Genomic DNA, 144,179 nt, shown 5'->3' with positions numbered 1-144,179 from the left:
AACAGTGGCATATCGCCTCACCCTCATCCAAAAACCAGTCTTCCCTCCAACAGCCATTAAGAAAACAACCATTAAGAAAACGACTAAATGCTAATGTCATCTCCCCCACCCCCACACATAAGACATTGCAAACTATGCCAGATGACATTCAGCACATGGACACCAGACCGCGCCTTCCTACATTTTCCCCTGCCATTCTTATCTTCATCCTCTCCAGGCCAGATATAACATTCCTGAAGCCAAAAGTCATTGTTCTCTAAATAAAGAAATTGCTTCCATACCTCCATGACCAACAAATGACCCCAAAAGAAGATTCCATATTACTGAAGTTGCTGAAGTGCAATTTTTACCGTGACTAGTTCCCCAAAATTCCTAGTGTCTCTGAGCTTTCATAGTACCTCTCACCACCACACCCAGGGCCAAACAACCTCAGCCTCCCCATTGCTTTCCCATCCTAACTGCATTGATTGGCAAGATCGACCTCAAGATCACAGATGGGGAAGTGGCATCTGAAATGGAAAACCACCTAGATATAGAAGTCCAGAAAGCCCCTCAGATCAATATCGACCTATGCCTCATTTGCCTAATTCGTTTTTCCCCTGGATGTGTCTCCATTATGGATTTTCTCCTTAAAGAGGGAATCCTTGTATGCCACCACTGTCATAAGATCAGGCATTCCAAATCCTATCTTGAGTCCTACCGCTGCCAGAAACGATTCCATTCAAATTGTTACGTCACTGCAGTTTGTGGAAAACCACCCACTTGTTCACACTGCAGAGCATTCCATTTTCCTTAACAAAGCCTTACCTTTGCTTCCCCCCTTACGTGCAGCATCTGTGAAAACTCCTACCCAAACTATTCTGTGAAACGCAAAGTCAAGTCACAAACTACAAAACCAGATAAAGCCACTCACCCCAAAAATTCCCTCCACCTACTTCCCACTTCTAAAGATATCATAAAATTCATGAAAGGCACCCTCCAAAACATCCATCCAGCTTAACATCCATACACATTCAAACACGTATCCCTTCATGCTTGTTTCATCGTTCATCTCAACACACAAGCCACATACTGCAAGTATGAGGACCACTTCGTCTTCACCGGCCTCAACATCCTCGTATAAGCCTTTAAACCCTCTGGAGTCTTCACCCACAAATTCTTATGCCTTATAATGCAGATACTGCAATATAAATTCCAGTACCACAATGTCTACTCCTTACCAACCTATAGACGTCTTTAAATGCATACCCCGTCGCAGCACAATTTCCATGATTTCATTCTTAATGAAACATTTCTCCAAAGCTGTGACGTCAATAGAACTTCTCCCTATATCCTAACTGGCCAAACTTGGGGACTACATCCATTCACCATCCACCTCGTTATATTACCTTGATATTACCCATCATCTCCTATGCAAATGTTGCATAGATATCTGCCCGACCTAAGTTTTATAAGTTCCTCCAAACCATGCATTTCATCTCACCTTCCCCATTTGTCTATTCCCCCCCCCCTCCACAAGGATTCTCCATCACTTCTTCAAATTCCCATCTCGCCCACACCAAGCCTCTTTCTATCTCCCGCATTATCCACAAACCAGGTACGTGTGATCCCATTGTTTCACCTATCATCACCAACCCTTATATAGTGCCACACCTTTATTAACAAATCCCACCATTCCTACACATACACACACTGCATAACCTATCCAAACAGAAATTTAATCGACTCCCTCTTGCATTCAATTAATTTCAGTCCATTATTTATCTGTCCTACCATCCATATCTTTCTCCACCTATTTCCACTTCACATCAGGCTCTCCCTTCTATCATCTCCTCTCCTGATATCTCGACCTGTCAACCGTTCAAAACTCGTCCTTCCTTTCCCTCTTTGCCAGTATCGTCTCTCATTCCAAAAGCGTTAAATGTTTTGACCCTGAACTAACCTAAGGTTCAATCACCCCACACCGTATTTACTCAGCGCAGCTCCTTCAGCTTTTTAGTGAAAGCGCAGTGGTTCTTTCCAATGAAGTTCGCCATTCTGTTAGTTTTTGAATGCCTATTTTATATTTTTTTCTTTACCTGCCACATGTTTTATTTCCTTTTTAAGTTTGAAATGAAGAAAACAGCATTGTATATTTGTAATCGCATCTACACTATATCTCAAACCCTATCGAATTTTGTTTGCATAAATATCACTTGTAATGTCTTCACCTACTTCCTGTAAATAGTCTAGGTTTGAAGAGCGGGATGTTGTACTGCTGACAACCCAATCAAGGGCAAGACAGTCCATCATACAGACCATAGGTCCCACAGGTACTGATAAGACTACTGCCTGTATTCAGAAACCACAGGTATCCGTCCGTTGTGGTTGCACCTATGGTATCGCCCTATGTGTTGTAAAGGTACATAAGCCACCCTACCTCGACAAGCTCCACAATTCAAGGGGGAATATCTATGTTACACGTCTAACTTATTTTGTTTCATCTGGTTCATGAGTAAATGTTTATGGTACACAAAGAAACGTATGGTCTCAGTTGGAGTGACTGTAAATTATCTGGTATCTCTTTTGTGTTCTTTCATGTGATAACAAGATGTTCCTCTCTTAGGGACTGCTAGCTGATTGTTGATGGGTATGTAAGTAAATAAAGAGTCATAAACCAAGATATTATAGACGTACGAGTTACATTGAACAATAATTCTGTTGAAGGCTGTGGCACTCTACATATACAGGTTTCTGGAACATAGAACACTTAGTGTCATTCGGTAGTATTCAGCACCACCAGTTCGGCTATGTAAGAACATGAAATGTAATAGATCATGAGGATTTCCTGAGAAATGCAGAAAGCAGAAACCAATTATTTTTTATCTGCTCACGAGTAATCCATTTACTGTAGCTGTAATCAATGTCGAACGTCCAGAAGTCAAACCAGTTTTGTAACTGAAGTGCCTATTGCAAGTATTGCATGCAGACACGTACTTACAGAGTGTCTTGATGGTGAAAGATTTCTGCCTCCCAGTTTGCAGCTCGTGAGGAGAGGAGAGGCACTAATCCTCACTTTCTGACTCCTAAACGTATCACCACAGAATGAGATTTTCACTCTGCAGCGGAGTGTGCGCTGATACGAAACTTCCTGGCAGAATAAAACTGTGTGCCCGACCGAGACTCGAACTAGGGACCTTTGCCTTTCGCGGGCAAGTGCTCTACCATCTGAGCTACCGAAGCACGACTCACGCCCGGTCCTCACAGCTTCACTTCTGCCAGTATCTCGTCTCCTACCTTCCAAGTTTTACAGAAGCTCTCCTGCAAACCTTGCAGAACTAGCACTCCTGAAAGAAAGGATATTGCGGAGACACGGCTTAGCCACAGCCTGGGGGATGTTTCCAGAATGAGATTTTCACTCTGCAGCGGAGTGTGCGCTGATACGAAACTTCCCGGCAGATTAAAACTGTGTGCCCGACCGAGACTCGAACTCGGGACCTTTGCCTTTCGCGGGCAAGTGCTCTACCATCTGAGCTACCAAAGCACGACTCACGCCCGGTCCTCACAGCTTCACCTCTGCCAGTATCTCGTCTCCTGCCTTCCAAAATTTACAGAAGCTCTCCTGCGAACCTTGCCGAACTAGCACTCCTGAAAGAAAGGATGTTGCGGAGACACGGCTTAGCCACAGCCTGGGGGATGTTTCCAGAATGAGATTTTCACTCTGCAGCGGAGTGTGCGCTGATACGAAACTTCCTGGCAGATTAAAACTGTGTGCCCGACCGAGATTCCCATTCTGGAAACATCCCCCAGGCTGTGGCTAAGCCGTGTCTCCGCAACATCCTTTCTTTCAGGAGTGCTAGTTCTGCAAGGTTCGCAGGAGAGCTTCTGTAAAGTTTGGAAGGTAGTAGACGAGATACTGGCAGAAGTGAAGCTGTGAGGACCGGGCGTGAGTTGTGCTTCGGTAGCTCAGATGGTAGAGCACTTGCCCGCGAAAGGCAATGGTCCGAGTTCGAGTCTCGGTCGGGCACATAGTTTTAATCTGCCATGAAGTTTCGTATCACCCAGCATCCAGCGTTAGTACACCTCTCTGCAGTGTCTCACGGAGTAGGAGGACATGACAGTTTTGATTGTGGTAAGTTCAGGGACGTGAAGCTCGGGAATTTTGATGTTGTCAGAGAGAAGTAGGTGGTCTCTCCTCGTCATCAACAATTTAAACATCACTCTACCGGGTAAGCTCCATATGTATAAGTTCACAGTCATTAACAGTGGACAGAAACGTTACAACATTCCTTCTATGCAAAAGAAGGAGAAGAGGAGATGAAGGACGGGGAGACGAGGGGATTCGAGTCAGGGGGAGGGGAAGGGAATGAGGAGAAGAGCAGGGAGAGGAGAGGAGAGAGAGAGAGAGAAGAGCTTGCAGAAAGTAGGTGGAAGAGGGCTGGGGAGGGAGCAGTGGGAATAGACATGGGGACGGGTGCAAGGGGAGTGTTGTGCAGGAGCCTGGGTGTATGGGAGAGGAGGCATAAATGAGCCAGCTGGATGGAGAAGGTAATGATAGGGGGAATGGAGAAAACATGGGGAGGGGGAGGGATGGGGAGCAAGGGGGATGGAGCATGGGGAGGTGCCAGGGGAGCAAGATCTGATGTGTAGTGGGGATGGTTAGGGTAAGAGCTGTTGTGGAGCTGGAGGGATAGCTGGAGAGGAAGGTGGTGGGAAAGGTGTGAGGTAGAATGGAGCGGTAGGGGAGAGAGAATGGGGATAGGAGAGGAGATAGGGTATGAGGGAATAAAAGACGACAGAAGAAAGCTTTTCCAAAGTAGGGTACATCCAGCCAACAATGCAATACACCTTTATCATCCTCTACAAATGTCAATTATTTCGAAGCTATTTTGATACTCGTTTTGTTTTTTATGAACATTATGTATTATGGAACTTTCGTAGACTCTGTTTGGAATGTGAAAATTAAATGCATGGTATCGTATTGCTCCAATTCCATTTGCTTGAAGATCACCCCAAACTTGTGTTCTTCCAGCATAGGTGAGGCATCATGAAGAGTGAACAAGAAGACAACCGGAATGTGGCGATGGACTTCCTGGCCACCCTGATGCACGCGTGGGCCCTCGTTTCGCGATCGACCTCTGGGCCATGGCTGCTTGTTCATCACTTCTATAAGGCCGTAGTATTCCTCTGCATGGGGTCGCTGCTCGTCTCTGAGCTCATTGCCCTAGGAATCGGCGGCGACGACATGCTCACCCTGTCTCTGAACACCTGCGTCATGCTTTCTAACGTAGTCGCTATATACAAGGTAATATCACAGTAAAATGGTGAAATTAATCTTTTATTACAGATTCAATGCGTGCAGCAAATAAAAAACTGAGTCGTTTTCCGACCAGCCTACTTTGCTTTACATTTTTAATTTGTCCTACGATTATGCTTTGTAGAACCACAAAAAATGGTATACTTAGGATACATCTTTCTATGTCAAAACGAGTACGGTGACCAATGTATCAGTAAGAGCTGATGTGTGCCTTACTCACTTTCCTACTTACAAAAGTAGTCAATCGCTTTGTAACGAGGACACATATGAAAATGAGTTTCTTTTAATCTGAAACGAGTAATATTCAAGTAGACGTTGCTTCAGCACACTGCTGAATAATAACAAACCAGCTGTATTAACTACATATACAGGTCAGAATTTACGTTTAAGTGAAACTTACAACAGAACAAAGTACATCCTAAACAGAAACGAAGACCAGATAATTATAATTAAACTGGACTGAAATTCAAACAGCGATATACGCTGTTAAGCCAAAACGTTAGGGCTAGCGCCCGCTGCGAAACTGAATGTGGCCAAGTAATGTTGCGGGGATATGTTGCGATAAGGACAGTATATAACGGAGCAGAGGCGGGTGAGGAAACATCATGGCGACACTACGAGTTGCAGATTGGGGAAATTATGGCGTCCGCGATTAAGACAAAGGGCAGACTGTTATGGCGCAGCACATTGGAAATGAGCATTTTAGAAACGGCAGAGGTGGTCAGCTCTTCGCATGCTGTGTAAGATGGCTGAAGGACGGTAAAAATCTCGAGACTGAGACAAGTTGTTCGAGGTCCACGCCGCAGCAAAGAAGAAGAGATAGAAGAAATGCTCTCTATTCAAAGGAGGCGATCAGTGGCATATCTGAAGGAGTATACTGGTGGTGCCGGCACATACGTTTCGCAGCACTCGGTTCAACGCACACTGCTGAACAAGGGTCTCCACAGTGAACAAAATCTACATGTTTCAATGTCAAGCCAACGGGATTTCATTAGATACGGCAAAATCGAGATTGAAGGAAATGTCAATGGAATCGTGTTTCCCGGGTGGGTGAATCACTTTCCTCCTTACACTTGGTGGACTTTCGTGTCCGGTTTGCCATAATACAGACCAATGGCTGCTCGAAACACATTATGGACGCAACTCGGTGATGGCGGTAGAAGGCTGTGTAGGACATTTACCGGGGCTTCCGTGAGAGCTTGTGGCGGTACGCCACATAACATGATAAAAATTATATTGAATAACCTCGCAAATATATCAAAACTGACGTCGTTACTCAGAAAAATAACAAATCAATCATTATGATCTGAAAACGTAATTGCAATTTTTTTTTTTTTTGTAAAAATATCGCTTGCCCTTCTTTTTTGTTTCTTCATAGTGTAAGAAGCAATTTTGTGAGTCACGAAAAAGTAAGTCTCATGTAATATGTAGCCTACATATAATCAAATATTACTTAAAAGTGTTGCTAATGTTTATTTGCACCAGCGTCTATTACATAAAATGGTAAATTTAAGTTCTTTATGCAAATTTTATAGGGGAACTTTGGTGCATTGTTCATTGGTCATTGTTCTAAATGATAACGGCCCAAAGTCGTTATATACATCGTAGTATTCGCTAATTTTGACAAGTAAAATTATATGTGAATTTCTCTTGATAATCGGTTCTTCCTTCGAAACGATAACAGCATTCGACATTTCTAAATATAGAAAATTTCCTCAGTCCCCACTTTCAGCCTTGCATTTCCGCAACAGAAAATATAATTAACAATAATCAAATTTAACATCAATAACAGTAGTATGAATGGAATTCTTTTGATTGTGACGTCTTTTAATATAAAAACACCGTATTGGGCAAACTAACTGCGAGAAGTACCACAACTGAGTCACTTACGAAAATAATTTTCCACTTGTGAACTAGGCCCAATGACATTAACTCCAACTTTTCATAATATATAAATACCAATATATAAGGTACCACCATAATCTGTGGCAATAGTCTGGCCCGCATGAGACTTGTGGACTACGTAAAATATTACTGTACTCCAACTGCGCTCCCTTGTGAACTGTACTTTACACCGGCGGAAACGTATTAAGGCAAGGACTTGTAGAATCCCTGGCAGGGAGAATCACTGATACGTGGAATTCCGAAGATGGACCAAATTGCTATTAAGAAAGGTCCATATATTCTTGCTTCACTTCTTCCTTGACGACAGTGGAATCTTCCAGTAGGATAACTCTTTGTGTTTCAGTGCTGAAATCGTGGTGCAATGATTTAACGAACATGATAGTGAACGCACTATGTGTGGGCGATACGGCCCACCCGCCGGAGGTTCGAGTCCTCCCTTGGGCATAGGTGTGTGTGATGTTCTTAGCATAGATTAATTTAAGTTAATTTAAGTAACGTATAAGTCTATGGACCGATGACCTAAGCAGTTTGATCCCTTAGGAATTCACACATATTTGAACATTTTTTTGTTGGCGACAAAATTCATCTGTCGCTTGATGTCAACCGTATAATGCTAATCTGTCATGCTGTCGGATCCCTTCTCTGAGCTTGCAAATCACCGGACCACAATCTACCTGTATGTGAACTGTTCTTCACACCGGCGGAAACGTATTAAGGCAAGGACTTGTAGAATCCCTGGCAGGGAGAAACACTGATGTGTGGAATTCCGAAGATGGAACAAATTGCTATTAAAAAGGTCAAAATATTCTTGCTAATTTGTGTATTTGCGTAACAACAAGAATGATGATGTGAGAGTTTCGTTATTTACGTTGACAATTTGCATGGTCGTCTAATAAAGTATCCTATATACAAGTTTTGGGCTTGCGTCTGGTATTTCCGCATATTTTCAAAAAAATGGCTCTGAGCACTACGAGACTTAATGAGGTCATTAGTCCCCTAGAAGTTAAAACTACTTAAATCTAACTAACCTAACTACTTCATACACATCCATGCTCGAGGCAGGATTCGAACCTGCGACCGTAGCGGTCGCGCGGTTCCAGAGTGAAGCGCCTAGAACCGCTCGGCCACAGCGGCCGGTTGCATATTCTCAACAAAATAATGAAGTCAGTCCAGAATAACCGCAAGCAGGCCTTTCTAGGAAGCTGAAATGCATAGTATGAAAAACAGAAAAAAACTATTATATTGGAATTGAAATACAAAATAGAGAAAAGATTTATTATATTTCGTAATCATATTTAAATACTGACATAATGAACAGATTCTTATTTAACAAAAATGTCACTAATTCCCTCGGATAGTAACACAATTAAGAGCAAAATTTTATAGAAATTGTACCGAACGACGCTGAGCCATCCTGAAACATTCGGTGTAGAATGACAGACACTACAGCTAAAATACTATAAAAAATTGTCAAGTAGAACACAATGTAACATTCGCCACCACGTGAACTACTTAAATTGCAACCTAAAATTCATCGAGGAATGACTGTTGAAGTGCGTAGAGCTGTAGCCAGCCCGCGCCCCATCTTATTACTTAAATGTGTTTAAGAAGGGTAGTAGGAGTAATCCATCGAACTACAGACCTATATCATTGACGTCGGTTTGCAGTAGGGTTTTGGAGCATATACTGTATTCAAACATTATGAATCACCTCGAAGGTAACGATCTATTGATACGTAATCAGCATGGTTTCAGGAAACATCGTTCTTGTGCAACGCAGCTAGCTCTTTATCCGCACAAAGTAATGGCCGCTATCGACAGGGGATCTCAAGTTGATTCCGTATTTCTAGATTTCCGGAAATCTTTTGACACCGTTCCTCACAAGCGACTTCGAAACAAGCTGCGGGCCTATGGGGTGTCGTCTCAGTTGTGCGACTGGATTCGTAATTTCCTGTCAGTAAGGTCGCAGTTCGTAGTAACAAACGGCAAATCATCGAGTAAAACCGAAGTGATACAGGTGTTCCCCAGGGACGCGTCCTGGGACCTCTGCTGTTCCTGATCTATATAAATGACCTGGGTGACAATTTGAGCAGTTCTCTTAGGTTGTTCGCAGATGATGCTGTAATTTACCGTCTAGTAAGGTCATTCGAAGACCAGTATCAGTTGCAAAGCGATTTAGAAAAGATCGCTGTATTGTGTGGCAGGTGGGAGTTGACGCTAAATAACGAAAAGTGTGAGGTGATCCACACGAGTTACAAAAGAAATCCGTTGGAATTCGATTACTAGATAAATAGTACAATTCTCAAGGCTGTCAATTCAACTAAGTACCTGGGTGTTAAAATTACGAACAACTTCAGTTGGAAAGACCACATAGATAATATTGTGGGGAAGGTGAGCCAAAGGTTGCGTTTCATTGGCAGGACACTTAGAAGATGCAACAAGTCCACTAAAGAGACAGCTTACACTACACTCGTTCGTCCTCTGTTAGAATATTGCTGCGCGGTGTGGGATCCTTACCAGGTGGGATTGACGGAGGACATCGAAAGGTTGCAAAAAAGGGCAGCTCGTTTTGTATTATCACGTAATAGGGGGGAGAGTGTGGCAGATATGATACGCGAGTTGGGATGGAAGTCATTAAAGCAAAGACGTTTTTCGTTGCGGCGAGATCTATTTACGAAATTTCAGTCACCAACTTTCTCTTCCGAATGCGAAAATATTTTGTTGAGCCCAACCCACATAGGTAGAAATGATCATCAAAATAAAATAAATCAGAGCTCGAACAGAAAGGTTTAGGTGTTCGTTTTTCCCGCGCGCTGTTCGGAAGTGGAATGGTAGAGAGACAGTATGATTGTGGTTCGATGAACCCTTTGCCAAGCACTTAAATGTGAATTGCAGAGTAGTCTTGTAGATGTAGATGTAGAAAAGTAATATGATAGGCAGTGAAACTTCCTGGCAGATTAAAACTGTGTGCCCGACCGAGACTCGAACTCGGGACCTTTGCCTTTCGCGGGCAAGTGCTCTACCAACTGAGCTACCGAAGCACGACTCACGCCCGGTACTCACAGCTTTACTTCTGCCAGTACCTCGTCTCCTACCTTCCAAACTTTACAGAAGCTCTCCTGCGAACCATAGGCAGTTTTTGTTTTGTAGAAAGTAACGTATACGTAATATAGGGCTAAGTCTCAAAGGCATGTCCAGGTGAGGGCCAGGGATCGTTCAGCCATAGTCCTTTAGGCGAGTTGTCCGTTTCTCTGTTAAAGAAGATTAGCGCTTCTTCGAACTGACGGCCCAGGGCCAGTGTGGTCTGTCAGCCAAGCCCCGCACATGGGTGAGACCATTATGTTTTCAATAGAGTGTCTCAAATCTGCTATTGACCACCCGCTTATTAGGCAGGGCCAACTAGTCGGCAGGCGGCGAATGCGTACGACTCAGTGCACCTTGGGAAGGTAAGATCGCTCCGTAGCGATCTTGCCGACGTCTCGCGTGGGGGCACTGTTAATAACAAAGTCCACGTTGATTAGTTAAGGGAAAGGAAGGGAGTGGTGATTGATCGGCATTTGCAAACTAGGGGAACGGTGCCTTACCATTCGTTGGCAATCGAAGATTACCGAAAATGATCGGACTGCTTGGCATAATGATCACAGGTTGATATACCACCAATTTTGATTAATTTAGGAGGGTACGGGCAGAGAGAACAAGTTTTTAGAGCGAATAGAGTGAGATTTTTTTGGACACAGTGGCTGAAGGGACGCAAATTTGGCAGAGAATCATTCCCAGCCATTGCATTTCACCTCTGCACTCCTTAACTTGTTTATAGTTTACATAGCAATATGGTGAGCGAGCGACAATCTTCAGGGATTACGCGCGCTCTGATATCACTTGATATTAATCGGTCACGCGTTTTGGCCATGGCTTTGTTGTTTGGCTTCCTCGCATTCTTATCCACTACTATCACCAGATTGTGTCCGCCTGCTTAGCTGGGTGGTAACGTGCTCTCCTCCAATGCAAGCGGGCCTGGGATCGATTCCCGGCCCCGTTGGAGATTTTCCCCGTTCGGCGACTGGTGTTGTCCTCATTATCATTTCATCCTCATCGTTATCCTAATCATCATCATTTCATCCCCATCGACGCGCAGGTCGCCTACGTGGCGTCAACTCGAAAGACCTGCACCAGGCGAACGGTCTACCCGACGGGAGGCCCTAGCCACACGACATTTCATTTCATTTTACCGGAACGCAAGTCGCCCAATGTGGCGTCGACTGAAGTAAATCTTGCACTTGGCGGCCGAACTTCCCCGCCTGGGGCCTTCCGGCCAACGACGTCGTACGCTCATTCATTTTTTCTTTTTTTTTTTACGAAATTGTGGCAATTACCACGATCAGTGCGACCCTGCAAATAAACCCGATTACACTCTGTGTGCAGCTGAGTTACCTGAGAAATTTCCCTTCCTTTATGACCTACACTGCTCACCCTAACAGATTATCGTACTTATTTCCATCAACTCGGGTCTTACACTCGTTTCCCTTAAGAAAGAGAAAATGTTTACTTGTTTATGTCTGGTGATAATTTCCATTCAACTCAGTTCTCAGTAAGTCATAAGGTTTGTAAACTCCTATTTCATTACAGTAGACATTTATCCCCAATGCTGCTATGATACTTATCATTTTCTTGTAAGACTCACCGCTACGGTTCATATGTTAGCATCATACTTTCCATCCGCTTCCTTGCGTTTACGACATTACTTTACATTTGCATCCTAGTGGGACGATTTGCATATCGAGTGGGGGTACTCGGTGGATATCAAAGGATCGTTTAGTACAACATAGCCCTAGCCACAGAGGCGGCTTTGACATTCACATAAAGAGTGTTTCCTGCAAGTCAAAACGAAGTTGCGGCTCAGCATGTTATAGTCTTAGGTGGAGATTTCAGTTGAAACGTCCCCTTTCAACAATTTATACAAGACTGTGCTTATCCTGACACACACTACTTTTAGCGCAACGCAATCTGACTTTCAAAAATCCCTACAAAAGAATGGCCCTGACTAACATTAACCTATACCTTTCACAAATCACTTACCTCACAAAAATCTTCGTTACTCGAACTACTGCAATACAGCAAGCGCCACTACTGCCAGCTAAATAAAAGATTCAAACTACGGAAGGCACTAACTACGGATAGGCATAGTTAGCAAATGAAATATTTTAATAGAGAACCTTAATAGTGTTGAAAAATCATAATATACATAGCAGTTCATGACATCCAGTCTTACAAATTTCAAAACTCCGCCATCTCTCTCCCCACATCCACCACTGCTGGCGGCTCACCTCCAACTGCGCAACGCTACGCGCTGTTAACATCCAGCTGCCGCTGCCCAACACTACAATGGCAGACAACAATGCAAACTAGCCACAGACTGCACACAGCACAGCCAGTGATTTTCATACAGAGCGCTACGTGGCGTTACCAATATAAGAATCTAAACAGCCTACTTACACGTCCCTCATGCTCCCCACAAAAAATTTTACAAATTGTTTTGGGCAGTGGCCAAAAATGATTTGAAGAAATTTTTCATAATTACAATAACAAAGATATCAAATACACACACTTATTACTACAATGTTGGTCAAAAGCTACAATTTTCTCACAGTCCATAAAGACAGTCCTGATCATTCATCACAGTAAAATTGCTGTTTTTTTTTTTTTCAAAGCCTGAGCAGTAAAAGAAAAGTACATGGAAGTAGTGGATTTCCATGCTGTCTTGAAGTAGTGTTGTCCTTCCAACGGAAAGAGAGTGCTGACTCTTGAAGAATATTGGTAGGTAGGTCATCACAGAGCAGACCCACTGTAGTCCTGGTAGAGATTACGGTATTGGTGGGCCACCAGAGGTGCAGACCCACTGCAGTCCTTGTAGAAATAATGGTATTGGTAGGCCATCAAAGATGCAGACCCACTGCAGTCCTTGTAGAAATTGGTGGGCCATCAAAGATGCAGACCCACTATAGTCCTGGTAGAGATTACGGTAATGGTGGGCCACCAAAGGTGCAGACCCACTGCAGTCCTTGTAGAGACGGCCAGCAGCCATCTGTTGCGACTGTGCAGGTGCACAATCACCATCGAAGAGTCTTGCGGACAATATAGCAAGTCCATAACCACCACTTGTGCACTCACAAAGTTTTTGGAATTGTCCTTAGAACCAGCAATGCTGTTATCCAGTCCCTTGCTGAATTATTAACACACGTGCAAACACTAACAGTCCCTACTTCTCACATATTGTCCATATACTATGACCAACAGAAACGTGTGTAGTGAAATGTAACTTACAAGTTAATAATATGATGAACTGGTGTCAATTACAATTTTATAACATAAGAATATAATTACAAAGGTACAAAATACATCATTAAAGATCATAACAATACAGATAACATTTGTAGTACAGGCTTTACAACAGAATAGAAATAAACATATACATCAGTGTTACAGGAATTATGACATAAGTAAATACATAAAAGATCAGAATAATTATTGAAACATCAACTACACACATGAGCATTAAAACAAAACAGAATAAATAATGTCTAAACGTCTTTACAAAGTAAATAACATATTATTAATGCAAATTATATTTGAGGATAACAGTATTCCTCATCATAGTTCATGTAGCTGTGTATTAGAAAAATTCTACAACATAAGTCTTATCAGATAAACATATAAAGACAGGAAGAACATAAATACACACGACTACACAAACACATAGAGGAATAACAGAAAGGGAAAGGACAGGGTTTGTTTTCAGTGTAACATTTGGTACTGCAGTCCAACCCAAAACTTCATTCCATAGATATTTCGTCTTATTTCAACATTTGTTTCCACCAAAAATATCCTATCCAAGCATGCTTTCTGTATTTATATGTTCACATATTTCTTACCCCATTATTTATTTTCTATTATCTTACCTCATCCTTTATTTCCAAGAAAATCCTACCTATACCTGCTTTCTGTACTTTTTTCGTATAGCTTCTCAACGCATTTCTTCCAATTCATCGCAACTCATTCTCTTATATAGTCCACCCCCTCTTAAGCTAACTTAAATCTACTGAGCTCAGATGCTAAACTAAGGGACGAGGCAATGCAGCAGCACAAAACAATTAACACAAACAGCAATGACAAAAAAAATGGAAAATTGCAAAGCAAGCTACAGTAAATCTAAATTACCAAGCAATGCAACATTACAACTAATATGAGCCAATGTGCAGCAACAAGAAAAGTAAATCAGTAGTAAAACTTGCTTAACAGAGTAATGCAAAGTGAAATTTAGTAGCACTATACCTGGCAAACAGCAGCAGCAAATGCAATAACTTATATCTGAACATGACATAGCTCAAGCAGAAAAAACATTACACTAAAGTCAACAATGCAGACAAGGGAAATGTATATTCACATCTTAATGTCTATGTAATTAAAGTGGTGCACCACAAGAAGTTATTCTACCAAGTAGTTGAAAAGGAAATTATGTATGCAGTTACTGTTATTAATCCATTCTTATTATTCTTTCCTTTCCAAGTGCTCCTTTTTCGAAGAACGTGGATAGTAAAATTATTATTTAATAGATCTGTTGACAGAAAGTTTTCACATTAGCAAATGCATTTAATTTTATTTTATAAAATCAATGCTGCAACACAGCTGGAAAACAGATATCAAATGAAAGAAGCAACTATGTACAAAGCATAAAAATATCATTCAATAGTCATGTGGCATTTCATAAGTTAGTGGAAATTCTCTCAATTCTTGTAGAAAGATGCTTGTCGTCATCAGGTGTGCAGATGTAAGTATCTTTCCAAGTAATGAGCGTTTGGTATTTGCGATGCTTTCTACAAAGGAATGTCAATAGCGAGGATAATGGCCTCTTTTTTTTTCTCCACCTAATGGATTTCTTTTGTCAGACGACTACCTCTCAGCTGGGCGCCCAAAACGCATTACGTCAAGGTCACTTACCTTTCTTACTGAAATATTTATGACAGCAGTTTCCGCTATAGTAACAGTCTCATATAAAAATATTTCACCGGTCAAGAATTTGCATTACAAGTGTGTAGAAACAAAATCCTATTGATATAACGGAGTCCAAAAAATTTTCGTCGGCATTGTAATACATTCACGCATTTACATACATTTCATAACTCTTAAAGTACGATTCCTGGTTTCCAACAACCTGTTTCACAAACCAGAGTCCCTAACCACTATTCATTATTCCTTACCTTATTCGTTGACACTTCTTCAATATTTCATCATAACAGATACGTAGCATACTCAAATAACTCATATAGCATCAGCTTAACGCAACAGCATAATACACAAAGTCATCGTAATAATAACATCATAACACCTCAGTCAACTCTCAAAATCGTCGTAGCTTCCTCCAATAACTTAAAAACCTAAAAAAAATTCTCTGCTCATGTCAAAAGTGTCATCTGCCTCAAACGTACTTTAAAAATCGTGATCCCATACCAAATATATCATTCAAAGCTCTCATAATATCACAATGGGTCCGAAAAAATATGAACAGTTCAGAAAGTACAGACAAAATACAATTTCGTAAGTGTGAATTTACCCAACTGTGTAATTGCGTAAACTTGTGTCACTGATGTAGTAAAATAAATATTTGTCTCTCTCAGTTAAATGATCAGATAGCTGTGTAATTCTGTGTTAGAGAAATATGGTACCGATGTGTAAAGTTGTATAAGCAAATACCATATTAGCTAGGGCTCCTTGTGCTTGCCAAACACATGGTACACAAAGTAAGCGTGTACCCATCTGAGGATTAATGTAATTATACCCTCAGGTGTTACAGATTACAGCAATGGAATGAAATGTATCACGGAAAACCTTTGTATCATTGTACTTCAAATATCTTTAAAAATAAATGATTTAAGTACAAAATTAATCACTCAAATACGTGTCCTGTAGTGCTAAATGTGTGTCTTGCTGTAAGATAATCTCTGTGGAAGTGTCGTAGTTACCGTCCTCCGAAAGCTAAGTTCTGCAGAATCCAATGTACTTACCTCATGATACACCAATTTTCAAGTAAACCAAAATGTTGCATTAAAATCTCATTAGCAGTATTGGTAAATGTTCTAAGTATGTGAGCCTTATAGTCGTTACATAATCGTGCAACTAACAAGCAAGAATGTACAAACAACAACACTGTGTCGTCTGTTCACTATAACAATGCATTCGTAATTTCTGTTTAAAAATGTTCCGTAGGTTCTAGACTGGATAGTTAACTTCAAAACATTGTTGCATGTTAACAGTTTCTCAGTGTGGCAAATTGTACTAATGCGTGAAGTGAAAGTTTTATGGCAAAGACTAAGTTAAAAAACAGATTATGTTTCAATAAACGGTTTTACGTGAGAAATGTGGTGGAAACCTTTACTCTTCCTAGTACGCGGAGTTTCAACTTCAACGCAATTATCATGCGGTAAATGTCGGAAAAGAATACTGGAATTTTTCTCAAGGTTAGTGTCTATGTTATTTTTCTCTGAACCAGCCGGCGCATGCGGCTGCCTGCGGTGCGAGTCATTGTCTGTCCTTTTGTTGGCGCGCGTCGTTATTGGGATTAGGAGACCTAACTTCTACAAATTCACCTTGCTGAGAAGGCCCTGCCCTGTTTAAATCCCGCCAGTTCTGATGCAATTCAGGTCTGTCGTTACGAATATATCGTCTGTCGTCATGTCGGTAGGTTCCGTAGTTCCTTCCTTGTCCGTCACGTGGTGTAGAATTTCTCCCTGAATCGTAACTGTGTGCCGAACTGTTGCGTCTGAAGTTATTCTGTCTCCCTTCATAATAATTGTTTTGGTTCCCATATTGTCTGTTTCTATGGTAATCTCTGTCATATTCGTTACTACAGAAATGCGATCTTTCTCTGTAACTACTATTCTGCCAACGGTTGGCGTACGGGTGGTGTCCGTTTTGGTCACGATTTACGTTGTAAGAATAGCCTTGTCGTGTCCACTTATTACTTCTTTCATTGCGGAATTGCGACGGATGTGACCTGTAATTGTTGTGTTCCTGTTTTCGCGTTCCGCGATTGTCAGTGTCAATTTCTAATTCTTGTAAGAGTCCCTGAAAAGCTTCAATGTCGTCTTTGCAACGTCCTCCCAAAATAATGTGTCGTAAATGTTCAGGTAATTTGATTAAGCAAATGCGGATGAGTTCTGAGGGTCTCTATGGGTTTGAAAGGTACTGATTCTTGTGCAACATGTCTTCAAAATATTTCACAAGACTGGAAAATTCAGATTGTTCGAAATGTTTCATCATTATGATGTTATGTTTTACTCGGTCTTGTGTAGCTTGAGACCAATATGCTGAGAGGAAGGCATGATAAAATTCTCCTTCACTGTGAGAATCGTGAATGACCGATCGCATTCTTACAGCTGGTTCATTCTCTAACTAGCCACACACAAATTCTAATCTGTGTTCTAACGACCAGTTGGGAGGAAAACAATGAGAGAATTGATGGAGCCATGCTTGTGGATGAATGTCGTTGTCAAATTCTTAAATGTTTTAAATTTGCGTGTAGTAATGAACAGCTTATAGTCAAAATCATCGAGTCTGCGAGTCGCATGTCGGTGATTGTTGCGTCGTTTCGGCGGTTCCATTTCAAAATTCGGTGCACCTTGCCAATTTCTTTCATAATTTCCGAAATGCCCTCTGTTATTATTTTGTGGCTTTTCCGTATTTCTAAGTTCCTCTTCCCGTGTTGGAGCGCGAGTGTTCTCTGAAATACGTAATTCTTGTATTACCTGAGTCAGCTGATCTTGTACTTCCCGGATTTCTCTTTGGTGTTATGTATTAATTTGATTCTGATTTTGTTTGAATTTCTTAATTTGTTCGCACTCTTCTGTGTCATTAAAGACTACCGGTTTTGTGTCGTTCAGATTATCATCTACCTTCGTAGATAAATTATTTAGCTGATCCGAAAGTTCGACTACTTTCTCTGATAGTGAACTAATTTCCTCCATGTGTCTTTCTGAACCAATTTTCAGAATATCTACTGTGTCCTTTAAGTTTTCCTGAGTTTTTGCAAGTTGAGTACCAAATCGGTAGATGCAACTGAGTCAATTTTAGCTTGCAAGGTCTCATGATTTTCATAAACAATAGTTTCCAGGTCTTTTATGGCTGCTTCGTGATTCTGTAATGCATTTTCATGCCTCGAAAAAATAGATTGAAAATGCTCATAAATTTGAGTTTTTACGTCATTACAGACTTTTTGACATTTCGATTCAATGTTATGTAACTCAGTAGTTAAATCGTCACGTGTTTGTTCAAGAGTTTGTTCCAATGAGTCTAAGTTTTGAAGCTGTTGCTGTGTTTGTCTCTGATTTTGTTCCACCGTGTCGAACTGTTGCGGTGTTTGTCTCTGGTGTTGTTCCATTGTGTCTAACTTTTGAACCTTTTGTCCCATTTGTTGCATTAATTGTAATAACAATGCACTGGTGTCTGAAACATGTTCCTCAGTGCTTTTCGGCAGTGAATTTGCACCGGCAACATTCACATTTTGACAAGCGGTAAATGTGTCTTGACTCATTTGAGAAAACGGTGAGAACCCAAAACCTGAGTCTACAGTATTTGCAATATTGTGTTCTGTCATTCCCGATTCCTGAGGCGAGCTGTTGCCGACCGATCGATCGATAATGCTTCCCTGTTCACTAATTGTTTTACTGTGTACACCATTATTTGCAACCCGTTCCATTTCCCTATGCGCAATTACCAAATTACTACTTTGAACATTAGTTAATTCATTACTCTGCGGCGCTAACACACTGCTTTCGTCTTCACTGTCATTTCTCAGTTTATTTTGGAGCCTAGTATTACATTTTTCACACGCCATAATTGTCACAATATTTCACACGATAACACAGAAAAGCAGAATTTGAAGAGCAAAATAAAATAACATAGCAATGCAAATAATGTCTACTTAATTACAAGCGCAGCTGCGAAATACTTGGTCCAAATCTACATGCATGCCACAAATGTTTTACTGTACAACAATGAAAAACTACAACTGCAATGGAAATTCTCTCTATAATTACGCACTGGCAATAAACAAAATCTACACTAATTACACAAGCTACAAGAAAAAAAAAATCAGAAGATTCCAATGAGGTATCCTGGTAGGGTCGCCATATGAAATGTCCCCTTTCAACAATTTATACAAGACTGTGCTTATCTTGACACACACTACTTTTAGCGCAACGCAATCTGACTTTCAAAAATCCCTACAAAAGAATGGCCCTGACTAACATTAACCTATACCTTTCACAAATCACTTACCTCACAAAAATCTTCGTTACTCGAACTACTGCAATACAGCGAGCGCCACTACTGCCAGCTAAATAAAAGATTCAAACTACGGAAGGCACTAACTACGGATAGGCATAGTTAGCAAATGAAAGATTTTAATAGAGAACAAACAATGTATTTACCTTAATAGTGTTGAAAAATCATAATATACATAGCAGTCCATGACATTCAGTCTTACAAATTTCAAAACTCCGCCATCTCTCTTCCCACATCCACCACTGCTGGCGGCTCACCTCTAACTGCGCAACGCTACGCGCTGTTAACATCCAGCTGCCGCTGCCCAACACTACAATGGTAGACAACAATGCAAACTAGCCACAGACTGCACACAGCACAGCCAGTGATTTTCATACAGAGCGCTACGTGGAGTTACCAATATAAGAACCTAAACAGCCTACTTACACAGTTTACCAGATATAGACTGCGACACTGAGATGTTTAGGACGGGAGATAGGGACAGAACAAAAATTGGTTCAAATGGCTCTGAGCACTATGGGACTTAACATCTATGGTCATCAGTCCCCTAGAACTTAGAACTACTTAAACCTAACTAACCTAAGGACATCACACAACACCCAGCCATCACGAGGCAGAGAAAATTCCTCACCCTGCTGGGAATCGAACCTGGGAGCCCGGGTGTGGGAAGCGAGAACGCTACCGCACGACCACGAGCTACGGGCAGGGACAGAGCATCGAGTGACATTATACTGAGTGCACTATCCGAAAATTACCTCGAGCAATTAAACAGAGAACCGACTCGTGGAGATAACATCTTGGACCTACTGATAACAAACAGACCCGAACGTTTCGACTCTGTAAGCGCAGAACAGGGAATCAGTGATCATAAGGCAGTTGCAGCATCCCTGAATATGGAAGTAAAAAGGAATATAAAAAAAGGGAGGAACGTTTATCTGTTTAGCAAGAGTAATAGAAGGCAGATTTCAGACTACCTAACAGATCAAAACGAAAATTTCTGTTCCGACACTGACAATGTTGAGTGCTTATGGAAAAAGTTCAAGGCAACCGTAAAATGCGTTTTAGACAGGTACTTACCGAGTAAAACTGTAAGGGACGGGAGAAACCCACCTTGGTTCAACAACAGATTTAGGAAACTACTGCGAAACCAAAGAGAGCTTCAGTGCAAGTTTAAACGCAGCCAAAACCTCTCAGACAAACAGAAGCTAAACGATGTCAAAGTTAGCGTAAGGAGGGCTATGCGTGAAGCGTTCAGTGAATTCGAAAGTAAAATTCTATGTACCGACTTGACAGAAAATCCTAGAAAGTTCTGGTCTTACGTTAAATCAGTAAGAGGCTCGAAACAGCATATCCAGACACTCCCGGATGATGATGGCATTGAAACAGAGGATGACACGCGTAAAGCTGAAATACTAAACACCTTTTTCCAAAGCTGTTTCACAAAGGAAGACCGCACTGCAGTTCCTTCTCTAAATCCTCGCACAAACGGAAAAATGGCTGGCATCGAAATAACTGTCCAAGGAATAGAAAAGCAACTGAAATCACTTAACAGAAGAAAGTCCACTGGACCTGACGGGATACCAATTCGATTCTACACAGAGTACGCGAAAGAACTTGCCCCCCTTCTAACAGCCGTGTACCGCAAGTCTCTAGAGGAACGGAAGGTTCCAAATTATTGGAAAAGAGCACAGGTAATCCCAGTCTTGAAGAAGGGTCATTGAGCAGATGCGCAAAACTATAGACTATATCTCTGACGTCGATTTGTTGTAGAATTTAAGAACATGTTTTTTGCTCGCGTATCATGTCGTTTCTGGAAACCCAGAATCTACTCTGTAGGAATCAACATGGATTCCGGAAACAGCGATCGTGTGAGACCCAACTCCCTTTATTTGTTGATGAGACCCAGAAAATATTAGATACAGGCTCCCAGATGGATGCCATTTTCCTTGACTTCCGGAAGGCGTTCGAGACAGTTCCGCCCTGTTGCCTGATAAACAAAGTAAGAGCCCACGGAATATCAGACCAGCTGTGTGGCTGGATTGAAGAGTTTTTAGCAAACAGAACACAGCATGTTGTTCTCAATGGAGAGACGTCTTAGACGTTAAAGTAACCTCTGACGTGCCACAGGGGAGTATTATGGGAACATTGCTTTTCGCAATATATATAAATGACCTAGTAGATAGTGTCGGAAGTTCCATGCGGCTTTTCGCGGATGATGCTGTAGTATACAGAGAAGTTGCAGCATTAGAAAATTGCACCGAAATTCAGGAAGATCAGCAGCGGATAGGCACTTGGTGCAGGGAGTGGTAACTGACCCTCAACATAGACAAATGTAATGTATTGCGAATACATAGAAAGAAGGATCCTTTATTGTGTGATTATATGATAGCGGAACAAACACGTGTAGCTGTTACTTCTGTAAAATATCTGGGAGTGTGCGTGCGGAACGATTTGAAGTGGAATGATCATATAAAATTAATTGTTGGTAAGGTGGGTACCAGGTTGAGATTCATTGGGAGAGTCCTTAGGAAATATAGTCCATCAACAAAGGAGGTGGCTTACAAAACACTCGTTCGACCTAAACTTGAGTATTGCTCATCAGTGTGGGATCCGTACCAGGTCGGGTTGACGGAGGAGGTAGAGAAGATCCAAAGAAGAGCGGCGCGTTTCGTCACAGGGTTATTTGGTAAGCATGATAGCGTTACGGAGATGTTTAGCAAACTCAAGTGGCAGACTCTGCAAGAGAGGCGCTCTGCACCGTGGTGTAGCTCGCTGTCCAGGTTTCGAGGAGGTGCGTTTCTGGATGAGGTTGTTGTTGTGGTCTTCAGTCCTGAGACTGGTTTGATGCAGCTCTCCATGATACTCTATCCTGTGCAAGCTTCTTCATCTCCCAGTACCTACTGCAACCTACATCCTTCTGAATCTGCTTAGTGTATTTATCTCTTGGTCTCCCTCTACGATTTTTACCCTCCACGCTGCCCTCCAATGCTAAATTTGTGATCCCTTGATGCCTCAAAACATGTCCTACCAACCGATCCCTTCTTCTAGTCAAGTTGTGCCACAAACTTCTCTCCAATCCTATTCAATACCTCCTCATTAGTTACGTGATCTACCCACCTTATCTTCAGCATTCTTCTGTAGCACCACCTTTCGAAAGCTTCTATTCTCTTCTTGTCCAAACTGGTTATCGTCCATGTTTCACTTCCATACATGGCTACACTCCATACAAATAGTTTCAGAAACGCCTTCCTGACACTTAAATCTATATTCGATGTTAACAAATTTCTCCTCTTCAGAAACGATTTCCTTGCCATTGCCAGTCTACATTTTATATTCTCTGTACTTCGACCATCATCAGTTATTTTACTCCCTAAATAGCAAAACTCCTTTACTACTTAAAGTGTCTCATTTCCTAATCTAATCCCCTCAGCATCACCCGATTTAATTTGACTACATTCCATTATCCTCGTTTTGCTTTTGTTGATGTTCATCTTTTATCCTCCTTTCAAGAACTGTCCATTCCGTTCAACTGCTCTTCCAATTCTTTTGCTGTCTCTGACAGAATTACAATGTCATCGGCGAACCTCGAGGTTTTTACTTCTACTCCATGAATTTTAATACCTACTCCGAATTTTTCTTTTGTTTCCTCTACTGCTTGCTCAATATACAGATTGAATAACATCGGGGAGAGACTACAGCCCTGTCTCACTCATTTCCCAACCACTGCTTCCCTTTCATGCCCCTCGACTCTGGATGAGGTATCGAATATATTGCTTCTCCCTACTTATACCTCCCGTGGAGATCACGAATGTAAAATTAGAGAGATTCGAGCGCGCACGGAGGCTTTCCGGCAGTCGTTCTTCCCGCGAACCATACGCGACTGGAACAGGAAAGGGATGTGATCCCAGTGGCACATAAAGTACCCTCCGCCACACACCGTTGGGTGGCTTGCGGAGTATAAATATAGATGTAGATGTAGATGTATCGATCTTCATCTCGGCGAGTACTGTGTGAGGTTTAGTTTTATAACACCTGCAAGTTAAAAACAAATTCATTTTGACTAGAAGAACCGTGATCTAGGTAGCCAATTGACTCTGATACCTCAGTGATCCATTGTCGCATCTATTCCGCCCCTGGTAACCCCGTCAAGATACACATTCTTAGGATGTCTTTCAACCTTCTTTTTTACCTTACTAATATGCATCCGCGCTTAGTTTCGGAATAGTACAAAAAGTTTGTATTGACTTTCTTTGTATAAAATAAGACTCTATAATCTCATTTACACTGTTGGCCATTAAAATTGCTACACCATGAAGATGACTTCCTACAGACGCGAAATTTAACCTACAGGAAGAAGATGCTGTGATATGCAAATGATTAGCTTTTCAGAGCATTCACACAAGGTGGGCGCCGGTGGTGACACCTACAACGTGCTGACATGAGGAAAGTTTCCAACCGATTTCTCATATACAAACAGCAGTTGACCGACATTGCCTGGTGAAACGTTGTTGTGATGCCTCGTGTAAGGAGGAGAAATGCGTACCATAACGTTTCCGACTTTCATAAATGTCGTATTGTAGCCTATTGCGATTGCGGTTTATCTCATCGCGACATTGCTGCACGCGTTGGTCGAGATCCAATGTCTGTTAGCAGAATATGGAATCGGTGGGTTCAGGAGGGTAATACGGAACGCCGTGCTGGATCCCAACGGCGTCGTATCACCAGCACTCGAGCTGACAGACATTTTATCCGCATGGCTGTAACGGATCGTGCAGCCACGTCCCGATCCTTGAGTCAACAGGTGGGGACGTTTGCAAGACAAAAACATCTGCACGAACAGTTCGACGACGTTTGCAGCAGCATAGATTATCAGCTAGGAGACCGTGGCTGCGGTTACCCTTAACGCTGCATCACAGACAGGAGCGCCTGCGATGGTGTACTCAACGACGAACCTGGGTGCACGATGGCAAAACGTAATTTTTTCGGATGAACCCAGGTTCTTTTTACGGCATCATGATGGTCGCATCCGTGTTTGGCGACATCGCGGTGAACGCACATTGGAAGCGTGTATTCGTCATCGCCATTCTGGCGTATCAGCCGGCTGTGATGGTATGGGGTGCCATTGTTTACACGTCTCGGTCACCTCTTGTTCGCATTGACTGCACTTTGAACAGTGAACGTTACATTCCAGATGTGTTACGACCCGTGGCTCTACCCTTCATTTGATACCTGCGAAACCCTACATTTCAGCAGGATAATGTACGACCGCATGTTGCAGGTCCTGTACGGGCCTTTCTGGATACAGAAACTGTTCGACTGCTGCCTTGGCGAGCACATTCTCCAGATCTCTCACCAATTGAAAACGTCTGGTCAATAATGGACGAGCAACTGGCTCGTCACAATACGCCAGTCACTACTCTTGATAAACTGCGGGGTCGCGTTGAATCTGCATGGGCAGCTGTACCCGTACACCCCATCCAAGCTCTATTTGACTCAGTTCCCAGGCGTATCAAGGCCGTTATTACGGTCAAAGGTGGTTGTTCTGGGTACAGATTTCTCACGATCTATGCACCCAAATTGCGTGAAAATGTAATCACATGTCAGTTCTAGTATAATATATTTGTCCAATGAATACCCGTTATATTCTGCATTTCTTCTTGGTGTAGCAATGTTATTTTCCAGAAGTGTAGTAACATAGTAATAGTAAAACAGTTTACGTAACAACATTAAAAATTTCAGATTGAATTTGCCTCTTGTGATTTACGCCAATGACAGTCTTCTTCTCTGATATTAGTAAGGCTCGCCGCCCATCATCTTTCCTCGCTGCGTAGGTCTCGAAGCAGTCCACTGTCGCACCCTACAAGAGTACTACAGCATATGTGATAGCACTGAAGTGAAAATATTTTTTAAAAATGTGGCTGAACCATTACAACAAGTATAAAGTTCGGAAAACAAACTGTAAACTCTAACATGCATACTATCACATCAGCCAAACATTTGGCGACATTGTGTCAGCTATCGATGTGTCGGTTCCAAAGTATAATGTGTACACTGTTCATTATGTCTTTCAGATCAATGTCGTGTATCACTGAATCGAAGTGGTAGTGTATTTGTACTCTGGGCATCAATAATTGTTCGTGGAAAAAGTGTAACGAGCCTTAAAGAAAATTAGAGCTTTACGTACCATCAACAAGACGGTTCACCACTGAATCTTAAATTGTTTGCCAATGATGCTGTCGATTACCATCTTATAAAGTCATCAGATGATCAATACAAATCGCAAACTATATGGTGCGATACACGGTAAATCACACAAATCTAAAGGCTGTAAATTCAACTACATACTTCTGGATTACAATTACGAATAACTTAAGTGGGAACGATCACTTAGCTAATGTTATGGGTAAAGTAAACGAAGAACTACCAGCACTGAGAAAATCATGCAGATCTATTAAAGGGACGGCCTACATTTCGACTGTACGTCCTCTCCGGGAGTACTGCTAAGCGGTGTGTTTCAAATGGCTCTGAGCACTGTGGTACTCAACTTCTGAGGTCATCAGTCAACCTAGAACTTAGAACTACTTAAACCTGACTAACCTAAGATCATCACACACATCCATGCCCGAGGCACGATTAGAACCTGGGACCATAGCGGTCGCGCGGTTTCGGACTGTAGCGCCTAGAACCGCTCGGCCACTGCGGCCGGCGAGAAGTGTGGTGTGGGAACAGCATCGGATAGAATCGACAGAGGACATCGAAGAGTTCAAAGAAGGGCACCTCGTTTTCTACTATCGGAAATAGGGGAGTGAACACGACCGATATGAAACGTGAACTGGGGTGGCAATCTTTAAAACAAAGACGTTCGTCGTTGCGGCAGGCTCTTTTATGGAACTTCGTTCACCAGCTTTCTCCTCACATTGTGAAAATATTTTGTTGGCGTCCACCTACGTAGGGAGAAATGACGATTATAATCAAATAAGAGAACTCGGAGCTCACGTTAAGAGTTCGTTTTCCCCACCTATGTTCGACAGTGGGACGATAGAGAACCGATTTGAAGGTGGTCCGTCGATAGCTCTGCCAGGCACTTGATTTTGAATTACAGAGTAATAATGTAGATGTAGAACAGTCGCATCTATTACATGTTTGATAAGGTTGATATCAAATGAACGTACAGGCCAGGAAAACAGTGGTGTCAAAATTTGTATGACGAAGACTTTGACGTACTTCAACAAATGTGATTACTCTTTGTACGACATCAGTACCGCTAGAGGAACGGCGGTACCATCGACTAAAGAACGTGCGTGAAAATGCATTATTGTCTGGATGAATTGTGATTCCGATTCGCTTATTTGTAGATTGATATCTCTTTTCTGGAGCAGAAATATTTCTGATGATCGTCTCTTTCTCTTGCTTCACAGACAACTTTTAATTAAGTGTGACTTATTCATGAATTTGTTAGATAGTATGATTTTTCAGTCATTTAGAGTCTCGTAATTTTAAAGAACTGCACTGAAGCCACACTGACTGTTAAACGATCATTAGTTTTGAAATGTGAAAAAGTTTCTCAGACCCCGTTACGATTCCCAAATTTGTTAATTACCTAAATTATTTAATTTTCCACAAGTTTCGATGTGTAAACCTCAGTCTGAGTGCACAAAGGCATTACAACAATATTTAACATAGGTACAGACAGATGTTACATTTATTCTGCACAGTCTTTTCATATATAGTGGTCAACAATGTTCATATGAAATGGCTGTCTTGTTTTGGCGTGTTCAGTTGCCATCATTGCTATGAAGATAAGTGAACACCCCAAAAATACAGAGCCATTTCGTGTGAACAACGATGACCACAACACATGAACCACAGTATAGAATAATTCAGTATCTACATGTACTTCTGTTAAAAGTTTTTATCTTGCTGTTGTAACCTTAAGATGAGGTTTGTATGTCGAAACATGTTGCATCATTAGATAGTTTATGTTGTTAACAAAGTTAGCGACTTTGGAGGACACCGAAAAACCTATTTACACTCCTGCGGATCCTGATTGGCTACAAGCGTACACTTAAGAAAAAATAAGAAATTTCTTGACCGTCTAAAATTCTGACGAAATTTATTTTTTTGTACAAATGTAAATGTCGTGTGACTAGGGCCTCCCGTCGGGTAGACCGTTCGCCGGGTGCAAGTCTTTCGAGTTGACGCCACTTCGGCGACTTGGGCGTCCATGGAGATGAAATGATGATGATTAGGGCAACACAACACCCAGCCCCTGAGCCGGGAATCGAACCCAGGCCCTTATGGTTGACATTATGTCACGCTGACCACTCAGCTTTATTGCATACATCATGTGGTATAGAGTTCTTCCACCATTGTACTCGCTTAGAAAACTAAAAATCGTTGATTTCACAGTTTAAACTTTTGCAGTGCCACCAAGATTTTCCAGTGCCATCAAGATCCATTGTTGCATCATTAAAAAAAATTTCATGTGTTTTAGCAAGCAGCATATCAGTGGATGCAATATGATCTGAACGTCGATATTAAACTAATTGATATCCATTAAGCGAACGATTTGGAACTAGATTCCCACCATCATCTTACTATATTGTGATGTGTTACCGACTTCTCCCATTATGAGAAGTAAAAAAACTGTTATGTAACACCGCATCGTGAAACAGCTGCTATTGGTTTTTAATTTTGTTTCCAAGCTTCCTTTAGGCACTAATATGCTCTCTTCAGTTGGCCTCGTTTCATTCGTGTAAAAGTATGGTACAGGTTTTAATAATTTAAGACTGAATTTGAAATATCGTTCATCGTTTATGACTTGTATGTAACAATATAACAGTATGCACATTGTATGGCAGACGGCATGTCATGTGTAAAGTAAGGAGAAATAATCACTTTATTTAATCTAGCTCTGTGATTTATGCCAATGTTATATTCTACAGTGACAGTAGGTATTATACTAAGTTAATCTCCATTACTACAAGTGCTTCCTCGTTGTGTCGGTTGATACGTTTCCACCATACGTTCGCAGGTAACTTGTTTCTTCTGTCTGTGAAATATACGGAATGGAAAAAATAGTCAAAGAGAGGTGTTGTGCGACTGCTGCTCTTCACCTTCACATCATATTGCTTATGCCTTGTGTGAAATCAATTTGAATGTTAGCTTATGTGTGCGTAGTAGCGAAAAGCAAAAGTGATTTCCGATTTTGTTTGTTTGTGCATGTGTGTGTGTGTGTGTGTGTGTGTGTGTGTGTGTGTGTGTGTGTGTGTGTGTGTGCGTGCGTGTGTGTGTGTGAGAGAGAGAGAGAGGGAGGGACGGAGGGGTGGGGAGAGAAACAGTGAGAGAGAGAGAGAGAGAGAGAGAGAGAGAGACGGGGGTGGGAGGGCTTGTTTGTGTTGTTTGCGGAAGTGTCTTCCCGTAAATAGTTACGTATGGGAAATAAAAATACAAACTGGTTTATATTCGCATACAAGTTTCCTCTGTTGTTTGTTGTAGGTACACACTATTACTTTCTGTAAAGCCGTTCATACCAGCCTCATTATTATTTGAACAGTCTTTTTCCTCCGTGAGAGGATCGCCAAAAGTAGAGTGGAATGTATTACGTTTTAGTGCTCTGTACTGCACAATCCCACTTTAAAATTTATAATCGTTTGACCTACTACGCAAAACAGACTCTCTGAAATGGCAGGTTAGCTAAGAGTTGTCACTTTCGTGGAATTAACCTCGAAAGATTTTGAATGTTGTGTATTGTTTGCGAATGCGTTAAATACTATATCTGTATTGTCGCATCAGAGGCTGAGTAACATCGTGGTGAAGTGATTATGCTACTAAACTATTGAATAGACGGTCGGGAGTTCAAAACTCACCTAAACTTCAAAACCTTTATTCCTGTATTCGGTTAGAGTACATTCTACGAGTATCCACAAATGTCGAAAATCTTTGTACTGGAATGTTCTGTATCTTTATATATACAGTATTTGCTCTAGCCGGATGCAGTTCGCTCCGCGCTCTTGTATGTGCAAATGCTGAATAAACCTTCATTAAGAGAAGGCAGTGTTCGTCATTCATCTAATTACACCTTCTTCTACGTGACATTATTCTGGTGGAGGCGCCGAGTATTGGAACTTGTGATAGCGCACATTATCGACGACACAGTGGCTGCCATCAGACCACTACAGAGCCGCCGTTTACGTGGCGAGAAACCCGAGTTCCAGCCATGTTCAACAGATCGCAACCTATCGGAGACAGAAGAAGAAGAGGACGTTACGATGACAGCTGCTGTGAGCCACCATATGAGACACCCTTCGAGGTACTCTGGTGACGATGGCCAAGATCCAAACAAGTGATTGAAGATATATGAGCCTACAGCCAAATATAACAAATGGGCTGACACCGTGTGTTTGTCTAACGTATTTTTCTACTTGGAGTGCTGTGCCAAGCAATGGCATGAGCACAACGATGAGAAGTTCACAAGCTGGGAAGTATTCCAGGCGCAACAGCGCAAGTATTTCGGCGACACACATCGACAGAAGTGCAAGGCTGAAGATAAACTAAAGTGCAGGGCACAATGTCCAGGAGAAACTACAGAATCCTACATTCAAGACGTCTTGGAGCTGTGTAAAATAGTGGATCCTAGAATGAAGGAGGAGGATAAGGTTGCTCAGCCGTGCACGGCTTGTGTTCATGCCGTTTATTGTTTTGTCATCTTCTATTACCATACTGCCGCCTCTTTTTCTTATTCCATTTACTGGCGTCATTACCTTCCTGCCTTACTTGCCCGTGAGCGGCAGCAGCAGCGCGTATCGATAAGTGCAGTGTGGTACCATTTGTGGAGCAACCGATAGTATTTCCGGGTCGTCGCGTGTCTGGCAGTCAGTTGGAGGCGCACCAGCAGTGCAGTCGGGACACAGCAGCATGAAGTCGGGGACGGAGTGCCGGTGAGGCGCGGACAGCCAGTGTTCGCCAGTGTTCGCCGACCGCTGACGACACACATGAACTGTCCGACTGAGGGAGATTGGAGCGGGATGACCGTTGGTTGGTCGTTCGGTTGTTCGTCTCATCGGCCGACGTACTGTATATTTGGCCCTTTCACTGTTTCCGGGCCTGGGCAGTCGGTCGGCTGGCGTGGAGCAGCAAGGAAGTCTCCATCGCTCTTACTCTGGCGGTGTGCACGCGCGGTTGCAGTGTGGGGTGCTGCTTGCGAGTGCTACGTAATTCGTCGCCCACCGATCTTGGGCATGAAAGTTGAGTCCTCACTTAACCTACTATCAAGCCTCATCGGTTCACATTTCTTTGTTTGATCCTCGTTGTCGCTTTTTGGGACATTGCCGCGACCAGCGACGTGTGTGTATTCAAGTCGGCTAAGATTTCAGCCGTCACCCTGAGGAGTTTAACATAATTTATTTCCCGTTATTGAAGTTGACCTGCGGTATACTCTGCCTTGTGGCCGTTGACGCTCCGGTTACCTGCGTGGTCGTTGACATAATTTTCGGCAGTTTATTTTCTTCGTAATGTTGTTGCTGTCTAGCGCGGAGTGTAGTTCGACAGCTGGGGTGTTCTTGGTCGTTGTGGGCGCCAATATTCTGTGTGTCGTTGTATTGAAATCCTGTGGTCGTTTTGCTGGTTGCGTGGAGCGGAACTGATCTTGTTGATTGGTTGGTCGGCTGTCTGTCGGTTGGGTTGTCTTCAGATTAAGAAGTCGTTGGACAGGCTGCCTGTCTCACCTACACGGGCGTTAGTGTTACAACCCCAGGCCGACGCTTGGGAACTTCTGAGCACCGTTCCTTGTGTGTAACATAGTAATTTCGCACTTCGAGATTTAGCTATTTGGTTGATGTGTGGCCTTCAGCCGAGTATCAAGAACTCTTAAATTAATGTTCTTGTCTTGCCCTTAAGGCATAAGACTGTTATGTTTTTGTATGGGCCTTCAGCCGAATTTTGCGTGAAATATTTTAAGATATGGCCTTCTGCCTTTTGATTGAATCACTTATTATTGCTTAATATGCGGCCTCCAGCCAAGTTCCATTAAAACTAAATGGCTAAGGCCTTCAGCCTGATTAGATTGAATATTTTGAAAATATTTTTGGGTGAACCCTCCAGAAGAACCTTGAATTTCAATTTCTTGCTTAGGCCTTGCGTTTTGAATTTTGAGTGTGGTTTTCAGCCGATCTAAAGTTAATCAAAGGAGGTCGATTAAAGTTTGGGGTGTTTTGCATCCTTATTGTAATATTGTGTGTTGATAAATACATCTACACATCTACATCTACATCTATACTCCGCGAGCCACCTTACGGTGTGTGGCGGAGGGTACTTATTGTACCACTATCTGATCCCCCCTTCCCTGTTCCATTCACGAATTGTGCGTGGGAAGAACGACTGCTTGTAAGTCTCCGTATTTGCTCTAATTTCTCGGATCTTTTCGTTGTGATCATTACGCGAGATATATGTGGGCGGTAGTAATATGTTGCCCATCTCTTCCCGGAATGTGCTCTCTCGTAATTTCGATAATAAACCTCTCCGTATTGCGTAACGCCTTTCTTGAAGTGTCCGCCACTGGAGCTTGTTCAGCATCTCCGTAACGCTCTCGCGCTGACTAAATGTCCCCATGACGAATCGCGCTGCTTTTCGCTGGATCATGTCTATCTCTTCTATTAATCCAACCTGGTAAGGGTCCCATACTGATGAGCAATACTCAAGAATCGGACGAACAAGCGTTTTGTAAGCTACTTCTTTCGTCGATGAGTCACATTTTCTTAGAATTCTTCCTATGAATCTCAACCTGGCGCCTGCTTTTCCCACTATTTGTTTTATGTGATCATTCCACTTCAGATCGCTCCGGATAGTAACTCCTAAGTATTTTACGGTCGTTACCGCTTCCAATGATTTACCACCTATGGCATAATCGTACTGGAATGGATTTCTGCCCCTATGTATGCGCATTATATTACATTTATCTACGTTTAGGGAAAGCTGCCAGCTGTCGCACCATTCATTAATCCTCTGCAGGTCTTCCTGGAGTACGTACCAGTCTTCTGATGTTGCTACTTTCTTGTAGACAACCGTGTCATCTGCAAATAGCCTCACGGAGCTACCGATGTTGTCAACTAAGTCATTTATGTATATTGTAAACAATAAAGGTCCTATCACGCTTCCTTGCGGTACTCCCGAAATTACCTCTACATCTGCAGATTTTGAACCGTTAAGAATGACATGTTGTGTTCTTTCTTCTAGGAAATCCTGAATCCAATCACAAACCTGGTCCGATATTCCGTAAGCTCGTATTTTTTTCACTAAACGTAAGTGCGGAACCGTATCAAATGCCTTCCTGAAGTCCAGGAATACGGCATCAATCTGCTCGCCAGTGTCTACGGCACTGTGAATTTCTTGGACAAATAGGGCGAGCTGAGTTTCACATGATCTCTGTTTGCGGAATCCATGTTGGTTATGATGAAGGAGATTTGTATTATCTAAGAACGTCATAATACGAGAACATAAAACATGTTCCATTATTCTACAACAGATTGACGTAAGCGAAATAGGCCTATAATTATTCGCATCTGATTTATGACCCTTCTTGAAAATGGGAACGACCTGCGCTTTCTTCCAGTCGCTAGGTACTTTACGTTCTTCCAGAGATCTACGAAAAATTGCTGATAGAAAGGGGGCAAGTTCTTTAGCATAATCACTGTAGAAACTTACGGGTATCTCGTCTGGTCCGGATGCTTTTCCGCTACTAAGTGATAGCAGTTGTTTTTCAATTCCGATATCGTTTATTTCAATATTTTCCATTTTGGCGTCCGTGCGACGGCTGAAGTCAGGGACCGTGTTACGATTTTCCGCAGTGAAACAGTTTCGGAACACTGAATTCAGTATTTCTGCCTTTCTTCGGTCGTCCTCTGTTTCGGTGCCATCGTGGTCAACGAGTGACTGAATAGGGGATTTAGATCCGCTTACCGATTTTACATATGACCAAAACTTTTTAGGGTTCTTGTTTAGATTGTTTGCCAATGTTTTATGTTCGAATTCGTTGAATGCTTCTCTCATTGCTCTCTTTACGCTCTTTTTCGCTTCGTTCAGCTTTTCCTTATCAGCTATGATTCGACTACTCTTAAACCTATGATGAAGCTTTCTTTGTTTCCGTAGTACCTTTCGTACATGATTGTTATACCACGGTGGATCTTTCCCCTCGCTTTGGACCTTAGTCGGTACGAACTTATCTAAGGCGTACTGGACGATGTTTCTGAATTTTTTCCATTTTTGTTCCACATCCTCTTCCTCAGAAATGAACGTTTGATGGTGGTCACTCAGATATTCTGCGATTTGTGCCCTATCACTCTTGTTAAGCAAATATATTTTCCTTCCTTTCTTGGCATTTCTTATTACACTTGTAGTCATTGATGCAACCACTGACTTATGATCACTGATACCCTCTTCTACATTCACGGAGTCGAAAAGTTCCGGTCTATTTGTTGCTATGAGGTCTAAAACGTTAGCTTCACGAGTTGGTTCTCTAACTATCTGCTCGAAGTAATTCTCGGACAAGGCAGTCAGGATAATGTCACAAGAGTCTCTGTCCCTGGCTCCAGTTCTGATTGTGTGACTATCCCATTCTATACCTGGTAGATTGAAGTCTCCCCCTATTACAATAGTATGATCACGAAACTTCTTCACGACGTTCTGCAGGTTCTCTCTGAGGCGCTTAACTACTACGGTTGCTGATGCAGGTGGTCTATAGAAGCATCCGACTATCATATCTGACCCACCTTTGATACTCAACTTAACCCAGATTATTTCACATTCGCATTCGCTAATAACTTCACTGGATATTATTGAATTCTTTACTGCTATAAATACTCCTCCACCATTGGCGTTTATCCTATCCTTGCGGTATATATTCCATTCTGTGTCTAGGATTTCGTTACTGTTCACTTCTGGTTTTAACCAACTTTCCGTTCCTAATACTATATGCGCACTATTTCCTTCAATAAGTGATACTAATTCAGGAACCTTGCCCTGGATACTCCTGCAGTTTACCAATATTACGTTAACTTTTCCTGTTTTTGGTCTCTGAGGACGGACGTTCTTTATCAACGATGCTGATGTTCTCTCTGGTAAGCCGTCAGGTATTTTATCGTTTCGCCCAAGGGGGGGTCCCTCTAACCTAAAAAACCCCCGTGTGCACGCCACACGTACTCTGCTACCCTAGTAGCTGCTTCCGGTGTGTAGTGCACGCCTGACCTGTCTAGGGGGGCCCTACAGTTCTCCACCCAATAACGGAGGTCGATGAATTTGCAACCATTATAGTCGCAGAGTCGTCTGAGCCTCTGGTTTAGACCCTCCATACGGCTCCAAACCAGAGGACCGCGATCGACTCTGGGCACTATGCTGCAGATATTAAGCTCAGCTTGCACTCCGCGTGCGATGCTGGTTGTCTTCACCAAATCAGCCAGCCGCCGGAAGGAACCAAGGATGGCCTCAGAACCCAAGCGGCAGGCGTCATTCGTTCCGACATGTGCTACTATCTGCAGCCGGTCACACCCAGTGCGTTCAATAGCTGCCGGAAGGGCCTCCTCCACATTACGGACGAGACCCCCCGGCAAGCACACCGAGTGCACACTGGCATTCTTCCCCGACCTACCCGCTATTTTCCTGAGGGGCTCCATAACCCGCCTAACGTTGGAGCTCCCTATAACTAATAGGCCCGCCCTCTGTGACTGTCGGGACCTTGCCGGAGAATCGGCCACTGGCCCAACAGGCGAGGCATCCTGTGGTGGCTCGGAAACGATGTCATCACCACTAGGAAGCACCCCGTACCTGTTGGAAAGGGGTAAGGCAGCTGCCACGCGGCCAGATCCCACCTTCGCCTTTCGGCCAGGCACGCGCGAGCCCACCACTGTCCGCCATTCACCCTGGAGTGATGGCTGACCGGTAAGATGCTCACTGCCGGAAGACGCAGCGACATCAGGGGTTCCATGTGATTCCAAGGCCACCGAAGTAGGCATAGGTCTCACCACAGTTGCCCCAACGCCACTACGAGCCGACGCCTGCGCCTCGAGCTCGATGAGCCTAACAGACAAAGCCTCCACCTGCCCCCGAAGAGTGGCCAATTCTCCTTGCGTCCGCTCACAACAACCACAGTCCCTACACATGGCTATGTTTACCCTACTCTATACGGTGACAAATTCCCAAGATAATCTTCTGATGAGCTACTCTGATAATCAAGAAACACTCACTGAAATACGAGACACGAAAACTACGCTAGGTTTTCCCAGAAAAACTATTTAAAAGCTAAGCGCAGCAAATAAGTACAAAATAAATTTCTCTCCTAACGATCAAGAACTGTTAGTTTCTATGCAGAGCAGATAGACACAAATAGAATCCCTTCCTTAGTGGAAGGTCGTAAACAAAATGCAAAATAAACGCTTTATACAAACAGTACTCGCTGCTGCTGGTGCACTCGCTCTGGCTGTCACAAGACAAGTTTGTATGTTGAGTGCAACTGACAGAAAGTTATTTTGGCTCCTTTCCACAACCTAATCCTCTCTGTCCTGGCAGCCCAGGCAGTTTAGTTAGGACTTGTATCAAGCCCTACTCCTGAAGGTTTCGTTCGACAGCAGACGACTTCATAAAATGGTTCCAGTATATCGAGACAATGCATCAAAAAAGAATTACACGCAAGAAGTTTGAACGGATTCCAAACGTAGTATCGATGTCTGTGATGGAGGAAGCAACTGATTTCACAAGTGTTCTTCGTCAGATAGTGAGAGAGGAAGTTCAGAAGGCACTTGGATTGCACCGCGAGCAATAAACCGAGACGTTTGAAGAGGTCATAAGGGGAGAAGTAGAAAAGACATTCAACCCAATCTCTCGTCCTTCATTTCCTTTAAAAAAGGTGACGAAGTCGAGACCCAGGCGAAGTTAAGTCGCTGCTAGCTGCATGAGGAACCTTTTTGGGCACCAAGGAAAAATCACGTATGGAGGACCGAGGATTACCAACCAATATGTTTCCACTGCGGACGACCGGGACACATGGTGCGCTATTGGGAAAGGCGGCGAATATTTGATGACGACCGCGCCAGAAGACAGCAGACTGAACTTAGCCGACGCCAACTCCGGGACGACGAAGATGAACAAGAAGATGTGGGTGCAGGACGACGTAGGTCACCATTGCCGCAAGCTAGCCGCTGGAAAGGACGCTCCCCAACACGCCCATAAAAGTCTCCATCGCTGTTTAGAAGTTCCAGCCTATCACCTAGCCGCCAAAACCTGGAAAAATAAAGGGTGCAACCTTCCTTGGTGGCGAGGCCGCCAAAGAGAAAAATCCTCTGCCGTCGATCACTACAAAAATAATTGGAAACTACGTCGATATTCTCATGGGTGGTCGACTATGGAGTATCATATTCAGTCATTTCGGAGAAATACCGTCGCCAGTTGCAGAAAACCGTATTCGTCGACAGCAAAACACCTCCGCTGAAGGTGGCTAATGGGAAATAGGTAAAACGTACAGGAAGATGTACCATTCGTGTGGGTATAAATGGCCATACACAGTTCTTAGAATTCATCATCTTACAAGAGTGCAGTCACGACGCCATTCTCCGGTTGGACTTTTTGAAAGCTTCTCAGTCAATTATAGATTTCGGTCACTCGAAGATTATGCTAGACGAGATGAGATACTGTGGACAGGATGATTCGCATCCGAGTGTGTGGAGACTATGTGTGCTGGATGAAGTGATCATTACTGCAGTCAGCCCAGGAGAGGTAGCTGTCACGTGTCATGTCATGCATCAATCCATGGATCTTGTAGTGGAATGAAAGAGGAGCATACCACTGGAGAATAACTTGGTCATACCAGCCTCTGTCGTCTCGTTTAAGAACGGATTCGGCGACTTGTGGATAGTTAACTGTCGCCGAGAAAGACAGATCCTTCCAAGACGCATGTGAGTAGCAAACGCTGAGCCGTTAATTGCCGAACAGCTGAGCATCATAGAAATCTCCCACGCCGAGTCTGTAGGCGAAATTAGCGCTACCACAACGAGATAAGAGCTTCTAGGTCGACTATCACCAGATCTCACTAAGGAACAACAGAAGAAACTATTTTCCATTCTTCAAGAGTTCTTTGAATGCTCCAATCCACAAATGAAGAGCAAATTAGACAAACCGACGGTGAAGCACCGGATTAGCAATGGAGACCATCAACCAATATGCCAGAGAGCATACTGTGTGTCAGCAACGGAACGTCGAATAATGCGTGACGAGGTAGAGAAGATGATGGAGAATGACATCATTCAGCCTTCGCAGAGCCCATGGTCATCACCAGTGGTCCTCATCAGGAAGAAGGATGGCAGTTGGTGCTTCTGTGTTGATTACCGGAAGCTTAATAAGATAACTAAAAAGGACATTTACCATCTTCTACTAATTCACGATACACTAGATTGTCTGAAGTGGGCTAAGTGTTTCTCAACCATGGACATGTACTATGGATACTGGCAAATCGAAGTAGATGAGGCAGATCGTGAGAAGACTGCATTCACCACCTATGAGGGCCTGTATGAGTTTCACGTAATGCTATTTGGTTTGTGTAATGCACCACCAACTTTCGAACGGATGATGGATAGCCTTCTAAGGTACCTGAAGTGGACCATGTGTCTTTGTTATTTAGATTACATTATACTGTTCTCAGAGACATTTGATGAACATATAAAAAGACTGACGGCCGTTCTTAAGTGTCTCCAGTAAGGCGGACTGAAACTTAATCCAAGAAAGTATCTCTTTGGAGCAAATGAAATCAAAATACTAGGACACCTTGTGTCAAACGAACGTGTGCGGCCAGACCCAGAAAAGGTGAGATCTATAACGGAATTTCCTGTTCCAAAATGTATTAGACATGTGAGAAACTTCCTCGGATTATGTTATTTTTAGCGTCGTTTTATCAAAGTCTTGTGTTTCAAATACAGGCCACTGCAAGAGTGCAAGAGTTAATAAAAGCTGACGCTAAATTTATCTCAGGTGGTGCTCAACAAGATTCTTTCGAAGTACTGCAAAAAGCCCTGTGCTTGGTCTGTGTGATCAGAGAGCACCTACAGAACTACACACAGATGCCAGCGGTTGTGGGATCTGTGCTGTTCTGGTCCAAATTTTGGATGTAAAAGATCAGATTATAGCCTATGCTTCTAGGGCACTTACAAAAGCCGAGAGAAAGTACTCAACTACAGAAAGAGAATGTCTTGCTGTGGTCTGGGCCATGTGCAAATTTCGATAGTGTCTCTTTGGAAAGCCATTCACAGTTGTTACAGACCATCATTCACTTTGTTGTTGGACAGGTCTTAAGGGGCCCCGGAACGCCCTATACTTGCAATGTTAAAATAACGCTTATAAATTACATCTTTCCTCACAAAGTATTTGAGGTAGGAAGTTGAACTTTTTACAGTTTATTTATTGGAATATGGGCTACAACTTAACACAGTTTTAGTTCAGTTATTAAAGATGATCTTTTCTCAATTGTAATGAAAATTCACAACATTTTTTTGCAATTTTTTATTTATATATTCAAAAATATAGAGTTTTTTGGAAAAAGGCTGTGTTAAATTATGCAGAAGGTACTGTGTAACATTTACTGAAAGTTTGAAACAAATATGTTTGGAAGATCCTTAGAAAACATGTAATTAGTATGAGAAAATAAAAGTTTTGGGAATCGAGCGACAAAGATTGGATTAACTTTTTAGTGCATTCCAGGTTCATAGGATGGATTATCTTCATCCTCTGCAAACTCCTCCTCCAGCTTCCTCTTGTTCCTCCTCCTGTTTACTCTTGCTTGTATTTCTAGACTCTTTACAGCCCTGTCTGCAGCCCGAAGGCGTTCCTTGTCTAAAGCAAGCATCGCTCGTACCATGTTAGAACCTATCTTCATTCCCATATTTCTAAATACCTTGCACCTTACAATGTTGCCATCATTGAAAGTCGCAACAGCATCATACACACCAAAGTGAAGTGTTTCTATTCCAACAAATACAGTCTTGGGGATTCTCGACCATATAACACTATTTAAACTTTCATTGGGGTTTTGAGTTTTTCCGTGAATACACTTTTTCAACAGTTCAGGTGCTGCTAAGTCTCTGAAAATAGGTTTTATCACCTCCATTATTGCATGAGGCAGACTATGCTTATGAGTGTACACTTCACCAGTTAGCAATCCTTTGTTATATTTACACCAACTGTCTTCTTCTTTGGGACACAAGTTATGTTGGGGATTTTCATCGTCTTTATTGTTTACAGTAATAACACATACCTTTGGCTTTCCAACATTTCTCCTTTTCTTAAAAGCCTTCAGAGGATTTCTAATAACTTTACTTTTACTCGTTATTATACTTCAACAAAACAGAGACTCAAGAAACAGAATTAATTACAAATATTTTCGAGATAACGACAGAGTAAATAAACATGAAACAATCGACAATCACACCAGCGATATATATTGAACCATCACAGGTTAGCCACAACACATACTTTATCTCACATCACTAAAATGTACCTGATGAACACGGACGTTAATAATAACACCATTTGACAGCAGTTTAACAGCGCCACAGTGGGTCACGATCATGTAGAACACATTTCAAAAAAAAAAATTTAAAATAATTGTAGTCTTCAGAATTGAATAAATTATATATCTATTAAAAGGTAATAGTCTGCAGATTCAGAAAACGCAAAAAAGTAAAAATTGAACTTTTCATGATTTTGAGCCTTTCCGGAGCCCCTTAAGGATCCAACAGGACGACTCGCCAGGTGGGCACTATGTCAAGAGTGTGACATTACCGTAGTGGACAAAAGTGGAAGAAAACATCAAGATGCCCATTGTGTGTGCAATACCACCAAGACTTTGATGAACATAGTGACTGTCCCGCTGCACTACAGGATCTCTCTGCTGAGCAGAAGAAGGACACCAAGATTCTCAAATTATGCTTACCTTTAATCGGTCAGAGGATGTGAAAGGACAATTTAAGTTAGTTAATGGATTACTTTGCAAGAAAAACTTTGATCCGTTTGGAAAGAGGTGGCTATCAGTGATTCCTAAACACATGCGCTTAGATGTTTCACAGAAATTCCATGACACATCTGAGGCCGGATATTTAGTATTTATTAAGACGTAAGACAGAATCCACAAGAGATTTTTCTGGCCGAGTTGATTTAGGAGAGTCCGTCACTATGTGACACTGTCGAGAGTGCCAGAGGAGAAAGGCAGTTCCTCAGAAACCACCTGGCCGAGTTATACCAATTCCACCAGCCGAAACGCCTTTCCAGCGTGTTGGGATTGACCTCCTCAGACAATTTTCAACGTCTGTTAGTGGCAATAGATGGATTACTGTTTGCACTGGTTAACTGACACGCTATGCCATTACCAAAGCCGTGAAAACAGTGAAAGCATCCGAGGTAGCCAAATTCATCGTGGAAGACATTGTATTAAAACACGGTGCTCCAAGGTCATTAATTCCGGATCGAGCGAAAGTTTTTCAATCGATTCTTGGGACAGAGATAAATCGTCGGTGCCACAATACTCATCACATGACGACTGCCTACCATCCGCATATTAACGGGATTACTGAACGCCTTAATAAGACCTTGGCCGACGTGCTATCAATGTTCGTCAATGCTCAGCAGAGCAACTGGGATGAGGTCCTACTTTTCGCGACGTTTGATTACAACACCGCCAAACAAGACACCGCAGGATTTACGCCATTTTTCCTGGTGCACGGGCGTGAGGCGACTGCGACGATGGGCACTGTGTTTCCGTTACATCCTGATGACGTGGACGACGACTACATCGTCCAGGTGTTAACAAGAGCTGAGGAAGCTCGGCAGTTAGCTCGACTCCGAACGCTGCAGGCTCAAGAAAACGATTGCAATAGGTATGACGCGAACCACCGCCCTGTGGTCTACCAGCCTAGTGACCTCGTTGTGATTTTCAAACCTGTTCAGAAGGTTGGTCTCTCTGAGAAACTCCTCAGGCGCTACTTTGGATCTTATAAGGTTGTTACTTATGATGTTACTTATGAAGTTCAAGATTACTACCCTGACACAAGACGACGAATGATCAGGGATACGGTCCACGTTCTACGAATGAATTCCTATAAGGATCCTGCAACCCTGGGTAAATTAGAAGCTCTAGTGACAGGCAACAAGCGGAAAGGTGACGAAGAGCGTAGCGGCAAAAGAAGTTTCTATGCAGATAACCACCAGGGTGAGAGTCACTCATCGGAAGTCGGAGTATGCAAGGCCGATGACTCGTTTCCGGACAAGGGCGATATAACACCGAGATGCTGTTCTCTTAAGCAGGGATGATACAAGACGACGAAAGATCAGGGATACGGTCCACTTTCTACGAATGAATTCCTATAAGGATCCTGCAACCCTGGGTAAATTCGAAGCTCTAGTGACAGGCGACAAGCGGAAAGGTGACGAAGAGCGTAGCGGCAAAAGAAGTTTCTATGCAGATAACCTCCAGGGTGAGAGTCACTCATCTTAAGTCGTAGTATGCAAGGCCGATGACTCGTTCCCGGACAAGGGCGATATAACACCGAGATGCTGTTCTCTTAAACAGGGATGATACAAGACGACGAAAGATCAGGGATACGGTCCACGTTCTACGAATGAATTCCTATAAGGATCCTGCAACCCAGGGTAAATTCGAAGCTCTAGTGACAGGCAACAAGCGGGAAGGTGACGAAGAGCGTAGCGGCAAAAGAAGTTTCTATGCAGATAACCACCAGGGTGAGAGTCACTCATCGGAAGTCGGAGTATGCAAGGCCGATGACTCGTTCCCGGACAAGGACGATATAACAGCGAGATGCTGTTCTCTTAAGTAGGGATGATTAATGACAACGAAAGATCAGGGATACGGTCCACGTTCTACGAATGAATTCCTATAAGGATCCTGCAACCCTGGGTAAATTCGAAGCTCTAGTGACAGGCAACAAGCGGAAAGGTGATGAAGAGCGTAGCGGCAAAAGAAGTTTCTATGCAGATAACCGCCAGGGTGAGAGTCACTCATCTGAAGTCGGAGTATGCAAGGCCGATGACTCGTTCCCGCACAAGGTCGATATAAGTACGAGATGCTGTTGTCTTAAGCAGGGATGATACAAGATGACGAAAGGGCAGGGATAAGGTCCACGTTCTACGAATGAATTCCTATAAGTATCCTGCAACCCTGGGTAACTTCGAAGCTCTAGTGACAGGCAACAAGCGGAAAGGTGACGAAGAGCGTAGCGGCAAAAGAAGTTTATATGCAGATAACAACCAGGGTGAGAGTCACTCATCGGAAGTCGGAGTATGCAAGGCCGATGACTCGTTCCCGGACAAGGACGATATAACACCGAGATGCTGTTCTCTTAAGCAGGGATGATACAAGACAACGAAAGATCAGGGATACGGTCCACGTTCTACGATTGAATTCCTATAAGGATCCTGCAACCCTGGGTAAATTCGAAGCTCAAGTGACAGGGAACAAGCGGAAAGGTGACGAAGAGCGTAGCGGCAAAAGAAGTTTCTATGCAGATAACCGCCAGGGTGAGAGTCACTCATCGGAAGTCGGAGTATGGAAGGCCGATGACTCGTTCCCGGACAAGGGCGATATAACATCGAGATGCTGTTCTCTTAAGCAGGGATGATACAAGACGATGAAAGATCAGGGATACGGTCCACGTTCTACGAATGAATTCCTATAAGGATCCTGCAACCCTGGGTAAATTCGAAGCTCTAGTGACAGGCAACAAGCGTTAAGGTGACGAAGAGCGTAGCGGCAAAAGAAGTTTCTATGCAGATAACCGCCAGGGTGAGAGTCACTCATCGGAAGTCGGAGTATGCAAGGCCGATGACTCGTTCCCGGACAAGGGCGATATAACACCGAGATGCTGTTCTCTTAAGCAGGGATGATACAAGACGACGAAAGATCACGGATACGGTCCACGTTCTACGAATGAATTCCTATAAGGATCCTGCAACCCTGGGTAAATTCGAAGCTCTAGTGACAGGCAACAAGCGGAAAGGTGACGAAGAGCGTAGCGGCAAAAGAAGTTTCTATGCAGATAACCGCCAGGTTGGGAGTCACTCATCGGAAGTCGGAGTATGCAAGGCCGATGACTCGTTCCCGGACAAGGGCGATATAACACCGAGATGCTGTTCTCTTAAGCAGGGATGATACAAGACGACGAAAGATCAGGGATACGGTCCACGTTCTACGAATGAATTCCTATAAGGATCCTGCAACCCTGGGTAAATTCGAAGCTCTAGTGACAGGCGACAAGCGGAAAGGTGACGAAGAGCGTAGCGGCAAAAGAAGTTTCTATGCAGATAACCTCCAGGTTGAGAGTCACTCATCTTAAGTCGTAGTATGCAAGGCCGATGACTCGTTCCCGGACAAGGGCGATATAACACCGAGATGCTGTTCTCTTAAACAGGGATGATACAAGACGACGAAAGATCAGGGATACGGTCCACGTTCTACGAATGAATTCCTATAAGGATCCTGCAACCCTGGGTAAATTCGAAGCTCTAGTGACAGGCAACAAGCGGAAAGGTGACGAAGAGTGTAGCGGCAAACGAAGTTTCTATGCAGATAACCTCCATGGTGAGAGTCCCTCATCGGAAGTCGGAGTATGCAAGGCCGATGACTCGTTCCCGGACAAGGGCGATATAACACCGAGATGCTGTTCTCTTAAGCAGGGATGATACAAGACGACGAAAGATCAGGGATACGGTCCACGTTCTACGAATGAATTCCTATAAGGATCCTGCAACCCTGGGCAAATTCGAAGCTCTAGTGACAGGCAACAAGCGGAAAGGTGACGAAGAGCGTAGCGGCAAAAGAAGTTTCTATGCAGATAACCGCCAGGGTGAGAGTCACTCATCGGGAGTCGGAGCATGCGAGGCAGATGACTCGTACCCGGACAAGGACGATGTAACACCGAGATGCTTTTCTCTTAAGCAGGGAGCAATGTTGCAGGAGAAAATGAGCAGTACCGTGGTGTAGTGGCAATGATACCAACTGTGGAATGGTGGGTCGTGAGTTCAAGCCTCACATGAAATACAAAATTTTAATTCATATATTCGTTTCGAGTACATTCTACAAGTATCCGCAACTGTCAAGATTCATTGTACTCGATTGTTGTGCTCGGAGGCAGTTCGCTCCGAACTCTTGTATGTGCAGGTGCATATATATTTATGTTAGAGAAGGTTTATTCCGCACTTGCACATACAAGAGCTCGGAACAACCTGCCTCCGGCCAGCACACACACACACACACGCACACACACACACACACACACACACACACACACACACACACACACACATATATATATATATATATATATATATATATATATATATATATATATATGTGTGTGTGTGTGTGTGTGTGTGTGTGTGTGTGTGTGTGTTCTGACCGGAGGCAGTTTGCTCCGAGCTCTTGTATGTGCAAGTGCTAAATAAACCTTCGTTCAGTGAAGTTAGTGTTTGTCATTCATCTAATTACACCTACTTCTACGTGACAAAAATATCTCTTTTCTGCGCCGCATCCTGTGGAAATTTTTGTGACTACAGTATAGTATTAGCCATGTGTTGCTTCTGTGTTTATCACAACGTCATTTCTATTTTTGTTAAGACTGATATTCTACGTGTAATGTAATGTTTCCTCAGTTACTTACGTACTTCTTTTATCAAGCTGTTTTTTTTTTTTTTGTTTGATGTGTTATGACCATTTTCTCTTGGTGTTTTCGGTGTCACTTTCAGTTCTTGCATGTGCTTGATTTAGTACAGGGAGTTGTGGTAAGACTGTATGGTATGTACGTGAATTTTGAAACTTTCTAGGAAATGAAATACGCGAAGCAGTAGCAAATAAAGAAATCTTACTTATTCTGCGTCTGCAATATAACAGGAAAAATACATACTTATATTAGTGTGTATGTATAGGGTATATAATCTCGTACACAGAGTTACCGCATCTTTGAGCAACAGTTGCTCCAATCTGGAGGAGGAGGAGATTAGCTTTTAACGACCCGTCGACAACGATATCATTAGAGATGGAGCACCATCTCAGATTATTGAAGGATGGGGAACGAAATCGGCGGTGCCCTTTCTCAGGAACCATCCCGACATTTGCCTGAAGCGATTTAGGGAAATCACGGAAAACCTAATCTGGATGGCCGGACGCGTGTGTGAACCGTCGTCCTCCAGAATGCGAGTCCAGTGTGTTAACCACTGCGCCACCTCGGTCGGTGTTCCAATCTGGTTGGCCAACCAGTCGAACTGTGCTAGGATGACAGAAACGATCTAGGTCATGTTGGGCCCTATAGACGAGGTATTTAATGATTAATGATAACCACCGCATCTTGTAACAACTGTTGCTCTTACCTGGGTGGGCAACGAGTCGAACTGAGTTTGGATGAAAGAAATGATCTCGGTCATGTGGAGCACTACAGCCGATGTATTTTAACCGACAATAGTAACCACCTCAGCCGTATAATTATTCCACTGAGGTGGTTTTCATTAATCATTAAAATGACAGAAGTGCTTATGTCATTCGACGTTTCCTCAACTCCATGTCAGAGTTCGTCACTTGCACCGGCTGGAAAGTGGTGGTGAGAAAGTCTCTCTACAGCTCATGAGTAGACGTTTCCAAGTAGACATATAGGCTATCCGGAAGACTTGCTGCCGATGCTAACAGTCGAACACCTCTGTATCGAGACAGGGCAGTTAATCTTGGACAACATACGATCTACCGTTATCTTGTGGAAAGATAATGTCGCGGAGAAAGGAACACCTACTGGCCTCAACCATAAATGCGGCGACTGTTGTCTACGTTAACCAGACGTGAAAGTGATGTGTAGTCAGCGGCATCCCATATTCTTTCATGTGGTCCTGCTCCCAAATGAGGATGAAGCATGCGATCTGACAACGTCCATTCTCCTTGGAACTTCCACAGACAGTTACATCTATTGCGACGCTGTATCGGATCAGATTCTCGTCTGTAAGAACGACATTCTGCCTCTCCTGTGTCCATTGTCTTTGTTGCTCCCATCATAGTAGGTGCGCTTCGCGAGGCGAAAAGCCACAGCAATTGTCCCCCTCCTGATAAGCCACAGAACACCAAAAGTCGCCACGCTGCCAGTGATCATATCGTCTTTGTGTAAACGACGCCATTTCGTGACTCAGGGTACAGGTGGTGGACAAAAGTATGAAAACATGGGAAGAAACGGATGCTTGAACATGGATGCAGATGGTGGCAAGAACAACGGGCTGCGATGATGCATTTGATTGCGAGCGGCACACATATAATGTCACCTATATGTTGTGAGCGTCAGTAGTGGGCAGTGTTCTGTGTAGTTGTGAGTGACGTTGGAGCTAAGTGAATTCCAATGCCGACAAATTGTTGCCGCTCATTCCGTGGGTGCTTCTATAAGCAAAGTAGACGATGTGTTTGGTGTCTGAAGAGGCGCTCTGTTTAAGATATATGCCGTATACAAGGAAGGAGGAGAAAAATCATTCAATAAGTCACAACGGGGGAGAAAGTGTGTGTTCACTGTATTAAACATGGTTCAAAATGGTTGAAATGGCTCTGAGCACTATGGGGGTGAACGTCTGAGGTCATCAGTCCCCTAGACTTAGAATTACGTAAACCTAACTAACCTAAGGACTTCACACACTCCAATGCCCGAGGTAGGATTAGAACCTGCGACCGTAGCAGCAGCTCCGGACTGAAGTGGCTAGAACCGCTCGGCCACAACGGCCGGCATTAAACATGGGCTGTGGAGCAATGGAAGAAAGTAATTTTGTCGGATGAATCTTGTTTCACACTGTATACAACTTCTTGCAGATTTTACTTGGGAAGAGTGAAACACGGAGAGGGTTTAGTGATTATTTGAACAGCCATATCGTGGTGTTCCATTGTTACTCTTGGAGGTCGGATACTGTCAAGAATTATGTGAGCCTTTCGACTGATCAGAACCACTCCATGGTATAGTGGTTGTTACGCAATGGTAATGCTGTTCCAAGAAGCCAGGGCCCCTGTTCACATAGCTCGCATCGCCCAGGGAGGGTTTTTTGAACACAAGAATGAGTTTTCAGATTTTCTCTGCCCACCACAGCCACAGATCTCCGTATCATTGAGTCTTTGTTGTCTAGTCTGGAGTGAACGAGAAGTGATGGCTATCTACCTAGATTATCGTTACCTGTACTTTCCAATAACTTGCAGGAAGAATGGTATAAAAATAAGATTCCCTTGAAAACCATACAGGACGTGTATTACCAAATGGTTCAAATGGCTCTAAGGACTATGCGACTTAACATCTGAGGTCATCAGTCCCTAGAACTTAGAACTACTTAAACCTAACTAACCTAAGGACATCACACACATCCATGCCCGAGGCAGGATTCGAACCTGCGACCGTAGCAGTAGCGCGGTTCCGGACTGAAGACCCTAGAAACGCTCGCCACAGCGACCGGCCGTGTATTACCTATTCTGAAACGACTGAAAGCTGTTTTGAATGCCAGCGGTTATCCCAGACCGTATTAGGCATGGTAATTCGTTGTGTTTCTGGTGTTTCCATAATTCGGCCCCCTAATTCCCACTGTACGTGACGCGTCTGTAAGGTCCCGCACGGTGAAGGAAATCTGGCGCCCGTCGCACGGTGCCGTTGGAGCTCTGCAAGTCGTTGAGTTTGGCTCTCCTGAACAAATCTATTCCATATTCATGAGAGTCATGGGACGCTACTAATGTGAGCAACGATATCGTGAAGCGAGTACTTGTATTTTCCACAGCGCACCATCTTGCCATGTTCGATGTAAAATGGCAGAGAGTCCCTGGCCTTTGATGAGGCGGAACACGATCTTCTCACAGACAAGCAACATTCAAAGACGATTTCAGAATGAGGAACGCGGCTTGTAATACTTCGGCATATACGTACTGTTTATAGCTTTACTCATACGTACGTTATGCTTATGTGTTGGAATGCTAATTACTTGCTGATACTAAGGCATGCTGAAAAGTAATATCTCCAAATCTTTAGTTCTGTTGTCTATATCGCTTGAGCTATCACATCTCATGTAGACAGATCGGTCGGCTTACTCGCGTCACTGATGCAAGCTATAACCATCTACCGCTAGAGTCAGTGCTTGAGAAACAGCATGCTGTAGCCAAGATTCGAAATCAAAGAGTTCGTCCTCTCATGGAAAACTCTCTCTTTTAGCATGACAGTACCAGACCACACACGACTGCCGCATCTGACGCCTTTGAGTCACCCTAATCAGTCAGCCTCCATACAGCCCCAACATGGCCCAGTCCAATTTTCGGATGAGTACAAAGCTTAGTGATGAAACGACGCAAGCAAAGGTGAGACTATGGCTCCATCAACGAAGTCATACATTCTACAAAACAGAATCAACAAATTGGTATCTCGCTGGTTACAGTGTGTTCCTCGCCACAGTGACTATGTTGGGAAATAAGTATGTACACTTATGCTCATAAATTAAGGACAATTGCAGAATGTGCCACAAAAATGATTCAAATGGCTCTGAGCACTATGGGACTTAACATCTTAGGTCATCAGTCCCATAGAACTTAGAACTACTTAAACCTAACTAACCTAGGCACATCACACACATCCATGCCCGAGGCAGGATTCGAACCTGCGACCGTAGCAGTCACGCAGTTCCGGACTGAAGCGCCTAGAACCGCAAGGCCACCGCGGCCGGCCAATGTGCCACACAACGTGACACTACACAAAACGGGCGCTAATAGCATAGGCACATAGGGAACACACACGAAGCAGATCTGCATGTCCACGGTATTGGTGAGAAAACCGTCACGAAACACATGTGCTACAAAACCCCACTGTTTCGTGAGTATGTACCCCTATATCAATATGGGATTTGATCACCATGCATACGTACACAGGCCACACAACGGGTTGGCATACTCTGCATCAGGTGTTCGAGCAGGTGGGGTATAGACCCCCATTCTTGCACCAGCGCCTATCGGAGCTCCTGAAGTGTCCTCTCTACGAGAGCATCTCAGACGCGCTCGATGGGGTTTAGGTCTGGAGAACAGGCAGGCGACTCCATTCGCCTGATAGCTTCTGCTTCAAGGTACTCCTCCACAATAGCAGCTCGGTGGGGCCGTGCGTTGTTATCCATCAGAAGGAAGGTGGGACCCACTGCACCCCTGAAAAGACGGACATACTGGTGCAAAATGACGTCCCGATACACCTGACCTGTTGCAGTTCCTCTGTCAAAGACAAGCAGGGGTGTACGTGCACCGATCATAATCCCACCCCACACCATCGAACCACGACCTCCATACAGGTCCCTTTCAAGGACATTAAGTGGTTGGCATCTGGTTCCTGGTTCACGTCAGATGAAATCCCGGCGATAATCACTGTTCAGACTATACCTGGACTCGTCCGTGACCACTGTCCCAGTGACCATATACTGTGTTCTTGACACCAGTCTTTACGGACTCTCCCGTGACCAAGAGTCAGTGGAATGTACCTTGCAGGTTTCCGGGCGAATAAACCACGTCTGTTCAGACGTCTGTAGACTGTGTGTCTGGACAGAACTGTTCCAGTGGCTGCGGTAAGGTCCCGAGCGAGGCTACCTACAGTACTCCGTGGGCGTCTGCGGGCACTGATGGTGAGATATCGGTCTTCTTGTGGTATTGTACACTGTGGACGTTCCGTGCAGTAGCGCTTGGACACGTTTCCTGTCAGCTGGAATCGTTGCCATAATCTTGACATCACACTTAGTGGCACACGGAGGGCCCGTTCTACGACCTGCTGTGTTTGACCAGCCTCCAGTCGCCCTAGTATTCTATTCCACATAACGTCATCAATATGTGTTCTTTGAGCCATTTTCAACACACAGTCCCCATTAGGACGTCTAGAAACGTCTGCATACTTACTCGCTGCACCGTACTCTGACATGCACCTCTGCGTTTGTGGACTGCTGCCAGCGTCACCGTGCGACGACCGCAGGTCAGATGCACCGCATGGTCATACCCCAAGGTGATTTCAACCTGCAAACCACCCATAAGAGTGTTTTTTCGCCATGTATCAGCATTATCCTTAATTTATGAGCACTAGTGTAGACATGAAGAATAAGGATGATGGATGTTAATAAAATTTGATTTATTTATAAAACTTTAGGAGTTTCACTTAAGAAGTTCTGAGGCATTAACTACCAGCACGCCCTCGTAGGCACAGGTTGCGTTTGTCGCATGCCGCGTTCAGGAATCTGCGGTTGGACGTCACGGCTTCTTTTCTCGCTCTCCGCGCAGCTGGTGCTGTCGACAGTGTGCCCGGGGCGCTACCGCAGTCTGGTGGCGCACGTGGTGCGCGACCTGCCCGACCACCTGAGCCACGATGGAGCGGGGCGCCGCCGCCTGGGGGCAGACTCCCGCACCGCCTACACGTTCACCATGGGCTTCGTCGTCTGCGGACACGTCACGGTCGCCTCCTGGTCCCTGCTGCCGCTGCTGCTTAAGCCCGTGGAGAAGCTTCGCCTGCCTCTCGTCGCCTGGACTCCGTTCGACTCCAGCTGCGGCCTCGGATTTCTGGTCAGTAATGTACACTCTGCAGTCAACATCTATATCTACATCCATACTCCGCAAGCCACCTGACGGCCTGTGGCGGAGGGTACCTTGAGTACCTCTATCGGTTCTCCCTTTCTCGTATTGTTCGTGGAATGAAAGATTGTCGGTATTCCTCTGTGTGGGCTCTAATCTCTCTGATTTTATCCTCAAGGTCTCTTCGCGAGATATACGTATGAGGGGGCATTATACTGCTTGACTCCTCGGTGAAGGTATGTTTTCGACACTTCAACAAAAGCCCGTACCGAGCTACTGAGCGTCTCTCTTGCACAGTCTTCCACTTGAGTTTATCATCTCCGTAACGCTTTCGAGATTACTAAATGATCCTGTAACGAAGCGTGCTGCTCTCCGTTAGATCTTCTCTATCTCTTCTATCAACACTATGTGGTACGGATCCCACACTGCTGAGCAGTATTCGAGCAGTGGGCGAACAAGCGTACTGTAACCTACTTCCTTTGTTTTCGGATTGCATTTCCTTAGGATTCTTCCAATGAGTCTCAGTCTGGCATCTGCTTTACCGACGATCAACTTTATATGATCATTCCATTTTAAATCACACCTAATGCGTACTCCCAGAGAAGTATTGGAATTAACTGCTTCCAGTAGCTGACCTCCTATATTGCAGCTAAATGATAAAGGATGTTTCTATGTATTCGCAGCGCATTACACTTGTCTACATTGAGATTCAATTGCCATTCCCTGCACCATGCGTCAATTCATTGCAGATCCTGCTGCATTTCAGTACAATTTTCCATTGTTACAACCTCTCAATATACCACAGCATCATCCCCAAAAAGCCTCAGTGAACTTCCGATATCATCCACAAAGTCATTTATGTATATTGTGAATAGCAAGGGTCCTACGACGCTCCCCTGCGGCATACCTGAAATCACTCTTAATTCGGAAGACTTCTCTCCATTGAGAATGACATGCTGCGTTCCGTTATCTAGAAACTCTGCAATCCAACCACACAATTGCCCTGATAGTCCATATGTTCTTACTTTGTTCATTAAACGACTGTGGGGAACTGCATCGAACGCCTTGCGGAAGTCAAGAAACACGGCATCTACCTGGGAACCCGTGTCTATGGCCTTCTGAGTCTCGTGGACGAATAGCGCGAGCTGGGTTACACACGATCGTCTTTTTCGAAACCCATGCTGATTCCTACAGAGTAGATTTCTAGTCTCCAGAAAAGTCATTGTACTCGAACATGATACGTGTCCCAAAATTCTACAACTGATCGCCGTTAGAGATATAGGTCTATAGTTCTGCACATCTGTTCGACGCCCCTTCTTGAAAACGGGGATGACCTATGCCCTGTCCCAATCTTTTGGAACGCTACGCTCTTCTAGAGACCTACGGTACACCGCTGCAAGAATGGGGGCAAGTTCCTTCACGTACTCTGTGTAAAATCGAACAGCTATCCCATCAGGTCCAGCGGCCTTTCCTCTTTTGACCGATTTTAATTGTTGTTGTATCCCTCTGCCATCTATTTCGATATCTACGTCTGCGTTAGGGTCGCTTCAAACTTGTCCAGAAGTCGACTAAAAGCTTAGCTTGCCAGGTCGTTTTATGGCCACGCACTGTCCCCAGTGCGGTCTGATTGACTGCTAACATGTAAGTAGCCATAAAATTTTATTTGACAATTTCAGTGCAACAGTTCAAGTCTTATGTAAAAGGTTACACTAATGCCACACAAAATATATATTCAAATAATTTTAAAGTTTACCTTTACGAAAAAAGGCATTTAAACTGAAAACTAAACAAAATGAACATAACATTAGGTGCTAATGTTGTTGCTATGGAAACTCAAAACCCTGCACTCCAGATTTTACTTTCTGCTATACTTTTATTGTTCATTACACATGTAATAATAAAAACATAGAATTTACCGACAAAACATTTAAAAATTGAAAATTACGACAGTTATTTTTAAGTCTTTAATTCCCTTCTCTGAGGTTTTCTATGCACTCACTGGAAATTTTTTAAGGGATTTCAAGTCACATCTGCTTCTTGCAACAAATATAAGGTGCCTTTCTCTTCTTTTTTGGGTCACTGTAGGACCATGTTTTGCGTTTTTCCAACCGTTATATAAGGACTCCAACTCTTGGGTTTGCTACACCCAAAACATGATGAAGGATGCACGTAGCTCACGGGGTATGGAATAATTGTTGACTCTGTTTCATCTGTTGTGTCACTAAGGAGTTTACAAACTTCTTCAAAACCCAGGGCGCTTCACCTGAGTATTGCCTTGTAACAAAAATAACGCCATTGGCCATCTTTGGAAGAGGCTTGGACGAGCAGCCATATTTTTTTCGAGTTTCCGGTAGAACCTCTTTCTAAAGATTCAGTCTCCGCACATCTGTCTTTATCAATTTTGTCACTTGTGACATTCTAGGAATTCACAGTTGGTAAAGTAAATTCGTCTTGACTTTCTCACTGTTTATATACTGTATTACGTTCGTTTTCAATTTCGTTGTCACTATATGACCCAACTTCGCTTCCTGAAGTGCTATCAGACCATTTTAAAACAGTATCCTCAAAGCCAGGGTCCATCAACCATGAACAGTAGATGAAGATCTGGCTACTGAATCCATAGCGCAAAGTCAAGTTGCGGTCTTAGAGACTGCTAGCATCAAATGAGCAGTAATACTCTAGGTCCAAGAGGCTACTGGCAAACGAAACCACGGAACTTTTGGGAAAGAACAACTAGACAAACGCTGTAATCTCCTACTCCAACGTTACGTGTTAGCAACAGAGTAACAATAACCTCTGGCGGTCTGTGACACCGCACCTGGCACGTTATGGTTTAAACGGCGCTGGGTGTACGGTTGCCGGCTGACCACTTTCTTTATCAACACGGCTGCCGTGTAAACGGTGCGGTAGCTTGTGGCGAGAGAACACAGCAGACTCTTACGACGGTAGAACACTTCTTACACCTATTCCTCAAGTCTGGCGGTGAATTAAGCAAATGGACCAGACTAAATTACTTGTTTGGCTGGTGTTTTATATTGATCCCAGAAGACAAGAAAAAGAAATAGGACGTAGTAGGTTCAAGACTTGTACCAGGCGACAGGTCTATCCGACGGGAGGCCCTAGCCACATGACATTTCATTTTCATCCGCTAAACAAGAGAAGAGACGATGATGAGACATTTTTCACACTTAAAAAATGGTGATAAATTTTTCAGCTATAATCTGAGGCCAAAACGACGACGCATCACGAAGAAATGATCCGAATGGGATGAAAATCGGTAAATGTGATATACGTGTATGGACATGGTGTTGATTACAGTTTTTGAGGATAATGGATGATATTCAAGAGGAAGCGTTTCACAAATTGCGGATGTCAATGCGTTGGTCCAGCTCTGGCTCTTACGCAAGCAGTTATTCGGCTTGGCATTGATGAACAGAGTTGCTGGATGTTCTCCTCAGGGATATCATGCCAAATTCGATACACCTCGCGCCTTAGATAGTCAAAATACCGAGATGATTGGAGTGCCTGCCCATAATGCTCCAAATATTCTCTATTGGGGATACAGCGAGCTCGTTGGCCAAACCAGGATACGGCAAGCATGAAGGCAAGCGGTAGAAACTCCCATCGTGCGAGGATGGGCATTATGGTGCTTAAATGCGAGCAGAGGGTGGCTTTACATGATGGGCAGCAAAACGGGGCGTATAACATCGTCGACGTACTGCTGTGCCACGGCTTATAACCAAAGGGGTCCTACTATGAAAAAAAGAAATTGCACCCCAGACCATCATTCCTGGTTATCGGGCCATACAATAGGCGACAATCAGGTTGGTATCCCACCAATGCCCTTGGCGCCTCCTGTCAAGCTGTCACTTGTCATCGGGTTCATTTCGAAGTGGGACTTATTGCTGAAGGCAATTACACTCCCGACCAAACATGTGAAACAATGTTTAAAATATATTTTAGTATAAATATTCAAACTTTTGACGATCTATTTTGTAACCTCCCCGCAAAATAATGTAAATGATAACAATTGAATGTAAATGGAGCCAAGTGTAACCTCCCCGTGAAAATATGAAAATGAAAAGAATTGAATAGAATTGCAAATAATGCCAAATGTTAGCTTCCCACAGTAATAAAACTCAATGATAATAAAAATGTGCAAAAATGTTAAGTCCGCACAAAATTAACGTTATGGGAGAACCTGATAAATTTTATAAGGGCAGCTGCGCTGACCTTAGGCCCTGTGCAATAATTAATCTGATAAATTGATTCTGGGAGGAAAAGCATAGGAAATATTGTTTCAATTGGAATAATTCTTTTCTTAAAAACGATTGCTTTGAAAACAAAATTATTATTGGGGCATTTCTTGACTCCACACACACAACTCCGACCGAGTCCAACTCGCAACTGAACTGTTCCTGCTGACTCGCTACACGCAACTGAACTCTCGCGCAGTCAAGCGCAGACTAGCAACGATAAACAACTCTCTGGTCAGAGATTCTGTCATGCCTCGCCATCGCTGGTAATGAAAACATATGAAACGTACGCGTTTCATAACCCTCCACTGGGGGGGCAAAAATTTGGCAGCGATGGTGAGTCATTTCGACTTGCCATGAGCAACAAATTTTTTCATAATTAATTAACTTTACAATTACAGCATATATACATATATAGAACATGAATTAAATATGGTGTGCATGCACCAAGTACAAAACATATTAGGCAATAACAAAATGTGAGTACAAAACATATTAACAAATGACATAAGTGCACACGCACTGAAAAACTCTTTAGCATTTTCACAACAAATAAACGTAATGGCAAAAAATCATGTTGACAAGTGACATAAGTGCACATGCACTGTAGTTCAGAATATATCAGCAAATCAAAATGTACATACAATGAGTAGTAATCATGTTAGAAAATGACAAAAGTGCACTCGCACTGTAGTTCAGCATATATCGTAAAAAATGTATAGGCCATGAATATAAATTATGTTAGCAAAAATGATTTTCACTATGTTACAAGAATTAGGATAGGAAAGGAAAGGATTGCATCATGGTTGTAGCACTTTAGGTTGCACGCAGCTGCACTGAAAGTCCATATCTTTCCACAGAAGTACAACACCAAGTGAGACAATCTGAAGTTCTTTTCCCAGAAGTGTTTATCAGCGTAGCCAAGACACTGAAATGTCGTAGCAATATTCCATGTTATCATTTTGGTAGTACATCAGGTACACCAAACAGTGGGACTATAATAACGTCTCCATCGCTCACGGTGGTGGACAGCATGTCGTGTCAACACCACGCTCTTACAAGGCACACCAACGTAGAATTAGTGCAAAAACCAAATATAGTGCTCCATGATCAAGAGGATATACAGGACAAATGGATATTGCAGTAATTCAGGGTAGTTAGGTCAGAAGGTGAATGACATTAAGTCACATACTAGTCTTCATTGGGAATTACATTAGTAGTTGCTGGCATTCAGTGCCCAGTTATTGAACATTTCTGTACCATGTATGTAGTATTACAGAATAATGTTCATTAATTGTGTTACAGAGAACATTGACATTCATTGCCTAATTACAAATCATCAGAAATCATTCGTTTTACAGAGGACATTGAAATTCGTTGCCTAATTACAAATCATCAGAAGTCATTCGTTTTACAGAGAACATTGAAATTCATTGCCTAATTACAAATCATCAGAAGTCATTCGTTTTACAGAGAACATTGAAATTCGTTGCCTAATTACAAATCATCAGAAGTTATCCGTTTTACAGAGAACATTGAAATTCGTTCTCTAGTTACAAATCATCAGAAGTTATTACTTAAAACAGGAGGTAGTCTATAACATAGTATTTCAGAATAATGTTGATAATTAATCGTTGGTCATCCCAATACAGTAATCAGTAGCATTCATTTACCAGTTACAAAGCATTATTAATTAATCATTGGTCATCTCAATACAGTAATCAGTAGCATTCATTTCCCAGTTACAAAGCATTATTAATTAATCATTGGTCATCCCAATACAGTAATCAGTAGCATTCATTTCCCAGTTACAAAGCATTATTAATTAATCATTGGTCATCTCAATACAGTAATCAGTAGCAGTCATTTCCCAGTTACAAAGCATTATTAATTAACCATTGGTCATCTCAATACAGTAATCAGTAGCATTAGCATTCATTTGTCAGTTACAAAGCATTATTAATTAATCATTGATCATCCCAATACAGTAATCAGTAGCATTCATTTCTCAGTTACAAAGCATTATTAATTAATCAGTAGCATTGATTGGTATCTTAATACAGTAATCAGTAGCATTCATTTGTCAATTACAAAGCATTATTAATTAATCATTGGTCATCCCAATACAGTAATCAGTAGCATTCATTATCCAAGTGACATACTATTCAGAGCTAATCAGAATTACTCAGAACTCTCTTAAACTGGTATCATTATTTGGGACTGGTAATAAATTTTTTTTAGCAATGCATTGCTTTGGGTAATTATAGGGGAAAGCAAGAAGAAAAAAAGAAAAAAAATTTGCTTCTGGGTTGTTCCTGTAAATGAAAATGTGTAACGTCATTCGTCATGAGTCAGCTGTAGCAAGGTTATGAAACAAATAGAGTATATGTAATCACATTCATAAATGACATAGATTTAATGAACAACTGCTTATTGCACATTAATTTCATAAATAATTTCTCCTGCAAAAATGTATATAAAAATGGATTATTAATCTGAAAGAAGAAACGCATTTTATCCTGAAAAGTAGTGAACTTTGAATTAACAGGTAGTGAAATGTGTTTAAAAATGTGTTCCATAGCTGTCCTTTCCAAAACCTTCAGTCATTATACTATGCAATATAACTCCTGCTGTCAAAGCGAACTGCAACAAAAACTTAAATAACTACATAGCATAAATACGTAACTTCCACATTATCCTCATCTGTAAAGAAAAAAACTTCATTATCCATCACTTCATTATCTATATTATCATAACTCCATTATTATCATCACCTGTAAAGAAAAACTTCATTATCCATAGTAGCATATTCTTCATCATTATTCATCAGCATTCATTATCATCTGCAAAAAAATCACTTCATTACTCATTACATAACTATTCCTTATCTCTAGCATATTCCATCACTAAAACTAAGATGTGTAGTTCTGTCTGACAGCCTGCATCAATCGCCTTGTATTCTGAAAGAAAAAAATTAGTTAAGACTGCTATTCTACGATGTGTATGGTATATTCTTGTTAATGCTTCTTAATCCTGATCCATTTACTCTTCCTCACGAGGTTTGCATCTTCTTTCGATCATTCCGAAGGTGAAATTCCCATTTCTGTTTAATTTCTTTCTTTCACGCATCATTTCTTTCTGAAATTCATGAACAAAGATTAATGTCTTGCATTTACATCATATACTCTCTAAATAATGACTGGTTTATGGTAACATAGTTAAGCATACAGCATAACATGACAGAAAACATAATATGTGAAAAAAAAGTAGACAGTGTTCAAATGCAAAAATGTACACAGAATATCACAATGCAGCAGCAAAAAAATGTAAAACAGTCACGATGTTGAGATATCATAGGGCAAAAATGTCAAAGTCAACTGGTGTGTGTTATATCTTAACTATTTCATAGTGCATACAAACAAAACATGAAACAATCGTATATACCTAAGAAAGACAAAAAATGTGACGTTCGTTGTGTTCAGCTTGTATGTTGTGTAGTTAATAGAGGCGAGAATTGAAGACTTTAATAGAGAAAAATTAATAAAATTAATATGTCACTAGATAGCATTGCATAATTATTCATACGATACGTAAGTTTATCTGGAAAAATGTGCACAGTCTGATATGTAACGACAAGAAGAGCGACCTGCTAACCTTACCTTGCCGGGCACTTGCCAAGAAAAAATACGATAATCATCAGTAATTAGTCATGTGAATATAATTACATAAGTGATCATAAAACTAGCAAAATGGCATTATAGCATGTTAAATCATAAAGTGTCTTCATTCAATAAAAGGTTTGATGTTTGACCAATGGTGGTTGCCTTTGGATTTTCTGGTTCTCAAAGTTTCGACGTGTACAACATTGGGGTGAGGAATGCTGCGAATCCGATATGGATCTGCGTATAGAAGTTCAAATTTACTGCACCTACCTTTTCCTTTGTTGGATAAATAGTGTGTACGTACTAATATTTTCTGTCCAATGTGAAAGTCACGGCGTGTACAAACCTGTTTTTGCTGTCTTCTCCGGCGCTCTGCGGCACGTTTGATGTTGTTCAGCGCAATGTCAATTATTTCATGGTGTCGAAGTCGACGAGATGTAGGAAAGTTTACTAATTCTTTAATTTTGTTAGGTGGTTCAGCATTTTTCAGTATAACAAACGGAGATAGCATAGTGGATTCATTTGGAATAGAATTAATTACATCTTGGAATGAGAATATGTGTGTGTCCCAATCAATATGTCTTTTGTGGCAGTATATTCTACACAGGTTACCAATTTCTTTCATTAATCGTTCACAAGGGTTCGAAGAAGCGTGGTACTTGGATATATAGATCGGAGAAATGTTTCTAGCTCGTAACATGCGTGTCCATATAGCAGAACGAAATTGTGATCCATTGTCAGAAATTACTTTCAACACATGCCCTACATGAAATAGAAAATGTTTTACAAATGCTTTCGAAACAGTTTTAGCAGTAGCTTTGCGTAACGGAGTGAAAGTAACAAATTTTGAAGTGAGTTCAACAGCGACAAAGATGTAGCAAAAACCTCTATTAGTTCTCGGAATTGGACCAAAAATGTCTACAGCGGCCATATGTCTCAATTTAACAGGTACAATGGGATATAATGGAGGAATATGTGAAGTTGTGTCTGACTTAGCTTTCTGGCAGATTTTACATGACGCTAAAACTCGTCGTATACGTTTCTCCATGTTGGCAAAATTACAGTTCTGTCTCAGTATAAGAAAACATTTTCTAGCTCCGTAATGTGCGTAACTTAAATGAGTATACCATATTAATTTGTTAACCAGTTCGTCAGGAATGCATAATAAACAATTGTTGCTGTCAGGATGAGAGCGGCGAAACAGAATGTCATTGCGTACAGTGTAATGGTTTCTAATGGTAACATTATTCTTATCTTGCCAAAGGTGTTTAATTTCTTTCCACACGTTGTCTTTATTTTGCTCTTTTGCTATGTCCTGTAATGGCGACGAAATACAATTTTCAAATGCAACTTGTTGAATGTACATAACGCTGAAATTTGCTTTGCAGAAGTTGGTTGCGATTTCTTGCTGATTGTTGCTGAGAGAACGAGATAGTGCGTCTGCTATAACATTTTGTGTGCCGGGAATGTGAACAATTGTGAAATTAAATTCCTGTAATTAAAGCTTCCATCTGCTTAATCTATCGTGTGTGAATTTACCTGAAAGTAAACATTGTATCGCTCTGTGATCTGTGTAAACGGTGGTACGTCTGCCATAAAGAAAATGCCTGAATCTCGTAAAAGCCCAAACAACACATAATGTTTCCAGTTCTGTAACGGAATAATTTCGTTCGGCAGGTGACAGAATGCGACTTGCAAATGCGATGTTTTTAATTACTGTAGAGCCATCTTCTTCAATTTCCTGGAAAATATGTACTCCTAAAGCGGTGTTAGAACTGTCGGTGGCAATGGAAAAATTTCTGGTAAGATCTGGGTGCGATAAAAGTGGTGCATTCAACAGAGCATGTTTCAGGTTCATAAATTCAGAATGTGCTTGCTTATCCCAGGACCAAATAGTGTTTTTACCTGTCAATTGGCATAATCTAGGTGTGTCTAAAGCAGAGTGATGAATAAATTTACGAAAAAAGTTAATTAAGCCCAAAAAAACTGCGTAGTTGCTTCTTCGTTGTAGGAACAGTAATGTCACGTAAAGCTTGAAGTTTTTCCGGATCAGGCGCAATGCCTTCTGCTGAAATTACATGTCCAAGAAATTTTATAGAAGTTTTGCCAAAGTGCGATTTACTGAGATTAACTGTGAGTCCTTGTGCATGAAAGGTTTGCAACAGTCGTTCTAAAATCACATTGTGTTCAGACCAGTTAGCTTCTGCAATAAGAATGTCATCTACGTACGTCGTAATTCTGTCTCTAAGTTCTGTCGGAAGTATTGTGTTCAAACCGCGAATAAAAGCTGCAGAGGAGGTAGTTAAACCGAATGGTAATTTGCAAAATTGATAACAGTCGCCAAAACAGAGAAATGCTGTGTACTTTCTGCAATTCGGATGGAGCTGAATTTGCCAAAATCCCGATTTCAAATCTAATGTAGAATAAATAACAGTACCGTGAAATTTCTGTAGAAGTTCCTCTAGTGTCTTTGGTCGATCTGTTTCATTAATAATAATGTCATTAATGTGACGCGAATCAAGTACAAGGCGAAGTGAGCCATCCTTCTTCTTGACAATATGTAGCGGGTTTATGTACGGACTAACTGCCGGTTAAGTAATTCCTTGGTCAAGCATAGCTTGCAATTCTTTCTTGACCTGTTCTCTATGGATATATGGAATGGGATAATGCTTGGCTTTAAATGTGTCGTGCTGTTTGACCTGAAATTCATACGTAAAACCGGACATAGTACCAGGAATGTTGTCAAAAACTGGAGCTTGCTGTAAAAGAATTTTGTGTAGTTGCGTGCGTTCGTCGTCTGTATTTGCACAGCTCTGCTTAACTTTATCAGAAATCATCTGCATTACATCATAGTCAGCTTCGTCTGGAGTATTATAGTTATGTACGTACGTATCTGTGAACAATGTGGAATTACAGTCTATGTTACGTGATGCGGAAATGACCTCTGTGCGATTAATTGTTTGTTCTTCCGCAGATAGTGAGTGCTGAAATTCTAAAGACAGTTGTACATTTTCATACTTTAATATTAATTAGGAATTTTGAAAATCAATAACTGCGTCGTGTTGTACCAGAAAATTCGTACCTAGAATAACGTCTGTTGTGAATAAAGGAACAATCCAAAAATTTGAGTGAAAAGTATGACCTGCAATAAAAAATGATACATGCGTCTGTAATTTTACATCTACTCCTTTGCTCGATACTGTTCCTTTTACTTTCGTTTTGCCTAATGGTAATGGAGGATAGGTATTCTCTTTATTACACTCGTTGAACGTCTCCTCATTTATAACAGACATACGTGATCCGGAATCGATTACTGCTGAAAATTTCGATGAACCAATTTTAATTTCAATGACAGGATGTGAAATGGTTTTCTGAACAACTGGTCTTTCCTGCAAAAGAGTGTCTCTGATATCGTCAAAAGTAATAACATTTTCGTGAACCACATTCTGCGTGTCTAAAGTAGTGCTTGTGTTACTGGAAGATGCGACCTGTACAGTATCTAGTCAGATTCTATCCGACGTGTTATTATTTTCTGGAGGATGTTGTGGCATTTCGACTATTTGAACTGTTCTGTTATTTCTTCCAGACGTATTACGTTCTGGATGATACCTACTGTCGGGTTCATTCATGAGAATATGTTCTTGCGGATAATTCTGCTGTTGGTACGACCGACTGTTATTAGATGTACGCTGAAAATTGTGCTAATTGTTTTTATGTCTGTCGTGATAGTCATTTCTATACGGTGCATTACGATAGGAATTAAAGTATTGTGTTTTCTGCACGTAATTACTATTTGTTGCAGTTGGGACTGTATGTGCACGCGGCGAAACATTAAACTCTGGCTGACCTTGCACACTGCTTTGTTGGTTAGGTATGCTAACCGGCTGGCTTTGATGCTGTTGCGGAGAAAAACGTCTATTGTTATTAAAATGTGATTGTTCCTGCTGATAATTTTGTCGATACAAATTTTGTCTGCTATTAAAGTTCTGGTAGTTGTCGTTCCTAAAGCGTCTGTTACCTTTGCTATTGAAATTACGTGGCTGATCGTAATTGCTGTACGTTTGTTGACCTTGGTTATTATAAGAAAAATTTTTGTTTATAAAGGAATAATCCGATTGCTGTACTTCCAAAAGCTGTAACAGATCCCTGATTGCCGAGATATTTTCCTTTTGCTGACCTGTTAAAAGTGACACTCTTAATGACCGTGGTAATTTAGAGATACATAATTGAATAAGTGCAGACTCACTATACGGTTCACGTAAGTACTGGTTTTGTTGGACCATGTGCTCAAAAAATTGCGTCACACTGGGAAAATTTGAGTTCTCATAATTTGGCAAACTATTTAGTTGATCCTTAATTCCGCGCTGTGTCGTCTTCGACCAATACGCTGACAGAAAAGCATTCTGAAACTCTTCTACCGAGTAACATTGTCTCGCGATCGGTCTCATTCGAGTTGCCGGTTCGCCTTCCAAAAAACTGCAAATAAATTCAAGTTTGTGTGTTACGGGCCAAGTCGGTGGAAAAGCAAAGTTAAATTGTTGTATCCAATCCAGTGGGTGAATCTGAGTTCTGTCATTTTTAAACACTTTTCTCTGTATGACGGAACAGGTTCAGGATTATATGAGAATCTGTTTGACTGTGACTGTTCGGAATCTAACTCACGCACTCTCTGTAGATTACCTAAATCATACGCGCTGCGTAAGTCTGACAAATGTTCGCAAAGTGGCGTCTGGTGTGATGTGTTATTAACTGAAACATTTTTTATCTCTGTTACCTCTTGCTGTAAACTTGACAATTTTCTACGCAATGTGTTATTAGACGAATCGATCTCATTGATTGTCTGCTGTAAATTTTGGAATTCAGGTGTTTGGTTAAACAAAATCGGTACAGTATCGTCTGATTTGCTGTCATTATTACTTTCAATAATATCAATACGACTGGCCAATTCATCACATTTTTCAGTCAGTATTTTCACCTGATCATCGGTTTTAGTGTCAGAGGCATTAATTTACGTGTGGTTTCGTTCAGTTTTTTAACGTCATCTTTGATGTCATCGGTATCCTGTGTTAGTTCTAATTGTTCGAGTCTGTCGGTCACTGTTTGAATATCTACTGTGTATGTATCTGTTTTTGATTTAAGATCAGAAATTTCATCACGTAATTCATTCTACGGATCGGAGCGTGGAATGTCAGATCCCTTAATCGGGCAGGTAGGTTAGAAAATTTAAAAAGGGAAATGGATAGGTTAAAGTTAGATATAGTGGGAATTAGTGAAGTTCGGTGGCAGGAGGAACAAGACTTTTGGTCAGGTGATTACAGGGTTATAAATACAAAATCAAATAGGGGTAATGCAGGAGTAGGTTTAATAATGAATAAACAAATAGGAGTGCGGGTTAGCTACTACAAACAGCATAGTGAACGCATTATTGTGGCCAAGATAGACACAAAGCCCATGCCTACTACAGTAGTACAAGTTTATATGCCAACTAGCGCTGCAGATGATGAAGAAATTGATGAAATGTATGACGAGATAAAAGAAATTATTCAGGTAGTGAAGGGAGACGAAAATTTAATAGTCATGGGTGACTGGAATTCGTCAGTAGGAAAAGGGAGAGAAGGAAACATAGTAGGTGAATATGGATTGGGGGGAAGAAATGAAAGAGGAAGCCGCCTGGTAGAATTTTGCACAGAGCATAACTTAATCATAACTAACACTTGGTTCAAGAATCATAAAAGAAGGTTGTATACCTGGAAGAATCCTGGAGATACTAATAGCTATCAGATAGATTATATAATGGTAAGACAGATATTTAGGAACCAGGTTTTAAATTGTAAGACATTTCCAGGGGCAGATGTGGATTCTGACCACAATCTATTGGTTATGAGCTGCAGATTGAAACTGAAGAAACTGCAAATAGGTGGGAATTTAAGGAGATGGGACCTGGATAAACTGAAAGAACCAGAGGTTGTAGAGAGTTTCAGGGAGAGCATAAGGGAACAATTGACAGGAATGGGGGAAAGAAATACAGTAGAAGAAGAATGGGTAGCTCTGAGGGATGAAGTAGTGAAGGCAGCAGAGGATCAAGTAGGTAAAAAGACGAGGGCTAATAGAAATCCTTGGGTAACAGAAGATATATTGAATTTAATTGATGAAAGGAGAAAATATAAAAATGCAGTAAATGAAGCAGGCAAAAGGGAATACAAACGTCTCAAAAATGAGATCGACAGGAAGTGCAAAATGGCTAAGCAGGGATGGCTAGAGGACAAATGTAAGGATGTAGAGGCTTGTCTCACTAGGGGTAAGATAGATACTGCCTACAGGAAAATTAAAGAGACCTTTGGAGAGAAGAGAACCACTTGTATGAACATCAAGAGCTCAGATGGCAACCCAGTTCTAAGCAAAGAAGGGAAGGCAGAAAGGTGGAAGGAGTATATAGAGGGTTTATACAAGGGCGATGTACTTGAGGACAGTATTATGGAAATGGAAGGGGATGTAGATGAAGATGAAATGGGAGATAAGATACTGCGTGAAAAGTTTGACAGAGCACTGAAAGACCTGAATCGAAACAAGGCCCCGGGAGTAGACAACATTTCATTAGAATTACTGATGGCCTTGGGAGAGGCAGTCATGACAAAACTCTACCATCTGGTGAGCAAGATGTATGAGACAGGCGAAATACCCACAGACTTCAAGAAGAATATAAGAATTCCAATACCAAAGAAAGCAGGTGTTGACAGATGTGAAAATTACCGAACTATGAGTTTAATAAGTCACAGCTGCAAAATACTAACGCGAATTCTTTACAGACGAATGGAAAAACTGGTTGAAGCGGACCTCGGGGAGATCAGTTTGGATTCCGTAGAAATGTTGGAACACGTGAGGCAATACTAACCTTACGACTTATCTTAGAAGAAAGATTAAGAAAAGGCAAACCTACGTTTCTAGCATTTGTAGACTTAGAGAAAGCTTTTGACAACGTTAACTGGAATACTCTCTTTCAAATTCTGAAGGTGGCAGGGGTAAAATACAGAGGGAAAGGCTATTTACAATTTGTACAGAAACCAGATGGCAGTTATAAGAGTCGAGGGGCATGAAAGGGAAGCAGTGGTTGGGAAAGGAGTGAGACAGGGTTGTAGCCTCTCCCCGATGTTATTCAATCTGTATATTGAGCAAGCAGTAAAGGAAACAAAAGAAAAATTCGGAGTAGGTATTAAAATTCATGGAGAAGAAGTAAAAACTTTGAGGTTTGCCGATGACATTGTAATTCTGTCAGAGACAGCAAAGGACTTGGAAGAGCAGTTGAACGGAATGGACAGTGTCTTGAAAGGAGGATATAAGATGAACATCAACAAAAGCAAAACGAGGATAATGGAATGTAGTCAAATTAAATCGGGTGATGCTGAGGGGATTAGATTAGGAAATGAGACACTTAAAGTAGTAAAGGAGTTTTGCTATTTAGGGAGTAAAATAACTGATGATGGTCGAAGTAGAGAGGATATAAAATGTAGACTGGCAATGGCAAGGAAAGCGTTTCTGAAGAAGAGAAATTTGTTAACATCGAGTATAGATTTAAGTGTCAGGAAGTCGTTTCTGAAAGTATTTGTATGGAGTGTAGCCATGTATGGAAGTGAAACATGGACGACAACCAGTTTGGACAAGAAGAGAATAGAAGCTTTCGAAATGTGGTGCTACAGAAGAATGCTGAAGATAAGGTGGGTAGATCACGTAACTAATGAGGAGGTATTGAATAGGATTGGGGAGAAGTTTGTGGCACAACTTGACTAGAAGAAGGGATCGGTTGGTAGGACATGTTTTGAGGCATCAAGGGATCACAAATTTAGCATTGGAGGGCAGCGTGGAAGGTAAAAATCGTAGTGGGAGACCAAGAGATCAATACACTAAGCAGATTCAGAAGGATGTAGGTTGCAGTAGGTACTGGGAGATGAAGAAGCTTGCACAGGATAGAGTAGCATGGAGAGCTGCATCAAACCAGTCTCAGGACTGAAGACCACAACAACAACAACAACAACAACTGTCTGGAATTGTTGTCTAATTTTTCATTTAACTGTCTGGAATTGTTGTCTAATTTTTCATTTAACTGTCTGGAATTGTTGTCTAATTTTTCATCAAGTTGTTGTTTGAAATCCTCTTTAAATTGTTTGTTATCTTCATTAAGGTTGTCTAATTTTTTACCAAGGTTGTCTTGTTTTTCATTCTGTTTTTCATCCATTATTCGTAAAAATGCCATAACTTGATCCCAGCTAAAATTACCGGTTCTATTCTCCGTGCTGTGTGATGTCGTACCTGCAATTATTACGTTTTGTGTGACCATTTGGTCATTCTGTGATTCACCAAAAGGTTTCCCTATCGGATGCGCACTGTTAGTTACTACCTCAGAATTAAATAAATCTCTCGTACTCTGATTATACTGTTCATTTTCATTAGAAAAATTTGTCTGTTCGTCACGTGAATTTTGCAAACCGGTTGTTTTAAGCTGGGCAGCGCTCATTGCAACAGAACGCCCCGCATTATCAATTGTCGTTAAATTAACAGACAACGCAATTGAATTCGTCTGTTCATCACTAAGATCAAAATTAACATTGGTGGTCGGAACATACTGATTGTCAGTAAACGGAGGATTGTCATCAATACACTGTGTGTCACAAGTACTATCAGTGAAGTTACTTAAATCGGTTATTTCACTCATTATACCTCGCGATGCACTATTAACAGTCTTTCGCGGCATTTTTACAATAATCACAGTTATTCACAAATGAAATAAGCACAATGTAAAATCCAACAAACACAAATACAACAAAGAGCAACGAATTGCCGATGATCTGAGGAAAGAAAGTCACAAAATTAGTAAAAGCGTTGCGCCAAATGCTAATTATATTTTAGCAAATAAGAGCAGATATCTGGCTACTTTTGAGAAGATTCTCAAAGAAAAACGATCCTGGCAGGGTCGCCAAGTGTAACCTCCCCGCAAAATAATGTAAATGATAACAATTGAATGTAAATGGAGCCAAGTGTAACCTCCCCGTGAAAATATGAAAATGAAAAGAATTGAATAGAATTGCAAATAATGCCAAATGTTAGCTTCCCACAGTAATAAAACTCAATGATAATAAAAATGTGCAAAAATGTTAAGTCCGCACAAAATTAACGTTATGGTGAACCTGATAAATTTTATAAGGGCAGCTGCGCTGACCTTAGGCCCTGTGCAATAATTAATCTGATAAATTGATTCTGGGAGGAAAAGCATAGGAAATATTGTTTCAATTGGAATGATTCTTTTCTTAAAAACGATTGCTTTGAAAACAAAATTATTATTGGGGCATTTCTTGAACAAATTAATTACAATTAACATATATTACATTATCAGATGTGCGCAATGCTGCTTCATTACCTTATTTAACAATATACCTCGTCCCGAACCTTGACCAGAGACCCATGTCGACGCCCGCCGACTCCACACACACAACTCCGACCGAGACCAACTCGCAACTGAACTGTTCCTGCCGACTCGCTACACGCAACTGAACTCTCGCGCAGTCAAGCGCAGACTAGCAACGATAAACAACTCTCTGGTCAGAGATTCTGTCATGCCTCGCCATCGCTGGTAATGAAAACATATGAAACGTACGCGTTTCAATTTATAAGCATAAAGCCTACAACCCAGCGTCGCAACAAATACTTCAGGCAATGAACCCTATCAGTACACATTTTGATACCCAAGCAGGTGACTGAAAAAAATTAAAGGTCTCAAATATGACTCTAACTTATATTTATTTTCCAAAGGGTTGCAACAAAATTGTTAAGGCTTTCGTGGTCACTTGTTGACTTGCAAACCAAAGGTGTGGTATAGATACGTCGATGATACTTTCGTTGTGTGGAGCCATGGTGAAGAACATCTCGGTGACTTCCTAAGGCACTTGAACCGCCTCCATCCCAACATAAAGTTTACCGTGGTAGTAGAAAAGGAAAAAAAAACTGCCATTTCTAAATGTGCTGATCGCAAGGGATGGCGAAAACCTGGGACACAGCGTGTATCGAAAACCGACACACACGGACCGATACCTGCACAAACTATCAAACCACTACCCGACCGAGCGAGGTGGCGCAGTGGGTAGACACTGTACTCGCATTCGGGAGGACGACGGTTCAATCCCGCGTCCGGCCATCCTGATTTAGGTTTTCCGTGATGTCCCTAAATCGCTCCAGGCAAATGCCGGGATGGTTCCTTTCAAAGGGCACGGCCGACTTCCCTCCCCGTCCTTCCCTAATCCGATGAGACCGATGACCTCGCTGTCTGGTCTCCTTCCCCGAAACAACCAACCAACCAACCACTACCCGAGCCAGAAAAGAGCCATGATTAATACGCTTGTAACGCGAGCAGGACGAATATGTGAGCCACAGCACCTCAGACGCGAAATGCAACACCTGGAAAGTGTTCTGAGGAGCAATGGGTACTCCACAAATGATATTAGAACTGTAACAGAGTCAAACACTCGGCGAAGTAAGGAACCAGAAAAAGAAATGTCTGGTACGGCCTTTCTACCATACATTCCCAGTGTGACGGATGGAAGCGGCCGTATATTGCGCAAACATGGCGTAAAGACGATTTTCAAACCGACAAGATCAATGAGTGTCTTAGATCGGCAAAGGAGAAAAGGGACCCACTTGCAATGTCGGGAATATGCCGTATACCATGCAAATGCGGAAAAGTTTATGTCGGAATGACTGGACGATCAATCAGCACCAGGATCAAAATACATAAGCGATATTGCAGGTTGGGGCAGGTGGAGAAACCGGCAGAGCACGTACTGAGACCGAACACGTAATAAAATTCGCCGAGACGGAAGTTCTGGCTGTAGAGAAGCACTATCACACGCGCTTGTTCAGAGAAGCTGTAGAAATACAAAAACACGCGAACAGCTTCAACAAGATAGAGGAAAACCTTAAGGTAAACGGATCCTAGCTTCCCGTACTGCAGCGAACGACCGTCGCAGGTAGCAAGAGGAGAACCGCACCGGAAATGACCGCGGGTAAGCCCTCAGACGTTGGCGCGCCAGGTATACAGGGTGTTACAAAAAGGTACGGCCAAACTTTCAGGAAACATTCCTCACACACAAATAAAGAAAAGATGTTATGTGGACATGTGTCCGTAAATGCTTAATTTTCATGTTAGAGCTCATTTTAGTTTCGTCAGTATGTACTGTACTTCCTCGATTCACCGCCAGTTGGTCCAATTGAAGGAAGGTAATGTTGACTTAGGTGCTTGTGTTGACATGCGACTCATTGCTCTACAGTACTAGCATCAAGCACATCAGTACGTAACATCAACAGGTTAGTGTTCATCACGAACGTGGTTTTGCTGTCAGTGCAATGTTTACAAATGCGGAGTTGGCAAATGCCCATTTGATGTATGGATTAGCACGAGGCAATAGCCGTGGCGCGGTACGTTTGTATCGAGACAGATTTCCAGAACGAAGGTGTCCCGCCAGGAAGACGTTCGAAACAATTGATCGGTGTCTTACGGAGCACGGAATATTCCAGTCTATGACTCGCGACTGGGGAGGACCTAGAACGACGAGGACACCTGCAATGGCAATTCTTCGTGCAGTTGACGATAACCCTAATGACAGTGTCAGAGAAGTTGCTGCTGTAAAAGGTAACGTTGACCACGTCACTGTATGGAGAGTGCTACGGGAGAACCAGTTGTTTCCGTACCATGTACAGCGTGTGCAGGCACTGTCAGTAGCTGGTTGGCCTCCACGGGTACACTTCTGCGAATGGTTCATCCAACAGTGTGTCAATTCTCATTTCGGTGTAAATGTTCTCTTTACGGATGAGGCTTCATTCCAACGTGATCAAATTGTAAATTTTCACAATCAACATGTGTGGGCTGACGACAATCCGCACGCAATTGTGCAATCACGTTATCAACACAGATTTTCTGTGAACGTTTGGGCAGGCATTGTTGGTGGTCTTGATTGTGCCCCATGTTCTTCCACCTACGCTCAATGGAGCACGTTATCTGATTTCATACGGGATACTCAACCTGTGCTGCTAGAACATATGCCTTTACAAGCACGACACAACATGTGGTTCATGCACGATGGTGCTCCTGCACATTTCAGTCGAAGTGTTCGTACGCTTCTCAACAACAGATTCGGTGACCGATGGATTGATAGAGGCGGACCAATTCCATTGGTAGAGGCGGACTAATTCCACTCTCTCCTGACCTCAACCCTCTTGACTTTCATTTATGGGGGCATTTGAAAGCTCTTGTCTATGCAAACCCGGTGCCAAATGTAGAGACTCTTCGTGCTCGTATTGTGGACGGCTGTGATACAATACGCCATTCTCCGGCTGCATCAGCGCATCAGGGATTCCATGCGACGGAGGGTGGATGCATGTATCCTCGCTAGCGGAGGACATTTTGAACATTTCCTGTAACAAAGTGTTTAAAGTCACGCTGGTACGTTCTGTTGCTGCGTGTTTCCATTCCATGATTAATGTGATTTGAATAGAAGTAATAAAATGTGCTCTAACATGGAAAGTAAGCGTTTCCGGACACATGTCCACATAACATATTTTCTTTCTTTTTGTGTGAGGAATGTTTCCTGAAAGTTTGGCAGTACCTTTTTGTAACACCCTGTATATAGTCTGCGGCCGCGAGCTCAGCTCCAGTTCACCACCGGCAATGGAGGGTGAAGCTTTGACAATGCCAGCCACTCGTGCTGGCGAAACGTCAGTAAAATCATTAGATGAACGTCGGCCCAAGAACCCGAGACAGGTTCCAACAACATCATTTACCTGAAAGATATTGAACAAAAAAAAAAAATGGTTCAAATGGCTCTGAACACTATGGGACTTAACTGCTGAGGTCATCAGTCCCCTAGAACGTAGAACTACTTAAACCTAACCAACCTAGTCGGCCGAAGTGGCCGTGCGGTTAAAGGCGCTGCAGTCTGGAACCGCAAGACCGCTACGGTCGCAGGTTCGAATCCTGCCTCGGGCATGGATGTTTGTGATGTCCTTAGGTTAGTTAGGTTTAACTAGTTCTAAGTTCTAGGGGACTAATGACCTCAGCAGTTGAGTCCCATAGTGCTCAGAGCCATTTGAACCTAACCAACCTAAGGACATCACACACATCCATGCCCGAGGCAGGATTCGAACCTGCGACCGTAACGGTCTCGAAGTTCCAGACTGTAGTGCCTAGAACCGCTCGGCCGGCAATATTTAACAGACCTATATATTAAAAGAAAATGTTATAATAGACAAAAGTCACAAATGCAAAACGATGTTTAAGGAAAAATAAATTTACTTAATTCAGAAACTGAATGAATCAAGTTAATAGGTTTCGGAGTGGTATAAGACAGCTGCGATGTGCAAAATATCCCTGCGAAGTCTTGGTGATGCCTGTCTTGTGATGAAATGAAATGGCCTTTTCGTATTGATGGCCGGAATTCTCCACATGGGGATGTTCGGCAGACGAGTTGCAAGTCTTTTTCTCGACACTATTGGACGCCTTGCATGTCGATGGTGATGAAATGGTGATGACAACACAACACCCACTCCCCGAGCACTGATAATCTCCAACCCGGCCTTGTGATGTAAGCTACCCATACGATATGTTAGGATAAGCAGTCATACTTGGATTTACAGATGCTTTTTTGCGCTTTTGTTAATTGCAGAAATGATCCACAACATTCGCAGTTGGAATTTCATTATTTCATCGTCGCTGCGACTGTCTAAGGAAGTAATGATACAAATAAAATGAGAAGAAAATGTGAGATCAAATATAATTTCGCCGGCCGGTGTGACCGAGCGGTTCTAGGCACTTCAGTCCGGAACCGCGCTGCTGCTGCGGTCGCAGGTTCGAATCCTGCCTCGGGCATGGATGTGTGTGATGTCCTTAGGTTAGTTAGGTTTAAGTAGTTCTAAGGTCTAGGGGACTGATGACCTCAGATGTTAAATCCCATAGTGCTCAGAGCCATTAGAACCAAATATAATTTCACGCCAATGGACACACAAGGATTTAAAAATAAAACAGGAGTCAAATACCACCAGATGTGAATCCCAACCGTAGCCTCTATTCCATTGGGCGCCCCTATACCACATAGTCCACTGCTTTTGAATAGCAGCAATGGGCCACCGTGCTTGACATAAACATCCGATGGACACATCACTATCACAAGTATTACGTGCCTTAGCTTCATGAAACACTGCGGTCAGGTTTGGAATTAAATCATGGATAATGACGCAAACACCGATGGTCAGGAACTTTTCGCCATCATCCGTCTTCTCCTCCTGCTACAACCTGACAGTGTAAATGTTTGTCAACCAGTATCGTAAGTGGCTTACCTACTAGTTGAGCACCAACAATCAACCGTGTGTTACCGTGTGTGTTTGTATTCCTAAGTGAGGAAATTGCTGATGTCATCGGTCACTAAACTTACACACTACTTAAACTAACTTGTGCTAAGAAAAACACACACCCATGCCCGAGGGGGGACTCGAACATCCGGCAGGACTCTCTCTCGTACTCTCTCCGTCCGAAATGGTGTTGGAGGCCCCAACGGTACCAACCGGTCGCCGTGTCATCCTCAGACCACAGGCTTCACTGGAGCGGCCGCGTAATCCGTGACAAGGCGCCTCAAACCGCTCGGCCACTCCGCTCTGCGTTCGTTAGCGACTTCGGCTTTCGAGGCGTGGCCAATTTCGAATACAAAGCCTAACACAAAATGACGGAATAGAGCTTTTAGCCACGTTCCTTTGGGCTAAAGATGCTGTACTTTAATCAGTAACTCTTCTCACAATCTTTATTCATTTTAATATTTTATGTTGGCGACGATTAACAGATTTTTGTAAGGTTAAATGCTGCATTATAAAATGCACTGCTGTACAGTTAACTTTTTATTGAACAGAATAGATTTCGGTGCGAGTTGCAAGCACCAACTGTGAGATTTTGAGATCTCGAGTAGTCGATTGTTGGAGCGAAATCGATTTTCTTCTAAAAAAATAGTACTACAGCTATTATTTTTATAATGAAATTCATTGATTGTTTCAGAACTTATATCACAGCTGTGCTAAACGTGCATACGCACTGAACAGCACGCTGCGTATCTGCACTGCAAACACTTACCACTTTTTTCTTTGTTACGTTAACCTCTAAGTTGCATAAGACTTAAAAGTACGTTCAGAATCGTCTGTTCACTAGTTCAACATGATATTTCTGTACCAAATGAAAACCTAAGAGCACATCAAATAACACCGTATTGGGTATTATTCAGTGCTACAAATAATAATGGTGGCATTATATCGCTCCTAGTCTTTGTTGTTATACCTCTAAAGCTTGTCAGTAAAGGTTTCCTCTCATCCACTACCATGCAGCTGTGTCTAAATTTGTCATTCTGATTCTACGGTTGTCACACTTCCTTGTCTTGTAAATCAGTTTAACTGTTTACTTTAATAAAAATGCAAATTTCATCAGTGAACAATACTGCCTCTTCAGTTGACAAGCGGTACAAATCATTTATATAACTCAAGCATTACAGAGGGCCTAACACAGATTAGAAGCACCTCATCAATAACTTTCGTGTATCGTGTAAAGCAATCATTGTTTTCATGATATGTTTCTCCCCTCTATTATTCAGTTACTTGCAGAATGTTGCAGACAACTCTGCGTCTCTATTTCATTTGACAATAGTACATGTTTCTGTGGTACACACTGACAGAAAAATCGATATAATTAATATCACGTAGTGAAATTTCGGGAATACATTTGTTTGTGTAGCATATTTAAGTGATTTACATTGCAAGATGACAGGGTAATGTAAGCGCGAGGAAAGTCTTTACCAATGTGAAATGCTGGCACATTAATATCCAGCATAACTATCAGAGTGTTTAATGCAAACATGCAAATGTGAGTACTTTATGCTCTATAGACTCCAGACGTCAGTTTGTAGGCTGGAGTTCCGTGCCTGTTGCACTTGAACGTTCAATACAGGTACGGTTAATGCTGCTTGCAGAAGACGCTGGAATTTTCGTCCGATGATGTTCCATGTGTGCTCGACTGGAGACAGATCCGCTGATAGAGCATGCCCAGGCCACACCTCGACACTCTGTGGTTCATACTGGGTTACAACAACAGTCTGAAGGCGAGTCTTTACCAGTTGGAAAACTGTCCCTGGAGTGCTGCTCACGAATGGCAGCACAACAGGTAGAATCACCATACTTACTTACAAATGTGCAATCAGGATGCGTGAGGCAATCACGAGAATGTTCCTTTTGTGATATAAAATCTCACCTCAGACCATAACTCCATCTGTGGGTCCATTGAGTCTAGCAGACAGATTGGCTGGATGCAGGTCCTAATTTGGCCTCCTTCTAACCAACACTAGGCCATCACTGACACTGGGGCAGAACCAGCTTCCATCAGACAACACAGCAGACCTCCAAGACTTTCTGCAGTATCACAGAAGAAGCATCCAGCTTCTCGTGCCGCTAGTACACGGCATCGTTTAAACTCAGTGATGCGCTGACAACGGAGTCTTAGTCGCCTTAAAGGTTTTGCTGAAGAACATCAGCTCACCTCATGCAATCTCAAACGTAACAACCGCTCACGACCGTTACGGCGTGTATGTAAGACAAACCTGATTTGCACTCTCATTGTGACGCTACCAACGCCGCTCCGATACGACTGGCGCGAACTTTGAATACGCATCACATTCCACATGTGGAAACATACCTACCAACATTCGTTTATGTCGTCAAGCTCCTTGTAGGAGTTGCGATTTTTTTCTCCGTCAGTGTGTATTTCTGGTCTTGTGTTTCCTGTTTGTAACATTATTAAAGCCTGTGCGAAATGGAAAAATTTTGTGGGATTATGTTACCACCTTTCATCTACGTGAGTTCTTTTTCCATCCCTGAATTTGTCATCCTCCTGTGGCGTTCCCTGTGTTATTCAGTGTTTTGGTATTTAACTAATTTGTGGGTGAAAATTATAACGTTATTTCATTACAGCGAGTAATTATAAAATAATTTTCTTCCCGGCTAAAGGTTTAGCCAAGTTGCTAAAGAAATCCAAGTTAAAGTGTTGTCTGTAAGTGGTGTAAGTGTCACTAAATCACAGTTCATACAACAGATTCCTTACAACTATCTATTATTTAAACTAGTTGTCACTTGACGGCAACGGGCTGCAGGGCTCCCGCCACCAATAAACCAATGGCAGCCGGCGCTGTCGGCTGCCACTGCGTTGCCACTTCGCTCTGCCGAGCTGACTAAGGCATAGTGCCAGCCAGTCCTCAGCGAGCCGTTGTAGACGTGCGGTAAGAGATTTGAGTGACTTGTAGCTTAGCGTGTTTACAATGTCTGATGAAAGCAGTCGCAAGAGAGGGAGGCCGAGAGGCTGCACACTTCTCGGAAACCTCCAAAAAGTGGCGGACATGGCGTCGTTGTACGCAGTCAGGTGCGTTAATATGTGTGTTCCTTAAGGGAGTATTTTGAGAGGGAGAGAGGGATGCAGGAGGGCCTCTCGTTCCTTTGGATAAGGTGGTGGAGCGAACTGCAGCTGCTCTGCAAGTTAGCGAAAGATCAGTAATAAAAATCTAGAAGGAGAAATTCACGAAAGAAGGCTCAAGTGAATCATCTAAATTGGAGACACCTGGGAAAAAGAGGCGACTAGAGAAGAGGGTCATAAAACTTGACTCCTTTCAGGAAGATGCCATTCGTCGTCAAATATACGCATTTTATTCGAGGAAGGAGTATCCAATACTCAAAAAACTACATGCTACCCTCACAGCGGCTGGCCTGTTTCAGGGTAGTAAATCGTCTTTGTTACGAGTCGTGAAAATGTTAGGATTCCATCTCAGAAAGTTACTAATTGGAAAGCCAAGATATTGCAGCCTGGCGATGCCGGTTTCTTAGAGAATTGGCGGAGACAATTTTTGATGATATCGATTGGCTTGATGAAACGTGGGGATAATGCAGGACACAGTTAAAATAAAGGCTGGACAGACGGTACCATCAGCAGTAGTATGGTAGCTCCGATCGGCAGAGGAAAAAGGATAATTGTAGTACATGCCGGAAATTCAAAAGGTTCCATTCCAAATTGTCTGCTGCTATTCAGTTAAAATAAAACGTCCGACTACCACGAAGAGATGAACCACAATACTTTTGTGAAATGGTTTGAAGACTGTGTGCTCCAAAACTTAACAAAAAACTCTGTCATTGTTATGGATAACGCTCCTTACCACTCAGTAATACAGGATAAAGCACCCATAAAGGCAACGAGTAAAAACGACATTGTTAGCTGGTTACAGAAACGTAAGGTACAGTTCGACAGTAATGTGACAAAGGCAGAATTATTAGAATTTGTATCGCAACACAATCCAAAGAACCCGATTTACATTGTGGATGAAGTAGCAAAAAAATACGAACACAAAGTGCTCCGATTGCCTCCTTACCATTGCCTATAGAGCTGATTTGGGCTCACGTTAAACGGCATATTGTTGCAGAAAATAAGAAATTCACATGAACCGAAGTGGAACGCCTTTTGAAAGAGGCAGTTAATTAAAATTGTGACATCGGAAGACTGGCAGAAGGTAGTGCATCACGTGAAAGGAGTGATACAGGACGCATCGAACAATGAAGGTGTCTTACAACAAAGTGTCGAAGACTTGATTATATCTGTCAATACGAGCAGCGACACGGATAATTCCACTGACTCTGGCTCTAAATTAAGCGGTGTTTTCGCATTGTCAGACTAGTGTGTAGTGTACCTACTGCCATTTAATATTGTGTTTGTGAATTTATTTCGATTACTTCTTATTCTTGTTGTGAGACTAAGAAATACTGTTTGGCCAGTCTCGTCATCTCCTTACTGTAAGTTAGACTGAATTTTAATTCTATTTCATTTTGTATGCACACCAAGATGTTATTAAATGTGTTTAATAGTTCTCGCGATTTGCAATCTAAAGAAGAAAAGAAAGAAGAAAAAAGAAAGACGCGAAAATTTCTCACACTTCAGTAGTTAATGTAACAACGGCCCTAATTAAAATTAAGAAAAGATATTTGATATGCCTATAGATACCACTGAGAACGATACTGTACGTAAATTTCAAAATATTTACATAGTATTTATAGGAGATAGAGATTTTAAACGTCATACTTGTTTCCAGTTCAGTATTGTAGGGTTGCTTAAAAACGCTGTTTTCAGAAATTTATATACAGGAAACGTTATGAACTACGAAAACTTTTAAGGATTCTTGGCCGAGTGCATTATTTTGGTAATGATTGGAGAAATACGTGGCTGTGAAACCAATAGTTTTTCAGTAATGACGTGGTAAGTTAGAAGCTGTTTGCGAAATAGAGAATTTAAATGGTTTCAGAACAAATTAACGTAACTCTTGTCCTAATTAAAATTAAGAATAGATATTTGACAGATTGAGAGACATTGTAGAGATATACATCATATGTGGGTTTGAAATTTTTTACTTACTTTTTGTAGACGATACAGGCTTTAAAACTATTTTCAACCGCCGGGGGTAGCGATGCGCTGAGGCGGCTGCCTCCAGCCAGTGCTTGACGTGAAAACTCCGCTACTTCGCAGCGCAAACGTGACAACTTCTTTAAATCAGACTGTATTGATTATGATGGAAACAGTTATCTTCAGCAAAATGATCATTAAAACCACCGAATATCAATCACGCACAACACTGACGTATGTTACCTGAAACAACATTCTTCGCAACTCGTGCGTAATTAACTTCGGCTCGATACGTCAGCAAGAAAAACTTTGTTATATGGATGGTGCTATGAGCACTATTTTTAAAGAACCAATCTGATTCGAATTATTTTCATTAAAATGAGTTTGGGACCACCGGTACACATTTATTTTTACACATTTTTGTTACCTTCGGCATTTATGTCTGCAGAGTTGCGTAATTTGAATTTGCCGCTGAGATAATTGTTAAGATGGCGGCAGACAATTGACAGAGACTTTCTATTGTTAGAGCAAATTTCCTTTTAACAGGATAAGTATGTGAACTAATTCCGATCAAACTTTACTTTTATACTGTGCACTATTTACACTACTTTTCATCATGCGAACCTTTGATACTTTCGTAAGAAACACAGATAAAAATGCGATCCAAATCACTATCATCAATGGCTGCGCTCCTTGCAGCGTAAAGAAATAATTTACGCAGATAATGCTTACTGGGAGAGGAATTAAAGTTACAAATAATTGTTCACTCATATTTATTATAATAATGAACTCTATTCTCAAGTAATAATTAACAAATAATTACAATTTCTTAACAGACCTCAGTTTGATATGCGTATTGCGTCCACAACCTACAAAAGCCAACCAAGAGAAGGATACACATCGACATGTCCAATTACATCATAAAATACTATATAAATAGTTAATATTTATCATCGTTTTGTTTTATTTCACTGCTTTTCTGTATGTGGGATAGATAATGTTTATAACTGTTAGAGGCATAATTTCCTCTCGTCGTGCTGTAGCTAAAATTTATCTCGTGGATTTTTCACTCCACATTTCCAAATCTGTATGCTCTCATTACTACCAAATTTTGCGACTAGGCTCTCCGCTTCTTCCCCTCCCGCTGTGCACGTTTTATTGGTTTCATATTGTCTTTACTGGAAATTATATTTGTTGGTACATCTCCTGTTTCCGAGGACGGTTTCCTAAATATTGTCATTGCCCTTCCACTACCTGGAGCAGGTTCTGAGATTTCTGTGCCCCTCTTTCGTAATTCTCTTTTTGGCCGCCTCTGCGATTTGTTGCCCTATCAGAATCCATCGCTGTTCCTTTTCACATGTATTCCTTCGTTTTCTTGAATGACAATTTTTATTATTCCATGGACGAAAACTCCATTGCTGCTAGGCGAAACGACTTTCCGGTGCCGGAAGTTGTGCCCGAGCGGTTGTAGGCGCTTCAGTCCGGAACCACGCTGCTGCTACGGTCGCTGGTTCGAAGCCTGCCTCGAGCATGGATGTGTGTGGAGTCCTTACCTTAGTTACGTTTAAGTAGTTCTAAGTGTAGGGGACTGATAGCCTCACATGTTGAGTCCCAAAGTGCTCAGAGCCATTTGAATTTTTTTGACGTTCCGGTGTAAACAATTCACTTTTATTATTGTAATTCGTGACCCTCTAACAACTATCAACTAATTCTTGTAGAGTCAGTATGAACTAGGACCGTTAGTAGTTTGCTGGAGATGAGTGCAAGATAGTTAATGAATTTTAATAAGGGTGATTACTGGAGTAGACAAATTCTCCGTTGCCTGCATGCGGTGAGATCTGTCATCCGTTTACCCGTCGGCTGCTGTCCCGACCTTGGCTGGCATCGAACTTGTTTTCTTCTAGCACAGGTTCATTTGACAGTTACTTGAACTAATGAACAGGACAACAGGCGAACCTACAGATCAGAAAAGATGCATCTGTTGTGGTAAAATCATAGTATATTGCACTTCCAGTAGCACACAACAGGAAGATGAGTTAGCCAGAGTTACAAGTACGACGGTAAATTTATGAGAAAAGCATTTCCTGACTCTTCCTGCTGCAGGTCAACAATACTACAAAGAAAACATTTAATCCATAGTAAAACATTGAATTAGCTTGGTCCAGCCCCTGAACTATGCGAGAGTGTGAGGAGAGAAAGCACGGAGACCGTTGATTATCGGCAAGAAAGGTAACGGAAGTCCGGGCACGGCACTTCGTACAATTACTCAGTAATCATTTTAAATACCGCCCAGTCAAAGAGGGCGGAGGAGCGGATAGAGGTTCAGGGCACTCTCTTGTCCTAGGGGTGGGAAATTGCCCCTAAAGGCGGAATAATCAGCAATCATCAACGACATGAGGATGCAGAAGGCAATGGAAACCACTGCATTAAAGACACGTAACGTGTATCCACAGGACATGTGGCCTGTATTTGAAGAAGTGTCATGATGATATCTCCATTGGAAAAAGATTCCAGTCCCTCATTCTGATCTCCGGGAGGGGACTGCCAAGGTGGAGGTTACCATGAGAAAAAGACTGAGTAATCAACGAAAGGATAACGTTCTACGAGTCGGGGCGTGGAGTGTCAGAAGCTTGAACGTGGTAGGGAAACTAAAAAATCTGAAAAGGGAAATGCAAAGGCTCAATCTAGATATAGTAGGGGTCAGTGAAGTGAAGTGGAAGGAAGACAAGGATTTGTGGTCAGATGAGTATCGGGTAATATCAACAGCAGCAGAAAATGGTATAACAGGTGTAGGATTCGTTATGAATAGGAAGGTAGGGCAGAGGGTGTGTTACTGTGAACAGTTCAGTGACCGGGTTGTTCTAATCAGAATCGACAGCAGACCAACACCGACAACGATAGTTCAGGTATACATACCGACGTCGCAAGCTGAAGATGAACAGATAGAGAAAGTGTATGAGGATACTGAAAGGGTAATGCAGTATGTAAAGGGGGACGAAAATCTAATAGTAATGGGCGACTGGAATACAGTTGTAGGGGAAGGAGTAGATGAAAAGGTTACAGGAGAATATGGCCTTTGGACAAGGAATGAAAGAGGAGAAAGACTAATTGAGATCTGTAACAAGTTTCAGCTAGTAACAGCGAATACCCTGTTCAAGAATCACAAGAGGAGGAGGTATACTTGGAAAAGGCCGGGAGATACGGGAAGATTTCAATTAGATTACATCATGGTCAGACAGAGATTCCGAAATCAGATACTGGATTGTAAGGCGTACCCAGGAGCAGATATAGACTCAGATCACAATATAGTAGTGATGAAGAGTACGCTGAAGTTCAAGACATTAGTCAGGAAGAATCAATACGCAAAGAAGTGGGATACGGAAGTACTAAGGAATGACGAGATACGTTTGAAGTTCTCTAACGCTATAGATACAGCAATAAGGAGTAGCGCAGTAGGCAGTACAGTTGAAGAGGAATGGACATCTCTAAAAAGGGACATCACTGAAGTTGGGAAGGAAAACATAGGTACAAAGAAGGTAGCTGCGAAGAAACCATGGGTAACAGAAGAAATACTTCAGTTGATTGATGAAAGGAGGAAGTACAAACATGTTTCGGGAAAATCAGGAATACAGAAATACAAGTCGCTGAGGAATGAAATAAATACGAAGTGTAGGGAAGCTAAGACTAAATGGCTGCAGGAAAAATGTGAAGACATCGAAAAAGATATGATTGTCGGAAGGACAGACTCAGCATACAGGAAAGTCAAAACAACCTTTAACGGTGGTAACATTAAGAGTGCAACGGGAATTCCACTGTTAAATGCAGAGGAGAGAGCAGATAGGTGGAAAGAATACATTGAAAGCCTCTATGAGGGTGAAGATTTGTCTGATGTGATAGAAGAAGAAACGGGAGTCGATTTAGAAGAGATATGGGTTCCAGTATTAGAATCGGAATTTAAAAGAGCTTTGGAGGACTTACGGTCAGATAAGGCAGAAGGGGTAGATAACATTCCATAAGAGTTTCTAAAATCATTGGGGGAAGTGGCAAGAAAACGACTATTCACGTTGGTGTGTAGAAAATATGAGTCTGGCGATATTCCATCTGACTTTCGGGAGAGCATCATCCACACCATTCCAAAGACGGCAAGAGCTGACAAGTGCGAGAATTATCGCACAATCAGCTTAACAGCTCATGCATCGAAGCTGCTTACAAGAATAATATACAGAAGAATGTAAAAGAAAATTGAGAATGCGCTAGGTGACGATCAGTTTGGCTTTAGGAAAAGTAAAGGGACGAGAGAGGCAATTCTGACGTTACGGCTAATAATGGAAGCAAGGCTAAAGAAAATTCAAGACACTTTCATAGGATTTGTCGACATTGAGAAAGCGTTCGACAATATAAAATGGTGCAAGCTGTTCGAGATTCTGAAAAAAGTAGGGCTAAGCTATAGGGAGAGACGGGTCATATACAATATGTACAACAACGAAGAGGGAATAATAAGAGTGGACGATCAAGAACGAAGTGCTCGTATTAAGAAGGGTGTGAGACAAGGCTGTAGCCTTTCGCCCACACTCTTCAATCTGTACATCGAGGAAGCAATGATGGAAATAAAAGAAAGGTTCAGGAGTGGAATTAAAATACAAGGTGAAAGGATATCAATGATACGATTCGCTGATGACATTGCTATCCTGAGTGAAAGTGAAGAAGAATTAAATGATCTGCTGAACGGAATGGTCTAATGAGTACACAGTATGGTTTGAGAGTAAATCGGAGAAAGACGAAGGTAATGAGAAGTAGTAGAAATGAGAACAGCGAGAAACTTAAGATCAGGATTGATGTTCACGAAGACAATGAAGTTAAGGAATTCTGCTACCTAGGCAGTAAAATAACCAATAACGGACGGAGCAAGGAGGACATCAAAAGCAGACTCGCTATGGAAAAAAAGGCATTTCTGGCCAAGAGAAGTCTACTAATATCAAATACCGGCCTTAATTTGAGGAAGAAATTTCTGAGGATGTACGTCTGGAGTACAGCATTGTATAGTAGTGAAACATGGACTGTGGGAAAACCGGAACAGAAGAGAATCGAAGCATTTGAGATGTGGTGCTATAGACGAATGTTGAAAATTAGGTGGACTGATAAGGTAAGGAATGAGGAGGTTCTACGCTGAATCGGAGAGGAAAGCAACATGTGGAAAACACTGATAAGGAGAAGGGACAGGATGATAGGACATCTGCTAAGACATGAGGGAATGACTTCCATGGTACTAGAGGGAGCTGTAGAGGGCAAAAACTGTAGAGGAAGACAGAGGTTGGAATACGTCAAGCAAATAATTGAGGACGTAGGTTGCAAGTGCTACTCTGAGATGAAGAGGTTAGCACAGGAAAGGAAGTCGTGGCGGGCCGCATCAAACCAGTCAGTAGACTGATGAGAAAAAAAAAACCCTAGTCTACGGCTTTCCAAACGATGATGAGGATAACAGGATAACAGCCAACGCCGCTGAATGTAGATAACGATAGAACTTAGTTACTGTCATCTCGGCAGTGGCACGACCTCGACGGGGAACGGTGTACTAAATTTGATCGCCGATGCCAAGATGGCGGTTGGCGCCGGGAAAACGACCGTTGTAGTTGTTCTTATCCGTTTCTCTCAGTCCACTAGTAAAAACTGCCTCTTCGTGGCATCTCTCACGAGGAGCCCTCAGCACAACACGATTGCGTTGACTAGATGATGGGCGTACAGCCATCCTAACCAGCATGGCTGTTACCTCCAGCACCCCTGCGTAGTGGTCACATTCACCTGAAACGGTGGGCCCTCTTCTGCCCTTCCGTGGCGAGTAGCCATGGACTGAATTTGAAGCTAATGGTTGACGAGCGTGCGCCGATATTCGCCTTCTTGCAGTATCGCAGAGGTAACTAAATTTGGACCCTAATAACTTATCCACTCCACGAGCCCTATTCCAAGGTTAGTCAAGCCAACGGTTGTCTAGAAATGGTTTAGTGATATTAGTATGAAAGAGCATGATTTAATTTAATCTTTGCAATCCCCCTTTGTCACTGAGCCGGACCATGCTTCAGTGTAGGCTGGTCATAGGCTTTGTGACCAGTCCACGAAAAGTCTCCACTCGACAAACTGAAATGTGGTAGGAATCTGGTGTTGAGTTTAAAGGTTCTCAGCCATAATGAATTTAATAACGTTTCTAAGAATACTAATAAATTTGTTTTTTAAAAGCAAACATCCAAGAATACGGTTAACTGAACGGACTAAATTTCAATAACCAACTCATGGCAAACTCCTCAAATGGGCAACAGTATAAAATCACTTCCTTTTCGTAAAGAATATTAAATGAAATAAAAGAAAAATACATTTACATTACCAACAGCAAAACATATGATCAAATGGTTATGTCACAAATATCGACCATCGGCTGTTGCCAGTAATTATCAAAACCCATTGCCATCTGAGCAGCCAAAATGACTGACAAAGGTGGTTCAAATTTATGATCATAGAGGCGGTGGCAGACGCGACGCCAGTAGGAATGTTGATGTTGTTGTTGTAGTCTTCAGTTCTGAGACTGGTTTGATGCAGCTCTCCATGCTACCCTATCCTGTCCAAGCTTCTTCATCTCCCAGTACTTACTGCAACCTACATCCTTCTGAATGTGCTCAGTGTATTCATCTCTTGGTCTCCCTCTAGCGCTTTTTATCCTCCACGCTGCCCTCCAATGCTAAAATTTGTGATCCCCTGATGCCTCAGAACATGTCCTACCAACCGAACCCTTCTTCTTATCAAGTTGTGCCACAAACTCCACTTCTCCCCAATTCTATTCAATACCTCCTCATTAGTTAAGTGATCTACCCATCTAATCTTCTGCATTCTTCTGTAGCACCACATTTCGAAAGCTTCTATTCTCTTCTTGTCCAAACTATTTATCGTCCATGTTTCACTTACATACATGGCTGCACTCCATACAAAAACTTTCAGAGACGACTTCCTGACACTTAAATCTATACTCGATGTTAACAAATTTCTCTTCTTAAGAAACGCTTTCCTTGCCATTGCCAGTCTACATTTTACATCCTCTCTACTTCGACCATCATCAGTTATTTTGCTCCCCAAATAGCAAAACTCCTTTACTACTTTAAGTGTGTCATTTCCTAATCTAATTCCCTCAGCATCACCCTACTTAATTCGACTACATTCCATTATCCTCGTTTTGCTTTTGTTGATGTTCATCTTATACCCTCCTTTCAAGACACTAACCATTCCGTTCAACTGCTCTTCCAAGTCCTTTGCTGTGTCTGACAGAATTACAACGTCATCGGCGAACCTCAAAGTTTTTACTTCTTCTCCTTGGATTTTAATACCTAATCCGAATTGTTCTTTTGTTTCCTTTACTGCTTGCTCAATATACAGATTGAATAACATCGGTGAGAAGCTACAATACTGTCTCACTCCCATCCCAACCACTGCTTCCCTTTCGTGCCCCTCTACTCTTATAACTGCCATCTTGTTTCTGTACAAATTGTAAATAGCCTTTCGCTCCCTGCATTTTACCCCAGTCACCTTTAGAATTTGAATGAGAGTATTCCAGTCAACATTCTCAAAAGCTTTCTCTAAGTCTACAAATGCTAGAAACCTTGGCTTGCCTTTCCTTACTCTTTCTTCTAAGATAATTCGTAAGGTCAGTATTGCCTCACATGTTCCAACATTTCTACGGAATTCAAACTGATCTTCCCCGTCTTCCATTCGACTATAAGGAATTCGCGTTAGTATTTTGCAGCTGTGACATACTAAAATGATAGTTCGGTAATTTTCACATTTGTCAACACCTGCTTTCTTTGGGATTGGAATCATTATATTCTTCTTGAAGTCTGCGGGTATTTCGCCTGTCTCATACATCTTGCTCACCAGTTGGTAGAGTTTTGTCAGGACTGGCTCTCCCAAGGCCGTCAGTAGGTCTAATGGAATGTTGTCTACTCCCTGGGCCTTGTTTCGACTCAGGTCTTTCTGTGCTCTGTCAAACTCTTCACGCAGTATCATATCTCCCATTTCATCTTCATCTACATCCTCTTCCATTTCCATAATATTGTCCTCAAGTACATCGCCCCTGTATAGACCCTCTATATACTCCTTCCACCTTTCTGCTTTCCCTTCTTTGCTTAGAACTGGGTTTCCATCTGAGCTCTTGATGTTCATACAAGTGGTTCTCTTATCTCCAAAGGTCTCTTTAATTTTCCTGTAGGCAGTATCTATCTTACCCCTAGTGAGATAAGCCTCTACATCCTTACATTTGTCCTCTAGCCATCCCTGCTTAGCCATTTTGCACTTCCTGTCGATCTCATTTTTGAGACGTTTGTATTCCTTTTTCCCGGCTTCATTTACTACATTTTTATATTTTCTCCTTTCATCAATTAAATTCAATATTTCTTCTGTTACCCGAAGATTTTTACTAGCCCATGTCTTTTACCTACTTGATCCTCTGCTGCCTTCACTACTTCATCCCTCAGAGCTGCCCATTCTTCCTCTACTGTATTTCTTTCCCCCATTCCTGTCAATTGTTCCCATATGCTCACGTTTATCCAGGTCCCAACTCCTTAAATTCCCAGCTTTTTGCAGTTTCTTCAGTTTTAATCTACAGTCCATAACAAATAGATTGTGGTCAGAGTCCACGTCTTCCCCTGGAAATGTCTTACAATTTAAAACCTAGTTCCTAAATCTCTGTCTTACCATTATATAATCTGTCTGATACCTTCTAGTATATCCAGTATTCTTCCATGTATACAACCTTCTTTTATGATTCTTGAACCAAGTGTTAGCTATGAATAAGTTATGCTCTGTGCTAAATTCTACCATACGGCTTCCTCTTTCATTTCTTGCCCCCAATCCACATTCACTTACTATGTTTCCTTCTCTCCCTTTTCCTACTCTCGAATTCCAGTCACCCATGGCTATTAAATTTTCCTCTCCCTTCACTACCTGAATAATTTTTTTTATCTCATCATACCTTTAATCAATTTCTTCATCATCTGCAGAGCTAGTTGGCATATAAACTTGTACTACTGTTGTAGGCATGGGCTTCGTGTCTATCTTGGCCACAATAATGCGTTCACTATGCTGTTTGTAGTAGCTTACCCGCACTCCTATTATTTTATTCATTATTAAACCTACTCCTGCATTACCCCTATTTGATTTTGTATTTATAACCCTGTATTCACCTGACCAAAAGTCTTGTTCCTCCTGCCACCAAACTTCACAAATTCCCACCATATCTAACTTAAACCTATCCAATTCCCTTTATACATTTTCTAACCTACCTGCCCGATTAAGGGATCTGACATTCCACGCTCCGATCCGTAGAACGCCAGTTTTCATTCTCCTGATAACGGCGTCCTCTCGAATAGTCCCCGCCCGGAGGTCCGAATGGGGGTCTATTTTACCTCCGGAATATTTTACCCAAGAGGACGCCATCATCATTTAACCATACAGTAAATCTGCTGGCCTCGGGAAAAATTACGGCTGTAGTTTCCCCTTGCTTTCAACCATTCGCAGTACCAGAACAGCAAGGCCGTTTTTGTTAGTGTTACAGGGTCAGATCAGTCAATCATCCAGACTGTCGCCCCTGAAACTACTGAAAAGGCTGCTGCCCCTCTTCAGGAACCACACGTTTGTCTGGCCTCTCAACAGATACCCCTCCGTTGTGGTTGAACCTACGGTACGACCATCTGTATCGCTGAGGCACGCAAGCCTCCCCACCAACGGCAAGGACCATGGTTTATGGGGGGGGGGCAGTAGGAATGATTATTCCAGTAGGAATAATCACTCCTTTTCTACTAACGTATGACGGCGGTTGCCGCTACCACAGTACTAGTAACCTTTATTAAAAATTTAAGTCATGATACTCAGGCATCTTTAAAAAGGTCATGGTTAACAAGAGATACAATCACCGATCCTGTAACACAGAGACAACTGGTCAATTATTTAATAAAAGTTAACATACTACAAATGCAGAAATTCTTCTTTAATTTTTTTTTTTTTTTTTTTTTTTTTTTTTGTAGATACAAACAATTCAGTAAACAGCTCGAGCTCGTGATACTGTCCAACAGGTAACTATAGACATGCCTCATAAATAAGGTAGCCAGATTCCACAATTTTCACTGACTATAAAGAATAATTCGTAAATCAGATGAATTACAACTACAGTCTATACCCTTAGATTCTAAAATCTGTTTGGAGTAATGACGGCCACAAACCCACGCACATTGACAGAAATGGACTCAAGTAGTACCAGCATCCCATCCTCATCGTCAGTTGTTGGGTCCTGCTCACTCGTCTCGTATAGGGTGCCTAAGGGATGATGCCTTCTCGGAATGCTGTACAACGATTCAAGCAAATAACATGAGTAGCTTTATTCCTATAAAGCAGATTGACAATTCCTAACTTCGGACTTACATCGGCGTCGCAAGTGACATGCAAACAGTAATAATCTTCGCTATAGACAAATCCCAGTAAGCACTTGATACGGATCGGTACAATCTGTTCTGCGAGTGCCGGTCTACAAGAGTTCACTAATGTCAGGCCGAGGTTGGCAGGAGCGGCGCTTATGTTCACTTCTTGCAGAGGCCGTTCCAGGCGCGGCACGGTCGTTGTCAGCGGGATATTGACTGACGTTTTCTAACCGCCTTCTCTGGTCCTGCGTTCTTCCTCTTCGTTCCGTCGCTTGTGGTTACGCCAGAACAGAAATTACACTCCTTTCTACATCATCCGTGTTCACATCGTTACCTCCACTATACATTTTATGTCGTTTCTGATTGTCCTTTGTATTTACCCCAGCCACGATTTTGGTATCAACATGTGCCAAGTGCAATTCTCGAAGTTTTCTCCTCAAAATTTATCTTGACGCTCGGTTAATTATTTTAAGTTTTCCTTCTCATCCATCACCTCCTTCTGTAACATATTTTTTTCTATTTCTCTTTACGTATATCTCAATCTTTTACTCTGCTGTCATTTTGCGTCTTGCAATGTTCCACTATGACTTTTAACTTCGTAATCTATCCCTCATGGCTGTTAAATCTTTTATTCTGTTTCTATTGCTTGCCTGTTATTTCCTCAAAAGTTTTTTCAGTATTATTCATCACTGAATTTTTGTTCTCGAGAAAATTATTTGCTTTTTCTCCTTACGTACTCCCTCTGGTACCCGCCCATTATTATTATTATTATTTGTTTTTGGTCTTCACCCTGTTTGATACTCCTCGTTATTTGGAACAGTAAATGTAAATGGTGTGGCTGTACTCGGGTATTCGTCGTGCAGCTCCCGTGTGTGTCTCCAGCTAGCTCTGTAGGTCAGAGTATCGCAAAAATAAGGGCTGGAGGCCGTCTTCTGCTTGTTCACCGCGGCCGGTCTCATGGTGGGTTAACTGCACGTGCGCCCGCTCCGCCACCTGCGTACCTCGCATCGTATCACCTCCTTCAGTACTCTCTCTCTCTCTCTTTTCCGCTTCTGCGGCCTATCCACTTGCACCGTCGCCTGTGTTTCGTGTGTAACGCCCACTGCTAGCATTTCGCGTGAGTCATCACTCCCCCGCAATATCGAAAGGCCATAGTCCTCCGCTTCCGCTTTCGTTGTACTTCTCCGCCCCGGCCTTGCCACTGTCTCTGTCATTCGTTCTGGCGGATACATTTGTTTTTTCTCTTCATTTTCTGTTGCGCCTAATGGTTGATTTTTTGTGCGTGCCCGAGCCGAGCCCGTCGCTCGATTCGAATATACGCTGCCCTGTTGATATGTTACAAGAAACTTGTGCTGTCCTTTCTTCCTGTCCGCGTGTTCCTCCACGTGTCGTGTTCTGTGTGCCGCGATGGCTTTGCCACGTCACGCTTACCTGTTTCGTCGAATTCCGGTCCTACATTTCTCGAGAACTACAGTAGCTTTTTCTTAATATTCCGTTCTTCTAAACGTACCTCATCATCCTCATTCTTTTTCCTGTCATGTAATTTACTGTCTCGTTCTCATAACTGTTAATTTGAATGTCCCACAAACAAACGAAAGTATCCCCACATAATTAGTCCCATAAACATTCTTTAAATATTACACAATATAATTACGCACACTTCTAAATGCAGTTCATTCCAGTTCAACCCTGTTCAGCGCCGTTTACGTGACTAGAACGCGTATCTCATTTATGATCTCATCACACAAAACACATTGTTTATATTTTCAAACGGTACTGGTACTGTTAGTATCCTCATATCCTTGATACTATTCTAAATGCCTGCATGTGTAATTTCTCGGAGTACCTCACTGTTCAAATCAAGGAAATTTAATAAGAAGTTTTACTGTTCTGCTTCCTGTCGATTTATTCAGAATTTTCCACCTTTCTGACTCATAGCATGGTTATCAAGTATAAATACCGACACCTGTTTGGCTCTGAGCACTATGGGACTTAACATCTGAGTTCATCAGTCCCATAGAACTTAGAACTACTTAAACCTAACTAACCTACGGACATCACACACATCCATGCCCGAGGCAGGATTCGAAACTGCGACCGTAGCGATCGCGCGGTTCCAGACTGAAGCGCTTAGAGCCTATCGGCCACCCCGGCCAGCGACACCTGTGTCTTCCTTCTTAAGATACTACTAGTTCTAACGTCGCTGTATGATAAGTTGCTAAGAGCTGTTTTATTGGCTGGTCTGACAGTGGTTTTGATGACATCTGACTACTTTTCTGAACTGCATTTACTTGCCCATGAAGGTTGATTATCATCACTGCGTCACGATAAAAATTTTGTGTATATTGGTTGTACAAAACGACACCCTCTTCGTCTTGGGAAATGTGTTGTATAGTAAGAAGTTTCCATTTGCTGACACGGTGTGCCAGTGAGCTGCGTTATTCCTATCCACACTGAAATAACTATCATAGGATTCGATTAAAAAATATAAGATATATTGGTGGTCACTTCGTTTCTCTTTCTAATTTCACTTTAGTTACTACATCAACTGTTCTTGAGATAATTATTACCACATTTCATAGGCTTTACTTCCCTTATTCAAAAATATACTTATTCACGACACTAGAATCGCACATTATTCCATTCCTGTTGTCTCTATATTATTCTTCCGTGTTAATCATTCTCAATGTGCCTCCTCTATCATATCTGTTTACCTGGTAAGTCTGTGACTTCCTCCCCTATGCGTTGTCATCCCTTCTCTGTTTCTTTTTCGCCGTCTACCTCAAGCTTACGTTGCCCATCGACATACAGGATGGTCAGAAACGGTCTAAAAAGCTTTCAAACGTGCTGAAGGGTAGGTTGTAATGGGAAATAGCTACTAAGGAGAAAAATTGGTATGTTGCGCCTTTTCGGAATTGATTACCATTGAAGTTAGCCAATCAGGACGTTCAGCACCAGAATTCAACAGATCCATCAGATGCAATTAGATTCAGTAGTTCTCACAGCATAGATGATGCCGCAGGAGACTTCTCAGCCTTTGGATCAAGTTCAGTGCTTACTACTGCCCCATGTCCACTTTTTTGGTCGCTGTCTTGTTCGGTTTTAGGAATCAAAATGAAGAACACGTTAGGCGACGCAACGGACTTATTGGCTAACTTCAATGCTCGGAAACGGCGCAAAGTACCGAAATTTTTTCTTAACGATTATTTCTCATCACAGTCTACCCTGCAACACTCTTACAAGGCTTTTCAGACTATTGATAACCATCTCACTTAATTGGTGTCTCAAAAGATACTGTATAACTTTAGTGGTCTGTAGCTTTCAGACTTGGCCTATGTGAGATAGTGTATCACATACGTTTTATGCCATTCAGTCAATTTCTACATGTGCTTCTTTGGTGACTCGCTTATAATCAAGTCTGTATTCGAGCTCTACCCACCCTCGACGTAACATGTTCGCATTAACCGTGGCAACGGCAGCAACGATTCGGTTCTTTAAATCATTGATTTTGCTGACAGACGTCTGACAAGTTCTGTCCTTGAAACACTTCCATAAAAAGCAGTCCACGCGAGCAAAGTCAGGCGACCTAGGGAATTAGACCACAACTGCCGATCCAGCTATCTGGAAACATCTGGTCTAGAACGTCGCGCAAATTCTGAGCTCAATGTAGCGGTGCACCAAACTGCTGGAAAACGACTGTGTATTCCCAGCCAGCGAGTTGTGGTACCGCAAACACCTCACATCCACGTAGATGTTACAATTAACCTCTTTTCCGCGACAGTACGCGGTTTGGTCAAGCCCCAGATGCGAACATACTGTTTGGTTACCTTGCAAGGGCGCCTATAACTGTGGGCAAGGGGAGCGGCGAATACCCTCTCTCACCTCCCCCCCCCCGCCCCCGCCCACCCCCCTTCCCGAGCCCGTCCCTAACTCTCAGGGAAAGGAGAAAATATAGCGTATTCAGATGTTCCTATTTCAAGACAATGATTTAAAAGCCAGTATTACATAGGTTTTCGACATGATCAGATCTGAAATTTTTTATGACAATTTAAAAGTCGGCGTTGGTCTTCCAAAATATTAAAAATGTACCAATTCCCAGGTCTGGAGCCACCCCCCTCCCTCTTCTACAAATTACTGTAGGGATGCGCTTAATACCTTACCACACACGTGGAATTTTGCTTCGTCAGTAAATGCTAGGTTGTTAAGGTAATATGCATTCTTCTCTAAACGGTGAGGATGTCCACAGCGCATTGCATACGTTGTGGGTTGTCGTCTGATATCAATGTGTGCAACAGCTGACATCGACGTGGATACGTCTGCAAATGTTTCGGAGGGACCCAGTACCAGATATGCAATGGGTATTGGAAAGCCATCCCTATCCGTTCTGCGTCGGCTACATCGTTAAAAGTCGCCCAGAATGATATTTCATAACAACGCTTTCTGTATACATATAATTCCTGTACCACCGGCGTATCGATGTCCGTGACGACAGATACTTCCTCATCGTGTTTAGAAGTAGCTTTGGACTTGCGTGTCCAATCTGGTTTGAAAAAACCGTTCCACACAGAGAGCTTTTCGTGAACAGTTGCCGTTATGCTCCCCTCACACGATAACCAGAAACGCATACAAACAAAATGTTGTAAATTGGTCTGTCAGATAAGCTGATTTGGTGTGAAAATCTTAACTAGTTTGGGTGCTATAACACACAGAAGCAGTAGCGTACTTTCGAACCCACGCGGTACATTTTCAAAGGACTCTCTGGTGGCGTCATACCACTGACCCCACCACTTGCTACGTCAACGCGTATCCACATCGCGCAACGGTGCCTTCAACATTTGAAGGGCTTATTTCAGTAGTGGTACAAGTCCATTACCGCTACTTTTCTGCCTATAATGCTTCCGAAATTAATGATCCAAACAAACAAAGAGAAAGGTTCATCTCTAGCAAGAAGCCATATGCTTGAATATTTCTGGTATCTCAATTGAGATTATTCAGCGTTCATTTAACTTTAGGTCACTGTATCTCAAAATGAACAAAAATTGACTTGTACCACTATTGAAATAAGCCCTTCATTTGATGTCTACACTAAGGACCTGTCTGTAATAAAGAAAAATCAAGATACGTTCATAGGATTTTTCGACCTGGAAAAAGCGTTCGACAATGTAAAATGGTGCAAGATGTTCGAAATTCTCAGAAAAATAGGAGTAAGCTATAGAGGCAGACACGTAATATACAGTAAGTACAAGAGCCAAGAGGGAATAATAAGACTGAACTACCAAGAACGAAGTGCTCGGATTAAAAATGGTGTAATACAGGGATGTAGTCTTCCGCCCCAACTGTTTAGTCTGTATATAAAACAAGCAATGATGGCAATAAAAGGAAGGTTCAGGAGTGGAACTAAAATTCAAGGTGAAAGGATGCCAATAACACGTTTCTCTGACGATATTGCTATCCTGAGTGAAAGTGAAGAAGTATTACACGATCTGCTGAATGGAATGAATAGTGTAATGAGTACAGAATATAGACTGAGAGTAAATCGAAGAAAGGAGAAATTAATGAGAAGTACAGAAATGAGAACAGTGGAAAACTTAACATCAGGATTGATTGTCACGAAGTAGGAATTTTGCTACCTAGGCACCAAAACAACGAGTGACAGACGGAGCAAGGAGAACATGAAAAGCAGACTAATACTCGCAATGAGGGCGTTCCTGGCCAAGAGAAGTCTACTAGTACCAGACATAGGCCACAATTTGGGAAGAAATATCTGGTAATGTGCGTTTGGAGCAAGGTGTTGTATGGTAGTGAAACACGGACTGTGTGAAAACCGGAACAAAAGGGAATCGAAGCATTTGGGATGTGGTGCTCTAGACAAATGTTGAAAATTAGGTGCAGTGATAAGATAAGGAATAGGGAGGTACTGCGCAGAATCGGAGAGGAAAGGAATATGTGGAAAAATCTGATAAGGAGGACAGGACAATAGGACATCTGTTAAGACATGAGAGAATGGCTTTCACAGGACTAAAGGGAGCTTCAGAAGTCAGAAGCTGTAGATGTAGACAGAGTTGGAATACATCCAGCAAATAATTAAGGACGTAGTTTGCAAGTGCTACTCTGAGATGAAGATGTAGCCACACGAGAGGAATTCGTGGAGGTCCGCATAAAACCAAACAGAACACTAATGACTAAAAAAAAAAAAGTTCTGTGCCAATTGGGATTTGAGTTGTCGTTTGTTATATGTAACGAGAAATCAAAGTTCAACAAAGATATTGTCCAGTTAAAGGCAGACGGTCGGCTTTTGTAGCTGTGTCACGTCACAGGATAGAATATTAACACCATGGGATGGAAGAAACAGAGGGAACTATCACTTGGGGGGACAGTGTTTGTACGCATCAATGGTCTCTTTTTGTGGCAAGAGCTCCGCAAACAGTTGCACTTAAAACAATTTTACTATGGCACTGCCCGTTTCACGGCTTGTGGCCACGTCATGGAGTGCCCATCTGAACAAAAATGATGAAACACCTATGTAACATAGTGATAGTAGAGCCATATGCACCTAATTAGAAGTGTACTTACAACATTAAAGCATGGTACATAATAAGGAGTAGAATACAGACGGGGCAACCACTTAGTTAAAACCATAATGTCCACAGGGCTGGCAGAAACTTTCCCTCACCTAGCTGGTTATTAATTGTCTGTGCTACAGGCATAGCTCCATCTGAGAGAATTGGCGCCTCGATATTCTGCACCATGTTGTTCACCGTGTTTTAATGTTTGTAACCTCATTATTGTTTTTGTCTATTCTTATAATTAGGTGCTTATTACTCTGGTACTATGCTGATGTAAGCACACGACTGCCCATTACACCTTCTTAACTTGACGCAATTTCTGTTGAATTTACTCAATCCAAAACCAACATTTTTTTGTATAAATAAGAAGAAGCACAAGACTTACGACGTCTCTATAGCCCATTTTATCTATTTCAACGAAAAAAAGACGCGTTTCGCTTTACCTTAAGAAAGAACACAACTCTACTGATATAGCTGGTACTCGATTTACGTTACAGTTCTACATGGAAACACGCAATGTCTCTGACATGCAAAGAACGTGTAATATTGGCCTCGTAATACTACATGGCTACTACTCTGTTTAACTTCCCGTAAATGAACAGGAAAAAACGTAGTCCGTCTGACCGCCAGTGTGTCCAACATTTTCTCAGGAAGAGGCAAACTTATAAAGCTGATATATATATGTCACACACTGAGGTGTACTTACCCTTAGTGGTGTAAGGAATTGAAGCTTCTAAGGCAACCCTGTCAAAAGATACGACTTTTTATGTCACATACACTAAGTGATCAAAAGTATCGGGTCATCCCCAAAAATATACGTTTTTCATATTAGGTGCATTGTGCTGCCACCTACTGCTAGGTACTCCACATCAGCGACTTCAGTAGTCATTAGACATCTTGAGAAAGCAGAATGGTGCGCTCCGCGGAACTCACGGACTTCGAACGTTGTCAGGTCATTGGGTGCCACTTGTGTCATACGTCTGTACGCGAGATTTCCACACTCCTAAACCTCCCTAGGTCCACTGTTTCCGACGTGATAGTGAAGCAGAAACGTGAAGGGACACGTACAGCACAAAAGCGTACAGGCCGACCTCGTCTTTGGACTGACAGAGACCGCCGACAGTTGAAGAGGGTCGTAATATGTAGCAGGCAGACACCTATCCAGACCAACACACAGGAAATCCAAATTTCATCAGGATCCACTGCAAGTACTATGACAGTTAGGCGGCAGGTGAGATAATTGGTTTTCACGGTCGAGCGGCTGATCATGAGCCACACATCACGCCGGTAAATACCAAATGACGCCTCGTTTGGTGTAAGGTGCGTAAACATTTTACGATTGAACAGTGGAAAAACGTTGTGTGAAGTGACGAATCGCGGTACACAATGTGGCGATCCGATGGCAGGGTGCGGGTAACGCGAATGCCCGGTGAACGTCATCTGTCACAGTGTGTAGTGCCAACAGTAAAATTCAGAGGCGGTGGTGTTATAGTGTGGTCGTATTTTTCATGGAGAGGGCATGCACCCCTTGTTGTTTAGCGTAGCACTATCACAGCACAGGCGGTTGCATCTTTCCACACAATCAAATGGTTCAAATGGCTCTGAGCACTATGGGACTCAACTGCTGTGGTCATCAGTCCCCTAGAACTTAGAACTACTTAAACCTAACTAACCTAAGGACATCACACACGTCCATGCCCGAGGCAGGATTCGAACCTGCGACCGTAGCAGTCGCACGGTTCCGGACTGCGCGCCTAGAACCGCGAGACCACCGCGGCCGGCTCCACACAATCGAGCACCTGTTCATAATGCACGGCCTGTTGTGGAGTGGTTACACGCCAATAACATCCCTGTAGTAGACTGGCCTGAACAGAGTCCTGACCTGAATCCTATAGAACACCTTTGGGATGTTTCAGAACGCCGATTCGTGCCAGGCCTCACCTATCGACAGCGATTCTTCTCCTCAGTGCAGCACTCCGTGAAGAATGGGCTGATATTCTCCAAGAAACATTCCAGCACTCGATTGAACGTATGACTGCTAGAGAGGAAGCTGTCGTCAAGGGTTGCACCATTACCAATGGAGGGCGCCAGGAACATACACTACTGCCCATTAAAATTGCTACAACAAGAAGAAATGCAGATGATAAACCGGTATTCAATGGACAAATATGTTATACTAGAACTGACATGTGATTACATTTTCACGCAATGTGGATGCATAGATAATGAGAAATCAGTACCCACAACAACCACCTCGGGCCGTAATAACGGCCTTGATACGTCTGGGCAAGGAGTAAAACAGAACTTGGATGGAGTGTACAGGTATAGCTGCCCATGCAGCTTCAACACGATATCACAGTTCATCAAAAGCAATGACTGGCATATTGTAACTAGACAGTTGCTCGGCCATCATTGACCAGAAGTTTTCAATTGGTGAGAGATCTGGAGAATGTGCTGGCCAGGGCAGTAGTCAAACATTTTCAGTATCCAGAAAGGCCCGTACAGGACCTGCAACATGCGGTCGTGCATTATCCTGCTGAAATGTAGGGTTTCGCAGGGATCGAATGAAGGGCGGAGCCACGGGTCGTAACATATCCGAAATGTAACGTCCACTGTTCAAAGTGCCGTCAATGCGAACAAGAGGTGACCGAGACATGTAACCAATGGAACCCCATACCATCACGCCGGGTGATACGCCAGTATGGCGATGACGAATACACGCTTCCAATGTGCGTTCACCGCGATGTCGCCAAACACGGATGCGACCATCATGATACTGTAAACAGAACCTGGATTCATCCGAAAAAATGACGTTTTGCCATATCCAGGTTCGTTGTTGAGTACACCATCGAGGGCGCTCCTGTCTGTGATTCAGCGTCAAGGGTAACCGCAGCCATGGTCTCCGAGTTGCTGCAAATGTCGTCTTACTGTTCGTGCAGATGGTTGTTGTCTTGCAAACTTCCCCTTCTGTTGACTCAGGGATCGAGACGTTGCTGCACGATCCGCTACAGCCATGCAGATAAGATGCCTGTCATCTCGACTGCTAGTGCTACGAGGCCGTTGGGGTCCAACACGGCGTTCCGTATTACCCTCCTGAACCCACCGATTCCATATTCTGCTAACAGTCATTAGATCTCACCCAACGCGAGCAGCAATGTCGCGATACGATAAACCGCAATCGTGATAGGCTGCAATCCGACCTTCATCAAAGTCGGAAACGTGATGGTACGCATGTGTGTATGAGAAATCAGTTGGATACTTTCCTCATGTGAGTACGTTGTAGGTGTCGCCACCGGCGCCAACCTTGTGTGAATGCTCTGAAAAGCTAACAATTTGCATATCACAGCATCTTCTTCCTGTCGGTTAAATTTCGCGTCTGTAGGACGTCATCTTCATGGTGTAGCAATTCTAATGGCCAGTAGTGTATAAGTCATTTTCAGCTAGGTGTCGGATATTTTTGATCACATAGTGTATTTTTTTGACAAGCGCTAATTCAGTCATTCTAACCTGTCGGCTGCTTCCCGTCTACCTAGAATCATGAAATATGGCAAGAAGCAAGGTTTGACAGGAAAGTCAAAGGAAAGAAACCGAAAATTGTGAATTTGTAATTGTATAACACGAAAAAACATTTTGTTCTTTGTTATCGCAATGTCTGTCTCTCTGTCCGCCTGCTTCGGTGCCCCCTTTTTCAAGAACGGATACATGTATCAAGTTGAAATGTACGTCAGGTACTAACGTCTATGGCCCTTTAGCGGTATAATAAACGTTAGCTTCTGAGATAGTGCGGTCAAAAGATACGGCCATTTAGGTCACAAATTTTGATGATAACAAACACAGTCGTTAACATGTATAGCATGGCCGACCATTGGGTGCCGAACTTCATGCTGCAGTGTGTGCGGGCCGCGTGTACGCCATATCCCGACATGTCTCTTGGTTTCGCTCGGTGCTTCTCGAAAGTACCCGGAACAAAGCGACCTGTCATTCAACATACAGTCGCGGCATTTTCGTTCGGCACAACTCGCTGTGTTAGTCGGAATGGGGCTGTTAACAATCTTTACAGGTATGAAGGACATTCACAGATCCAGTGGCTTTTTGCACAAAAGGAGGCAGACTACCAATCTATCGCCGCAGTCCTTCAAATCGAGTGGGAATAACGGAAGGGAGGGATGAGACCTCTCAGTTCGCATAAGCGACAGGTACTGCGTATCTGCTATAAAACGACATTACAGTACCATGCAGGAATAGTTTAAACATTTAGTTGATAAAGAAAGAGCAAAAAAATACGACGAGGAGTGACGGGAATCAATGTTCCGTAAATCAAGCATTACTTTGTGCTAAATTAGCACGCCTCGGGCATGGGAAGAAATTCTTAGCACGATTAGTAAGATTTATGAGGTCTCGCGCAGTATTACTTTGTCAGTTGCAACAGCTTTCAGTGAAACTGATAGAAGAGTAAGAGAGTTCTTACGTTACTGCAAAGTACGTTGTTCAAGGGGCACGCCTGGAACGATTTTTTATATTTAAATCTCGCTCTGTTGAATTTATTAAGGAAAAAGGAATGCAGGAACGAACATTAGAGCATCCAGAATATAAAGCAGACTCCGAATTTTAAATGTGCCTGAATGCCCGATGCCCACAGCAAGATTTTTCCAGGTAGCTTCTTTCTTGATATGGATGCGATTGAAATGAAAATAGCGTTTCAGAATGGACGCTTGCTGATAGAAGCAGTCCAGTTCCCTAAGCTTAATGGCTTTCAAGGAAACGCGAGGATTTAAAAATTCTTTGCGTCCTTGAAATAATTAAAAGGGTAATCTTATAAAGATTTTGTGGCCACTATCAAACTAATATCTGTTCCCGGGGTGTTTTCAAGACCGTTTGCCTTTTCAGTTGAAAGCTCCCCAGTGTATGTGCGGTTGTACCTGATTGACCTGCCAAATAATTCCAGTTCTAATGGCAAATCTTTTTTTACGTTAAAACTGTCAAGGACATCTACACTGCTTTTTTGAGGTTCGTCTCCATAATGACGTGTCAAAAGCACTACAATATTTCGATCGATATATTTGTGTGAAATAAATTTTTTTCGATTATGAAACTAAATGAGCGACGATTACGTGGATAACTTCGATGCGAAACTATGTGAACATATGCTGTCCGTATGCCGCCAGCTAGTACCAGGTGAAGATCATATTATGTCTTCTGAGAACATAAAATAATTTAATATTACTCAGACTTTTTTTTGATTGTGACCTGTGGTAATGAGAAATGTGAACTATAAAACTAAATTGTATGTATTGTGAGTGCACTGTCATTTAAATGCTGCGCGTTCGCGGTTTTCCCCTCTTCTCCGTCCTTGCACTCAGAGTGGCGTGGCGGTGAGGGAAGTGTGAAGCGAGGGTGAGCGCTTTGGCACTCGTGCCCTGGTGCGGCTCGCGACCCAAAAATTGGCCGCCCCTGACCTATAGCATACTTCCTGTTGAAGAATAGTAAAATCTGCAAAAAGCAAGGTTTCACAATACAAGTAAGGGAAAAAGAGCAAAAAATTGTTAATTTGTAACTGTGTCATACGAAAACATATACACTCCTGGAAATTGAAATAAGAACACCGTGAATTCATTGTCCCAGGAAGGGGAAACTTTATTGACACATTCCTGGGGTCAGATACATCACATGATCACACTGACAGAACCACAGGCATATAGACACAGGCAACAGAGCATGCACAATGTCGGCACTAGTACAGTGTATATCCACCTTTCGCAGCAATGCAGGCTGCTATTCTCCCATGGAGACGATCGTAGAGATGCTGGATGTAGTCCTGTGGAACGGCTTGCCATGCCATTTCCACCTGGTGCCTCAGTTGGACCAGCGTTCGTGCTGGACGTGCAGACCGCGTGAGACGACGCTTCATCCAGTCCCAAACATGCTCAATGGGGGACAGATCCGGAGATCTTGCTGGCCAGGGTAGTTGACTTACACCTTCTAGAGCACGTTGGGTGGCACGGGATACATGCGGACGTGCATTGTCCTGTTGGAACAGCAAGTTCCCTTGCCGGTCTAGGAATGGTAGAACGATGGGTTCGATGACGGTTTGGATGTACCGTGCACTATTCAGTTTCCCCTCGACGATCACCAGTGGTGTACGGCCAGTGTAGGAGATCGCTCCCCACACCATGATGCCGGGTGTTGGCCCTGTGTGCCTCGGTCGTATGCAGTCCTGATTGTGGCGCTCACCTGCACGGCGCCAAACACGCATACGACCATCATTGGCACCAAGGCAGAAGCGACTCTCATCGCTGAAGATGACACTTATCCATTCGTCCCTCCATTCACGCCTGTCGCGACACCACTGGAGGCGGGCTGCACGATGTTGGGGCGTGAGCGGAAGACGGCATAACGGTGTGCGGGACCGTAGCCCAGCTTCATGGAGACGGTTGCGAATGGTCCTCGCCGATACCCCAGGAGCAACAGTGTCCCTAATTTGCTGGGAAGTGGCGGTGCGGTCCCCTACGGCACTGCGTAGGATCCTACGGTCTTGGCGTGCATCCGTGCGTCGCTGCGGTCCGGTCCCAGGTCGACGGGCACGTGCACCTACCGCCGACCACTGGCGACAACATCGATGTACTGTGGAGACCTCACGCCCCACGTGTTGAGCAATTCGGCGGTACGTCCACCCGGCCTCCCGCATGCCCACTATACGTCCTCGCTCAAAGTCCGTCAACTGCACATACGGTTCACGTCCACGCTGTCGCGGCATGCTACCAGTGTTAAAGACTGCGATGGAGCTCCGTATGCCACGGCAAACTGGCTGACACTGACGGCGGCGGTGCACAAATGCTGCGCAGCTAGCGCCATTCGACGGCCAACACCGCGGTTCCTGGTATGTCCGCTGTGCCGTGCGTGTGATCATTGCTTGTACAGCCCTCTCGCAGTGTCCGGAGCAAGTATGGTGGGTCTGACACGCCGGTGTCAATGTGTTCTTTTTTCCATTTCCAGGAGTGTATATTCATCATGTGTGTGACCATAGTGCCCGTAATTGCTTCATAATTATTGAAGGTATTTCTGTTCTCTCATCGCAACTACAAAAAATGCGTGATTTTTTCACCATACGCGTTTCGCTTTATTGAGGTAAAGAATCATCAGTGGTCTGTAATTAAATTACTTAGATTTTAAATTGCCTTTAGATCGAAAAACATTTTGTTAAGAATACGTTGATTTGTACTCACGGTGACTTTCTCCTGATTTCTCGCTTACATCGGGAAATGGTGTCTACTACCACGTCGTTGCTTTTCTGCGTTAGACACTGATAATTTTGGTCTAAAAATTAGTTGTTCAGCAGCACTATGAATTTATTATGTTTTTCACAACACAGTTTTGTGCACATCACTGTAGTCTGCTTGCTTTAGTACATCCAAGTATGTGTTGCAGTTTGTGTTTTGTAATGTCGCCAACATAGTCTAACCACTTCTTTGTCTTTCACCTCCAGTCTTTTTTACTTATTTATTATATGTATGTGTGTAATTCTATATAATTGTGTTTCTGTGTATTTAAATACTGTGTAAGAGTAGGGAAGGAGTAGTGATGCAGGAATTTTTTTTCCATATAGGGGAGGGCGAAACCACGAACCCAGGATGAATGGACATAAGAGCTTAGCAGTATGAGCTACGGGAAAAGGTGTGGGCAAGACGTAAAATGAAATTCTGAGGGGGGGGGGGGGTGTGTGTGTGTTGGAGAGTGGGATGGGGTGAAGAGGCTCTTTCTTTTCTCATGTAATTTCATCAATTATTTTATACAGAGTCTGGTTTTCAATATTTATTTGGTTATTGATCCACTGTATATTTTGTTTTAATGCTTTTTGTATGTGAGAATTTTCTTGGAGATGGAGGAGATGTCTGTCCGTACTGATTTTTATGATCTTCATATCTGCTTCAATATTGCTTGGTATAAGGTGTTCTTTTTTCAGATGATCTGCAAATGTTGAATGGTTTGTATTGTATTTAAATGCTCTGATGTTTTCTTTATGTCTTTTGTCGAATGTCAAGCCTGTCATTCCAGTGTACAGCTTTCCACGATCTCTGCAACTGACCTGATGGATACCAGATCGTTGGTATCTGTCTGGTTTTGATTTCGGTTTCGGAATGTGCTTCTACCTTGAGTTGTTGTTTTTGTAAGCAATGTTTACGCCTTGTTGTTAGAATGTGTTACCTACTTTATGTGTGAATGTGTTGTGGCAGGTCGTTTTAAGCAATTTTTTGTTTTAGTGCAAGTTGTATGACTTGGTCTGCTTTTGTTGTTTTTTTTATTTTTCTCTTTATTTTTTGTTTAGTTTGTCTACCATTGTTTCTTTGTGTCAATTTCTTAATGCTATTTGTTTTAGAATTTCTTGTAATCAGAAGTGTTTAGGGGGCTTCTGTTCAGCCCGTATAACAGGTACCTGATTGCTGATTGTTTGTGGCTCTACGGGTGATTTGAGATTGCATTTAAGATACTGTCACCTGTTTTGTGTTTTCTGTATATGTTGAACGTGTTTTTATTATTCTGTTCCCTTATGGATATGTCCAGAAAGTAGAGTGAGTTATCTTCTTCTACTGTGAACTTTATGCTTTTGTTTATAGTATTTCTGACTGTGTAGTTGTTGCATCCCGTGGTTAGGTTCATCTACCATGCTTATTATGTCATCCGTGTATTGGTACCAGTAGATGACGTTGTAGCTTTTCTTTGTTGTTATGACTTCAAGTCTCATTAGCGGAGATGCAACTGTACTTATTTCTACATCAAAGAAGAGCAGTGCTGCTGTGATAGGGATTTTAGTGTCTATTATATTTTCTACCAGTTAAGAGGTTTTTCTGGCTATTCTGTCATTTTTTAGTTTATAATACTGGGTGAGCTGTGACTGTATTTGTCTGCTAGTAGGTATGGAGGAGCTGCTCTGAAATTTATTATTAGACAGACTGTATAATATCTTTGGTTGACATCTCATTTTGGGGGGCTTGAGTGTTTTTTTGTTCAAGTCTCTGTTTATCTCTCTCTGCAAATGTATACTCTGCGTTTCTGAGTGTGTTTTTAACATGTATTTGAAATCTGTTAGTTGGGTTTGATTCTAACTTTTTTATGTTGTTTTTGCTGATGAATTCTTCTGTTTTTTTTCTATATATTCCTTTGCTTTCATGAAGACAACACTATTACCTTTGTCATATTTTGTTATAATGATTTTTTCTGCTTGCAATTTCTTCGTTAGAATTGTAAGCTTTGTTTCATCCCAATTATATTTGAATTGATTAGTTTCAAATGGCACTGAGCGCTATGGGACTTAACTTCTAAGGTCATCAGTCCCCTAGAACTTAGAACTACTTAAACCTAACTAACCTAAGGACATCACACACATCCATGCCCGAGGCACGATTCGAACCTGCGACCGTAGCGGTCGCGCGGTTCAGGACTGTAGCGCCATTAACTGCTTGGCCACCCAGGCCGGCCATTAGTTTCATTTTTAATCTGTGGTTTTTATGTTTTCAATTTCTTCTCTTATTAACTCCATAGTGTGTTTGCACTTTTGTTTTCATTTTTTCTTCTGTAATGAACATATGTTCACATTCTATAATGAGATCTTCTATCCGCTGTTCATTTGCTGGTGAGTCAACATGCTGTTTCAGACCTTTCTTTAAGAATTTTTTCCGCTTTTATCTAGTGTTATATCTTTAAGGTTGACCACCCTGGGGTAGAAATGATATATGTGAATGTGTCTCTTGCTATACGATTTGTGTGGTGTAATTTGAGATTTTCAATTTTCTTGTTATGCTTTAGTCGCGCTTTGTTTATGACTCTGCATGTGCAGCTTTCGAATTTTTCCACAATGGAAGCAGAAATTGCTGGATTATTCAATTTTTGTGGTAGCTGAAAATGAAATTCGACTAATTCTTGGTATAATGTTTGCTTCTTTATATACAGAGCTTTACTTTCGTGTTTCTGCCAGTCATTTTAGCGGCCTGTTTAGAAACTTTTGATGCTTCCGAACTGTCTTTGATCGCTACACTTATACACTCCTGGAAATGAAAAAAAGAACACATTGACACCGGTGTGTCAGACCCACCATACTTGCTCCGGACACTGCGAGAGGGCTGTACAAGCAATGATCACACGCACGGCACAGCGGACACACCAGGAACCGCGGTGTTGGCCGTCGAATGGCGATAGCTGCGCAGCATTTGTGCACCGCCGCCGTCAGTGTCAGCCAGTTTGCCGTGGCATACGGAGCTCCATCGCAGTCTTTAACACTGGTAGCATGCCGCGACAGCGTGGACGTGAACCGTATGTGCAGTTGACGGACTTTGAGCAAGGGCGTATAGTGGGCATGCGGGAGGCCGGGTGGACGTACCGCCGAATTGCTCAACACGTGGGGCGTGAGGTCTCCACAGTACATCGATGTTGTCGCCAGTGGTCGGCGGAAGGTGCACGTGCTCGTCGACCTGGGACCGGACCGCAGCGACGCACGGATGCACGCCAAGACCGTAGGATCCTACGCAGTGCCGTAGGGGACCGCACCGCCACTTCCCAACAAATTAGGGACACTGTTGCTCCTGGGGTATCGGCGAGGACCATTCGCCACCGTCTCCATGAAGCTGGGCTACGGTCCCGCACACCGTTAGGCCGTCTTCCGCTCACGCCCCAACATCGTGCAGCCCGCCTCCAGTGGTGTCGCGACAGGCGTGAATGGAGGGACGAATGGATAAGTGTCATCTTCAGCGATGAGAGTCGCTTCTGCCTTGGTGCCAATGATGGTCGTATGCGTGTTTGGCGCCGTGCAGGTGAGCGCCACAATCAGGACTGCATACGACCGAGGCACACAGGGCCAACACCCGGCATCATGGTGTGGGGAGCGATCTCCTATACTGGCCGTACACCACTGGTGATCGTCGAGGGGACACTGAATAGTGCACGGTACAACCAAACCGTCATCGAACCCATCGTTCTACCATTCCTAGATCGGCAATGGAACTTGCTGTTCCAACAGGACAATGCACGTCCGCATGTATCCCATGCCACCCAACGTGCTCTAGAAGGTGTAAGTCAACTACCCTGGCCAGCAAGATCTCCGGATCTGTCCCCCATTGAGCATGTTTGGGACTGGATGAAGCGTCGTCTCACGCGGTCTGCACGTCCAGCACGAACGCTGGTCCAACTGAGGCACCAGGTGGAAATGGCATGGCAAGCCGTTCCACAGGACTACATCCAGCATCTCTACGATCGTCTCCATGGGAGAATAGCAGCCTGCATTTCTGCGAAAGGTGGATATACACTGTACTAGTGCCGACATTGTGCATGCTCTGTTGCCTGTGTTTATGTGCCTGTGGTTCTGTCAGTGTGATCATGTGTTGTATCTGACCCCAGGAATGTGTCAATAAAGTTTCCCCTTCCTGGGACAATGAATTCACGGTGTTCTTATTTCAATTTCCACGAGTGTATATTTCGGTTCAAAATGGTTCAAATTACTCTAACCACTAAGGGACTTGACATCTGAGGTGATCAGTCTCCTAGACGTAGAACAACTTAAACCCAACTAACCTAAGAACATCTCACACATCCGTGCATGGGGCAGTATTCGAAACTGCAACTGTGGCAGCAGCGCGGTCCAGGAATATATTTTGGTATAAGATAACTATGTATACAATAGTTCTTGATTCTGATGGTTTGAACTGTATTACACAGATTAAAATGAAATTTCTTACACCAGTATTACAGGCAAACCTGAAATGCTTAAAAAGGCGACGCTAAATTATTCATTTGTGTGGCCATAATTTGTATTCCATCACGAATATTACATATAAGAAGAAGGTTTTCCCATGGAAACATTAGGCAACTTTTTATGAGGTATGGACAAAAACTGATTTTTGAAGACATAATAACAAAGGGAAGCTACAGCATCATCTACTGGTACAGTTACATGGGTGACATAATAGGCATGGTAGATGAACCTAAAAACCGAATACAGCAACTACAGAAAGACTAACACTGTACACAAATACATAAAGTTCGCAATAGAAGAAGAACAAGAAAACTCGCTCAACATTTTGGACATATCCACAAGGAAAGACAATAATAAACAAACGTTTCACATATGCAGAAAACCCTAAACAATTGACATTATCTTAAATGCAATCTGAAAGCACCTGCAGAGCAACAAACAAGCAGCAGTCAGGTACATGTTAAACAGGCTGAACATAATCCCCCTCTACACTTCTGATCACCAGAAAGCGCTAGCTATTGTACAACAAATAGAATTAAAAATGGACACAAAGAAACAGTGGTAGACAAATTAAACAACAAAATAAATAAATAAATAGAAAAAACAACAAAACCACACCAACACATACAAATTACACTAAAACAAAACATTGCATAAAACTACCTACCACGGCAAATTCAAGCATAAAATAGGTAATACATTCAAAAAACAAGGCATAAACATTGCTTACAGAAGAAACAACATAATACAGTAGCACATCACAAAACGGAAATCAAAACCAGACAGATAGTAACAATCAGGTATCTATCAGCTCACTTGCAAAGATTGTGGCAAGCTGTACACTCTGATGACAGGCTGGACATTCGGCGCAAGATATAAAGAACACATCAGAACATTTAAATACGGTAAGAAACATTCAATATTTGCAGATCATCTGACAGATATGAGTGTAATAAAAATCAGTAAAGACAGACATCTCCTCCATTTCCAAGAAAATTCTCACATACAATAAGCATCAACACAAAATATACAGTGGATTAATGACCAAATAAATATTGAAAAGCAGACTCTATATAAAGTAATTGATGAAATTAAATGAGAAAAGAAGAGCCTCTTCCATCCTTCACCTCATCCCACTCGCCAACCCCCCCCCCCCTCAGAATTTCATTTTACGTCTTGCCCACACTTTTTCTCGTAGCTCACACTGCTATACTCGTTATGTCCAGTCATCCTGGTTTCGTGGTTTCGCCCTCCCCTATATTGAAAAAATTTTCTGCATCACTACTCCTTCCTTACTCTTACACAGTATTTAAATACACAGAAACATAATTAAATAGAATTACACACATACATCAATAAATAAATTAAAAAGGCTTTGCAAGGAAATTACCACATACAGAAACATTAACACAAAAGAAACAGTGGCTCAATGACCAAATAAGTATTGGAAACCAAACACTATAAAAAATAATTGATGAAAGTACATGAAAAAGAAAAGATCCCCAAATGGTTCAAATGGCTCTGAGCACTATGGGACTTAACATTTGAGGTCATCAGTCCCCTAGAACTTAGAAATACTTAAACCTAACTAACCTAAGGACATCACACACATCCATGCCCAAGGCCGGATTGGAACCTGCGACCGTAGCAGTCGCCTGGCTCCGGACTGAAGCGCCTAGAACCACTCAGACACAGCGGTCGGCAAAAGAGCCTCTTCCATCCTTTCACCCCATCCCACTGTCCAACAACCCCTCCCCCCTCACAGTTTGATTTCACTTCTTGCCCACACCTTTTCCCGTAGCTCACACTGCTATACACTTATGTCCATTCATCCTGGTTTCGTAGTTTCTCCCTCCCCTATATCAACAAAAAATTCCTGCATCACTACTCCTTCCCTACTCTTACACAGTATTTAAACACACAGAAATATAAGTAAATAGAGTTACACACGTACATAACAAATAAATAAAAGAAAAGTTCGAGGTGAAAGGCAAGAAGTGGAAAGATTATATTGGCAACACTACAAAACACACAACCGTAACACATGCTTGGAAGTATGAAAACAAACAGAATACAGTGGTGTGCATAAAACTGTGTTGTGAAAATCACCGTAAGTACATATGAACATATTCTTAAAGAAATGTTTTTCGATCTAAAAAGAAATCGAAATGTAAATAATTTAATTATAGACCACTGATGTTGCTTTACGTCAATAAAGTGAAACGCGTCTTGCGAAAAAAATTACGCATTTCTTATAGTTGTGATGACAGAACAAAAATACCCTCAAAAATATGTATTTTTCCCTTTATGTAATCTAGCATCAAACTTGAAATTAAAATATTCTTGTAAGTCTTGGAATCCCTGAGGCCGATGTGTTGCCTTTATCATCGTCGATAACAGGCTAAACTCTTCAAGATTCTCGTTTGCTGGATTGTATGAAATGTCTTTATACATAATCAGATTTGTACGGAAACCCCCGTTGTGTGACTTCTAACTGTACTTAGTCAATTTCTTTTGAATACTTTTCTACTGCTGTAACTGAATTTCGTCTAGGGATTTGTTGTTGCAGGTGACGTACGTGTACCAGTTTACGTGCACCCTGTTCATGGCGTGGACGTCTGGAGCGACAGATCTCATCTGCGTGAACGTCGTCATGCAGCTGTGCAGCCACCTGGAGATCCTGTGCTGTCACCTGCAGCGTGTCGGAGCCCAGTGCTGCGGCGACGCGGGCAGCAGCTGCGACCACGGGTACCTCGGTAAGAGCGCCGAGAAGCCCACTCCAGATAAGGACGACCTCCGCGATCAGCTGCGACGCTGCATTCGGTACCACCAGGAAATCATTAGGTATAATCACTAGTGTCTGTAAATGGAGATACTTTTAAAATATTCGTTTTGCTTTTATTGTGTGATCTATCGTAGCCCCATACTGGGAGCCGAATCACAAGTATTCGTACATACTTTGTAATGATATAAATGCAAATTTTACTTACTGGACAGAGGTCCACCTGTTATGAAAAACACTGTCTTTTTTCCTTACGACACAAACATTTTTCGGCACTTATGCCCCATCATCAGTTTATTCTCTTTATTCAAACATGTAAAATGTGAATTTGTGTAAAGTCATAATTGACCTACGAAAACTAGACGTAATAACAGTTTTTGTTGGTCGCAGTCATTAACTTAGTTTTACATTATAGGTTTATTCAGGATCCTCTCTACATCATCGGATACTGGTACTTGTCACCCGTAGCTAGATGCATTTAATGTGAATTTCGTTGCCGGTTTAATACATCGCTTTATATCCAAAAGAAATTTTGTTGTAGGGAGGGACTTAGCGACTAAATTTACGATTACTTAAATTTAGCTTTACCAATTCCTTTTTCATCGGAACTTCTGTGAGGTGCTGAGAAGCACACAGAAACGCTATACATATGAGGCAGAAATTCGTTTATAAAGAAACGCTTACCTATGTTGCCAAAGCACAGTGCAAATGTTGATAGCATGTGCCCAGTTCCAATTGGCGTTCATTTGATCTCACGTGAGTTTGGATCGGAATTTGATATTTAATAACTTTCTTTCACACCTTCCCTTCCTCCTTCCCTCTCTTCCTCTCTTTCTGTGTGTCCGTGTGTATATGTGTTTTTTATTTGCTATTTATGTTAACTACTTTCCTTTAACGCGTCAAATATTGTGCCATTGCACACTGGATTGTAATAGTTTTAAATCCGCTTTCCCTCTGCTAGTGCCTTTTGTATGTGCAAGTTTTCTTCTATTATAAGATTCTCTTTCAGATGAGTACTGGTTTTGGGTGTTCATAAAGTATGCATTGGGAGCTGATACTTTTTAATGCTCTTATGTGTCTCGAATATCTTCTTTTAAGGGCCATATGAGTTTGATCTATGTATACTTACTGACAAGTGTTACTTGTAAGTTCATATATGTGTGAGCTGATGAATGTAACGCTGGGCGTTTACTGTATTCCGTAAATATTGTTGGACTATGATCGTTATCGACTTAAAATGTAATTCTGTGTGTGTAGACCGCAATAACATGAATGAGTAAATTAACTACCAGACAGTCACATCTTTTAGGCCTAAGCTAAGTAAATGTACGCAAATAAAATACTTGGTGCAGTTAAACGTAAGGCCCTATCTGTGGAGAGATTGGCCTAGTACTAAAAATGGAAACAATTAAGGTGCTAACACAAAAAAGATTTGAATGGCCACATAAATTCATTCGAACAAGGCGCACATACAGAAATGCATATGATTATCTGACAAAGTTAAATACCAAAAAATGAACCATGAGCTTCAAATGAAGTGAATCTTCAGGTTGCTAAAGTTACTTCGACAGATTGAAAGGAGCACATATAACCCCACCTCACGCTCCGAAATAACTTATGATTTTCCTATTGCTTGATTAAAGGTAGGAATGTTAACCTATAAGAAACATGTGACCAAATCACAGATGAACATGAACAATTTACTTGCAATGCTCAGATTTGAGACAAGGGATAGTCCCAGTGCGCCATGCTGCTATTACTATTCTCCCTGATTTATCTGAATAATATTAGGAGAGTGCTCCCTCCATCTATAGCTCTCTGATGTGTAATGGTAGGACTCGACTGTTGCAGACTCGAATTTACGTCTTCAAAACGGTTGCTATAGGCGAGACCGAACCCAGACGAAATGAGCTCAGCACCACAACCTGCGCTGAAGTTCCCACTTGTCTGTCTGTCTCCAGCAGCCTGCTCTTTCCTTCCCACAAAGAAAACATCATTTTACAAGTACTCTCTGTCCACCAATGGCGTAACTGTTCGTTCAGCAGTACACCTTACCAAGGAGGTTTACTGTTTCATTTGATTAAGCCACCTATGCCTGGGTTTCAGGCAGGATCTGTTTCATTTGATACTCAGGTGCTAATGTAATAGAGTTGCAGAGGCTCTGCAATGCTATTTGAGTTTAGGGGGTACCAAGTGGACTGGGTCCTGAACAGGGATTTGGATTGAGGAGGGAGGTGTGATAGGGTAGTCCATACAGTTGTGCAAAGCCACAGCGCTAGTGAGGCATAGTGGTTAGTGTATCATGTCACACTCGTAGAAAAACTCAGGTTTTATGGAATTGAAGGCTATACACACTGCTGGTTTGAATCATACTTAATGAACAGAAAGCAAAAAGCTGTGCTGAATAACACAAATAATGTTGGGAGGGTGGTAAATTATAGTGAATGGGGAGATATCACAAAGGGAATCCCACAGGGTTCAATTTTGGGTCCTCTGCTGTTCCTTATTCATGTGAATGACCTCTCACTTAACATTCAGCAAGCATAACTATTACTTTTTGCAGATGAGACGAGTTTTATAATATATTCAATTCCAGAAAAGCAGCTGAAGATATTTTAAGGATGTCTTTCAAAGAATTATTAAGTGGTTCTCAGAAAATGGACTGTCCCTTAATTTTGAAGTCACTATATCCATTTCTGTACATAGTCAGACCGACAATTGATGTAGCTTATGAACAGGGTTTAGGTAACTGGGTAGATTTCCCAAAATTTTTGGGTCTTCACATTGACGACAACTTGAACTGGATGAAGCATATTACTGAGCTTCTCAAGCAACAAAGTTCCGCTTCTTTCTCTCTTCGTATAATCGCTACGCTTGGTAAAACAGATCAGCCTCCTAACGTATTTTGCATATTTCCACGCAATAATGGCTTATGGAATAGTTTTCTGGGGTAACTCACCACTTAGACATAAAGTATTGATCGCACAAAAGGGAGAGTGAGAGTAATTAGTGGTGTTCACCGAAGGACGTCATGTAGCCACCTATTCAAGAAGTTAGGTATTTCATCTGCACCATCAGAGTAGATTTATTCACTAATGAAATTCGTTACAAATAATCCATCTCACTTCTCGAAGAACAGTGATGTTCATATGTACAACACTAGAGGGAAAAATGACGTTTCCTATCCGTTATTGAAGCTGTCAGTTGCTCAAAAAGGAGTACATTATCCAGGAACAAAAATCTTTGATCATTTTCCCAACAACATAAAGTGTCTGGGAAGTAGCAGATCAAGTTTATAATCTAGCTTAAAATCATTTCTTTTGGACAACTCATTCTATTCCATGGACGAGTTTCTGTTTCGGAAATGGTAAACAAATAATTCTACCTCTAAATACAGTTGCATACAATTGCATGTGAATAACTAAAAATTTCAGTAATATTAATATAAGCACTATATATATATATATATATATATATATATATATATATATATATATATATATATATATATATATAATGTGACTTGTTCCACGTCATATCGATAAAATAATCGTAAAAATGATCTACAGATCGTGATACAACTAAACTGAACCACCTAGTGATCAGAAGACGCAGACTGGAATCTTGGCATTGGTACAAATTTTCGTTCGTCGCTTCAGGCTATATATATATATATATATATATATATATATATATATATATATATATATATATATATATATATTATAAATTGAAGTTGGTATATAGAATAATACCGAAAGTGGTGGCTGACAGCAGATGCGGTGTTCTTACAAGGAGAACAGAAATATGGTAATCAGTAGTGTCCGTTTTAGCACAGTACTGCGTTGAGGTACAGGCTGGCTACCTTGTAAACCTTTCATAAGGAAGGAATGTGTGTCTGCATCGATGTAATGCAGGGAGGGGGTCCTTTATGTGATAACTACTGTAGGAAAAAATGATCATTGCTTATGGCATAGCACCAAAACGACCAATAATGAGGACACTGGCACTAACATCCACAGTAGAAATCAACAGCTCTGTTGTCCCTGCTTCTAGTGCGACCTCGATTTGAGTGGATGCCATACTTTTTTGTCCTTCCCCTCTCTTCTCCTGGGAGACCCCAGTTAGCTCTCTTCCTATCAAGTGGTCCTTAATTAATGCCCCGGTCAACAGTGAAAGCGATTAGCCCACTGTATCTCGATGATCTTGGCCATTTCCTACTGTAGTGGTGTGCCCACTCACAGCTCGTCCTCCTCGTCTCCCATCACAGCCCATTCCCTCTCCTCGTTCGAGAACCTCCACAGTCCTCGACAACATATTCAGAACAAAATCGTATCCTACTACAATATTAAACACTACGCAAATACCGTAATTGCTTCTTCAGTAAAATGTTAAAACAGTCCGATGATTTCTCGATCCACCACTCTTCTCTAAGAAAAATTACCTGTATGTTATCAGATCTCAAGATGTCACACGAATTTTATCATTTGGCAGTTTCACCACAGCTAGCTTCACTTCTCAGGTCTCGGGGCAGTTAAACATGTGTGACGAAGAATAGACACTAATTCTGTAGCATCTTCATGTTCTTTGGACAACTGAAGGCACTATTCTTAGTAAAGGCAGTGCTCCAGCCTCACGGTGACACGTTCTTTCTTCTTAAATACAGCTGTCGGCTAGGCTGGACAGACTGGAAACATCCCATAAAATCAAACAATAGTTTCGGGCTGCCAGAGAAGCGCTTGGGTACGGAACTTTTATCCGGACGATACTTCGCTCTACACCTGTGATATTGCTGGCACTGGTTCCACGAGTGCCTGTGTCCTAGTTGCATAAAAGGGCCCACATTTTTCTGCCGTGCCCTAAATCACCTTTGATGAGGCCATTATGTATGCAATTCTCAAGCTCTCTCAGAAAAGCTACTAATATACCTACCATCAGGTTACATGTAAAAATTCTACCTAAGATAAGAAGTCAGTACATGCAGTCCATTCCAGTCACATATTTACTTTATCAAGCTTACATTGCTAGATCCTGCCTCCTTTTAGTTGAATTAATTATCATGTAGGATGAATAGAGACAAGCCGAATCGCTTGCTGATGTTCAGCAGAAAAAATATAATGAGAAATAACGGAGATCCTTTTGATAAAACTAAACAGAGTTTACCAAAATGTTTCTGATGTTCCTGAAGAGGAAAGTCTGCAGCGTGTGTGGAGCTTTGTCACTGAGACATAAGCTATTGTTAAGAAAGCCTTTTAAAACCTAATGGTGCCTCGGAGAGCAATGGAAAATTCATACTACGAATTGCTAGGAAAAACTGGACAGGAAAGGAATTTAATAAGCTACATGTTCGGGAGTAATGCGTAATAATTACTGTAATTAGCGTTAAATATAGATATGACTGGCATTTTTATGGAAGTGACTTCAAGGTCTGCACGTGACGAGGAAAGACACAATGACCTAACGGAAGATGCACAGGTTGCATCTTAATGCACGCAGTGGCACAATGTAAGCTTATCACCAAAGATGGTAACGCAAAGGAACGACATTTATCCAGCTGTAGAGACCATGTGCCTGGCACGGACAGTTATGCTGTTTGTTAAGGTGCTTACTGAACGAGTTTGCATCGTTTTCCATGGTTCAAATACGAGGATGAGTCAAATGAAAACCTTAAATTTGTAATAACAAATCGAAATTTCGCGCCGTTATCCTGTAAGTTGGTGAGCGTGCTACAAACAGCGTGCCGAATGGCCTGTAGGTGGCAGCATAGTGCAGATGCACACATACCGTCGAGTAATAGTATAAAGATGGCCGCCCCACTTGCGACTTGCACCAGGGAAGAACAGAGTTCAGTTATTCGGTTTTTGCGTAGTTAAGGTGTGAAACCTATTGAAATTCATCGACGAATGATGGTTCAGTACGGTGGTGCATGTTTGTCACAGCAGCAAGTCTATGAATGGAAGAGGAAGTTCGCAAATGGTGTGACTTCAGTGGAAGATGCTCCTCGTCCAGGCCTGGCACAACAAGTTGTGACTCCACAGAAAATTGCAGCAGTTGAAGCCACAGTGAAGGAAAACCGCCGAGTGACACTGAATGACATTGCAGCATGTTTAAAGATTTTTCATGGGTCATACACCACATAGTGCATGAGGTGCTCCAGTTACACAAAGTTTCTGCAAGATGGGTGCCACGGCAGCTGACTCCTGAAATGAGAGAACGACTTATTGATGCTTGTGAAGATCTTCTTCGGCGTTTTGAACGAGAAGGTGATGCCTTCCTTGCAAGAATCGTTACTGGGGACGAAACCTGGGTTCACTTCCACCAACCGGAAACGAAGAGTGCGAGCAACCCGGACCTTGCCCCCAAGTGATTTCCATATGTTTGGACCACTCAAAGACGCAGAGGGAGGAAAGAAGTTCCGTTCTGATGAAGAGGTACGGCACGCGGTGCATGAGTGGTTGCGCAGACTACCAAAAGAATTTTGTTCTAAAGTAATTTAAGCATTTTGTAAGCGCTGGAGGACTTGCATTGAGCGTGGGGGAGATTATGTTGAAAAGTGATACAGCTTTGTACCACTTCTGCACAATAAATAATATTTAAAAAAACATTTAAGGTTTTAATTTGAATCACCCTCGTAACCTTCAGCTTCGTGGAATAAGGAGACCTAAGTAACAAATACACCAGTGCAGTTCTGTAATTCATATGGTGGATGGACGGTTGCATGAAGTGAATCTGTCTGGCATATAATGCAGGCAGAGCCATAAAAAGACGCACTTCCAATTCTGTTTTATTTATGATTCACAAATTTTAGAACATAAGAGTGCTTTTTTTAATTCAAGATAAGTAGTGTTGGTACGATTTGCTTTCTAGGTTCAGAAAACGTCCGCAACGTGGTATTAATGAGCACAGTTCCTCTCAGATGACATGTGTTAAAACGTTATTAAGACTTAGTCATACTTCTGCCGTTACAATCTGTAGACGGGTATAGTTTTACAGTAAACTATATTACTTTGATCGATTCAACATTTTTTAATTTTCCAATAGTGTATCGGTAAGATGTTTTTTTGTTTGCTCATGGCTCAGTGTGGCTCGTGAAATGGACAGCCTGCTGTGGTCGATTGTGTTGAGCCAATGCCTTTGCGGAATGTCAGTCTTGTGTCTGCTGTTATTTCAGATGGCTCTGGTGAGTACCACTCAATTAAATACCGAACAATAAGAACAACATTCTTCTGATTTCTTACTTGATAACAGGAAACTCCCTTTAGTGTTATATACCCATCATTCACTTGCAATAAGTTCGAAGTTGGACAAACTATAAAAAACATGAGGCGACCTGCATGTCATCCAAAGAATCCATTGTCAGTATCTGATTTTATTTATCGGTTTTGCCATTCTGTTTGAATAAATATTCACAGTTGCCACCATGGTGGTAACATGCTATATAGTTTGTTAAAAAAACTTTATTTGTGGGATGAAAAGCGTGAATGGTTGAGCTTGAGTCCCGTCAAGTCGTATACATAGGGTACAGTCCACATGACACACGTAAACAGGTGTGAGCTCGTTGAAAGAACCATCCTGGCATTTAGTTTAACCCACTTTAAGGAAATATCCAAATGTTAGTGTGTAAGAGTGAGAAAATATCAAGAAAGAAAACCTCCTAAAAATTTGCAGTTATGACATAGGTAATAACTTAAAGAACAAAGAACTGAATAAGAACTCTGTTTAAGAATTAAAAGCAAAACATGTATATTCGTGTTGTATGTATGATGTAAACGCACAATGGCACTCCTGTAAAGAATATTTTTCAAACCTTATGTGATTTTTTATATTATGTTTATTTGGACAGTATACATTGACTATCGAGACAATTGCCAAGTACCTGAGCTACATGGCGTCGATACTTCTTCAGATCTTCTGCTACTGCTGGTTCGGAGACAATCTAAGTTCAAAGGTAAGTAATAATAATATCCTCTTTTATATCCAAGCCACTTGATAACCGCGTATTTGCCCGGTTCCTTATTTACGCAGTTCATCCATTACAGAGAAGAGTAGTCAAATATATCAAGAAATCTTATCTACGCGTGTTATAGGTATGAGAATTGTGCACAAATTACAATGTAAATACTTCAGATATACCTTACATGATGTATTAAACTCAAATCTTGTTTATAGGAAATATTTTTAATTTCCCTGTAAGAGCAAGACTGATTTGTATGTGAATCTACTCTGCATCAAGTAATACAAAATACGTTGTGAGAGATGTACGGTTCTCTGCCGCAATAACATTGCTTAACAGATTGCTCTGTGAGCTGTTGGTCGCAATGCGGAAGTCCTACAGGAAATTTCAATACTGTAAAGAATGACGGATGCCGTCTTTATGACTTTCTTTTGAATTAAAGCGTCTGGCAGCATCTAGACACGTGTTGTTGAAACACTTCACAGTTTTAGCGATACTAGGTACGTACAAATTAAAATAAAGCGAAACCACATTTTAAACAAAAGAGGTCGTGGTAGCAACTGAGTTCAATATGAGAAGCTGGCTTCTTTCAGAAAAGTGGATCTATTTGGTACGTTTATACCTTCCAACTGAACAACTATATCTGTGAGTTAAATGTCTATTTAGCATATGTGTCTACTTAATCGGTTTATCAGTGCTCTGTGCTACTTTCAAGGTATCTAATACTTCGTCTCGTTTTAGATCCCAGCAGTACACATCAGAAAAACAGAAACATTCTCAACATAGATACCCATTGCTTCTATCCGACTCTGCGACAGGCTACCACACACTCAGCGTTACTGTAACACTTTGTTGCATACAAGAAAAATTTGAAGCACTTCCTCAGACCCCGGCGGTATCTTTCCCGTAAACATTAACATATATGACAATTTAGCACTGTAAAACAATAAAGCGGAGCAAATTCCTGCTTCTATTAATCTTCCTACTCTTTTCGTAGCCGTAATATAATATTTTCTTATTATGTAGTGCTACAATATAATACATCTGCGCTATTTGTGACGTTGCTTGCTCAGAACGACCATGAGACCCGGAAGACAGCAGACACAACCGACCAAGTTGATACTGTGTTCTTTGTTATATGGAAGGGGATCGATATCGTTTAGACGTGTTATCTAGTGAATATTAGTGATTAAAGGTGTTGTAAACCACCTACTTCGTTGATGAAATACATTTCTCCTAGCCCAGAATATATGACCAGTTTAGATGATAGAGTTCCCAGTAAGCAAAGCACAACATATGGCTCTTATCAGCACAGAGTCTTCAGATTTAAACGTAAGTTAAAGTGTATGCCAGTGGGGTGGGTTAACCATGCATATATTAGCAAACAAACTAACGGATAATATCGGAATCTCGAGGATACTGTTCCCAGTTAACACAGAAGTTACAAAGCCAGAAAACTGAAGCGAAATTTAGGAAGACCTGCACGAGTCCGTTGCTTGCAGATATTCTCAGTGTAACCAAATGTAATTGACTGTACGTAATTGGACAGTATAGTTGCCGAATAATCACTGGAAACAACTGCATCCATAAAATATCTAGGAGACCAGAAACAAACCGAAAGAACCACATAAAATCAGTCACTGGAGAAGCAAATACCAGACTCATTTTCATTGGAAGAATACTCAGGTAATGTATCCCAGACATGAAAAGTGTCTATTACAAAACCAGCGTTCGGATATTTAAAAACTTTCAGTCAATCTGGGAAGCTGTTACACATTATTTTGATATTCATGCAGCCAACTCATTTTTATACAATTATTGAAGCTGTTTAACGCATATATTGACAAAAGTTTCACATTGTGAGAGCACTCTTTCCCACAAACCCACTTACAAATATTGTCACATCCGAACATTTAATGTAGCATTTCTTACATTAATGAAATTACATTCTTTTGCAATGCTTCATTGTCATATATCCACACCTTTAGCAGTAACCAAGCTTTGTAAAAGTTTGAAGGTTCTTCTGTCGATGGTAGAGAGAAACGGTTGTGCTGCAACGATGTACCATGCATCCCATGTTCGGTAATTTAAGAAGTAGGATACTCCATCACCAAAGGTATTTATGTCTTTTTGCTTTCCTACACACAGTAGGACGAGTTCATCTTCCCAATTTTATATGGATGTTGCTTATTTTTTTTTTTTTTTTTGTGGTTTTAGGGCGCACAACTTCAACGGTCATTAGCGCCCAGACTACGTTAGGAATGCACCGCGAGTCACAAGTTTAAAACAGCAACGAAACGGAAAACACGATAAAAGACAGACTGACAGGCATAGGATTAAAAAAGAAAACAGCAAAATCAAATGTCCTTTGAGAGGGTTGTCAAATTGATAAAATGAAGAACGCGAGCAGCTGCTCGTGGGTCATCCGCTAAAATGGCTTCTACAGTACAGGGCAGGCCATGATCAAGACGCAGGGTGTTAAAATCCGGACAGGACGTTAAAATGTGGCGGACCGTCAGCAATTGCCCACATGGGCAGAACGGCGCCGGCGCAGCCGTCAGCAGATGGCGATGGCTGAACCGGCAGTGTCCAATTCGTAACTGGGCCAAAACTACCTCCTCCCGCCGAGAAGGGCGTGAGGAGGACGTCCAAGCCACGGGAAGAGGTTTTAATGCCCGAAGCTAGTTGCCTGTAAGTGCAGCCCAATCGGCATGCCACAACGATAAAATGCGCCGACAAATTACCCTGCTACAATCTGACGAAGGGACACAACAAGAAGCTGTCCGAAGCTGGAGGACCGCAGCCTTGGCCGCGGCATCTGCAGCTTCGTTCCCGGGGATACCGACATGGCCAGGAACCCACATAAAGCTAACCGGAGAACCGACGTCCACCAGCTGCTGAAGAGAGCGTTGGATCCGGTGCACGAAAGGGTGAACCGGGTACGGATCACTGAGGCTCTGGATAGCGCTCAGGGAATCGGAGCAGATGATATATCCAGAATAACGGTGGCGGCAGATGTAAAGAACAGCCTGGTAGAGGGAAAAGAGCTCAGCTGTGAAGACCGAACAATGGCCATGGAGCCGGTAGTTGAAACTTTGTGCCCCGACAATAAAAGAACACCCGAGCCCGTCAGTGGTCTTAGAGCCATCTGTATAAATGAAGGTCATATTAATGAACTTCGAACGAAGTTCGACAAAACGGGAGTGGTAGACCGAACCGGGGGTAACCTCCTTCGGGAGCGAGCAGAGGTGAAGGTGGACGCGAACCTGAGCCTGGAGCCAAGGTGGCGTGTGGCTCTCGCCCACTCGAAAGGTTGCAGGGAGTGAAAAATTAAGGTGTTGAAGGAGGCGACGAAAGCGAACTCCAGGGGGTAGCAGGGCAGAGACATACAACCCGTATTGACTGTTGAGAGAGTCATCAAAAAAGGAACGATAAGACGGGTGGTCGGGCATTGCCAGTAGCCGACAGGCATACCGACAAAGCAGTATATCGCGCCGGTAGGTGAGTGGCAACTCACCAGCGTCAGCATGAAGACTCTCGACGGGACTAGTATAAAACGCTCCGATCGCAAGTCGTAAACCCCGATGTTGTATGGAGTTGAGGCGGCGTAAGATGGATGGCCGTGCAGAGGAGTATACGAAGCTCCCATAATCCCGCTTGGAGCGGACGATCGACCGATATAGGCGAAGTAGGACGGTTCGATCCGCTCCCCACGACATACCACTGAGAACACGGAGGACATTTAGAGAACGGGTACAACGGGCAGCCAAATATGACACATGTGGAGACCAACTAAGTTTCCTGTCAAATGTAAGACCTAAAAATTTTGTTGTCTCCACGAATGGGAGAGCAACGGGACCGAGTCTTAAGGACGGTGGGAGAAACTCTTTGTAGCGCCAGAGGTTAATACAGACCGTCTTCTCGGCAGAAAAACGGAAGCCATTGGCGACACTCCAGGAGTAAAGACGGTCAAGAGAACGCTGAAGACAGCGCTCCAGGAGACACGTACGCTGCGCGCTGCAATAGATGGTAAAATCGTCCACGAAAAGGGAGCCTGATACATCAGCTGGGAGGCAATCCATTATTGGATTGATCGCTATGGCGAAGAGAGCGACGCTCAAAACTGAGCCCTGTGGCACCCCATTCTCCTGGCGAAAGGTGTCTGACAGGACAGAACCCACACGTACCCTGAACTGTCGATCCATTAAAAAGGAACGAATAAAAAGAGGGAGGCGACCGCGAAGGCCCCATGTATGCATGGTGCGGAGAATGCCCGCCCTCCAACAGGTGTCGTAAGCCTTCTCCAAATCAAAGAACACAGCCGCGGTCGGGCGCTTCCGCAAGAAGTTATTCATAATGAAGGTCGACAAGGTAACCAGATGGTCAACAGCAGAGCGGCGCCTACGAAATCCACATTGTACATTGGTAAGTAGGCGTCGAGACTCGAGCAGCCAAACCAATCGAGAGTTAACCATTCGCTCCATCACTTTACAGACACAGCTGGTAAGCGAGATGGGTCGATAACTGGAAGGCAAGTGCTTGTCCTTCCCCGGCTTAGGAATCGGGACAACAATAGACTCGCGCCAGCATGCGGGAACATGTCCCTCAATCCAGATGCGATTGTAAGTACGAAGAAGAAAATCTTTACCCGCAGGAGAAAGGTTCCTCAGCATCTGAATATGAATAGAATCAGGCCCTGGAGCGGAGGACCGTGATCGGCCAAGTGCGTTTTCGAGTTCCCGCATGGTGAATGGGGCATTATAACTTTCACGATTCGAGGAGCGGAAGTTATGTGGCCTAGCCTCCTCTGCCTGTTTGCGGGGGAGGAAGGCAGGGTGGTAATGAGCGGAGCTCGAAACCTCTGCGAAAAAGCGGCCGAAGGCATTGGAGACAGCCTCAGGGGCCACAAGGACGTCATTCGCGACCGTCAAGCCAGAAACTGGTGAGTGGACCTTAGTGCCAGATAGCCGGCGCAGGCTACCCCAGACAACAGAAGAAGGAGTAAAACTGTTGAAGGTGCTTGTGAAAGCAGCCCAGCTGGCTTTCTTGCTTTCTTTAATAATACGACGACACTGTGCACGTAATCGCTTATAATTGATACAATTCGCCACTGTACCATTGTTAAGTATTCTCTCCATATCTGGGTTAGTTCCTTATACCAGGGGAATGCAGCTGTACGTATATGTACTTCATTGTAGCGGCGTCATCTAGCAGCACGAGGTATTTCCCATTCCAGACCCCTTTCTACTAACGCTTCCTTGAAATGGATTACGAAATCCGAATAAAGGGTACTATCGTACTCCTGCCTGACTGTAGAATTTGTTTCTTTCACTAGCATGCCAGCCAATTCATTCCTCGAAAGCTACAGTTGGCTTAGTAACTTCTGTTCCTCTCTTGTTAGTATCAGACCTGCCGGATTATCATGTGGTACTATTTATGATAGTTTAATACTTCTAGTATTGCAAAAAGGTTTGCAATAGGTTTGTTTATAAATAAATAAATCTTCTGCTACCACTCACGGTTTTTCTTTTTTTACTTTTCGCACGACGCGTTCCGAGAAATAATTCCCATTTTCAAGTGAGTTTTTTACGTGTATTAAGCCATTTCTTTTGATGTTGTCAGTGTGTGTGAGTCTGCTTCATTTCGTTGACTTTTACTGCAATACATAAGAAACACGCCAATTTTTAGTTGGGTATCAATTCTTTTTGTGAAGTTAGTGGCGAAATTTAGAAGAATTTGTACTTACAGTTTTCTAATGGTCTATCTGTACAGAGTCTTACACGCACTTAACATCAAACACATCGAAAATATCTTATATAAACAAAACAGTTACAAAGATAGTCTTGTAGGTAGTCCACAGAGATAACATTACAGGTCTTCCACAGATTATGATATGCTTTGGTACAGAGGTTATTTATCTTAACAATTCAGCACATTGAAAAAGACCTATCCAAACAATTTCAAAATTAAATTAAGGAACAATTAAAGAACACACATTTCCTGTTGACAGAAACTGAAAAGAAATACCTTACATGTATGAATCCAAAAGCACCACACCTAAGAGCACAGCAAAAAATTCACATAAATGGAAACCCGATATGTCCCATGGTCAACTATATAAATAGCCTAGCATACAAACTGTGACAAAAACTCAATAACATACTGATAAAAAATTATACATATAAACAACATATCCCATAAAAAACAGCATGATTCTAGCTAAAGAACTAGGAACCAGAAAGCTCCCCAAGATGCACAGTTTATATCACCTGAAATCACCAACCTATACTGAAACATACCCATACAAGAAGCTCTAACAGTAATAGAAAAGAACCTTATTCAACACAAGAAACTTTCATACACAGAGATTGTCGAATTTAAGGAACTCCTCCAGTTAACCCTAAGTTACAACTATTGTACATTTAGTAACAACATTTATAAACAACCAGATGGCCTAGCAATGGGATTATGTATATACCGTACCATAGCTGACGTATACATAAATCACTTAGAACAAAAGTTATTTGACAGCCAAGAACCTTGGCTAAAGATGATAGAATTTTATAGGAGATATGTAGAAGACACACTACTCTTAGTGAAAGGGGATACCAAACACATCACAGACATTCTAAATCATTTTAATAATCGAAATGAGAAAATCAAATTACAGTGGAAAATGAGAAAAATAAAAGTATCAACTTTTTAGACCTAAATATTACAAGACAGAACAACACATGCACTTTCTAAATTTATAGGAAAAACACAGTGACTGACCCCACAATCCCTGCAGCCTCATATCCATAAACAGGCAAAACACAGGTCAATGTTGCATAGGGCAACAAAAATACCATTCAACTAAGAAAATATGCAACAAGAAATAAACACAGTGAAAAAGATTGCTTTTGCCTTTGGTTACAAAGCTTCCATGGTTGACACAATCTTAGACAAAGTGAAGAAAAACCAAGGTACAAATTGCACAACAGAAGAAAAAGTGAAAAACAAATGTATATCTAGTATTCCATACATAGGCAATGTATCACAGAAGATTGCAAATATTTTCAAAAGTGACAGATTAAAAACTGGGTTTTCTACATCTAATAAACTACAGCAAAAACTAATACATAGTATAAAGTGTAATCATGATCCATATTCAGTCTCTGGAATATACAAGGTAACATGCCAGGAATATTCCAAGTTCTACCTAGGACAAACAGGCCGAAATTTCAACACCAGGTACGCAGAGCACGTAAGAGAATACACACACAACAAACACACTACATCAGCAATAGCAACACATTCATAATACAGGACACCCATTTGGAAAAATAGAGCGAAATGTCAAAGTACTCCACCGACTGAATAAAGGACATATAATGGATTTGCTTGAAGAACTGGAGATATATTCACATTACAGAAAATATGAAGATAAAAAATTCAATGAAAAACCTGAAAGTGAATCAGTGAATTTCTTCAGATGTTTTGATAATATACTTAAATAAAAATAGTAAAACATAGACATAAGCCAAATTGTAAAATCAATATAAGTAATTTATGAGCCAAATTGTAAAGATAAATAACCTCTGTACGAAAGCATATCATAATCTGTGGAAGACCTATAATGTTACCTCTGTGGACTACCTGTAAAACGATCTTTGTAACTGTTTTCTTTATACAAGATATTTTCGATGTGTAAAGTGTACCTCAAGTTGAGTGTGATGTTTAGTGTGTGTGAGACTCTGTACAGATGGACCATTAGAAAACTCTTCTTCTTTAGAAATTCTTCTGAATTTCGCCACTAACTTCACAAAAAGAATTGATACCCAACTAAAAAATCGCGTGTTTCTTATGTACTGCAGTAGAAGTCAACGAAATGAAGCAGACTCTCACACACACTGAATACATCAAAAGAAATGGCATAATACAGAAAACACGCACTTGAAAATGGGAATTATTTCTCGAAACGCCTCGTGCGAAAATTAAAGTATTGAAAAATCGTGACTGGCAGCAGAAGATTTATTTATTTACAAACAAATCTATAGTTTCTGCAGTGGCAGGCTTTCAAAAATTAAAATAGATCAAAGCAAAAAGGTTTGCAAATCAGTTAATATGATGTGTACTTCAGGCCAGCCAAAACTACTGACAATTCTGCTGTCATAATTCTTTTTTCTGGAAGAAATTTAGATTACCTGTACCCCATGTGGAGGATATGATGAGCAATAAAAAGAAGAACGGCCCTTTGATTCGTCCGTATACAGAATGAAGAAAAATTCGCGCACTCGCAGCCCAATTATTCACAAACTAGCAATACGAAGACACCTGTCACTAAATTTCGGCTTGCCCGTGTTTCCGGCAGTAAGTGGACGTTAAAGATAGACAAAATGGCAACGTTGTAATCACATTTACGGTAACTGTCTCCGCCGCATATAGCAGTAGTGCAGTGCTGCTGGTGCAGTGGATAGCTTTTGGGTTATTAGTATCGAGGAGCTTGAGGGTTCGATTCTGGGTCGAGGTGTATTCGCTTTCATTTGCCAATTTCAGTTTTCCATGTAGTACTGCAGTATACACCGTTTCTTAAGCTACATGCTTCCGACTTTTACGTAGTATACTTTTATAAATTATGTGTAAAGCACGTTGCTAGCCCTGCTGGCGATTTAAGGTCACTAGGAAATGTAATGGACCTGTGCGTGCCAAGACTAATAATAGTCGGTACCAATCGATGGAACTATTCGGGGACGCTACACAGAAAACGGGTTTGGAATCTAGCATATGCAGTGGTGTGGAACAATTTGCGTCCACAATGAGCAATGGGCGTGTTTAAAAGTTGACTAGTGAAAACGATAGTACTTTCATTTCCGTGTACATAATATTTAAGCGTAAATGTTTTGTAGAAGATTCGCCGTAATCGTTGTATGACGATTAAGATACAAAACAAGGTACCACGTAAGTCTACATGTAGCAAATAAAAGCAAATATGTCTCAACGGAGAATCGAACCCTCGACCTCCTGCAAGCTAACCCAAAACACTATCCACCGCGCCAACAGCACAGTTGTACGCCGCTACTTACCGTACATGTGATTACAGTATCGTCAGACGGCCAATCTTTAATGTTCATTTACTACCGGAATTATACACAGGATGAAATTTTGTGATAGACATTTTTGTATTGCTAGTAAGTGGGGAATTTCACTGCGAAGTCTGAGTGCGTGAATTTTCTTCACACTGTACATAAATGTTCCTACCCTCGGTGACTCTCAGCCAACAGTACCCCGCATTCCTTTCCTTTAGCGAAGTACTCAGGAATAGTGTGCTACTGTCGCAGGTTCGAATCCTGCCTCGGGCATGGATGTGTGTGATGTCCTTAGGTTAGTTAGGTTTAAGTAGTTCTAAGTTCTGGGGGACTGATGACCACAGATGTTAAGTCCCATAGTGCTCAGAACCATTTGAACCATTTCAGGAATAGTGCAGTTAAGTTGTACTTCGAAAGAGTATATGCGGAAGAAAGTAAGATCTGATACAATAGTGTCAGAATGCAGGTAGTTCCTGTAGCATCTGGTTGGACGCCGCACTACTAAGGCGTTACGGCTGCACAGATGCCTGTGATTGTTGTGTGCGGTCTACTGTGCGGGCAGAGCACTGAGGTGGCGCGGGTCGCCTACAGCTGCGCCTGGACCAGGGGCTCAGCAGGGTTCGGGCGGTCGCTGTGCATCGTGATGGCGCGCGCCCAGAGGCCGCTCATCGTGTCCGGCGGCAGCTTCTACGTCCTCTCCAGGGAAACCTTCATCAGGGTCAGTTCCCTCGCTGGCGCATCTTAATGTAACTGATTGTTTACGAGATTTTCTGCCATCTCCAGGTGACTGCTGTCAAATGATGTACTGTTCGGCACCTAAATTCGCTCCACCCCAGTAGATATTTCAACTACAGATGGACCTAGAGGTAGCCCTTCTATTTCCGGTGATAGGTAAATGTGACGTAGGCTACAAAACACTGCCTACAGGAATCGTGCACAAGCTGAGTCACATTTATCTGCCTTCATTTGCCTCCACATGTTACCTCTGTCCGTTCAACATTATAACCGGTCCCAAGACAATGTTGTGCAATAGCTCATTTGCAGTTCTGTCATATCATGTGTTGGTCAGACCATCGGGACTTTGGAGGAGGGTGTATTGAGTATAAACGTCGCACAAGATTACTAAAGACGAGCAAATCAACTGTTGCAGAACCCTGTCCTGGCACTGGTCATCCTATGGAATATAAGGGAGATTCTGGCATGCACTTACAGGTATTAGGATAGTCTTATTAAACAAGCAGTTGAAATTAAATATTACCACATAACCTGATAAATAGAGGTGCAGGTTTTTCTTTAAATTCTGCGTGGAATCCTGCTCTCTTTCTTGTCAAATAACCGATTGACAGAATTAACGTTACGCCACCCATTGCTTAGTAATTTTCACTATCGATAACTTCGGATCTTTGGTTGTATCGTGGCGCTAGTGTTAACAGTATGTGTGCATGTCCGTGTATGTATGCGTGTGTGTGTGTGTGTGTGTATGTGTGTGTGTGTGTGTGTGTGTGTGTGTGTATAGTTCCTTTTGGGAACTGTTCTGCAAACCGAAGTTTTAAATTTCCTTGCATTCTGCAGGTCTGCCTTGAAAATGACGGGATGCTCATCTGTCGAAATATAGTCGATTGTCGACGACGTCACCCGCCTGCCTTCCAGTAAAATATTTGGTAATTAACGGTTACTATGCAGTTCGTTATGGTCGTTTTAAGCCATGGTACAGAGCTGATAAGTCAGAAAAAGAACAGAGAGTCGCAACGGTATTTCTTGGTTAGGTTTCCTGTTTTCACATCAGGCAGCATTGTTTCAAAACAGCAAAAGCGCGGGGGTGTGACACGATTGTTTAAAGGTCGTTAGATACGATGTCATAGCTTCAGGTTTCTCAAGAAGCAAAGTTCATGATAGTGGAGAACCACTAACAATAGCCAACCAAGCCAAGAAATGGCATAGTCAGGAAGTCTAGTAGCTGTTGCAAATTTTGTAGATGTAATTAAAGGCAATTTCTTGTTGTATAAGTTGCAGGTGGTGCTGATATAGCGCCTGTTCTAGGGAAATTGACAAGATTATTGTGCAGAAGAGGTCAATGTTGTCACTGGATAAACCTTTTAGAGAAAGAGGAATTAATAAAGAATGAAAACAGTAAGAGGTTATAAGATTTCAGACAGATTCCCCAGACACGATGTCTTGAGAACATGGCCAAAGCTGGGTTACTATGATCTCCTACTACTGTAAGTAAGCTTCTCCAAGTTGCTAAAATATTAGAATATGGAGCAAAAGGGCAGTGCGGAAATGGCCAAGTTCACACAAGCCAGTATCATCAAATAATAGTGCAGTGCACGTGCCATTCTGTTTGCATAGGTCATTTCTATTACCTATAGATTAAGGCAAGATTTGGCCCAGAGTAAAGTATTAGTATAGACTTGTAGATGATGATATGTGGAGGAGTAGATACGAGGAAGTCAGACCGTAGTGCTAAAAGTCATTCTGATAATCCTACCACAAAATGAAGCGAAAAGGGGCACACCAATGAGTAACAGTCAGAGCAAAGGACACCGTTAACCATGAGCAAATACTCCGTGTCTTATGCGTTTGGTGTCCTGCAGCTTGTAGAAATTTAAAAGCATCGTAAATTGTTCGACAAAAGCTGCTTCTTGGTAATATTTTATTTCGTCGGACTATTGTCGGGCGTTGCCTATGATCAGAGATATATGTGTTGCACAAAAGACAGATATTACATGTGATGTAAGTTACTTACAGTGTATATTGTACTGTTTTATTCATATGAGATTTTTTTATTGATTAATTGAGCTGATCATTGAACGGCGTGCTCAGCAGACGCGAATGTCTTTGTATTGTCATAACACGCATTAAATGATAAATTGTGTATACATTAAACGGTTCAATTTAAAATGCACATGACTTGTTAGAGGAAGTATGTGTCTTTTGTGTAATACAGATACTGGCGATGATGGACAACTTCCGAAATTAGTCCGGTGGAATGAAATACTACCGCAAATCAAGTATTCCTGAACAGCTAATTAACAATATGATATATTTACAAACACACACTACATAAAGCCAAGTGTTAGCAAGGTAGAAAGAAGTGTAAGTTGTGAAAAAGAATCACACGTCACCACGAGGAAAGTTAAAATTATAAAGTGTAAAGACTCGTAAACGAATTAGTGTCCATGCTGCAGCAAAAATTTCAGTTGAATCCGAGGACGGATATCTTACTAGGAAGGAGGAACCGAAAGGGACTGAAAATAAAACAAAACTTTGAGCATAAGACGGAGCCTGATCAGTAATCACGCCACAGCCAGAATCAGCTGGTGCTGACCACTGAACTGCGTGATCAGCAGAGGCGATGCTCCCTGCATCATCACACCACATGTACCGCCGCAGGGCCAGCACCCACGAAATGCTTCGGCCACGGTCCGGTACCAGTTAAAACAATCGCTGTTTAACTCATTTCCAGATCTTTCAGCACGACGTACACAAACAGCAGCTATTGTGACGTCAGCAGGGAGCTGACAGTAAAAACGTTTTTGTACTTTCAACATTGCAGCCCAGTCAGCAATCGTGATAATATAATACATGAGAAACTATCAGCCTTGATTGCGGTAACGAAGCCAACGTTTATCTAGATGTCAGCTCCAATAATTGAGCCTTCTTCAGAAGATATACCTCAATCTATGTCTAAGAAGGGATGGTCTAGAAACAAAACTAAAACAGCGTGAATAAGAGTAGTCACATTTAAAAAATGCGTTACATAAGTACTAAGTCAACACCAAGACTTAAGCTCTGGCGTGCGCCGGGTTTCCATGGACGCCGTGCGGTGGCCCTCCGGAGCTCACGTGAAACTAAGTAGGACTAGATAACGTGGAGAAAATCAGCATGGCGGGGAAATGGATCCTCAGGTGACAAGATGAAGTTTAGGTGGTCCGTCTCGAGCTTTTTGGGATTTAATTCCCTTTACATTTATTTGTAGTGGCAATCCAGAGACGACTTCATCCTTTTCCATTTATGAAATGCACATGGGCAATTAGTAGCTATCTTCTATTTCTTTTTAATTATTCCCTGTGAAAAACATGCCGTTTTCCCATGTCAAGTGCCCATAAAATTTCCCTATGTGTCGTTTCCGGGTTAAGCACGTTTTATCATATCGCATCTATTTAACAATAGCCTTTAATATAAGAGGCAATAATTCTCTTTTGTAGCGCGTAGTGAAATCGACCTTTGTCGGTCGATAGAGTATAAGGGCAATGAAAGGGCGTTGCACGTCCGTTCACGCAATTACCATATTTTTTACACGTAAAACATAATTTGACCTTTGTAGGTCATTTGCTATTACATGGCGATGAAGCGTTGTTCGTTCACTCACCCGTTATTTTTAGTAACAAGATAAAAAATTAATCTTGTTATATTCTTCATTCAGTGCGTGTCAGCATTATGAAGTATATCTACATCAACTGATAAAAGCATCTACTCGACCATCTGTGTACTGGTCAACCGCGATTATTGCATTATGACGTTTACATACTACAGTTTCGCTGTTTTATGTCCTGTGTCATCTTTCATTAATAACAATGGGTGCGTTATGCAGCATTCGTTGTGAAAGGGCCGATATATTCTAATATGTAAGTCGCGGTATTGTGTTCGAACTTAAATAAATCCATACATTTTAGTCATAACCTGGTGCAGAGGCTTTATGTTTAAGATTTTCAACCTTTCTATAAATTATTTGTTTTAAGATATAACGGCGTTGGTCTTTTATCTTTGACAGTCGTGGTCTCAGTAAGACATGCGCAATGTTCCCCGCCATGTTGATTTGCAGTGCGTTATCTAGTCCTACTTAGTTTCACGTGAGCTCCCAAGGCCCACCGCACAGCGTCCGTGGAGACGAGGCGCACGCCAGGGCTTAAGTTAAGTCTTGGTATTGCTTGCGCCGTGAAATCTGACGACATCCTGTAGTGCCCACGAAAATTTCGTGCCTTGAGTGGTCCTATCTTTCCCGTTGGATGGCATCTGTTGGAATTTATTACGACTGCAAAATATGAATAAAAAATGCTAAAGTAGTGTGGAGTGAAGTTCGAGCTTGTGATTGGTATGCAGAAGCAGATATAAGAGCCTGTCTAGAGAGAAGGATTATCGGAATGCGACACTTGTTCTTCGATCTCCATGAGCAACTGACGTGCCAGACTTTGTAATCCATAGATTTTAGTATAGTGACGTCTTACAATATTGGCGAGAAAATGAATGCGTTATTTTGCTGTGTTGGTGCTGTCTCCTTCTCAATGTTCAGTTCAATGGGCAGATTTTCAACGTAAATCGTGTGTATAGGAATTAACTTGTGCTTCATAAAAACAATTCAACAAAGTGCTGCAGATAGGGAATGCGTGTAGTAATAACATTTAATCTTACCTTGCCTTTGGTTTATTCATTCCAGGTTGGAATCTGGTACCTCCTCGGTGGTCTAATAATTCCTGCCCATGTTGTGCACCAGTTATATGCTCCGTGTAGAAAGATGCATTGTGTGAATTCCAAAGAGATAAAGGTATAAAATTGGCAACAGTTGTGACAGAGCAATAAAATGCGGATCTCGGTCCACTGGGTTCTGATGGTGGCGGAATCTTTACACACCAGCCAGCTCAATAATGGCATTACCCATACCCAGTAGAGCTAACCACAACTTATACCACTGTAGGTTACAGACAATAGTTTAACAGGTCACCACAGAGGACCATTACATCATTCCCCAGCACTCACATGAAGATGTTAGCAAGTATCGCTGCGTAAGATTTATATAAAAATGAAAGAACGATTGGACCAGCAGAACAGTCGAAGTGTACTTCAAAAATGGCTTAAGAGCTGTTATGTTACTCCTGACATTGTTTGTTAACTTATCTCAAATCATATTGATTTGTTTCATAGTTTTAACAGATAATCCTATATCATAGGAATTACATATATATTTAATAGATCTGTTAGTAAGATGTCCGATAATGTGAAACATTTCCCATTGGCAGCTCAAAATCAAATCGCAGAGACGGCTGGGATACACAGTCCCGTACGTTACATCCAACCAACGAACACTAAAAAGAACACATGTAGACATCTCAAATTAATATATACCTAACACATGATGTTTTCTCAGGAACACCTTTCTATGCATATCTGCAACTCTAATTCTTATCAAGATCGTTGCTAGTAAAAATTACATTGAAGTAAGATCAAATCGTGCTTACATATAGCCTATAGTTTCTCTAATGCGTTTAAAAGAGAACTGATAAGATCTGTTTTGCTTTTCAGATACTGAATGCTTCGTACAGCTACTTTGCTGTCCTGTACAGCATGAGCAATGAATGAAGGTAGACATCTGGGAATAGCAGATGATTTCTCACGTCTGTGCATAATACCCTACACACAAATAGATCCACATATAGACACACGTAGTAAATTACACACATAAGCAAGCGCGCGCGCACACACACACACACACACACACACACACACACACACACACACACACAAACACACAGGTATGCATATCAAAATAGTTGAAAACATTCTCCATTTCCAAATGAATTTCAAAATAAAACTCTCCTTGTGGACGCAGTGTCTGTATATATGATCCACAAAATCATATAAAACTCAGAGGATACAAATGACTTCTAATAAGACCGTGGGTACAATTCCGAGCTGTTCGAAAACTTTGGGGCCTGAAGTTACGTAAGAATTGTGAGAAGTATAGCTGTTCCTCTGATCAGATAGTTCATCAACTGTACTCTCCTTACCTTGAAACTCCAGGCATGTACGAACGTTGGTTTGAATACAAAGCCGTCTCTGTGTATATATTGACAGAACCAGGTTAACATGACGTCAACGATTTTCACGAAACGTTGTGCTTCATATAATTCGCTGGATGCTTAATAGCAAGTAATACAGTCGGTAGAAACTGTTACGACACAGTGGAACTCACGTGTTCGTTTTGAGTTGATAATGTGACTATATTGAAGAGAATTCAAACTGACAAACACAACTTAGTTAAGCCAGATTTTCATTAGAATCATAGCAAATTTTGGGGAGAGAGAAACCATAAAATTGACATATTTTGATTATATTCATTCAGTAATGTCATACGGAATAATGTTCTTGGGTATCTCATCTGTAAGAAAGAAAGTCTTCGTTGCCAAAAACCGTGCTGTAAGAATAATACGTAGTGCTCAGCCGCGATCATCTTCTAGACACCTTTTTAATGAGTTGGGCATTTTAGCTAGTGCTTCATAGTATACTTGTACCCTCATGAAGTTTGTTGCAAATAATCCGCTATAGTTCAAAAGGAATAATGAGGTACAAAATTACAAAACTGGAACATAAAATGACATTCATTACTCAACATTAAGGTTGTCTTTAGCACAGAAAGTGGAGCACAAAGCTGTAACAAAAATTTTTGACCAATTACCCACAGATATAAAATGTCTAACAGACAGCAAGGTAAAATTAGAAAATAAATTGAGTGAGTTTCTCCTTCACAACTCCTTTTCCGTAAAAGAATTTGTGTGTTTGAATGTGTAAAAGGTGGTGGGTAGGAATTGCTAACTCAATCTCTATATCTTGTTTTCATTTCAAGAAAAAAATAATTATATGGTGATGTTGAGAGTACAAATAGATATACAAATTAATTTGCAATGTGAATGTAAAATGACTCTTTCCCCGTCGTGACGATTTATCGTGCAAAATGATCCATGGAACATGAAAGACACTAACTAACTGTTTTAAGAACTGTCACTGCATTATAGATTTTGGTAAGAAGATTGCGCCATTCCCTTCCTACTGCTATAATTTGCTCGTTATATTAAATTAAATTTTATGGGCAAAATTTTATGTAAATAAATAATGATTTTGAATTTGAACTAGACAGATACAACTTTCGGAGTTTTGTTGTGACATAGAACCGTCATAACACAACACGAATGCTTTTACAGAATAATTATTTCTACTAAGTAAGTTTCACTGCACACTTAATTAGCAGAACCGTTTTCCATTTTATGCCTAAACAAATATTTTTGAATGATGTACAGTGTACAAAAACTTCCGATTCAAGAAACGCATTATGCATTTTTAAATTCTGGAAAACAGTTTTAATATAAGCGTTGTTTAGTAGGAATGCTGACACTGCGTCTGAAGCAGGAGACAAGCGAATGGAAAAAGAACATAAGGGTCCCCGTTTCTTAGTACTTTTACTACACAAAGATTCACAATGTATGCAATATGCCATGTTTCGGACTTAATACTAATCGTTTCGATTGACTCTTAATAGGATTTTGTGTGTACTGGTCAGCATCCACTATATATTTCTTAAAGAATGTCATTTCTCTGCGTAGGCTGTTTTTCATTTTGGTATACCCTATGTCATCATTTAGCTTTTAGTTAATTTCATCCCTTCGTGCATTACAAAGCTACTGCAGTGTCTCAGTCTAAAATTACGTAAATTACTATGTTTTATGAACGAATAATCAATGTCTCTGTTCAAGTGCCGTATATCGGCTGCGACAAAGACGTGGCGTGGTTAATTACATCTCTGCAATACGTTTACTCGCTGCTGTGATCTGACGAAATAATGCTTACTTAATCATCAGCAGTCTATCATACAATGATCCTGTAATACGCTGTTAGTTGTTACGGGCAAATAATGCGCCATTCTGTAGACTGAAGTTAAGGAAATTAAATGTCAGTACGACTTGGTGAGCATTACAAAAAAAATACTATTATGTTTCATTTTATGAAAGACACCAGGTTCAGGTGGAGTAGAAACAACGTCGATGTAATTTGCTACTGTTTTGTAAGCAGTCTGTAATAGCTGCCTTGAGAATTACAACAAAAAAATTTTATCTCCGTGAGCGTAATAATCTCTTTTGCCTTTTTTCATGTTGTCAAAGATGTAATTTCGTGTGCCTATTTATTATTCATTCATATAATGTGATGTAATGGGAGGAGGCAAAAGTATTGGAAATGGTGATCAGTAAATACAAGTTTCAGTATTTCGTTAATTCTTCATCTATTAAGCAATGAAAAATATTATTAAATGTGAAAATTAAAAATATTTTAATTAGAAATATCGTTTTCTTTTTAATTAATGGGGAGAGATTTTGCATGATGCAGAATAAGAATAATGTCATGAAATTATTCACTGACATAAAACAGAAACAAGGTAGACAAATAAATTTCTAAATTTCTAAGACGGGCTCATCGGTGGTGGAGCGAGCCAAACGAAGTTCGAAATGAAAAATTAGCCATGCACCGTATTCTGCTTGTATCTGAATGTTCTCTAGTACTATCACTATAGAAAATTCAGCTAGTAAAATTAATACCTCTATCAGCATCGAAAATTTACCTACTGGAATTAATAGCTCTCACTAGTAGTGTAGTTATACTTATTACTTAAAGCATTTTAAAGGGACATAATGGACTGTAAATGTTCGGGAATACAGAACGCTGACAGTCTCTTGCGCTACATTAGACGAAAAAACCTGTATATATTTTTAAGTTAAAATTATAGAAATTAATTTAAGAAAAATAAAAACAAGATTTTGGTTCTATCTGTTGTTAATGAGTGTGGCAAGCATTGACAAACAGCAAAATGTGGTTGCATACGAATCAAGTAATACTGATTATAACACAGATATGGAAGAATTATCGGTTCAGATAATTGAACTCGTCGATCAGATTGCAGAAACGTATCACGCAGACGCAACTTCATCAACGCAAATTACGATCACAGATGAGGTTGCTGAAGTTACCAAAGCACCGAGAGGGGTGGCCGAAACAGTATAGAGATTAAATAAACAGTATTTATATTGACGAGGGCAGCAATACTACCCACATAGGTGGCCTGGGAGATTTCTAAACTCACTTCTGAGAAAGACAAACAAACTGATGAAATAATTACCACAAAATTTATTGAATGGGGAGGAAAAGCTAATGAACAAATTAAATTATATCAAATACAAAAACTAAAAATAAATTAAAATAAACATTGAATATTGTCTTGACTGACGTTTATGTTGAATAATAAGCCAGTGTATGGAGAGTCCAGACAGAACTTAAAGCATTAACGGATCAATGCTATTTCGGGAAACATAAAATAAGTTAAAGAGGAAATGGATGATGAGTGAGAAAAAGTGTGGGATATGGAGTAATTCGCACGTGACACTGACGGAATGTGTCGGTCTGTCGCGAGCTACAATACAACAAAACAGTTTCGTTACAAGCCAGCACCTTAGGTTCCATTCGAACAAACATATGGAAAAGGTGCTGCAAAATTCTAACGTCTTAACCGCTTAAAAAATTCTAATACGTATTATTACCTCATAAGCGATTCATAGATCCAGTAGTTTCGAAATGTACTGCTACATTCATGGACAGATGCACAGAGGATCAGATTCGTCAGAGGACACACATAAGAATCTTGTGAGAGTAATGAAGATTTCGAGCCTTTTCAACTTGCAAAATATTGGTCCAAGGATTTTCGGGATAGACTTTGAAGGGAAGTATTCAGTCTGTCCTGATACAGCAGAAACGAAGGGAATCGAGATGTCCAGAAATAAAACCAAATACTGGGAAGAGGCAATTTGAAACAGAGGTGTGTTACGTAGACCTAAGGCCAATTAGCATACTGAATTAAGGGAAAGTCTTATCATTATATCGAAACCAGTCTGGTGAATTGCTCTTAGTACTGGATTCTATTGACGTTTTACAAGATGAGAGGAAAGTGCGAATCAGTAATGTGCATCATCATAGCAACGACCCTGCATATTCAACAAACTTTAGTAGACCGAGGTGGTTCATAACACAGTAATTTTGAATTTTTGAATCTTACTACCACTCTGGGGGTGATGTATGATTTCAGGTCAGCTGTCTTTGGGACGCGAGAAGCTATATGCAGATTTATCATGCCGATGATGGTCAAGCAGGTGCTTTTTAGGCCTGTGGTGGGCATAAACTGATCTAGATGTCGAGCTAAGGATGCAGATATGGTGTTAGTACACGCTTCAGGTGTTTACATGAACGTTCTCAAGAGCAATGACTCTGGTTTATAACTTGAGTAGTGGGATTCACTTAATGTAAGTGTAAACCACAGACGAGGCTGGTAACCTCAAGCTATTACTAGTTATTCCAGTCATTTACCAGAATGAATGACCACACCAGCTTATCACTCTATTTGGGTGCTATTCAAACCATGGATCGCCGGCCGCTGTGTTCTAGGCGCTTCAGTTAGGAACCGCACCGCTGCTACGGTTGCACGTTCGAATCCTGCCTCGGGCATGGATGTGTGTGATATCCTTCGGTTAGTTAGGTTTAAGTAGTTCTAAGTAGTTCTAAGTCCAGGGGACTGATGACCTCAGATGTTAAGTCCTTTAGTGCTTAGAGCCATTTGAACCATCGAACCATGGATCTTGAAAGGAGCCAGTTAGTATCGCTTTTATTGAATCCCTTGGTTTATTCACACCTTATAATGACAACCGTGCACAGGTACACTTAGGCATACGTATGGAGGACACCTGAAGTCCCCTTCTAGAGGTACATTCAGCCACGTTTTCCTAGCTGTTTTTTGTGTACGAGATTTATTCAGTCTTCTCACTCACATAATTTCTGCTGTCAGCTGGAAATCATCCTAGGTGCTGCTTTTGAAGTACGTCAGGGTGAACTTTGCTTTTGGGTCAAACTTTGCTCCGTTTCTCGATTAACGATCTCTATATACTGCATTTTGGCCTGTTTTTAGTCTTCCTAGATTGTCCCACCTTGCCAGAAGAAAGGTAACCAGTACAATGCCAATTATCAATACGCAACCGGATGGCAAATAGTAGAGAAGAGTAGCAAAATGATTCAGAATTTGATCGTCATGCTTTGTAGATGAGGGTGGAAGATGTTAATGGTCCTACTATCATCTCCAGATAGGAAAATTACAGGTACCATATTAAGCTTTAGAATGCTTGTTGCTTGCACAGTTGGGAGCAGTAACAATGATGTGAACATGCTCCATTATAATAAAGGGATTGTTACAGTTGATGAATTAAGTTACAGAACCCAGTATCTTGTCATCGACGGCGAATGTTCATCAGAGACGATGGTACCATCAAGAGTCCGTAAGGGGTGACCGCTGTTGCTCTCTATATACATACATGATATGACGAACAGAGTGTTGTTTGCCGTTGTCTGCTGATGATGCTGTGGTGAACGGTAAGGTGTTGCAGTAGAGTGAATGTACATAGAAGATGACTTAGACAAAATTTGTAGCTGGTGCGATGATTGGCAGCTAGCTCTAAATGTGTAAAAATGTAAGTTAATGCGGATGAGTAAGAAAAACAAGTCCGTTATGTTGGGATGCATTCTGCTTGACATCTCGTTTAAATATCTGGGAGTAGCGTTGGAAAACGATGTGAAACGGAACCAGTGTGTGAGGACTGTGGTAGGGAAGACGAGTGGTCGACTTTGGTTTATTGGGGAAATGTAAGGAAGTGTGGTTCATCTGTGACCCGACCGCATATAGAACGCTAGTGCGACCTATTCTTGGGTACAGCTAGAGTGTTTGGGATCCATACCAGGTCAGATTGAAGGAAGACATCGAACCATTTCAGGGATTTGTTACGGTAGGTTGGAACAACACGCAAGTGTTGCGGAGATGTTTCGGGATCTCAAATGGGAGTCCCTGGAAGGAAGTAGACGGTCTTTTCGAGGAACAATTTTAAGAACCGATATCTGAAGCTGGCTGGAGAACGACAATACTGCCGCCAACATACATTGCGTGTAACGAACACGCAGATAAGAGACGAGAGATTTAGGCTCATACAGAGGTGTGTGGACAGTCGTTTGTCCGTTGCTGTATTTTGGAGTGAAGCAGGAAAGGAAATGACAAGTAACTTAGCAAAAATATATGAAAGGTATCTGACAAATGTCTCTCAATATGAAAAGGTAAAGCGATAACTAGAAATAAATACTACAATTAAGGTGAAGAAGTGACTGCAATCATATCATATGAAAGTGTAGTCACTTGTATAGCCTAATGAAGCACTTTTGAACTGTGTCTTAATTGTAAAGGTTAATAAACATTTCTCATGAACTATGGATAGTAGAATAATTCTTGAAATAATATCTACTCCTTTAGCCACTTTTTAGATATATTTAATTAGCACGATGCTTTTAGCCAGCATGTTTGCATCATCATGTGCATTATAGTTACACTCAAATTTCACTTGTATGAACTGTGAAGAGGTTAATGTAACGTACACTCTTTGACATAATACCTGGCCGGCAGCTAGCAGACGCATAATCCAAATCCTCACGGACTATGACTGAAGCAAATAACACTGCCACGCTGACGATACTGTGTGTCCGCCTGCTTGCAAAAACTAGCAACGTTGTAACCTGCAGCAGTTCCTGGAAGTAGCCTTGTTTTCTGTTCGAGGTGTTATATACTACGCCTATGCTCGTGGTCTTCCAGTGAACCGCGCATCGTTGGAATGCAATCAAAGCCTCTCGTTGCCTAAGTTTTACAACGCCTTACACGTGAATGCTTAATTGATGAGTTCAACAGTAGCACAACTAAAACGATTTTCACTTTGTGACAAAACGGTAACAACACTTCTTTCCAGGAATATATTTTTCGACAGATATCTTGGCAGACTGACTTTAAACGCCGCTTGCATCACGGCTCTCCAAGACAGGTTTCCTGGATACCGCCAGTGACTCTTAGCGTTGCTGTGCTTCCCCGCCCTTTGTCGGAAGTCTCAGTTACGGATCATCGCTCTGGATAGTACAAAGTTAATTAATGTTATTGAATGATGCTCTGCAAAAAATGTCTATGATTTACATATCACGCTCGACAGCAATGAAGGCAGACGACCCGTTTTAATATGATGAATATTGTATTATACTAATATGTAACACATGATGTAACTCTACTGGAGACTTAGGTTGACGATGAGTAGAAAGTCTTCAATTTGCACGAAATATTATGTCTATCTGGAATAATTTGCTTGGTTTCTTATTTTCGCGACCGAGTCAGCATTGATTGTCTAATGTGCACCAATATTGTTCGCATTAGCAATTCAGACTACGTAAAATGAAATAGCAAGCGGGTCCTGAATAATTATTAGGAGTTCGCAGTGATTTCAGTGAGGCAGCCGTAGTGGAAACTAAACAGACATAGCCCAAGCCAGTGATTCGTCTTCATACATTCGGACTCATCCGCATTCCAGGGCAAAATTTTTCAATAACATATCAAGGGTATTAGTGGTATAAAATAAAAGAATATGAAAATGTTTCTATGAAATTGTGCAATTACTCTCACTCAAAGACACTTATATTGGTACATGCGTCATAACAGATCGTGGATTGGAGGAAACAAGGCGAAGAGGGAAACTGCAAGTGAAACATGTCAGACAAGACTGATATTGCTCTGTAAACATAACTTGCTTACGAAACTAATTACTCCACACTTTGCATGCTATGACAGTATGTTCCATATATACGAGTTTCTTTTTCACCTGAAATAACACATTTATAGGCAGAATACTACGCATGTTGTAAGAGAAATAGTTTCATTGAAATAAAGTAAAAAAGAGGAAATTACTAGTAATTGTTATAATCAGTATGAGTCAAATTAAATTTCATAGTTTTATGAAAAGGAAATGCCTCATCACTTTGTTTAGTGTTACGATTAATGATTTATATTTCGTTTCTTTTCCTTTTAGAAGCCACCGTTCATGCAATATTTTCGTTCGGAAACCATAAGTCGTTGTCAATCCGCTCTGGTGTAATGTATTTTACTATCGTTTCTTGATTTCTTATTGTAAACTATGCAAATATCTTGCAGTGCATCCTCTATAGCAGTATATGGACACTGCACATTTTGAGGTCAATGTATGGATTTAGGCAGAACTCAACGCTGATTCAAAGTCATATTTAAGATATTTAATTAGATTTAAACAAAGAAAACAAAAAGTAACGATTTCCCTGACAGATGGGTGCTATGTGACGAACAAATCTCAACTCCGTACCTTTTGCTGCCGTGAGTCTAAGCTCCTCAGGGCTCTTCGTGTAGTGAAAAACTTGGTATTCGCTAAGGAGACATCTGTGACCATTAACACAGCTTACTGTGAGTCGAGCTCGTTAGGAGACTTACTGCGTAAAGGGGTTCTTCAGGTTTAGTTATATATTTCTCGTAACAGTTTGCAGCTCCATTGAAAACGGAAAATAAAAACATAGAGTACATTTATCTGCTCTGCGATAAGAACTAACACACGCCGCCACTGCATCGCACGACACGTGCGGATATTTGGAGTTAACGAGACGCTGTTGGGAGCAGGTCTCTCTCACCGCAATATTGGTCGTGGTGTCCCACAACGCAACGTTAAAGGTAAGAACAGTTGTTGTTATTTGAAGTACGGCATTCCTGTAGCTCAAAAATTAAATTTTCTGTCTCATCTTACATGAGGATTAAGTGGCGTAAGTCATCGAAGTGAAAAGGGCATGCCAAGTGAATTAAGCGGAGCTATTGATGATCACTTGCGGAACTAAATGCACTATCACAGTTTTGTTAAATATTCGTGACGTTGTTGTCAGCTCTTAGCTGTGCTAGGGGCAGCTACGCAGCGAAAAGTTTGTCATGCTCGTCTTATATCTCTCAGAGGAGAGGTGTGACCACGCTTGGTCTTTATGCAGCGTTATTTCAAGATCCTTTCTAGCCTCACCTTTCATGCTATCTACAGTTAAGGAATTTAATTAGATTTAATCTACAATTTCTCAGTTTTGAAGTTTTATGGCATGTAAGAGGACTGTCAACGCGGGTGTTATATATTTCCATGCTCAGGAATAGCAAATCTGTTGATATTAATTTTCAGTCCTGCATCGTACGGCTCGTGGAATTTGGAGGTATCTAATTTTCCTACGTGATTACGAATTGCCAAATTATATAAGAATAATAAACCTACATTAAGAATTTGCAGCAAAAACTTATGTAAGTTTAATAAAAAGTGATTGGACGATTCAGAAGGAAAGAAACTGAGCACTGTGTTCATTAACACTAGTTTCTTAAATATACAGAATATGCTATTCAGCTCTGTCATAGGCCTTTCATGTAGATAAACATTCATATAATAGATGCCATTTCATTGCTTTCATAACGTTCAAAATTTGTTTGGTCCCAAAAAGATGGAAATAATCGAAATCCATGTCAGTGATTGTTCCTTCCAGTGACTTATTTTATGTGTTGCTGCTTGGTATTCTATTATCAGACCACTATGCTTGCTCCCCCTAGGTACTGTATGAGATAGCCAGATGGTCTACGAATTGTATCCGAAATGGAATGATACAATGGATACTTACTGTTGGCTACCAGGAATTTCCATATCACTTCACATAGATGTGTCAAAAACGGACGATGAAGCCCTAATTTATACATTGGCGTAACTTATTTGGACAGAAGCAGAGAAAAATTACCTAACGTGCCCGTCAATTTAGAACTTTATAACAGCAGCTGAGCCGGTGGTAAGACATGGTGGTGGTCACATATTCGTAGCCATCTGTTGTAGTGGTTGAGTCCATTCTACTTATTAGTTCTATAAGCAATACACAATAACAAGCATTCCTCTGTCGTCACAGTGTTACATCAACGGAACTTGTTGCAGATTTCTGCCTACATCATCAGTCTCCCATGGTAGTCTTTTTGTATTGGGCTTTCCCTACTGCCCTGGAAACGACATACCGACGTAATGTGCTAATTCATCATAGCCAAACATCCAACATTCAATTCTTCCACATTTACGGGTCATGTGCATCCGTACCAAACAGGTATCAGAAAAGAGCTTGCGAGTGAATGAATAACAATAAAAATAGTATAAGTTAAGAAAATAATAAATGAAGATTTTTGTACTACAGAATATGGGTGCTGATTAAGAACAGAAAAAACTAAAACCAGGCTGATCATTCAGCTGACGCTATGCAAAATTTTGTTAGTACTTTCTTACCGAATTGTGTTCTAGCTATTTGCAACGAAAAAAACTTAA

The 144,179-nt window shown here is 41.9% G+C and overlaps 1 protein-coding gene across 1 annotated transcript; it reads left to right on the top strand.

Moving 5' to 3' along the window:
• Positions 1–50,800: 50,800 nt before the first annotated feature.
• On the top strand, positions 50,801–133,479 carry LOC126263248 (odorant receptor 4-like). The gene is made up of 6 exons (XM_049960332.1): positions 50,801–51,139; positions 109,888–110,162; positions 117,142–117,148; positions 117,944–118,048; positions 127,685–127,840; positions 133,423–133,479. Exons 1-6 carry the CDS (start codon positions 50,801–50,803, stop codon positions 133,477–133,479), a joined length of 939 nt encoding a protein of 312 aa, XP_049816289.1.
• The last annotated feature ends 10,700 nt before the right edge of the window (positions 133,480–144,179 follow it).

The sequence above is a fragment of the Schistocerca nitens genome, chromosome 6, assembly GCF_023898315.1.
Source record: "Schistocerca nitens isolate TAMUIC-IGC-003100 chromosome 6, iqSchNite1.1, whole genome shotgun sequence".
Classification (NCBI taxonomy): Eukaryota; Metazoa; Arthropoda; class Insecta; order Orthoptera; family Acrididae; genus Schistocerca; species Schistocerca nitens.
Note: the sequence above shows the minus strand (reverse complement) of the source record. Positions and strands in the feature narration are given on the sequence as shown.

Bases quoted from the DNA above. Each gene is read 5' to 3' on its own strand.
- LOC126263248 (XM_049960332.1), top strand. From the start codon at position 50,801: ATGCCGCGTTCAGGAATCTGCGGTTGGACGTCACGGCTTCTTTTCTCG. The intron at 51,140-109,887 runs GTCAGTAATGTA...TTGTTGTTGCAG, and splicing joins GCTGCGGCCTCGGATTTCTG to GTGACGTACGTGTACCAGTT. The intron at 118,049-127,684 runs GTAAGTAATAAT...CTGTGCGGGCAG, and splicing joins GAGACAATCTAAGTTCAAAG to AGCACTGAGGTGGCGCGGGT.